The sequence below is a fragment of the Nelusetta ayraudi genome, unplaced genomic scaffold (genome assembly GCF_046127955.1).
Source record: "Nelusetta ayraudi isolate G7.1 ecotype Tasmania unplaced genomic scaffold, CSIRO-AGI_Nayr_v1 ptg000131l, whole genome shotgun sequence".
Lineage (NCBI taxonomy): Eukaryota > Metazoa > Chordata > Actinopteri > Tetraodontiformes > Monacanthidae > Nelusetta > Nelusetta ayraudi.
In genome coordinates, this window is record NW_027466181.1 from 1819940 (window position 1) to 1963353 (window position 143414).

General features: G+C 47.5%; 4 protein-coding genes and 1 long non-coding RNA gene across 7 annotated transcripts in view; 1 reads left to right on the plus strand and 4 right to left on the minus strand.

Annotated features, from left to right (window-relative positions):
• The window catches only part of ceacam1 (CEA cell adhesion molecule 1), a 13085-nt gene extending 10357 nt beyond the window's left edge, over nucleotides 1-2728 (minus strand). Inside the window, exons 1-3 of the mRNA XM_076050983.1 lie at nucleotides 2422-2728; nucleotides 720-1001; nucleotides 1-55 (exon numbers count right to left, since the gene is read on the minus strand). The exon at nucleotides 1-55 is cut by the window's left edge and continues 212 nt beyond it. Coding sequence (XP_075907098.1) covers nucleotides 1-55; nucleotides 720-1001; nucleotides 2422-2728 — 644 coding nt within the window. The remainder of the gene's footprint in view (nucleotides 56-719; nucleotides 1002-2421) is intronic.
• Nucleotides 2729-9938: 7210 nt separating this feature from the next.
• LOC142904757 (cell adhesion molecule CEACAM6-like) lies at nucleotides 9939-16948 on the minus strand. Its single transcript, XM_076051049.1, has 9 exons — nucleotides 16812-16948; nucleotides 15967-16290; nucleotides 15366-15644; nucleotides 14328-14588; nucleotides 13269-13544; nucleotides 12575-12687; nucleotides 12019-12067; nucleotides 11884-11933; nucleotides 9939-11715 (listed from the first exon to the last, which is right to left on the minus strand). The coding sequence occupies exons 1-9, from the start codon at nucleotides 16855-16857 to the stop codon at nucleotides 11497-11499; spliced, it is 1617 nt and encodes a 538-aa protein (XP_075907164.1). The 5' UTR covers nucleotides 16858-16948; the 3' UTR covers nucleotides 9939-11496.
• A 7162-nt stretch (nucleotides 16949-24110) lies between these two features.
• LOC142904705 (cell adhesion molecule CEACAM1-like) lies at nucleotides 24111-27479 on the plus strand. Of its 2 annotated transcripts, none has more exons than XM_076050971.1 (6): nucleotides 24111-24219; nucleotides 24475-24795; nucleotides 25484-25759; nucleotides 25844-26092; nucleotides 26183-26266; nucleotides 26768-27479. In XM_076050971.1, the coding sequence occupies exons 1-5, from the start codon at nucleotides 24168-24170 to the stop codon at nucleotides 26254-26256; spliced, it is 972 nt and encodes a 323-aa protein (XP_075907086.1). In that variant the 5' UTR covers nucleotides 24111-24167; the 3' UTR covers nucleotides 26257-26266; nucleotides 26768-27479. The 2 variants fall into 2 exon arrangements, with proteins under 2 accessions (XP_075907086.1, XP_075907087.1); XM_076050972.1 differs by having other exon boundaries at nucleotides 26817-27479.
• A 5387-nt stretch (nucleotides 27480-32866) lies between these two features.
• grik5 (glutamate receptor, ionotropic, kainate 5) lies at nucleotides 32867-117340 on the minus strand. 2 transcript variants are annotated; one of them, XM_076050991.1, is made up of 20 exons: nucleotides 116707-117340; nucleotides 63823-63984; nucleotides 62937-63101; nucleotides 60423-60520; nucleotides 59811-59976; nucleotides 55223-55401; nucleotides 54218-54271; nucleotides 53348-53506; nucleotides 52756-52908; nucleotides 50380-50484; nucleotides 47719-47826; nucleotides 46748-46951; nucleotides 45619-45732; nucleotides 44968-45077; nucleotides 44663-44836; nucleotides 43488-43653; nucleotides 42068-42293; nucleotides 38158-38286; nucleotides 36110-36231; nucleotides 32867-34477 (listed from the first exon to the last, which is right to left on the minus strand). In XM_076050991.1, exons 2-20 carry the CDS (start codon nucleotides 63932-63934, stop codon nucleotides 33800-33802), a joined length of 3222 nt encoding a protein of 1073 aa, XP_075907106.1. In that variant the 5' UTR covers nucleotides 63935-63984; nucleotides 116707-117340; the 3' UTR covers nucleotides 32867-33799. The 2 variants fall into 2 exon arrangements, with proteins under 2 accessions (XP_075907106.1, XP_075907104.1); XM_076050989.1 differs by having other exon boundaries at nucleotides 36065-36231.
• A 4642-nt stretch (nucleotides 117341-121982) lies between these two features.
• LOC142904761 (uncharacterized) lies at nucleotides 121983-123535 on the minus strand. Its single transcript, XR_012929444.1, has 3 exons — nucleotides 123459-123535; nucleotides 122549-122769; nucleotides 121983-122159 (listed from the first exon to the last, which is right to left on the minus strand). It is a non-coding gene; the product is annotated as an uncharacterized LOC142904761 (long non-coding RNA).
• Nucleotides 123536-143414: the final 19879 nt, after the last annotated feature.

Genomic DNA, 143414 nt, shown 5'->3' on the forward strand with positions numbered 1-143414 from the left:
GGGAAGGAGGTGGAGTTCTGGCCGTTCACTGTCAGGGCCATGCTGTCTGGACCGTCTGGAGAAGGAGTGGGGGTGAAGGGATAGGAGGTGTTGTTGGGGGGAGAGGGAGAGGGAGTACGTTCACGCCAGGCCCCCAGAATCCAAGATGGCGGCCCATTCATTTTAATGAAGTTGCTCACCCAGCACATACACAGAAAAAATTTTTGACTTCCGCATTAATGGGAAGCGACACTGGAGTGTGTGCAGTAGTGTCACTTTCCATCATGTCTCTGTAAGTCACATGGTCTATTTGGCCACTCAGAACGACTCTGAAGAACGTCACTTACAGACACGTCAGCCAATCAGAACGAGCTAAGGCACAGCAGCATGTACGCCATTGTGACGTCACGCTGGAAATAAACTCTTTCCTGGTGATTTCTGGCCTTTATCATTTTTTTAAACGGCTAAAAGACCATAACTGAAAAAAATCTACAATAGATAGATTAGCCATGAATTGCGTTTCAGGTCACACTCGTCCTGTCAGTCGTTTATGTTTGTATTGCAGTCTATGGGAAAAATCCTTTTTGGGCCCATGGTATCTTTTTTGCTGCAGTACCTCAAGTGACTACAGGGAAAAATCAGCTGGTTGCCACATTGCCAGTCCAGTATCCTGTTCTCATGATCCATCTATGGTTCACACTGTGCACGTGCCGTAAACTGTGACTTTGATAAATACTCACAGCTGATGGTGAGGTAAACTGCTTCACTGGTGCCGTTGCTGACTCGATTGAACGCACGGCACCTGAAAGGGCCACGGTCGTGGCGGCTCACGTTGACGATGGCGAGGGCGGAGCCTCCGTCAGTGAGCCGGACTCTCTCGCCGGCCGTGAGCTCGGCGCTGCCATTGGTCCAGAGGAAAGAGAGGAGCGACCCGGAGGAGGCAGAGCACCTCATGGCTGCAGAAGTGTTGGATTCCATCAGACCGGTTTGCTCCACGTGGACGGTCACGTTTGCAACGGACTCTGTGGGAGTAGACGAGGCCGTGTGCAAAGGGTTGAAGTAGATGCAAACAAAAACAAATGGAGAAACAGCATATTGACAAGCACACACTGTGGCTACTCCTACTACATACAACTGTGGAGTCTAATGCTTCCAAAATAACACAGTTAAATTCTAAAGTGCTGATTATTAATATATTACAATTGATAATTTCTAAAGCTAAATGTCTCTATATTTGAATAGTACAATCACTAATGACCAATTACAATTACTAATTAAATAATTGCATTTTTGAAGGGACACAAATATGTATGTATGACTTAATTGCTGTTAATGTAGATGATAATTATTATTGAACAAAGTTTTCTTGTGTTTTTGTTTTAAACCAGAATCCGAATACTTTAACCCACATGATAGACCACATGACAGATTTTTGTATGGGGGAGGGAGGGATTTTCCAGAACTCACTGAACCATCAGGGTGGAACTCTCTGTCCCTGAAACCGAAGCACGACGGGTAAGTGACGGGATGAAGGTAGACGTTGACGGAATGAAACTACCCACAGATCATGTGATCAGAAGGGCAGCCAAACACCATATACTCGCCGGACAGGTTGAGGGTTTAAAAGACATGCTGGTCAGGGCATCAGCCTAAATGTCAGGCCGCAGACGTGGGAATTCTTTTATTGTCTGGTTTCGCTGGTTTCATTGTTCAGGGCTGAGGGTTGTTTGTTTCAACAGGAACCTGATCCAGTGAGAGGGGTAGTGTCAACAACTCGTCAGCACATTTCTGCCTGCCGCCTCTCCTCAATGACTTTCACAAACCAAACGTCACAGACGCCTCTTGCTTTTTGAATTTCCTCCACAACCTGTTTTAAGTACATTTAAGTGCAGTCTCGTTTTTTTCTCTCTTTATGAACAAACATTCCTCCCAGTTCTTTTTTTTAAATCCTTGTGAGTCAGTATGCTCTCCTTTTGTCCTGTCACATAGGTAAAACATGATCAATTTAATAAATTCAGCTTGATAAATCATATGTTCAACTTTGTTCCAATGTAATATTGTAATATTTGTTTACATTGTATCCAGCGATAATTAGTCAGTATACTTACGTAACAATGTCAACCTTCCATTTGAATTCCTTTATGCAAAAGTCACGCATGGAAAACCCATTCATACATCATTGTATGTACTGTATGCATTTTACACATTCAGTCTGCTGCCAATTTGTCTGCTCTAATGGGTTATATATATACATATATATATATATATATATATATATATATATATATTTGTCTATACATATATATATATTTGTCTATACATATACAGTATATGTAACATAATCCATGACATGACGCTTAAAGCTGAAGTTCTCTTTAAAAAAAACTAAAACAAAAAAAACAATCAGAAATGAACCTCTCTTAGCGACAGTTTAATCTTTACCCAGGACAACGAGCGTCGTGTTGGCCCTCAGCAGCGGCTCGTCACTCTGCACCTCGTACAGCCCCGAGTCGGCCGCCGTGACGGAGCTCAGGGTGAGAGCCCCGGTGAGGACGTCGACCGACGCCCTGCCGGCGTGACTGGGGAAGATGGCCTGCTGGGTCCCCAGCCAGGCCACGATGAGGGAGCCCGACACATCCCAGGCGCCGCTTGCTAGAGCCACAGGAGGGGACAGAGAGAGCGTCACGTTGTCGCCAACCACAGCCGGACTTGCGGATGGACAGATCTCCACGGTGCCAGAGGCCAACATTCCTGAGGAGGAAAACATGAAAGCAAGATTGTCGTTCTTTAGATATAGAAGATTTCATCATAACTAACTATGATTTGCGTTTCATTCATTCCACCTTGTATAAAAACCAGAAAAATTAAAGCCCGTCTGTCGCTGGTCCTGTCCATCCTGTTTCAGTCGTCCAAGATGATGCCAAGTTTTCTCTTGATTTATATGATCCTCCAACCCCCTGCCCATAAATACCTTCCGCACAAACCCCTTCTTCTTATCTGCGGGCGCTTCTGGTATTTGATTTAACTTGAAGTCACAAAGGGAACATTATCATTTCTGTTTGCCATTTGGGGTAAAGTTTTGCTGAGGTTCAACAAGAAAAAAAAAAAGGCAAATTGTGACCCGAGATATGCAGAGGCCATTAGGGAGGGGAGTGCTTTAAGCCTTTATGATGGCTACATGTTCCTTCTTTGGTTTTTGTGTGGTTATTTCCTTTCTGTGACATCTCTGTTTTCTGCCCACATCACCGGCAGCTTTACAATCAAAGTCAGCTTGCGGCAGCTTTATTATTTACCCAGATTGTGCTTCTGCTGTGTTGTGTTTGCCAATGGATACAGCAAAGTGTGTTTTAACCACTGCTCTACAGTGGAAACAAACCATGGTCTTTATTTTCATATCTGGCCTTTGTGACCTGGGAAAACCATTGTACCTGTCACAGTTACATTGTCCAGTGTGTGTAAACACCTGCAGCATTGTTTGAGCCGGCTGGTGGTGCAAAGTTCAGAGTCTCAGCACACCTGCGCTCTGCGCGCAGAGATTGATGACTATTGGCTGCTTCATTAGCCGGAGACACTGACAGGCAGTCACACAAGCGTGAAACACACTCATGGAAAACACTTCATTAAATATGCCTACAAAAGCAAAAATCAAATCAATTAACTGCCATGCAGCGGAAACTCATTTAGAGGTTCAAGCCGAGCCGAATGGAAAAAAAAAGGGATTGGTGGAAAGGTGGTTGGTGCTTTGTAGGCTTAAGGCGACTGATATGCAACCATCTCGAGGGGTTAAGGGAAAACTGTTCAAGTAACCTCATCCTCTGGGTGAAAATGGCAGCGATGAGAGCAGAACATCCAGAGAGGCAATAGCAGGGTGCCGATAACTGAAACGAGCAGATTGACTTGGAACACGTTGGGCGGAAACTGAGGTTAACACAAGAGAAGAATTGGAAAAAACGTTGTCCGGTGTGGTGGGGGACCCTCGATGACGATACACCTGTATGTCACAGTCAGAGTTTGGTTTAAACCCATGGAAGCGTGGACCGGTCCTGCCTTGGTCCGTGGCATTCAAGCACACTGGGCAAACCTTAGCATCACCTCGGCATCGTTCCAACACCAAAGCCCACCTCAGCGTTGTTGCTCACCCCTTCATGGCCACAGCGGACCTGTGTGTCTCAAACTATAATGTCTTGAATAAGACAATGACAATGGCCGCAAGTCAAATGGCCCCCACAGTCCGGGGGAGACATCTGGGAAAGCTTTAATGTCCAGCCCTCTGGCATCTCCATGGCGCCACCCGTTCCCTATGATTGTATGTAAAGTCGCTGCAAGCAATTTTTGGCTCGATAACGAAAAATTGTTATGGGTCCCCCTCTGACACATAGTGTATTAAGCACGTGCGTTTAATAACAGTATTGTCTATGGTCCATAAGTCTCAATTCTTATGTATATCTTGCACGTATGAAAAAACTGACAACAAAGAATCAACAACAAAGAACCTTTGAGGAATTTGTTATAAACAGGTCATTATCTCTTCATCACCTATTGCAAACATTAGGTAATCATTAGCTTCCCCCTGTTCCTCAAACTGAAGTCTCTCTCTATATAATGATTAACGCCGCTCGATTCATCGCAAGTTTCATATTTATTCCCCCCTAACAACCTGCAAATCTGCACTGCACAGCCTGGAAAATCTGGAGGGATTTTAAACTTGTTTACTTCCCATGTTAATAAGGATACAGCGCCTCCCTGTGGAGTGGCTGCTTAATAGTCTTGCCTCTTGAAATTCAGACATAGATTTCTGCTATTTCCTTTTTGAGCATTGTATACTTGTTAGATGATTTTTTTTTTTTTCAGAAACCGTTTTTTTGTTTACTACGTTTTTGTGCGCAAAGGGTCCAAAACTCAGCATTGATGGAACAAAGAAAAATGAAACAAATGACAAACATTGTCTAACTACTGTGAAGATACATTTTCAGTGGTTCAACTTTTGCCCATGTTTGAATCCTCCATTCAGTCCGATGGTTACTATGTAGGCAAGAAAAAGGATGGAATGTAAACAAACAATGTATAATGAGTCAACTCAGAGTTTCCACTCATTGTGACGGATCCTTGGGGAAAACTCTTGAATGACCATTTCACACTACATGTCACACCCGTGGTGCAGCTACAGATGAATTTGTACGGTGTGTTAACATAGACAATGCTGGGCCCACTGATGGTCACAGTACACGGCTGAGCTGCAGGAAAATAAGAAAAAAAAAAAAAAAAACTTTCTCAATATCTACTGTAGCTGCCTTGCTCCTCATTCCCAAAAATCTTTGGATTTCATATGCTTGAAAGATGTTTATTCATGCAGGGTGCATCTCTCTCTCTCTCTCTCAGGTAGAAGTTTTGGGTGCACGTAAACACAGGCGCCTGTATTGTCATGTTCTCACTAGTCTCGTGCATGGCATGTGCGCACGGCTCAGGGTCAGATGAGGATAGAGGATATTTAGCCTGAAAACACGCTGTTTAGTTTCCATTTCAAGAAAATCTGGACAAAGAGTTTCTTTTTGTTAAAACACCAGCACACTCTAACGTCTGCTGTGTTGGGTTCGATTCCTCACATTAAGAGGACGTTGATTAAGGTTAATTAAAAAAAAATAAAAAAATTCTTGGCTAAATCAACATTGACAATTTGGTGAGAAATAAAAGGCGAGATTCTATCAGTCATCACCACGTGTCAAGTGCAAAGTTCTGCAGTGTAATGGCCTATACATACAGTACATACACCGCTACGTGACAGAGCGTCAATACTTGATCATCTCGCATTTGAGTTACTGTTTAACCAGTACGTCAGTGGCACCATCTATGTCTAGATAAACATTTCCAACTGTCCATCTGTTGCTCCTGCATCTATTGTTGTTCAAAGTTTGCAAGTCAAATGTCAGACTACCGGGAAAAACAGGTCAGGTTTCACAGCAGCGTGCAGGGAGATCTGATCCGAGCCTCCGAACCCAGCGCACCTGGAAGGAGAGAATCGCTTTAACCATCATTCAAATGGATTCTAACAGTTGTTACTGCATCTTCTGCCAAGGTCTCTCTTAACTATTTGGATAAGAATGATACCAATTAAAAAAAATAAAAAATAAAAAAAATAATCGTCCTCTGCTTTGTTTTTCACGTTTCCAAACGGAAGCAACAAACTTCTTTACACTCGAGAATCTTATAACAGTCTCTGGATTAAATACATGGAATTCTTTACACTCATAAGCTATTTATCAGATTAGGTACAAAGCAAACAAGAAATGGATTTGCATGGTATCACTCCTGATGCTCGAGAGATTTGTGGATTTGCTTCTTGAAAGAACAAAGGGGAATCCTTTGAGCCTGCGTAACTTATCTTGGTCCCTCAGCAGATGTGACACACTGAGTGCGCCTGCCTCTACTTTGTTACTTTTCTCTTCTTGTCTACCAATTTGCAGCTGTAATGGATGTAGGCTGAGACTGTTGTTGCAGCTAATGAGTACTCACAGAGTGGACGTAAAGGTAAAAAGAACGCAATGCAATAGTATGTTTTACCACTTACATTTGAAACCTGCACTTGAGCAGATTAACCACTTCACAGCTATAAATGGCGCTAAGGTGGCGACAACCGTCAAATGTATAACTAGATAATAGTCATGCGCACTTTACCATTCGGCCAAAGGGATATCCCCTTGGCCAAGTAGCCAGGGCGCATGATCTATTGGAGGCATTGTGACAGGACTGTCAACTGTCACATGTTTAAATATGCAGACGATCCTTGACTGTCCTCCGATCATGACAGCGAACAATACGGCCTGAGTTTCTCTTTTTAAAATCAGACAAATTGAAATTATACGAAGGTTCCGTTTGCCAGAATTGTTCTTGCCGCACAATCAACCACACTTGTATTCATATTGGAACATTCCTGAGGTGTGATCAGTTTTGTGTGTTCCACTGTTTATTAGAGGTGTGTGTGTGTATGCTGTGGGGATTTTTGAAGTGCAACAAGATGGCTGCAATTTACCACTGCGCTCCATTCACTGTTTATCTGGCCCCCCCAAAAAAACTATATCTTTATGTCTCCGTATTGTGAAAACACGTTTTCAGTGGTTCAACTTTTGTCCATGTTTAGATGCCACATTCAGACAGATGGCTACTTTGTTTTAAAATGACAGCATGGAATGTCGACAAACGATGTATAATGAGTCACCTTGGTGGAAACCTGCGCAAACATCTGTCTTTTATCTGTGTGCTGTGTGACTGTTATCTATCTATCTCTTATATCTTATCTATCGAATCCTATTTGTTTATTTTAAGATGACGTATTGAAAAACAAATAACATCACTCTTATGTGTCAAGTTTTTTTTGTGTTTTTTGTTTTTTCGGGGGGGTTTGGACTGAGGATGACATTACAGAAACCTCCATTCAAGTGTTGCAGTTAATCAGTGACAGATCCACGACAGAAGCCAACCTCACTTCAGACCAAGTGTGAACACGTGACGTTCAATTTGTTTTTGTTATGTTCACGTTGACAAGGAAGCTTTATCTTGTCTCACAAGGAACTTCTTGGAACATTTTTTAAAACATTTTGTTACTGATGTGTTCTGCTTGTACAACAGCATATTGACCAGCGTGTTTGTATTTAGTTCCATCGGATTATTTGCTGTTAAAAAGACATAAATGTGTGTTTTTTGTACTAATGTCAAATGGAAAATCGCCACAAAGGTGTCTGAACCCTGAAGGTGAAATTAATTTCAATTTATCGTGTCAGTTTACAACCAACCGTCACAGGCTTCCTGATTAAAATAGGATTACAAAACATTTGAATCTAATTTGAATTTAACATTGCACTCAGTACAACTTTATCGTGGCCAAATCTTGGATAATTTAGAATGATCTTGTTATGCTATATGTTTCTGCAATTGGCGACACGGTGGTGCAGTGGTTAGCACTGCCGCCTCACTGCAGGTAGAGTTTGCACATTCTCTTTGTGTCTGAACCCAGATTTTCTTCTTGTTATAACACCAGCGTACTCTAACGTCCGTAAGACTACGCTGTGTTGGGTTCAATTCTTCCCATTGGTGAAACTACAGAGCAGTCCAGAGAGTTTTTTTTCTTTTTCTCTGTATGTTTTTTTTTAAACCTGAACCAACATCAACACTTTGATGAGAAATGAAAAGGCATTGCGGGTGAACTCACATGTCAAGTGCAAAGTTCTGCAGTGTAATGGCCCTTCAGCATGGCATTGTCATTGATGATTTAGACGCAGCTACAGTATGTAATATAACATTAATACTGGTTCATATCACATTTCACTTACTGTTTAACCAATGCATTACTGGCACCATCTCTTTAGATAGACATTTCACTTGTCCATCTTGCAAGTCACACGTCAGACAACCGGGAAAAACAATGAATAAAAAGATGATGCGGTAAATCACTAAATTGGGGCTGAGTTCAGCATCGTGCAGGGAGATCTGAGGAAGGGAGGGAGACCTTCCACCGAGGCGTCTCTTTGCTGTTTTGACAAGACTGACAACAATAACAAAAAAACATCCGCTGCTTTTGTTTTTTCACGTTTCCAAACGCAAGAAACTCCAGAATCTTATCACCGCCTCTGGAATAAACACATGGAATTCTCCACACTAATAATCTAATTATCAGATTTGGTTCCAAAGCTAACAACAAACAAACCAACAAGAATAAACAGCGTATCTTTTATCTGATGATGAGGGAGACGGGAAGTCATCCCTGAACACGCAGTTATCTTATCCAACAGAGGAATTCTGAGGATTATAAATATCCAACGTGACTTCAGTGGGAACTGCTGAAACCACATTGACAAATGAGAAAAGTAATTTAAAAAAAAAGAAGTCCTCAACTCGTGGTTCCAGACTTCCAGATTTATTTTCACATTACATTTTTACAATATTGCTAAAATTCTCATTTCTTGTCTTTTAAAGATGCAGAAAAGATAATCCATGCATTTGTACTTCCGACCTAGGATGGGTCAGGTGCCATCACGAACTCTGACCCTCCCAAACGTGGACAAACACGTTCTGACACATGACGTTGACAACTGCTAAAGCAGCCTACTGTACATTTAGGTCTATTTAAATGTATAATAACTCACTGTATAATTACACACTAATATTATTTCTATAAATCTACATGTTTGCAACTCATTCTGGCCTGTCTGCCACTCTGGCTATTTCTATTTCTGCATCAGCCTATCTCATGCTACATTGTTTGTATTTACTTTTCACCCCAACTGGTCAAAGCAGATGAGCGCCCTCTGGAGTCTGGATCTGCTCTACGTTTCTCCCACAGGGGAGGTTTTCCTGGCCACTGTCGCACCTTGCTTGCTCTGGGGTCCCAGTTGGTTTTCTCTCTGATGGTACAAAGCGCTTTGATTGTGATTTACAAATAAAAAGCTGATTGATTTATTGATTGATTGGTTGATTGTTTGATTGATTTATTGATTGATTGATGGTGGTAGACTGAATCAAAACTGGCCACTAGATGGCATTATGTTGCAAGTGGGACAAGAGGCCGAACAGGTGACTTTTATTGCCACTGCTCAGCTCAGCTTCCACACCAAGCTGTTTCAGCCTCTTTATTAGCTTCTTCTTTTTAGAATGTTTCAATGTTTTTATTACTTATTAAATGTGTAATAACACACCTTTTATATGACATTTGTAGCTCTACATAGTACATAGAACATAACTGTTATCAGGACTATTTTGTTATATAATAATACATTTTCTTTTTAAGAAGAAATCAAGTGCTTTTTCAATAGATCAGGGAGAATAAACAGACTGCATTTTGTCTAACATTGACACTTCTGAACAATTTAATGGAGACAGTTCATCATATATACACACATATACATATACATATATATGAAACAAACAGATTTGTTTATTTCAAACAAAAGCAGTTCATTACAACCATATTTGCTGTTCATAAAAAAATGTAATATCACTATAAATAAACATTTTTAAAATCCTTCATTTGAGATACATTCAAACCGAGATGATAATAACTTACAAATTTGTTCACAATCTCTTGGTAGAGCAATATAAAAATTCAATAACAGATTCAGTAATTATTTTACTGAAAACCCCACTAGAATGGGGGGGGGGGGGGGGGGGGGAAAGACCCTCACAAAGCAGGTGGGAAAAGTGCAAAGGGTTTTATCTTTAACAATAGGTGACTAATTGGGTTGGGGCCTCTTCTGACCCAGCGTGAGAAATTCAACCTTCACCTGATAAAAAAAAAAAAAAAAAAAGTCACTGAAAGACAGCTCCTTCGGAATGCTGTGCTGCGAGTGGTACTTGAGGTTTAAATCTCTAGTTTTACAAATTTGTCAAGTCTAAAAATCTAATGTGGGAAAAGTGATTCATGCTAGTAGATGTGGATCGTGGCTCAAAGCTGAATATTTCTCACATAACTTCCTTGTTAACTTCTTTCTCTTAGTTCCGAGTGTGATGTTGAGCATGCAGAAATCAACTGCGATACTCTTCCCTTTAAATCTATTTTCCCCGACGTAGATGAGAACTTTGAGTCTAAACTACAGACAAAACGATTTATGGAGAACTGTGACAACAGCAGTCCACACGGAAGCTGCGGAGTTAACTTCTGCCTCTCCTGATGGTTATTGAGTTATCGACAGTCATTTTGGTTCTTGTTTACACATATCGTACATTTCTAAAAGCAAGAACAATAGAGTAATATCTATATAAAAATAGGAACATATATGTTAAAATAAGATAATAAAAAACAGTGCAAAGTCAATTAATCATCGGCTGTTGTGTTGAACAAACTAAGTTTGAAATCATACATTGTAGCAGTGTTCCAGTTTGTTTTGATTGAAATCATGTATCCACCAGACCCTGGAGAACATTCCTATAACTCAGTTGTTATGATTATTATTAGCATTATTTTTTGTTGTTTACAAAAGTGCTTGTTGAATATTCACGTGGTTTCCTAATTTTTTTACACTGGCTTTTCACACTGTTGTGATTACTGCAAGAATAAAATCTCAAGCGATCTGCTGATGGCTGATCTCTCAGACCACAGTCATGTCATCACTGTCAGTGCTGTACTTGTGCAAAAACACCACTGTACTGTAACTTAGACGGTTCACCTAAACCAGAGAGTGTGGACAGACTGAAAGCACAAACAAAGAGTATCATGCCATTTGTGTTTGATTGGCAACAAACACGAGGATTGCTTTATTTGCCAGCGTACGCTGACGAATAAAGCACCTCCGTGCCCTCTGAACACAAACCAAGCAGTAATTATCGGGATCTGGTTAACTATTAACCAAAGAGTCTGACTGAGCGGACTCAAGTCCCTGCCGGTCGTTTGAAAAGAAACTCAGCATAGAAGTGAAGGCATCGGAAACCGCATGACGCTTCCAGGTTAAAGTGAGCGCACACATCCAACCACACACACTCACACACACACACACACACACACACACACACACACACACACACACACACAGGTCACTTCTTGCGGTGCTGTGCATAGTGCATGGACTGCAGAGCTTCCTGCTTCCTTTTCAAGGTCTCGGCGTAGGACGGAGGGGAGGGAGACGAGGACGGCGCCGAGCTGCCGTCCACCACCACTTCAGCGTAGTTGGTCTGGTTCGGCGCTGGAGCCCGCCAGGCCGGTGGACCGCTCCGATTGTTGGCTTGGAAAGATATCTCTGAATACTGCAACTCCTGGGAACGTACACGACCACACACAGAGAAGATTGGAATCGTTGGTGTGCGTGGAAAGCAAGTTGGAATTGCGGGTCTAAATATACGACACTCAGGTGCTACAACAATCAACCTGTTGTGTTAATCTACAGCACACACAATGTATTTTTTCTTGAGAAAAATACTGACCATTTTCCCTTGACTACTTGAAAATGCTGCATTGTCCTGGCCTTCACGTTCTTTAGGAGAAAAAACAACAATGACAGTCAGCAGAGTTCTGACAATGGAGTGAACACATTTCATGGGCAAACATGAAACACGCACCTGAATATTTGCTGTTGTCGGCGATCGTGGCAGAACTTGTTTTTTGACGCTTTCTGTTGAAAAAGTGAAAAAGCAAAGAGTAAGAATCCGAGGCCGTGGCTATACAAGAGTTTTCTTTGGAAAAAATAACGTAAAACACAAAAAAGATGTAAATCGTGACACTAACAGCCTGCTTTGAGTTTAGACTATGAGACTATGAGATATTTTTTATTTCTGACAAAGAAACAAAAAAAAAATCAAACACAATTCCAGTTAATTTGACTTTCTTTGAGCCTTTATCTGTTTTTGGTAACCCTAAGTAAGTCAGCAGCTTCATGGCACTCAATAAGATTTCCCTTCCAGCTTTCACACAAGCTATCTCTCCTGTCAGTGGTACGAGGATGATCCTTCCTTGCGGCAGCCATTAGCTTCCTTCCTTCAACAGCCCTGTGCCGCGTCATGCCCCCTTCGCTGTCTGCCAGATGTTCCAACGTTTATCTCGACCATCTGCTTTTGACGCTGCTGATTGAAGACTCCTTGCTTCTGTGTGCTCTTTGGCCGATTGTCTGTTTCACACTTGCCTCTTTTTACAAAGGCAGAATGTCACGCAAGCAGCTGCGACGACGACGACGACACAAGCGATCACGATTCCGGCGATGCAGCCAGCTGAACAGCTGCTGTGTGACGGCCCTAAACAAAAGTGAGATATGTTGGCGGTGGAAAATAAAAGAGTTAGACAGGAATAATGACATGATAGGCGTTGATTTCATTGCACTTATGTTATGTTACAAGAAAAGCCCTGAAATATTACTGAATGTCCCTGAATGAAGGTCTCTGTCCAGGCGCTGATGCTTACTCTGATAAAACTGAGAAATTCCTCAATGACTTTAACACCTCAGATTATGGAAGATAGAATTTAGACATGTTAAGTTGTAAATGTTCAAACAAAATTCATTTTCTGATGGATGATTCATTTCAAAATTGTGCTTCTGTGGAATGAATCTGCAAATCAATACAGGTTGCTGTGAAATACGCTGCGACTGAAGCTCTCTCTTGTTTCTTATTATCTTCAGTGTCTTGACTTTCACTGATGACTTGAACACGGCGTAATTGAGTGTTTTATGTCCCATTTACTTCCTTGCAGTAGCTAGCCAGTGGGTTCGAGTGTAAATATACGGTCTCTCTGAAATACGCCTCGCTTAAATCACCTGATATTGGAACATTGTTTTTGGCCCAGCTGAGAAACAGACGCAGCACAACTCACTACTTACACTGAATCTTTAAGACGTAACTGGCTTCCTCCATGCCCACTGGGTTTCCGACCGCGCAGGAGTAGTTTCCCTCGTACGTCGTGTTCATGCTGCGAAACGACAGGACGCTGTCGAGCTCGTGGAGTGCCATGTTTTCGTCCACGCTCAGCTCAGCGCCGTCCTTCCTCCAGCGTCTGGTGAATATGGAGCCGGAGGCCTCGCAGGTTAAGTTGATCATGCTGCCCTCAAGCAGCTGGTTGGCAGGGGACGCTGTGATGGAGACTTGTGATATTCTCTCTGTTGGCCAGAGATGGGAAGGATATGTAAATTGTTATTGATGGTCTAGATTTATGATCTACGTGTCTCTCTGTTAAAGAGAAGCTGTGAAAACAAGGCTAACACATCGTTTAATGTCTGAAATTCTTGTTTGAAACAAATCACATGAGTCTGTATGGTAATACCTAATTTCTATTTCAAGTGATGTGTACAAGAGGTACAGGTCACTCAAAACCAGAACAAATAGACTCAGGAATAGCTTCTTCCCTAGAGCTATTACTGCAGTCAACAATCACAAAGCCAGTTGACCCTGTATACCCTCTCCATCCACACAAATACTGATCACATTGATCACCGTGCAATAATAATAATAATAATAATAATATGCCACTTTTGTGTCAATAATTTATACACTCACTGTGAAATAACCACTTATCTGTCTTTAGGTATTACTTCGGCACCTGTACATATTCATGCTGCTATTGTTTTAGTTGTACATATACAGTATTTATTGTGTTCTAAATGCTCTTGTTACTGTTTATGCCGCTGTTTTTGTTCTTTTTCGCTTTTCTCTTTGACATCAAGGGAGTTGAAATCTTAATCTCCTTGTACCCTGTACAGTGACAATAAAGGCTATTCCATTCTATTCTATTCTATTCTATTCTATTCAGGACAAAACTTTGGCAGCACTGGCTTCTCAAGTATCGCTGTACTGTTTTTTTTTTTAATGTTGGATTCATTTATCACAGTTCTCTCTTTTCTTACTAATTGAATGTGTAAAATTTAATTCCCGTCCGCACTCACCGAGCACACGGACAGCTACAGGCTGGGTTGTTTCATTTCTCAGTGTTTGGTTGTTGAAGACCTGACAGCTGTAGTTTCCATCCTGATTCAACTGGATGTCCACCAGTTGGAGCTCGGGTCCTGAGTCAGACAACTGGTTTCCGTCCACGAACCAGAAATAGGTGGCGGGTCTGGAGTCAGCCAAGCAGGACATGTTGACTGTCGACCCCGCAGCGTAGTATTCTTGTGATGGGGTTGTCAAGGTAACATTCTCTGGGCCATCTGCAGCAGGAGAACAAGGTCACATGTAACGGTCACTGTTTTGAGAATGAGGCTCCCAGCAAAAGCTTAACCGCAGATGTGTCACAATGTTTTAAATTCCGGAATCATCATTTCTCTTTCTGCCCTCCAAAAGAAAGAAACCCAAAACCAAATTGCTTTGTTTCCATTGAGACAAAGCTGGAAAGCAGTGACAAAGTGTCTTTTTGCACTGATCACCCAACTGGCTACAACAAATGTGATTGGTGCTCTTCATAGCAATAAATGATAAATGGTAAACGGACTGCACTACTCCAAAGCACTTTAGAATGGCCTTTCATTCATTCATACACCAATGGGTGGCTGCTGCCAGGCAAAGCGCTGCGCAGCAATTTAAGGTTAAGTGTCTTGCTCGAGGACACAAGGACAGACTGGGATGGAGCGCGATTTTGAACCGCCAACCTTTCGGTTCTGAGTTGCAGTCACATTAGACTATCAGGTTTCTCCAACCACCTTCTGAGTTCCCCCTCCACTTTGCAAAGACCTTCAATGGGCTCTGCACCAGATGGATGTGTGAAATAAATCTACAGGATTTAGAAAACTCCTTGTTAGTTCTGCCAATATCTGAAAAAACAATTGCTGACCCAATAACTGCATGTTTCGATACTGAATGCTTGCTATCATTTTATTTTATTTTATGATTATTATTATTACAACAGGTTCTTATGGGTGGTTCTAAACATGTTTTGAGACTCAGCTAGATGTAGAGTAAGAAATAAAACAGTGGAGACAGTGACTCACAGCTGATGAACAGTGTTACTTCATTGGTCCTCGTGTTGCTGACAGGATTGTTCACCAAACAGCTGAAGGGTCCCTGGTCATAGCGCGTCACATTGAGCACAGTGAGGACGGCCCCGTCCTCCGTGATCCGAACCCGCTCGTTGGTTAAGACCGACTGGCTGTTGTTCTGCCAGTTGAAAGAACGGGACGACCCGGTGGAGGAGATGGACAGATTGACGGGGCCGCTGAACTCCAGCATTTCAATCCTGCTCGCGTTCAGCACGGCGTCGGAGATTGGGGCTGCGAGGGAAGATCAAAGCAGTCGTCAATTCACCGCAGCGAGAAAAAAAAAAAGAGGAACTGCACACGTGCGGTTATCTAAGGGAAGAATACATTATTGACTTCCTCTGTTGGTATGGTCACACACACACACACACACACACACACACACACACACACACACACACACACACACACAATAGAGAAGTTTGTCCAACTAGATGGGAGTGTCCAGGCCTTGTGTTTGTTGCTTTACAAAGCAACGAAAACAGTTTCACACACACAAGACTCAAGAACAGCTTTGCAGTGACAGAATGTTCACTGCATTCAGCAACTTGCTCACCGTAAACCTGCAGTCTGGTCCCTCCAGTCAATACTCTTTCATTCTTGGGCTCAATTAATACTTGGTATGGTCCGGCATCATTGAACGTCACATTCCTGAGTTCCAGAGATCCAGTGGACGGCATCAGGCTGATTCTGCCCTCGTATGCTGGCTCAGTGAAATTGCCAGTTTCATTAGAATACGTTATGTAATTGTTTTCATTGAACCTCCAGTCTACGTATTGAATCGACACATCTGGACTCAGTGTCGTGGTGAACACTATGGTTCCACCCACAGACACATTCAGAGGTCCAGCTGGCAGAACCCCGGCTCCTTCGCACAGACCTGCAAAAAGACGAGGAGAACTGCATGAGGTGTGTTGGTCAGTGTTGTTGGGATTACTCCATAAAAGTAATACAACTACTGATCACTGATTACTCCTTTAAAAAGTAATCAAATTACTTCTTTGACTACTTTGTTTCAAAAGTAATCAATGACTGACTAATTACTTTAGTTAAAAAAAAAGATAAAGTAACAGTTGAGAACGTCTTGTTTCCTGCTCACTAATTTAATTTATGACACAGTTGGGGCCTGTGACCAGGAAGGTGTTTGCTCTCTGAACCAGTAGATCGGCCATTGAGCTCATTCAATAAAACCAGTTCAAAACTCTTCACACATTCAAGACAACCTTCATAGCTCAAGAAAATCATTTAAAAAGTGATATTTCAACACATTAAAATTATTAAGTGTGTGTCGACGACAACCACATTGTTGCGTAACGTGATCTCAGCCACCATAGCATATACTTTCAAACTTCTGTTACACACAAAGACAACACAATGATGAAAAATAAATAAGTGGTTTACCTGTAAAAGCCACTGAAGAGAGGTAGAGCAACAACAATTTCTCCATGAGCCCCTTAGTGAGAAGTCAACAACTGGGAAAAACCGTCAGAGTTGACGGACTGTCCTGATCACCAACAGCCTCATATGTGCCTGTGAAAGTCGTTAAACACAGATAAGAGCAAAGTACCTGCTGGCCGACTGCACCTGTCTTGTGATGAGACGACGCCCCCCTGTGGTAAAAGCGCACACTCGGCCTCCTGCGTTCTGAAAAGTTACATCAGGTGCGCTGAGAACATGCGGCCTCCTCATCTGCCATACAATAAAACCCAGTGGCCATTCGAGGTACTACGGGGGGCATGAAATGAAATTTAATATACATATATATGTATGTACGTAAGTATGTATCCTTTATTTTTTTGGATAAAGGGCTGAGACTCAACAAGCTCACCTATTTTGGAATAGATCACATGTTTTCTTTTTTGTGTTTTATTAATTTTGACCCCTTAATATTTCTTTCCATATTATTTTATGTCAAATATTTTTTTTTAATAGCAATTCGGAAGCCTTGTCAAATTTGCATATTTGTATTACTAATTTTTTTTTTTTTTAAAGGTGGCATAATGGGGATGATGGCATATGACACAGTAACAAACACTTATAAGAAACATTTGACAAAAATACCTACATGAGCTCTGAACAGTGTTTCTGGATTTCAACCCTGACATCACAGCTGGTGTAACAAAAATGGGAGTCATCAAGTAGGACAGCAGGAAAAACATGGATTAATATTTTTAGGATTGTGCCTTCTTACCATTAACATACCATAGCTATATGACCAGGCCTTACCAGTACTGCCTTACCAAAGCCCAACAATAACTGTTAAGTTGACACCAACTAACAGCGTCAGTCCATCATATCTCTGCAATGTCAGTCTCTGTCAAACATTGTCAAAATGTCTTTTGTTATATTTTTTTCCCCCAGCGTGAAACCAAGCAGTCTCACTCACACAGCCGGAAGCCAAGTGGGACCACGGTGTGGTGAGCCATGTGCAACGGGCTCCTAGTTCAACGTGCTGGTGATGAGGCTCTGCCCCGTCACACTTGACTCCAATAGCTGAGGCATCAGGATCAGAATCAGGTGTGCTGGAGGAGAGAAACACATAGCGCATGCAGGCTGAGGTTAAATTATATTCATATATATACCCAGAATGATTGGAATACTGGAATACTACTTCTTGTCCTTTTTCTTCTGCTTGTTTTGTAGAGAAAAAGCAACAAAATAAAGAAGAATTGGACATTTTTCTGTAGAAAAAAAAATCTTGTACATCAATCACATTATTGATTGTGTATTTGTTTGTGTTTATGATTTGTATTTTTTAATTTTCTCTGTCTACTTTAATTTTACCTCTCAGCTCTCTCTGATGTTGAACATTGACGCTCACATTTTTCACTGTGTTCCAACTGTCCAGGCAGCAAATGTCTGGTGAAATGCAGAGAATGCAGAAAAACACCATTGATGTTGACAAAAACTGAGAAAAGTTGTGAGGGCAGGAAGAGCCCGGACAGATGTACTAGAACCCTGGCTCAGGGAAAAAAAAAAAAAAAAAAAAAAAACTTGACAGGGAAAGACACGAGGGAATATGAATTAATGATAATCCCACAAGGTGCACAGCAACTTCAAGGAACTGCTGAACTGCAGGTGCACTGTGAGTAGAGCGCAATAACTCGCCGTCTGATCCGAGGGCTGCAATCAACATGCTGCAGAGCGTCTTAGTCAAGAACGCAGAATGAATTGGCTCATTTCCACTCAGGTTGTGCTTTATCGTCAAAGGACAACACAAGGGTGAAACATCTGTGACGACGTGTTTGACATGTTTCTGATTGAAAGATGGCAAACTCTCAAACTCTGAGACAGAATCGACACCAACCCCTGTCTGTGAACAAATTAAATCAAAATGAGTTTAAACTGATCCAATTCTTATTTATTGATCAAGCTGCAAATCTGTTTATTGCTTTTAGTCACAGAGATCTAGTTCGGGCAATAATTGGTGTTTTTCTCAGACCGCACAACAATATCATAATACACCTACTCTTATTGGAAATGTGAGATTTAATAATATATGTCAGCAATAACTCAATGCATTAAAGTTGTAAAGCAATTTCAAAGAGTAACATAAATGTGAAAAGAGCCATAAAAAAACAAACAAAAAAAAACATTTTCTCAAACCGTCAATACCAGGAGCTGGAATTGCACGTCTTTGCAAACACATTAGACATTCTGAATTTAGTAGTGCTTGATTAGAGCTTATTGGTGGATGAAAGTCAGATATCATGTAATCAGATTTCAGCCAGCCTCAAACAGCACCTGGTATTTATCACACCTTTGAAGAGAACTGACACAAGACCAAAGCATGTCGGGCTTGGTTGTGCAACAGGATGACGCGCAGAGCAGTGTCATGTTTGATTTATTAAAGCCGGGGCTCTCCTGAGACAGAGAGCTGCTGCGCTAACAAATCCTACACGGGTCGATTAATAAAATATGATATTCCTCAGGTTCACAAAAAAGGGAATTTTGCAGTATATATTGAACTGTTGAAACGGGCTTTGCTAAACCAATCATGGTACGACTCTGTGAATTTACTTTGACTTCATATTGTTTATCTCATCCACATAAAACCATAAAGTGTTGGTCAGTTGCAGAGGCAGAAATTTACCTTGGGGTGGGTCATGACTCACATAGGAGTGTCAATAAATACATATCTGAAATATCTACACAACTATTCTTATCATTATTGCCGCCACATAGGCTCAGTCACGCAAACGCTGCTTGCAGCTTTAATTATTATTTTTTTTTACTGCAGTTGTTTCTATTTATTAAATGAATTCACTATGACATTACTTACTTACAAAAAAATTCTTGTTGTTTCCCTAAGAACAGAATCCAGGTCAATCATCAAGTCAGAAATATATGTAAAAAAAAAAACAAAGAAGAAGAAAGAAAAAAGATACTGTATATCAATCAACAAAGACATGACTTGAGATGCTGCAGTGTGGAAATCTGAGGCGTTTTGTCAAATTATCCCCCCCAGCGCTGGGTGTGGGAAGCCCCCCCGGCCAACACGTAGTTCCACCCCTGGTGTTCATGCTCTTTCTGTCCACGGCCCCCGCTGTAACATCCCAATCGCCACGTAGCCTCGCCCCCGGCTGACCCCGCCCTCGGCAGCTCCGAGGTCACGGCCGGCGACTCGGGATTCGCCTCGCCGTGCTGGCGCCGCTCTCACCGTAATTAATGTGACACGCTACGACCAGGGACTGTTCACGTGTCGTGTGTTTAATCATTTCAGTAATTACACCAGCGATCCTGGTGACACTCCTCATCGGCTGTGAGCCCCGGCGCTCACCTGCATAATCAGCCTTCCGACGCTCTGCATGCAAAGCGCAGCGCGGGCCTTTAATTTAGGGGCTTAATTTGTGATTATTTCTGCCGACGTCTCGAGATCGTCCCTGACTGAGTCTGCCTTTTTATTGCTCCCCTTGCTGTTAGATTGTCACTCAGCGTTTGGCTGGTGCCGCGTTAATGATGGCTGTTGTTGGCTTAATGATGCCGTTTCGGCATTTAAATCACATACTTAACATTAATGACCCCTTCACACTGAGCCAAGCTGAAGACAACGACTCAGAGTCTTTCCTGGGCTCTTTTATCAGTGGCCATACTGTTTTATGTCTACGCCCCCTCCCCCAAATCGACCCTGGGGAAAAAAACCCTTGAAAGATTCAACTGTATCTGTCTCCGTGAAAAACAATGCTATCAGGAGGGATCAAACCTGGCGCTCCTCCTCACCGACTTTACTGGTTTGTGAACGGAGACCCGCCTCCTTTGACTGGGGCCACAGTGACAGACATGAACTGAAGGTGGAAACTGCTACAGTCTGGCCTTGACAACATGGAATGAGGCATCACAGCCTGCGGCCATCTCTGTACTTGTTATGTTAAATTGAGTTTAGAAACAATTTCAACACTCCACTGAATCCACCAAAGCAGGGAACACAGAACAATACACACACACACACACACACACACACACACGCGTCTGACCCAGTTCAGCGGTCGCACCAGACTGTCCTGTTCCTCATCTGGGCCTGTCATTTCTCTGGGGCTGAGCAACAGCGCTGGAGTTCAAGCAAGTGACAGGAGTTCAGCTCACTGGCGGAGGATCCTTTCCCACTATAATTAATGTGACCCCCTCTAACCGGGGGACTGCTCAAGTGCTACATGTCAGATGGTGTCGGCAGCAGGGTAAGCCAGCCAGCGGTCGCTGCTCACTCAGAGGGAGTTTATCAAAGTGGAGGCTTTATTTTGCGCTCTTTAGAAATCTGCTGTGCCCGAGGGATCAAACGGGCAGGAAGCTCAACGCATGCATTAAGTTTCATTTGGTTCCTTTGTTGAATGGTTGAGGCAGAAGGAGCGCAAACTTCAACCCTTTGGCCCTTCCATGAGCCTGTATGGAAAGACTAAAACAGGAAGAGCACACTGATCAACCCTTCCATGTCCACCAATGGAAAAAGGTAAAAAGATAAAAATACAATTTGGCGCCTCTCACCACTGCAACCTGGTGTGGAGCCAGAAGCAATCTGTCCAATCTGGCTGAAAGCCTGGAGCATGAAGAGGACGCTCCTTCATGCCTTCATAAAAAAAAACAAAAAAAACATGCCTTCCAGCCATTCCAGGTGTCCTTGCATTAATGATAGACCACAATGAGCATTATTCGCTGGACGGTCACACGCTTGGGAAAAAGCCTAAAGCGTGAAGAGTGCACTGCCTGCCTTTCCATCAGCCTGCAGGTAGAAAGAGCAAATCTGTGCGCTGACAAAGAGGGTGGTTGGAAAAGCACATAACTCCCTGGTGAAGCAAACACGCAGAAGAGGTTATGTTTGGAGTATCACTTAGTTTAGGGAAAAAGAAGAAGAACGGCCAACCAAAACAAAATACCAACTCTATTATTATTATTATTATTATTATTATTATTATTATTATTATTATTATTATTATTATTATCCGGTAGCTAGAATGTTTTCCTTTTTGGCGTGGCTCCGGACAAATTAAATAATAGTTAATAATTTTACTGGAGATGCACAGCAGTGTTTTGTTTTGTTTGAGCTGTAAAATATTAACTTTTTAGGTAAACAACAGATAAGAAGTTGGTGGCTTGGTAGCAATGCTCTGTGGGTCAAAAGGTTAACTTAGATGAGAGATTTGAAGTCAATTTGTGCAGCCTTTATCCCCTTCATCAAAACCAACTGCACATTTAAGATCACTGAACTGTTACTTTACAAAAAGTAAGGTGTTTTATTCTTCCCTAAATAAAGGTTAGAGACTAAATCTGTCTATTGACTGCATATTGACAATATTCAACTGCAAACTATTCTTATTTGAATCTGTTTTAGAAGTAACGTTTCAGAGGAAATTTTCCACTTGATTTCACTCAATTCTTTTGGGCACAATTTCTAGACCTAATTATTATTTTTGCTGAATTTTATTTTCACTATAAACTTTGACATTTTCTTGATAACCCCAACAGTGGGAATAAAAATCCATGTCTACAGGGAAGTGCAGTTGTTTTTTTTTTTTTCAGGAGCACTAGCAAGGCCTCAGGACAGTGACACTATTCACAGTAATACTGTATTGACACTAAGGGGCTCGTTTTTTCGACTGTAGACACTGTCTGACTGTTAAACAATGCTCCGCTGTTTAAATTTCCACTGACTACATGGTGAGGCATATTTATAGGGTTGGTAAGTCAATAAATCCTTTCAGATCCCATAAAACAAGCAGCGATGTAGCATGACTCCATACCAGTGGAAGGGGTCACATGTTGAAAAGCAGCAAAATCAAACATTGGTTCTGAGGAACAGATTGGTCTTGTGGCGCATGTATTAAATGAAATGTTTATGGGAAAACTAAATGGGTTATGAGGAAATATAGTAATCAACCACAAGTTGGCTGGGAAAAAAAGGACTGAATATTGCTGGAGCAGGCCTCTGGAGGGCCCTTTTGAGAGGTACCAACTAATCAGTAAGCAACAAGTATAAAGAAATACAGTCAAAAAATGTGCTTTATAATAGTGCAGAAATGACATGCATTTGCTTTTCAAGAACATTAAAGGGACACTATTATTCTACAATTTTACTTTTAAATTGACCGTATTTTGTGTAAAAATGTTGACTATCTACCTGTCAGCAGCACGGTGGCATGAAGCCCAAAGTATTTACACTTTGTTATGGCACACCTTACTCTCCTGCCACATTGACACTTGCTGTATCAACTCCATTGACTGGATGCTTCATAGCTGTATAGTTGTTTTGACACTGTGTTCACATCCTGGATGAGACAAAAAAAAAAACAACAACCTGCTAGCTTCACTCCTCTAGCTCGTGGTTGGGCCTTTGTGCAGTCACAGCCTCTGTTCCGTCAGAGCGGTGTGAAGGAGGTTAAGTGTCTCCTGGAAGTCTTTGATCCTCCTCCTCCACCAGGAATGCTACGGCTCGCTGCTGCTTCTCAAACACAAACCCTGAGAGGACTAAAAAAAAAAAAAAAAAAACACTCACCAAAGAACTCATAAAATCTGATTCACAACACGCCTCCATCAGAGGGACTGCGTAAGATATAGTCGAATATGTTTATATCCTGGACTATCTGAGCCCAACATGTTTACTACTAGTAGAATTTTTGGGGTTTTATTTTCAATCATTTAATCAAGAGATCTTTCATCTATTACTTCCTCTTTCATCATTGATGTGTAGATTATCAAGAGCATGACTAATTCTGTCATTGATACTACCAACCGTCTGATTACTCAACTTAAAGGTCCCAATTTCTCTGGGAATCTCCTTGCCAGTTTTATAGAACGCTAACGCTAATATGTGTGGCTAGTCTGGACTTTGCTCACTCTGACCTCCACAGAAATGAGAAAAGTCATTCATTTTGTTTTGCTTGCTGTACTCATCACACTTAAAATCAACCCCTTTGTGATGTCATACAGGAACTGATACCTCTGCCAATTTAGTCCCACCAAGCCAGGGTCATTCTAGGGTCACTCTTTTTTTCCTTTGAAGATCTTGTACACATCTACTATAATGAACCAACCATTGAGCCACTGGGGTAGAAAATACAGATCAGATGGGCTGAATTCAAGTGGGTTGAATTTAGGAATTTAAAATGGCCCACAGGTGACGTCAGGTTTGTTCTTGGGCAAACAGTGTCGGTTTTTATTAGTGGCTCGGTGGGCTGGTGCCATGCGGTGGGTGTGGGCTGATAGAAGAGCAGCAGCCGTGACTCTGCCGTCATACCTGGAGAAACGGCGGGGGAGTCGTCACTCAGCATGGACAGCAAGACACTCTGGACCGCTGCTTGTCTGCTACTTCTATTATCAGGTAACAGGAATCTTTCATCTTCAACAAGCTACAATTTCACCTCCAGACTGGAGCAACGAGAGCAAACATGGTGCACACTTTAAACCTCTCCGTGAATAGGTTAGTTAGGTTAGGTCAGGTTAGCTTAACCCTATCCCTTCTGAACATGAGTAAACATTTGTTTTTTGTTATTTTATTGCTGACATTTTGTACATTCTAATTCTGCCTCCATTCTCAGTAAAATAATAATGAAATCAAATTTCCAAACTGAAACAGGTGCGTGTGAAGGGGAGGGCATCCTGCCTGCCGGGCCCCTGAGCGGGGCCGTGGCCGGCACGGTGAGGTTCACCACCGACCTGACTCCTTCCGAGGTCCCTTTCCTGTCCATCATCTGGCACTTCAAAGATGCCAACTTAATCACCATCAACAGCGCCGACCTCGTCGGGGACGGCTACGGCGGCAGGATCTCGCTGGACCGAGCCACTGGGTCCCTGGAGCTCAGGGAGCTGGCGCTGGCGGACAGCGGGACATACGACGTCACCATCTTACCGGACGGGGCGCTGCAGAAGCAGGGGAGTGTCACGCTGGTTGTGTACGGTGAGTATTAGCGACCCTGTGGGTTTTACAGCATCTGCATCTCTTCATCTCTTTAGACGCATCCTTCAGTTTGGGGGACGAGGGCTCTTTTTTGCTACATTACCGCATTATTCATTGCATCACTTTTAGTTATTATTATTTATATATATTTGGATGTATATGTATTAGTTAAACAGGGTTACATATTTTGAGAAATAATTGCTATATTCAGTCAAAATATACAAACTATGATGAGCTGATGAGAAGAATTTAAAAAAGAATTAAGACCAATAAATACAAATGTAAATGAAAAAAAGCTAGTTTTGCTGTACTGATGGTGGAAATCGAACTATTTAATCAAAAGTTAATTACTTAGTTTTGTTGGGAACTTAGATTATCAGTGGATCATCTTCATGTGGATTGCAGGTATACCCGTTGATCCTTTTTTTTTATTGTTTCCATCAGTTTAGGAGGCCTGCATCAATGTGATTGCAGTGCAGCTCAGTGCATCATGTGATTCAACCTGGATAACCTAAGTCTCAACTCCTAAAGTCTGGCACCTGTAAAGGCTAAAATGCAATAATAAAGAGAGCAGGCTCGACATTCTGAATCACACCGTCTGACCCAATTGCAAACAAGAATGATTACTGTTATCATCACCATTATTATCATGTGTCATTTTTCCTCGGCCCTTACTGTGTGCTGCCAGCTCCGATAACTGGCGCCGCCGTCTCCAGCCCTGAAGCCGTCCTGATAGAAGGCAGCAGCTCCGCCAACCTGAGCTGCAAGGCCTCCGGCACCGTCGCCACTCGGCTGTGGATGAGGGACGGCCAGACCCTCCGTCCAGGCGGCAGCCTCAGCTTCTCTGCCGGCAACCAGACCCTGTTCCTCCAGCCGGTCGGCAGCTCCGACCACAGCACGTACCTCTGTCGCATCAGCAACCCAGTGAGCCAGCAGACCGCCGCCTACAACCTCACCGTCAACTGTGAGTCCGTGCACAAAGATGCCCGTGCACAAAGATGTGCTGCGATCAAAAGGCATCTGAAGGTCTGAAGTTTCTCTCTTGCAGACGGGCCGCATAACATTTCGATTCAGGGGCCTCCAGAAGCGGCGCTGGGCCGGCGGCTTACGCTGCGGTGCACGGCGGACTCCGTCCCGCCAGCTCACTTCAGCTGGATGTTCAACGGCAACGAGACGCACGTCAATGCCTCGACCTTTGTCATCGAGAGCCTGGGAGAAGAGGATGCTGGGAATTACACCTGCACGGCCAGGAACACAGTGACCATGAGGGAAAACTCCACAGTTCTGGACCTCAGAGGTAGGAATTTGACAAGGGAGTGCGGCATCATCTACTTGCACTTTCATAGCTGGTCATTTTTCTTCTCTCTCTCTCTTTCTCTCCGTGAAGCATCCTGCACCGCTCTCTGCTGGTCAGGTGTGCTGCTCCTGTTGGGTGTTTTGGCTCAGAGAGGGTTGATCTGAGGGTTTGCAGGTAAGCAGTACTGATCCATGTCCTCCTGATGCTCTTCTTCGTCTTCTTTTAATGAGCAAAGCGGTCCCAGGCTTTTTTTCTTAGCCTGATAAAAACATGTTTGAAAACGTTAAAAATTGTAGCAAATTGAAGTAGATAAAGATTGGTCTCATCAAGTCCCAAAATTACACTGTCAAAAAAAAATATGGTTCTTACAAATTTCAAGTAAACAGTGAAAATCTCTAAATCACCTGCTAAACAGACTGGAAACAATAGAATGCATAAACTTTTACGATACAGCTTAGCATTATAAGACGGTAATGTATTATCATTTAATATTATTCGACTTATTTAACATTTTTATACAGATGCTAATTGACCTATTGGACAAGGTTTGCAAATTTAAGCTTTAAATGGTCCATTGTTTGTGCAGGGCGACATCATCTCGTCACAAATGCACGTTACAGCAGATGTCTCTTATGAAAATGTGTTAGTCTCTTCCACTCCCTCTACTCGGCCCAGTGCGAGCGTCATCCCCGCAGCCCCTCCATCACATTCCCATTCTGTGCAGACTCACCGGCTCATCAGCACTGGCGTCGGAATCCTGCAGCAGGAGCAGCAGCAGCAGCAGCAGCAGCTCTGGACTCCAGTGGGTGATTCATCTCAGACCTGCCTGGGGACGACATCCCCTTCCATCACAACACTTGAATTAATTATCACACGGAGACTATCATCAGCTGGACTAAGCAGTCATCTTTACACGTCTAGCCTGATTTAAATATTCATGAGAATTGTTCATCTTGGCACCTACTATGGCGATTCTTCACTTTGTCTTTTAATTTTTTTTTTCATGCATGCAAATGTGAGGTGGTGAATAAACATTTATTGAATTTTTTTTTTTTTTTTTTAAAGAAAAAACATTCTTCTTTAGCACAGCATCGTGTTAAAGAAAAGTCACTGTATTATGATAAAAAAAAATCTAAAATTATGACTTGCTGTGAAAAAGATCACTGTCTGTCTTCTGTATGCCTCACCATAAAGAAGCAACATTTGTTTATCAAGGCAAAAATAAATGTAATCAGGTTAGTAGTACACAAAACTCCATGGCTCCATGTCTGATCTTGTACATTCGGTACATTCTCCATTTGTGACACCCACCTTTTGGTTGCAATGACTGAACATTGCTTTGGGAGCGCGCCTGTAGTTTTTTTTTGGTTTGTTTTGATTATTATTATTATTATTATTATTATTATTATTATTATTATTATTATTAATGTCTTTCCCTGTAGACAAGCAATTTACATGCGGGCCACAAGCTGCAGTCAACCAACTGAGGCGGACGAAGATTTGCATTCCTGACCTGGTTACCCCAGTGAACACCTGTGGGTAATTCAGTTGGGGACTTTGATTGGTGGAGATAATTATGCATTGCTTCCTGCAGGCGCCTTGACTTGCAGTCGCTGGCGCGTTGCGTTCAGATTAATGTCCTGCTATGTGCACTTGTGTGTCTGCAGATTCCCATCGTCCTGTGTCTCAAAGTCAAACTTGACTGGCAGACTCAGAGATAGTCATTTATCTTTAGAGAGTCTCTTACATATATATATATATATATATATATATATATATATGTATATATATATATATATATATATATATATATATATATATATATATGTATATATATATATATATATATATATATATATGTAAATATATATATATATATATATATATATATATATATGTGTATATATATATATATATATATATATATATATATATATAAAAAGAACTCCAGAAGTTAGCAAACTTTAATCAAACCTTAGGCCTTGTCTCTTTTTTTTTCTCTGATATTATATGATTAAGAATTCCATCCGCGCCAGAGGTGTTCACAAATACCCTCATACTTTTCTCAATGTCATAATCGTAAGAACATGTCAGCCAATCAGAAGCCTGAAGGAAGTGACATGGGCATGACTGGAAATGATATCCAGCAGCAGCAATTGCAGAGCTAAATCTGTGGACTAATGAGAAAGTTGGGCTACTTCCGAATTAATCAAGTGAAATTTTGAGTCAAATTGATGAAGCGGTGACAATTATCCTAATATTATTAAGGATAATCAAGGCAGCCGGTTAGTAGGGCAGATCCAATGATCGCAGGGTCGTTGGTTCGAATCCTGACTCCAACACTTCTTGGGCAAGACACTGAACCCAGATTGTTCCCATTGGGCCTGGCAGCGCCAACAACTTCTTGCCATTTGAGTGAGGCAGGGTTAACAACTATATAGGGCCAAAAAAACTGATGTAAGGGCGGCAACTAAATATTTTTGATGCTTGTTTTATGTTCTTTGGCTCCGCTAAAAGCTCCCAAGATATAATTAGAGACTTTTTGACGTTATGAGGTTATGACGCTAATCACAGCGTGAACTTTAAGAGCCTGCTTTCAGTTTTAATTCCAGTCTGCTTACTGCAGCAGTTTTCTCTATCTGAAGTTTGTCACATAACGACGAGACTTCCAGAGAAGAATTGTGAATGTGAGTAATGTGCTGGCTACACTTGGTGGACGCTAAAAGACCTGGCAGCCTGTTTGCCAAAGAGGGGGGGTGTCAGAGGGTCAACACAGTTGGCAGGACACATCGTTTGGCAGCGAAAAATATCTGCACCAAATTTTGTGCCAATCTGCTCACTGAGATTTTTTAATTGTTACAAATGGAAAGCCGTTCAAAAAAAAAAAAAAAAAAAATTGCGCAAGATGATAAAGTTTCCGGGGCTTTGTCATCGGAACACTGCCACATTACACAAAAAGATGACCAACAACTTTATTATAACTTTTTCATTTTTGGTCTGTGTTCTGCACAATAAATGTGATAAGATCGTTTTAAAAAGTTACCACAGAAGAAAGTAGAAAGTAAAAGTCCACAAGGTGACTCTTCGTGAAATACACATAGAATCTTTGGAAACACTGTCTATCAGTGATTTTTGAGGTGAGATTTCCCAGCTGAAAAACTGAGCAATGTCTCTCTCCCTCTGTACCTGAACTGTGAAGACTCTCAAATTAGTTAAATACAAATACTTTTTTTTTTTTTTAGCTGAATACCATCAATGTTGACAAAAGAAAAAAGTCCATCAAAAGCAAAGACAAGCCTTGGGGGAGACAGTGGGGACTGTTTGAATATTTTTTATTCCAAAAGAAGTCGTGTGTCTGCAGGTTTGAACAACAGGGTATCTCTCGGAGGAACACCGTTGCACCATGAACCCCAACGCCACCCGTCCGACAACCCTTCGCCCACAACCACACTACAGAACCTCTGGCTCTTCAATAGCAATAATAACAATTTGATCATAATATTCATCATCAGTTTTAATAATCCATTGAACACTAGTATAGAAATATGAAAAATACCAAAGAAAAGAACATAAAAGTAAAGAAAGTTTTTTTTTCTGTTGGGGCAGGAGGGGGGGGGGGGGGGGTACGGCGTCTGTCCTGACAGCTGATCTGACTTGTTTTGTGACCCTCCCTTGCCCTTCATGTCCACACTGAGGTCATTTTGGCAAATACAAGGTTAAAACCCCCCTCTTTACTCCCCTTGGTGGAAAAAAAAAAGCTTTTCAGCTCATAAATGCTATCAGCTGGTGGTTTAAAGCTGTTCGTAGCCACTGATTGACCATCATGTCGCCGTGGAATTTTTCAGTTTTGGACACAGAACAAACCAAAGGTGACACAGAAAGAGAGCAGACAGAGGACAACGTTTGAAAACAATCTCTGATTCTACGGCCTTCTAAACAGCAAAGACATCAGAAATGAATTATTTACGCTTTGTTTGTGTGTGTGCGTGCGTGCGTGTGCGTGTGTGCGTGCTCAATATGTGTGGGAAGTTTTGTTCATGGAATTCTCAACACTGAGGCAAAAGAAAACAGTGAAAGACACAGATCCAAACTGAGAAATGTTTGTAAATACTGTTGGCATAATTGCCATACTTGTTTCCTGCCTAAGGACAGGGCTGTTGGCATAAATCTCACAAATTATTTGTTATTACAAATCATTGTGGTCACCAAAAGAAAGAAATTTAATAAGAGGTTGCCAAGATTTGAACGGCTCAATCAACATTGCTTATCTTTTTTTCACATAAAGGCAACACTTTGAGGAGAAAACAGCAGCAATCAGAAGGAAGTCTGACGTAGTTGCCTTTAGTTAAGCCCCACCTCCCCCCAGCTTGGTCACTCTCCCCCTGTCGAGCTTTCATACCCCAGAGTTTCCAACTGTATCAGCAAGTAAGTAAAAAGAGTCAGTCAGTATGTGTGTGTTTCCAACCTGAAACCTCCAAACAGAAAATGGTGAAGCACCAAGTTTGCAAGACATTGTTTGATATCAGCTGTAGAGTTGAAGACATACTGCAGCGTAGCCCTGGACACACATGTGTGTAGCATGTGTGTCCAGGCTTGGTCCCCTTAAATTACAGAGCCCTGTTAATGTAAAAGACATTTTCAACAGTGAACTCAAATCAAATATTTCAAAATATTGGTTCTCCACCACCTCAAACCCTCTGGTACCTGCAGGCACCATCGGGGACAGGAACAAAGGTGTTCTTATTCATTTTTGATGCGTTCAGCTGCTGGTGCAGTCGAACACACTGCTTCAACAACGTCCACAATCGCTCTTCTCTGCTTTTCTGAGGTTGGAAAGTGAAAAATCCAACCGCTCCATCTAAACTTTGTCTGAATTCACTATCAGCGCAAGTACCAAAGGACACCGCTTCCGTATGTAAAATTCTACAGAAAACTCCACGTAGATACAGTTGTGAAGATGGGACTGGGGTGTGGCCGCTGGACGGGGGGTTTGGAGTCTTAGCAAAGGGTGAGTCAGACTGAGTCAGACTCTTAGCTGGGAGACATAATTATAGTATCATGAGAGGAAATAAATTGTGTGTATCCTAAAAATCACTCCAGCCATTAAGCTGCACCCCTGGATGAGTAAGTACAGCTTCAACCGGTGTGTTTATGAACCTATTCCATAATTAACTAATTGATCACAGAGACACAGCAGAGTCAGTGACCTACAGTAAACAAATTTCAAATGTAGCACTTGATATTGACGCCGTTGGACAAAAGACGCAACCAGGGAACGACAGAGAACATTGCTGCGGGTCGTCCATGTCCAGTCAGAGTGAAAGAAGAAGGAAAACGTGCTTCGGAAAACCACAGCACCTGACCGCAGTCGTCGTTGCCGCACGCTTAGGACTGCATCTCATCCTGTCAGCTTCAATCACCGTCCCTCACAAAAGCAGCAGCAGCAGCTGCAGCAGCAGCAGCAGGCCAGCTCCAAAGCTTTTTGCCTCTCGACAGGCCACTCGCCATGTTGATACCGTATAAAACGGGACGGCAACCGACTGTTATCACTACAGCCTGCCAACAATTTCTATTAAATGCGAGAAACAAGGAAAGTGTTAGCGCGTCAGCTCGCCAGCCAAAGTCCCTTCAGGCTAATCCGATTAAAATGGGCCAAATTATGCTGGACGTTTTTTTTCACCCCCTCAAAGCACTTTTCTGTTCGACCACTCCAACAACATGACACCATGTGTGTGCGTGTGTGTGCGTGTAATGTTTACTTCAGGGTTTGAACAAAGCAGATTTATGAGACTAGAGTGAGAAGCTACATAATGCTTTGGCTACAATCTGTAGTTTTAGTCTTAATGGAGTTTATCGGCAGTAAAAATCACAAATGTCATCGGCCATATTGATGTGGTATTCCATTAAAAAAAAAAAATGGGTTTGAAACTCTCAACCAGTCACAGTCGACTCACTTTTCCTTAATTGCGCCAAAAATGTGTGGCCTGAAAAAATAACTCTCATCATAATCTCCTGAAAGGAACTTTGAGTGGCTTCCACAATCTAAAAGCAAGAGGCATTTCATTTTACCACCTTCCATTTTTAAACTATTCATGCAGCAACACTTCCTAAAAGTATAAGCGAAAAGACTACCAAGTTGTTCAGAAGCGGTAGGTGACTTTCTGTCGGCGACCAAAGGGTGAACAGAAGCTTCCAGAGTGACCAAAGCATGCGTTCGGTTTCAGATGCTGCCTGACTTCAACACAACGGCACGGCTGCAGCATTAACACCAATTAAAAGTGGCGCGATTCCCTGGCAAGTTTCAGCCTGAACCTATTTATCAGCATGTTTCTCGGCGTTCAAGCCACTCCCGAACGAGTCCCCGACCACCGGGGAAGTAATTAGGCGATCAAAAAGCTTGAGACAGTATTGACGGGGCCATGTTGAGTCTATCGCTCTGGCAGGAACCTCCGCGGGAAACGGCCAAGTCTGTTAAAAAAAAAAGAAAAAAAAATTGGAGAGGATGGAGAGAGCCGCAACGACACCCTGCTGGCACATTAACAAGCCTAGTGAAAGATGCCCGGAATTAACAGATCAGGACAGATCCGCTAATGCAAGTCGTTCAGTTGGGGGTTTAAAATTCGGCGAGGCGTCATTTTCACTCTGCGTCACTGTCTGTCCCCGTTGTCGCCTCCCATGTTCCGTCTATTGAAAAAAAAAAAAAAAAGCCCAAACAGAGGTGGAGAAGAAGTCCGGGCTTGCCGAGTATTATCCTGGATAACGAGACACGATTTTACATTTCAAAGCCTGATAGTTGAACGTTTGAAAGAGGGCTGCAGCTGCAAGGTGCCGAGTTCTTCTCTCTTTCAGTGGGCAAAGACAGAAAAACAGGAAGCACAATTTTTGTTTGACGTCTAAACACACACACGCGCGCACACACATACACACACACACGCACGGACTGAAAACTAGCGGGCCAACTCCAGCTACTTCCCAGGCGTCTCTTCCCTGATACCATCTCAAAAAAAGCAGCTGTTGGGGGGGAGGGGGTGGGCACAGGGAGGGACACAAAACTCTAGCACACAATGAGGCGCTGTCATGTTTCTTAGTATGTTATAATCCATCAAATTGTCACAAGTAAGTCTGTATATAACTCTGTAATTCCCACTATGGACAATGGTAACAAAACAGGAAAGACAGTCAGTGGGGGGAGAAAAAGAAAAGAAAGATCTGGAAATAATTCTGTCAAGTTTTTTTTGTTGTTGTTCTTTCTTTCAAAGTCACTTTTTTTTTTTTAAATTCTGTTACTTATTTATTTTTAAATCACATCCGGGGACAGTTTGTCCTCCAGTGAATGAATATCCACAGAGGAGGTGGAGGGGGGTTGTGTGTTAAGCTTCCAGGAAGGTGGGGGTTGGGGGGGGCATCTGAACGGTCTGATTTGAAGGAAAGATGAGGGGAGAAAACCATCAATTGGTCATGAGTCTCTGGGATGGATCAGGGCCAGGCGGTCCAAACCTTCTCCCAGGAGGCTCGACGCGGCTTCAGTAGCTGCCGCAGTCCTCAGGCTCCGCCGGACTGAAGGTTGTTGCGTCTCCTATGTATATAAATCCATTCTGAGGTGACTTTTGCTCACTTCAGCGAGCAGAGTTTCTCGCAGCGATGTCGAAATGTTCCTCCCAGTCTTCTCCCGGCCACCTCTTCTCACCCCTCCTCACCCGCTGGCCTCTAGTCCTGCTCACCCAGGAGGTCCGTGGCGATGCTGCCCGGCGGCGGTGGGACGGGTCTGGAGGAGTGAGGAGGAGGGCTGTTGTCTCTCCGCCGCGGGCTGGGGCCGCCGCCGCCCTCGCTGTCCGTGTTGGACGAGGACTGCGGCGGAGGCGGCGGCAACCTGGGCAGCGGCGCCGACGCCGGCGGTATCCTGGTGGCGGGGGTCGGCCCCGACCTCAGGTTCTGGATCCTGCGGCACTCCTGGCAGATCCGCACGTGGGTGCAGCCCCGGGCGGGCAGCATGACAGGCGTCGGGGCCGGCGGAGGAGGGGGAGGGGTGGCGTTGGCCCCCAGCGGGTCTTCCAGGATCCGCTGCGGCCCGGGCGCCAAGTCGGCCGCCCCCACGTTGGCTCCTCCTCCTCCTCCTCCTCCTCCTCCACCTCCTCCCCCTCCCCCTGCGCCTGCTCCCCCGCCGCCGACTCCACCCGTCAGCGGCCCTGCGCCGCTGTACAGCTTCCCGTTGCTGAGGCGCATCTCCCTCACCAGGCGCAGTGGGCGCGGGGCGCCCAGGGCGATGCGGGCGGGGTGCCGCAGGCCGGCGGTGCTGCTGAGGGGGCGGCGGCGGCGCATGCGGGAGCTCTTCTTACAGGAGACGGCGTTTCGGAACTCTGTGATCATTTCCCGACAGACAGACACCTGGAGGAGAAGGGGCAGAAGGCGGGGTGGGGGTGGGAGAAAGGTAGGAGGGGGGAGGGGCCACAGACCCAAGGTAGGCAGGCGGCGGAACGAGACAGTGGAGAGGCAGCACAGTGATAAAAAAAATAAAATAAATAAATAACAGGGGAGAGGGGAGTGGAGAAGAAAAACAGGGGATATAAGGTCAAAATAAAACAAACAAACAAAAAGACACGAGGTCAGAAGCAGGAGCCACAGAGGGACAAAAGAACGGACGTGGTGAGGCAAAGTGGGTGAGGGGAGGTGGCAGGAAGGAGGCGGATGGGGCGGAGGGATGGTTGAGGAGGAGGAGAGGGGGAGCGAAGGACGTGGCGGGGGGAGGACGTGGAGATGGATAAGACACGGGAAGACATCCGAGGAGCAGAGAGAGTTATTACAATCCCAAGACACACACACACACAGAGAGAAACACCAAAATGTTGTTTTTAGTTCATGGGCACTTCGTCATGGCACTGTGCACTATGAACGGACAGGCAGGCCTGCAAACAACGGCACACTCCCGCACACACACACACACACACACACACACACACACACACACACACACACACACACACACACACACACACACACACACACACACACACACACACACATCAAAACACACTTTCACACCCATATTTTTTTTTCTTTCCGCCAAATCATTCCGCTTGCATGACTTCTGCAGTTATTCTCCACACATGGCAAACAAAATGCATCGAGGTGATCGGTACGGACAAACAACATTCTCGGTGTGGCGAGAGGAGGGTGAGGGGACAAAACAACAACAACAGAGCCAAAAATAAATAATAATAATAATAATAAAGAAAGAAAGGAAAGTTTGTGTGCTCACATAAACAGAAACAGTACTCATTGTCTGAGCGGAAGCACTGATGGGTGGATGTGTTGCGTTTGACAGAGGAGGCAGAGAGCGACACACACACAAACACGGAGACAAACACGACACACACACACACACGCACACAGTGAGATGGGTGAGAGGTAAATCCAGGAATGGGAACGAAGAATACCAGCGTACATGTGAGGCATGTAAAAGAAGACACATCGTGACATTTAATGCCAGGGAATAAGATCACACTCATCACACTGTTTAGTTCTTTCCTTATGCAAGCAAATATTGGCATTTCTCACAATATTGCTTATCCGTAGCATCGAGGTTAGCTCACAGACACAGTAACGGCAGCACGCTGTTAAGACACCAAACACACTTGGGCTACAAACCAAAAAAAAACAAAAAAAAAAAACATGCAGAAAATAAATTCTCTGTCGTTTTTTTAAGTTTGCAAGAGGTTCGAGGTTCCTCCTGTCTGGCATGCACATCATAACGCACAACCTGAGATGTTACGGCACGTTACGCACACACAAACACACACACACACACACGCACGCACAGGTGGACTGGACAGACGGGAACTAATGGAGGCAATAAGCTGAAAAAGTAAATCTACTCACTCGTGCGCACCCGGCACGCACACTCACGCTCACACGCACACACTCACGCACAACGACGTAATCAAAAGGGTTGGCGGGATGCCAATGGGAACCTACTGGGGTGTGTCTGTGGGTTCGGCGAGGGCAGGTATGAGGGCATACCTCATCGGTCTCTGCCGAGCGGCGCGTCGACCACACAAACTCCATGATGGCCACAAACACGGCGATAATGAGGCCGCAGATCAGCACCACGAAGATGCCGCCGATGTTCTCCATGCCCAGACCTGACGGACAGAGAGAGAAACGTTAGCGGATATCCCGCCGCCTCGCAATAACCGAGTGACGCGCCAGAGGAGAGCAGCAAGGAGGGGTTGGTTTAACATTTCAGGGGAAGAGAAACGCTTGTCCGTCTTGCTGGGAGTTTAATGGCCTGTTCAGCTTCCCATCTGGGAGCGAGCGCAGAGTGGTGCGAGGCCCGTCACCGGCTGCAGCAGCCGCTTATAGCGCAGCGTCAAGCTGGGAGAGCAGCTTCGTCCCAGTGCTGGACGGGAGGGGACAGAACAAACTAGATATCTTTACATTCTGTGGTCCACTGAAGCTGTGCACTGACAGATCTGAAAAGTTCTTGGAGGTTCGGCCCTGCGATGAGCCAAATCGAGTTGACCATCCATCCGTTCATTCTCCAATGAAGCCCGAAAATGTCCCATTGGAGGAAAGCCCAACCTTTACGTCTGCTCGCAGCACTGTGTGTGTTTTTTTGGGCGCAAAGAAAACACAGACTGTCCGAAATGAGTCTTCTGGTGTCTCCCCGATACAAGAAAGCTTCAGTTTCAGCCAAAACCGAGTGTATGAACAGAAGGCCATATGCAAAGGTCTTGATCTAGTTTCCTCTGAAGAGATGCAGTGCTGGAGTCAAAACTGGGCTTATAATGACACATTTAATGCAACACTTTGTCCTTTCTTTAACTGTACAATTCCTCTCTGTAAAACCACTGTTTACAACATTCATTCACTTCCACCTATTTTTTAGTCGACTGATTATTTTTCACACTGCGAAATTTGCACGTTAAGAGCCTTGTACTTAGCCTGTTCTTTTATTTTATTTCATTTTATTTTAGTTATTGCATTCTTCTATTTCATTGGCACTGTGTAAAAAAATTGTGTTGGTTGAATGGAACTCTTTCTGGTCCCTTGACTCCCTCTTTACCTCCCTCTCTCCTCCCCCTTTCACATCTTCCTTTGGTCTCTTTGGTTCTTCTGCCATTACAAACACTCAGATAGTCGCCGTCTCTTAATGGCGGGGTGAGATGTATCGATACTGGTTTGTGTGACACGGTGTAATACGAGATGTCTCGTTGCAAAAGGATGACGGCAAGGTGCGAAACCAAGGTTACATCATCCACTATCAGGCCGGTCAGGCGTGCCGTGTCAGCGGCACAGCGCCGCTCTCACCAACGAGAGTCAATGAATCAGAAAAACTATTATCATTTGAAGGCAGACAATCTAAACAGTGTTGCCTCAAGCCAAAGAAAATGACTGAGGCGGCGTCGCCTTCAGTAACGCTCCCACAGATCCACTGAGCTCGTCCTGGCCCTTAAGCTGCAGGACGACATCCGCTGATGAAAATAGATTTATCAGCTTCTGTATTTGCCCTTTTATCGAATATCAAGCGTGAACGTGTTTCAGCTTAATAAAAGGGCTGTGAAAAATGACCTGGTTGCCCCTTTAATTCAATTACAAAATGCAAATGGCCCATGTCGGGGGTTGGTGAGCCAATGGCAAAATGATGGCCCCTGAAATAGGGACAGTGCACAAATGAAGCCCAGTGGGGCTGAAAAGTTGGGCTTGAAATATTCTTTCCTTTGTTTCCACTTGTAAAATACAGCCTTAATAAATAAATAATTATCTTACAACAGTGGGATGCTATCCTGGGCATTTTCCATCACTGTCATTTGGAGGGGACGCCTGAACGGAGCCACTTATTCTAATAAAAGTCCCATTACACGCCACCTGAGACAAACAGAAGCCGTTTTTGGAGGAGTGGATTGTGCTCAGCACCCTTCCCAAGGACATTAGCCATCAGCTGGGCTGTAGCAGAGAGCCAGGAGCCCATTAACTGGTGGAAGGGTGGGGTCTTGGGGGTGGGGGGTGGGGTATTAGGGAGAAGAATCAGGAGAAGCGGAGACTGACGGCTGCAGCAGTCGACTGACCTTTGGCACGGTGGTCCTCCTCTTTGGGACACTGGCCGCCCTCCCACCACCTCCTCTTCAGTATCTCCAGCCTGTTGTTCTCCTGCAGCTGGAGGATGGCCAGCGTGATCTCATCTCTGAACGGAGAGCCTGGAAACGGGGGAAAGAAAAAAAAAGATAGCAAATCAGCATAACAGCTGAGATGAAGATAAAGCAGGTGCGAGGGTGGAAAAAAACACGTTTATTCATCAAGGGGATGTCGTGGGGAAAAAATATTTGAAGAAAAGTGATTAAATAAAGGGAGCGGGGGAGCATATGAAAGGGTTGTTGTCGCTGCGAGTGATCTTACTGTGAGAATAAAGAGAGGATTAGGGCGGAGATGAAGAGTGAGATTAGGACTAGACAGATGTGGCGGTGCAGCCGCTGATCAGACGGCGCATGAAGCATGTTGGAAACCAAACAAGGCAGAAGAAGAAGAAATAGAAGGAGGAGAAGGAGCTTTAAAAGGGCTGGTTCACCCAGAAATGGAGTCTAAATGACCACGATAACTTTGCAGAACCATTACGATAATTAGCAGAAATCACTGCAAATGCGTTTTCATTAGCAGTGCTCTCAGCGAGAAATGGGAAACTTTAAAATTTGCTGATACTGCGGCATTTCTTGAAATTCTGTGAGAGGGGCGGCGGTGTCCCCGAGAGGAAACAGAGCTAGCAGAAAGCCTTTTGTGCTTGCGTGTTCTGTAGAAGTCAGGGTAAGGGAGAATAACTGGAAACAGTGTGGTTTTTTTTTTTCTCTCTCACTTCTGAATCACTTCCGGCCGTTGGAAAAACCATTTTCAAAAAAATACATCTGGTTTATCCTGGACAGAATTGAGCATCTAAGGCAATTGTGCTTCTTTCTGGCTGTGTTGCAGAAATATGTGGGGGTTTTTTTCAAGCACAACAACACCAACAACATGGCATTACTGAGCAAGGAATCTTGCACTGCATAAACCACCTCTGCAAAGTGCAGTTTTACGGAGCTTCGGATGAACCCAAACTGTCTCTGCAGCCATAAATCTAAACAAGGTAACTGTCCATCACTCTTAAGTGTCTCCATAAGACCCAAAAACGAAATATTTTTTCCACTTTAATCTCTGCAATGTTTTGTTTCCTCCTTCAGCTCTGCTGGGCTGAGCGTTTGCTGCCTTTTTGCCAGAGCCTGATTGAACATGTCGTACATCCATCAGGAAACCAGCCCAAAGACAACATTTACAAAAGGAAAAATTGGATCGGCAAGATCTTAGACAAGTAAATTTAGGCGACTGAATGGTGCTGATTTCTATTTTCCTCCACTTTTCTTTAGACCAGATTACTGTGATGCACTAACAGCACCCATTAGGGCCAAATAGGCTGCGGAGGAGCAGGTCATGTGCAAAAAAGGGCAGAGGACAACTTCAGGTCTAATCTCTTGCCCATCAGTGTTGCTCCATGTTTCAGTTTAGCATAATTGACCGTCAGCGTGGGGAGTTGGTCAAGATAAACATTCACAACGTTTGATTTGTGTATTTTTTTCCCCAGTAACTGAGAAATCTGAGAAATTCAGCCATCTTGCTCACGCTGAACACACTGGACATTTTCATATTTTTATTACACTGTTTTTTTTGTTTTTAATTAAAAAGGGACTTTCCTCAAACACTTCCCTCCCTTTGGTGTAAATGCAAGGGCAGGCAAATGCTGGAACCATCACTTGCCAGCGGCAGGAACATCCTCTGTGGTTCCAGTTGCGCGTTGCCTGCCGGTACTTTTCCAATCAATTTTTAGGACACATTATTGATAATTTAAAAGATCTAATCAGGGACATGACAGCAGTATATGTCAGCTTCCATGACCTTTCCACGCCCGGGGAGGCCAGCAGCAGCTTTGAATCCTCTGGCAAAGGCGAAAAAGATGAAAAGGTAATTGAGTGTTTTAGCTGCAGGGGCTAATGGGAAGAAACACCCTGCCAGAAAATGACACCGGCCAAATCAATACTGGTGTTTTCACAAGCCTATCTATAAGACCCAAGATAATGAGGCGGCGCCTTTTATCTATTTCTGCCACAATATTTACGTCATTATCACTCAAACATAAAACCGCAATCTAGATTAGAGAATTCTTAAAGTTGCTCCCAGAAAATACAGTTGCAGTTTGGGGCTGTAACATGTACATAAAGGCAGTGGTAGCCTTTGGTAGGCACAAGTGAGATTGTGAGGTCACAGGTTCGAAACCCCCAATCAACACGAGATTTGGGTGGTTGCTTGTCTCCACCATGAACACCATCACCACCGAGAGCCCTTGAGCAAAACCCCCGAAAGCCCTGGCCGTGCCTTGGCCATCAATTAAGTTCAATTTATTTTATTTAGAACTTTACACAGTTTGCATGTTCTCCTTGTGTCAGCGTGGGTTCTCCCCATTCCTCCCACATTCTAAAAACATGCATGTGTGGTGATTTGGGGACTATAAATTGTCTGTAGGTGTGTGCGCGAGAGTGAATGGGAGTGTCTTTGTTTGGTTCACAATGAGGCCCTGTGATGAACTGGAAACTTCACCTTGCCGGGATCGGTCCCATCAGATCCCTGTGACCCTGAGTGCAGGAGGAAGACGGATGGAGGGAACTTTTCACATTTTAAACAAGCTGTTCAGTCGCCTGCAGCCCTTTTGAGACACTTGTTTCCCTGTTTCCTGAAGATGCTAACAAAAAAATATGCAAATTTCTCCTGGAGATCAATAAAGTATCTATCTATCTGTAGTGAAGAGTCAAAGGAAGAGAAGTAGAAGGAGAAAGAACAGGATGAGGTGGAGGAAGAGGATTAAGAGGTGGATCCGATCCCTCCTGCAGGAAGGCATAATTATGAGTGGCTGCAGGTGCGTCTTCCTCTCACAACACCTGCAGCTGTCCACCAAGCCAGCGTTGTTTGGCACCGTGTTATTTGTGAGTTCTTGCTTCATACATTTGTTTATGTTAATGTTGTGTCATTCTGGCTGATTTAATTTGTAATATTTATATTGTTTGCAATTGAATGTATCCATGCTGAGTTAAGCCTTGTCATGTCGGCCACACATTCTCACAAATTAAAACATTTTCAACTGCATCCTGCACTCTTGGTGTCCGACCGCACTCCCATTTCGTTAGCCAACCTATGTTTTTACCAGCATAAAGTAAAATTTAACACTATCTATAATGGGTAGGGGAAAAAATTCTTAGATTAATCGTGATTATGATGTTGCCAATTAAGAATCGATTCACAAATTAAAAAAAAAAAAAAAAAGTTTTTTGTTTTGTTTTTTAAGGCCGGAACTCATGTGCGACTGCACTACAGCGTCGTACCGGATCGTCCAAGGTGACGCACACTAGATACACGAGCACGCAGATCCAAACCAACTCATGAGACGAGAGACAGACACACACGGCATTAAAGATGACTGAAAAACCAATTTGACCGGTTCCGTCGGGATTTAAAGCCAGCATCTGGCAGCATTTTGGGTTTTACGAGGTTGAGGGGAAAAAGAAACTCGACGAAAGTCACACTGTTTGTAAGTTGTGTCACGCTGCAAGCAAATATTGTGGGAACACGACGAACATGAGGAACCATATCGCCCACTGGCACCCGGAGTTGGAGGAAAAGACCAGACAACCATTCCCAACACCAGAACAAAGCTAAGCCAATACAGTCGCAAAGGGCGAGGCCAATTATGAAGTCTTTTGGGACTTTGTCGTGACTTTGCCGCGGTATGTTGCATGCTTTGGATATATATATATGTATAAAAATATGAATTGTGATAAATCGCGATTTTCGATTAATCGTGATTAATTGCATCGTAGCCCTCTGAATCGGAATCAAATTGAATCGTCAGGTACCCAGCGATTCCCAACCCTACTATCTACATAAAGACGCAGGCAGTGTAATTACCCAGCGGCATGCCAATGCCGTAGCCCTTGGTGTCCAGCAGGCCCCCGATCTTCGTCAGGTTGCAGTTGAGGCCGCGGTGGTACTCGTTCATGGTGCTCTCCATCAGGAAGGCGTACTTGGAGTTGAGCACGCGGGCGATGCCCTCCTCCGTGCTCTTCACAAACACGCTGGGCTGCTTGGAGTTCATGTAGTTCCACATCCGCTGGTAGGTCTGGTAGCGGGAGTTCTGCGGAGGAGAGGGGGCGAGGGAGAGATGAGGTGGCGCGATTCCAAACGTGCACATCATCTGTCTCGGCAGCCGCAGATAAAGGAGGAGGAGGAGGCGAGAAAAAAAAAAGGAGCGGTAGCTCATCCTCGATAAACATCGAAGGGAGGCGCACGTGGTGGAAGCGCGAACCCCCCGGTGAATAATTATGAGCCGAGTGAAACGTCAATGGGAAGCGCGCCGGGGCGGGGGGGGGGGGGAGGAGGAGGTGAAGAAGAGTAAAAGCAATGCGAAACGAGACAAGAGATTATTTGCGCGTGGCGTGTAGCCGATGCATCACCTTTCCCGTAGAGGAGTGGGGTGGGGTAAGGTGGGGGTGTGCTGGTGTGCACGCGGGAGGTGTGCAAAGCGAGGAAAACAGGATTAAGTGTTTACAGTCGGAGGTGACGTGCGGCATAAGGAAAGGGGGGCGGACGGCGAGAAATAGGCGTGTCAGGGCCAAACGTGTACTGTAGGAGTGTGGATTAGGTATCGAGCGAGGCTAAAGCGGCAACACACCGAAACCAGTTCCTGTTGGCAGACATAAAGCCTTTCTCCCCCTCCCCCCCTCCCATCCTCTAATGCCCTCAATATGGTCAAACACCAGCAGAATGAAAAATACAAATGCTCACAATCTGGCAGCGGGCCACTTCCCGTGCAAGTAAACAAACGCAACGGCTTTTTATGCACTCGCAAACACACCTACATACGCGTGCGTGCAGGCACGCACACACACACGCACACACATACACACACACACACACACACAAGCGCACGTGCGCGTGCACGCGAGCTAGCGAGCGAGCGAGGAGCGCGCCCTCGATGACAAACACAGATGCCGACACAGATGCCGAGAGCACTTTCATAAGCAAACACAGGCAGTCAGCCACTTAACGAAAACACAAACAGCCATAAAGGAAATGGCAGCATTACTCAGAGACGTATTAACAAATATGAGGACAACCACTCACCCCGGGCTCCAAGATAAAGACAAAAACAATGCGGTAAATCAGGCATTCACACACACACACACACACACACACACACACACACACACACACACACACACACACACACACACACACACACACACACACACACAAGTGCACAAAAAACTGGCTAGCCGGCGTCGCGGCTAAAAGGAGACAAGCAGGAAGTTGTGAAACAAAGTCGCACCATGAAGAACGTCATGGTGCTCCCTCCGTGGATGGTGCCGTACTCGATGTTGGTCTGGTCGGCCAAGTCGTCCGGAGACTCGATGGGAGCCTCCATCCTCTGGACGGTGAGGAAGGCGGCCAGGTTGGCCGTGTAGGAGGAGATGATGATCAGGGTGAAGGCCCACCTGCGAGTTGGAGGAGACACAGAGGAGCTTTGTGTGGCAGCGTCGTCTCTCGGTGAAGTTAATTAAGAAGCAGAAAGAAATCTAATTTCTAAATAAAGAAGACGGGAAGACAGAAATAACACAGCCCTGAAAACTTGGTATATCAAATCTGGATGATATGATTTGACTGCGTAATATAATATACGCAACTATAATATACGTAATATAATTTAATATGATTTGAGCAAATGGTTTGAGCTTTTCTTCATGTGAAATCTTCTTCCAGCTGTCTTTATCCATCAAATTAATGAAGCAGATTTCTTTTTTTTTTTTTTTTTAAAGTTTTTTTTACCGTCTTGCGCAGCAATAAGCATTCAAAACAGATCTGATTTAACGGTTCACAAAAGTTTACTAAATGACATTATAAAATAGCTCCCAAACAAGCAGACGATATTTTGCCCCAACAATAAGAAAAACCCTGTGGTTTCACACAAGCCGTCCCTCCAGGAGGAACTCCCACTAGACTTAGTGATACCCCCCCACACCCCACCTCGCCCCCCTGTCCCAAAGACCACTTCAACTCAGGGTAATTTCCTCTTCCTCGCCGTCTTCCTCTACACTTATCTCTGTGGCTCTTAGCGACGAGTATTATTTTCCGAGCGTGTGTCTCTTGCACACTGGTGTCTATCGCCACGGGAACTTCACCGAGAGGCTGCACAGACCTGGTTTCTTCCTATTTTTTCCTCCCTTGCATTGTCTGCCGAGGCTCAGGGGCAAAACTTAGACATATGTTAAAACATTTAAAATGTAAATGTCGTCCTCTCGTAAGGCAGATGGGCCACTAAACCAACCTTGAGGAAAAGTACATTTCCTTTTTTCTATCGATGCAAAAAAAAAAAAAAAAAAATTAAAATGACTCAGGCAGGCGTTTCTTTTGTTTTCTTCTTTTTAAACTGGCCGCTAAAGACACCTCACCACATGTTAAAAGGTTTCTTCTGCATGAGGCTGTTTCAATCTCTCCTCTACTTACCACACCCCGCTGACACATCTGGTGGACAGGGCTCTGGGCATGATCTCTGATCCCTGCTGCATGAAACCGCCCACGGGGAACCACAGGCTGTTTCCCAGCGTGTACTGGTTCTCCAGCATGTCCCGGCGCTCTCGCAGACACGGGTGAGGGTTGTACCACTCGTAGGGGCTCAGCCTGGGGGGGTAGAGAAGCGGAGAGCGGGAAACGACCCCGGTGGTCACGCAGTGGGATGCGCATCAACGCCAATCAGCCAGTGGAAAGAAACCTGTCCGACTACCGGCGAGGCGACGTCAGCCCGGGGTTACCTTGCAGCCAGGAAGAGGACGCAGCTGACGGCCAGGTAGGCAAGCAGCATGAAGAGCCACACGGCGGGGGAAAAGGGGTCGAGGAAGGAGAAGTAGCCCGGCTTGCGGCCCTGGTTGCAGGGAGAGACAGAGACGGATGGACAGAGAGGCGCAAGGCGTCAGGGAGTGTCTGCTCTGCACCGCACCACAAGGGGGCAGTGTCCCTCACTGTACTTCCCAACCAAAAAGTCTGCAGTGCTGCTGCTGCCACACGCTAATGCCACAATCCATAGACGCTCCGTCTCGCAGCAGGGCCACTGCAGGAGCCGCGCTTGGCTCGCGCTCACCGTCGCTGCAGCCCCTGCCGCCGCTGCTCCGTCACACAGCGGTGAGCAGTTTAAATTGCACCTCTGCGTTTCAGTGCGAGGCGTAGCGTCGTAGCAGCGACCCCCCCACCCCCGTCTCCCAACACCCCCCAGCTGCCGGGGATGAAATATTACATAACGTCGGAGCCCCGTCTTTCGAGATCCGCGCTGCAAGCGAAGGGACCCCGCCGTCTTCTCGGCGACCTCGCCTGCTTTGAAAGCGGCGCAGAAAACAAGGGGAAATGAAAGCAGACGCGAGATCTGTTGGTGTGTGCGGTGTGTGCGGGCCCCCAAATAACAGCCTCACCAGTTGAACTCTGTACAAGATGCTGATCCCCAGGGTCATGAACGGCTTAGAGAAGTCGATAACTTTCTCCCTCTCCGACGTGATGGTGAAGCCCGCCACGGCCAGGTCCGCTTTCTGTGGGATTGACAAGGAGAGATAGGCAGTGAGATAGTCGCGGGGGCGAGTTAGAAGAGAGAGGGAGACGTCAAGTGGTCAGGTAAGCAGTGCAAAAATGGGAAAAAAAAAAAGAAGAAAAAAGAATTGAGGGACACTTGATGCTGGAGAGCTTTGTTGCTCCTGAGCGCCGAGTTCAATCCTGGTGAAAAATGAAAAGTTTTCCACCGTGATGGGGTGGTGGTGGTGGTTGGGGGTTGTGGTGCGGGGGGGGCACAGAGTCGAGCACTCGGCGGCCTCTCCACTGGAAGCGCACGCGCTCTCGCGCACTTCAGCCACCATCCAAATCAGGGCTAATTGCGAGTAAGCGCTGGGTGGCCGCTTTTTCCACCTGAACAGACGCTGGCAGGTCTCCGGCCGCTGTGCACTTCCCCTCCGTCTCTTCCATTAAAAGCTAATTGATGAACACGGGCTGCTAATTAGTACTGAGTGATCAGCCAGTGGGGAGGGCAAAGGAGTGGGTCGGGGGAGGGGCACGGGGGGTACCACTGTGGGGCTTGCCACACTGGGACCGCTGGTCTAGTAATTGAAGTTTACCGTATGGTAATTAAGCAAAAAAAAAGCAGGAGGGAGGCTGGAGAGGGCGGTGGGGGGTCTTATTAGTCTGCTTCAACTAGTGCATGTGACAGAGACGCGCTCGGCCCGGACAGGGGGGTGGGGGGGTGGGATGGGTGAGGTTGTGGGGAGGCGTGGACCGGGAGGAATGATGGCGCAGACAATTTTAAGGCGACGCTGCCCGACTCTGTTGGGGAATTAAGAAGTCAGCTTGTGTCCTAGATAAGAGGCAAACTCCCCTTTGAGGGCAATTTGAGACATGGGAGGCTACAGCCGAGTGTCTGCTTCACTGTTAGCGCTCTCTCCGCTCGTGGAGACACGGGCTGGCTGGAACAATTCGCGGTGTTTTGACTTTTTGGGGTTTGTTATTTTTTTCTGTTTTTTTGTGTGTTCTCCCAGCAGGCAGGAGGAGCGTGCTCACCCTGTTGATCAGCTCTCCGACCATGCCCGTCCAGGAGCCGTTGGGCTCCGGGGCCCCGTACAGGCCGTCGTCCACCAGCTTGATCTTAAAAGAGAACTTCAAGATGTCCGCCAACTCCCTCAGCATGTCGACGCAGAAGCCCTCGTACTGGTCGTTGCCCTGGAAGTCCTGGTAGTTGTCTTTGCGCATCACGTACGGGTTCTCCTGAACAGCGGGGGAGAGGGCCGGTTAGAGCGGGAGGGGAGATTTTCACACAAATCTCAGGATGTGGCATCGGAGAGAGGATTACTGAACAAGAGCGGGAGACTCTGTTCCATTTATATAGAAAACGACATGTCAATACCAGGAGACAGACTGGTAGACTGGTGGAAGAGAGAGAGATTCTCAAATTCTTTCCTGCATCCAGGATGTTGATGAGCATAGCGTGCACACCAACGATGCAAAAACAATCCCTCCGAATTTCCAGATTAGCACATAGTCAGAAATATTAAAAGATTTAAAAATAATGTTTGCTCATCTCTAAAGAGCAAATCAGAATTTATCCAAAACAGGGAACCAAAAAAATCAACTGCTATCAAGGTAGAAAAAAGAGCGAGAACTTTAGGTGGAGCAAGCATTATTCTTGTTTAACTCTCACAAAAAAAAACATTTCACAGTAAGTCCATCAATTTTATTGCCACACAATGATCAAAGTCACTCTGTCTACCTCCAGACCACTGTTGGAAGATGACTAAAGCAGCATGACGGAAACCATTAAAGGTTTTCAATAGAGATGATCTGATCGCTAATGTGACAGCCGCAAGGAGGCCTGTTCTGGTGGCTGGTTTTTCCAGTTGATTCACACGTCACTCGCTGCTCAGTCAGTTGCCGCGACAGCTACGGTGACAGTCACAGCAAGCGGACTTAGACAAGCCAGATCACAGCACAGCCGCCGCCAGAGCCAACACCCCGGCCTCCCAGAAGGACCTCACCAGTATCGTGGTGACGATGAGCGTCTTGTTGGCCAGCGTCTCCGAGACGTTGATGTCCAGGCTGGTGGAATTCATCGCCAAGGTGTTATTGGAGTACCAGATCCCGATCTAGCAGTGAGCAGAGAAAAGAAAGCAAGAACGGAATCATAAAAGGCTATTGGTGGATAAATAATGCATTGTAAAGTTCTGGCTTCACCACAGCTGCAGGCTACACAGCATCGCTATCACAGTGTTTCTAGTCTGTTTCTAGTCTCTCTATCACATGCGCGCACATACACACTCACTGGTATATACTTTGCTTTGGTATTCAACCTGTTGTATACTGCATAATCCACATGATATCAGTGCTACACTAGCCTGGGTTCCCAAGCTTACACGCGGAAGAATGAGCTGAAACAGGCCCGGCGTGGGCAGTGGAAGCAATCACGATCGCTTGCCTCGACTTTCATTGCAACTCTATTTTCCTTCGCTAGCACCTTTTTTCTTAAATTGCATATGGCAACAGCGCGCGCACCTAATTTCCATTTTATAGAGACAGTAAAGTCGCTTGAGCACTTAAGTGTGTGATTATGACCTAACCAGTGTGCTGGTGTGGAACCACAGCCCGTCGAGGCATTTCTTTGGGAGATATTACTGTACATCTTTCAATAGGTCAGGAAGGAGGTAATGACTCTTCAGATGGAATTACACCCCGCCATCCCCCCACACCTCCCACCCCCCACCCTTTTTTTCTCCCCGCGACGCTCTTTATCCCACCCTGACATTTACAAGTGGTCTTTTCTTTGTTCGCCGCCGCCCGCCGAATACCTCGCAGTGGGGCCGAGTGGATGAAAGTTGAAGTGTTAATTATCGCAACCTGGCTCTAGCACAGAGTTAACATACAGACTGAAGTGTGGTTATCAAGTGACATTTAGCATTTAGCGGTAGAGCGAGCGGTGGCCAGCCTCAAACAAAGCAACGTCAAGACAGAACACAGGTACAAAGGTACAAAGGAGACGTCGGTCATTATATTTTTCAGTTTTTCAGGTGGATTATTTCCAAAATTATACAGTAGAAATGGACATGTGAGGTATCATTGTAAAGCATGGGAGCTCTACTATCACAATCAGTTGACATCTTTCACGGGAAATCATTTTTGGCCTTGCTGATTCACTGAATTTTACATGTTGAAAAGTGTTGGGATAAGCACAGCCATCTAGCGGTCAAATTGCAGATTTTTTTTTTAAGGTGGAATCGAAACCAGAAGCACCGCGGAAGCGCCGAATGTGGTGCCAACTTCAGCGTCATACGACGGTCGGTGGAGGGCCGCTACGTTCTTTTACTCCAGATCTGTGGCGATGTGTGCGCGCTAACTGCTAGTCATTCATTATTATATCCTTGCTTCAGAATGCAGACGGCACCGCGTTTAAAAAGCACCCAAGCCAATTTTCTCTGTAATGTAAAACTCTCCAACAACAATCTCTGAGAAGCACATGTGCAAGCAATAACGCTCACTAAAACCGTTTCCGTCATCTTTTTGAATGTAGCTGATTCTTGTTAGAGGCCTCTGATTCCTTTATTATCATTTCGCTATTTATAACTGTGAGAACCATGGAAGAAATGACAGCCGGACCCAGATTGCAGACGGACCACAGGGGATCATTTGTGGGGCCGACAGGCGGTTGCGTCCGCAGTTTATTTCTGAGTCGACTGTCCAAAGTGATGGCGAATCTAAATAAAGAGGTGGAGAACTGAGGCCGTAATGCTGAAATTGGAAGGGGGGGGTGGTTCATTTTTCACATGATTTATCCAAATGCTGTACGGCCAACTGTGCTATTTACAGAAATACATGGTCTCACATTAAACATTTGCACAAAATAATTTGGATAAACAACAGCGCTGCGTGCCTTTAATGGCCATCACAATTGCGCTGAGCGGTGATGGACGAAAACGTTGAATTCAGCATAAAAACTTGAAAACTGGCTGATTCACAGGGGGGCCCTCATCAGATGCCCAATTTAAATATGTACAATAGGGACACACACACACACACACACACACACACACACACAAACTGCAGGCTACCAAGGAGAAAAACAAACTGGAAAATAAAGTCATAATCTATAAGACAAAGATGGAAATAAACTCAATTATGCCTACATACAGAACGGCATATAGGATGTGATGGAGCACTATCTCCATACACTCAGCTGGAGGGTAATTACAAACTCTGATTCCAGCAAATGAATGTCTTCGTTTGTCGCGATGGCATGGAAACAACTCAGCCATTAATAGAATGACTGATCTATTGCTTTATATTTATTTTTTTTAATCAGATACAAAAATAATAATAAAAACAAAAAAAAAAACGCGTGGGACTGAAACTGTAAAGTGCAGGCTGACGACTAGGACACAGTCCCCGTGACTCGACTCCACAGAGCTGCGTGACATTTAGCGACTGCCCGATTGAGATGGAGCGGAATAGAAGGGCGACCTTATGCATTTAAATGGCCGTGTGGCTTCACAGAGAAGCCGTGGCCACGGTCGGGAGAGTCAGCGGTGGGGCCGCTGCGAGCTAAGTGCCGGCGCGGCGCAGTAGAAACTGCTCACTTTCAAACGGGCCCCCCAAAAGCCTAAAGGCGATCAGAGCCGACTACTGCCAGATAACAGGTGACTCCTGACCTCTTTATGGCCTCCTCTGTGTTTCTCCAGGATCCGCAGGGTGTAGTTTGTCCTCTGACCTTTACTGTTGAACTCCACGCGCCCGGTCAGGCCGTCATACTCCACCTGGATGGATCGCAGGTGGAGGCAGAAATTCAGGATGAGGTGGTGGAGAAGAAGAAGAAGTGGAGAAGGTCTAAAGGTCTCTTATTACACACATTTTTAGGTCTTCATTCCAGGATAGTCCAGGATACATTTTTTTTTTAAGTATCCTGGACTCCAGCAGAGTTGCCTCACATGGGAGGAACATCAGAGGGCACAGTAAGCCCTCTGTGTACAGCCTCCAGCAAAAATGCTTTTGTTGGACCTTCCACGTGTTTGGAAGTGGACAAAACGACTGTGGGGCGACAGTAGATAAGGAGGTAGAGCGGGTTGTCCAATGACCAAAATGTTGACGGTTCAAATCACGCTCCATCCCAGTCTGTCGTTGTGTCCTTGGGCAAGACACCTATCCCTACATTACTCCCAAAGGGGCTGGCAGCGCCTTGCATGGCAGCAGCCACCCTGTGTGAGTGAATGGGTGAATGAGAGGCCATTGTGAAGCGCTTTGGGGTACCGTGAAGGTGCTGGACTGGAGATTTACCAAAACTGCAAAAAAAAAGAAAAAAAAGATGGCTACTAGGTGGTTTTAGAGGCAGGAGAAAACCTGGCTGGGGGTGTTGTCACCAATCTGGGAGGGACCAAAAAGCCCAAGAAAAACAAGGAGAATGAGAGGGTTGGGTCACTGATGTTGAAGAGGCATCAATGAGGCAACAGCATCTGTTCTGACATTACAAAGATTAGATTTTCTTATGTGTATGTATATATATATATATATATATATATATATATATATATATATATATATATATATATATATATATATACATATATATATATATATATATATATATATATAACAAAAAAACCCACAGCCAAAGCAAATTCTGCGTAATAAGGGACCTTTAAGAAGATGAGAATAGACAGATCATTTAGTCTACTAATGCACATTTGCTGTCTTGAATTTGAAGGCAAGAAGAGGCGGTGATGATATGACAGCAGCCGAGGACGAGGAGGAAAGAAAAGGCCCGACGGCTCCCTAACAAGAGTGGAGAACTGCACCTCTCAGGCCCCCATCTCCCAAACTCAGGTGCTGGCAGGGCTAACAAGATGTATGATGAATGGCTCAGTGCTGGAGATGGAGCACACCGTGATGTTGACTAACAAAGGCAGATGTCAGGCCGGTGGGGCGAGGCAGTGAGGGATGGGACTGGAGCCGCCCTGTCAACAGGTCGCCGACGAGGGACAGGAACACGGGTGGAGCGGAGATGGGAGACAACAAAGAGGGACAGGAGACAGATGTTATGAGCGACAAGGAGGTGAGGGTGACAGATGACGCAGCCGCGCAGCGATGGACGATCAATAACTCTGATTAGTCAGCGGCCTAATTTCTTCAGACAACAGATGCAGGTTGAAAGCAAAGTTTTTTTTAGTTTTTTTTCATTCATAGATATGGTTCATCTTTGAAAAAGCTACAATATTATTTCTGCTAATCATTCACTCATTTATGAATAAATCAAGAAAAACATTAAAAAAAATAACTTGGAATTCAATTCAGGACTCAAAGTAGCCACATTTTTTAAAAATCATTATTACTATTATCATTATTTAATTTATCCAACAATCAATCTGGTAAGGCGCAAACTGAAGGCATTTTTTTTTTTTAAAGGGGAGCCAACGCTTAGAAGGCCTGTCAATTAGATTTACTTCATCAGCAACATTAGCAGCATCCATGCTAATCTCTTTAGCAGCAGCAGCAGCAGCTGCTGGCTACAACTCATCAGAACTTCTTTTTCCGGGTCTTCTTCTGTGGTTTTTCAGACGTTGCTCCCTTCCCACCTCTTTATCCAGTGAGGAAGTCGGCTCGTGCGGGAAACCAGTAAGATTTTGTTGACGGGTTGAAATCGCTGTATACCGGAGGCTTGTAATATAGATGTGCAAGAAGAGTCAGAATCTGAGCAATCCCGGTGGACGTCAAAGGTTAGCTTACCGACTGCTCAAGGTCAGTCTTCCCTGGCATCTTGCTTTCATTTATTCTTTTTTTGTTGCTTTATTCACCATGTGGGCTTTCAGCATTTGGCCATGTTCACCAATAACCAGCAGTTACTGACTAAACAAAAAACAGCAATAATATCACTAGTAGTCATATTAGCGAGGCATCGACAGATCAGTGGAAACACACAGATGAGACACGGTGCGATAATTACCGCCAAAGCGCAACAGAAATCGTGAGCGGGCCTGTACACAGATGGATGGGATGATGTTTTTTGGGAGCGGCAGTGCTCGCCGGGTGTTTACCATGCGCAGGTAGTTCATGAGGCTGGTCCCGTGCTGCCAGATCTGCGGCGAGGTGCAGCTGAGCGGCTTCACTCCGATTTCCTGACTGCGGTTCAACTCCCTCACCGCCCCCACCACCACGTGCACCGCGTCGAACATCAGCGCTGACGATAGCTGTAGTGGAGAGGGAGCCGGGGAGAGGGAGCCGGGGAGGGCGGGCGGGGGAGGGGAGGGAGAGGGAGAGATGTGATGAGAAGAGAGGTGCAAGGATGCACGGATTGATTTGGTTAACAGGGGACGACGGCGGGCGAGTGGGAAAGCAGCGGGAAGAGGGACGGTTGAGGTAGAGAGCAAACCAGGGGGTTTGGGGTGGGGGAGGGGCACACAGATGGATACATCAATAGCCATTAAATACAAGCAAACTGGCTGAATCTCCTTAACTGCTCCATTAATCAGAGTGAGCAATAAAACAGCTTAATGTTACGCGGCACACTAACAAAGCTTTGGAAATTATTTCCTGAACACGCGCTAACGCTAATGCTCGAGGAGCACCGCCGCCCCCAGCATTCCCCTCCCCGAGACCCCCACCACCACCACCATCAGCCTGACTGACCGCAGGGCCCGGGTAGGTCAGGTCGCAGCCTTCCCGCCAGGAGAGGTTGAGGCTGCGGATGAACTCCAGGTAGAAAGGGTGCGTGGTGTTGAACATGGAGAAGCCCACGATGTTGGACTGGTCGTCCACAATGTCGTCCAGCCTCAGGAGCGGGAAGTCCTGCGGGCGCCGCGCACGACACAACAGGAAAAAAAAAGGAAAAAGAAAGAGAGTATTCCAAATGAGTGACCATGTTGACAGTCTGTCAAGCGTTAAGATAAATACTGTGCGTGGACAAGTGCAGCGGAAAAAATGGAAATGTTCAGCGAGTAACGGCATCTTATCCGCTGATGGAGAGGGTGGAAAAAAAACCAGAGGAGGGAGAGGGTGATGGGAATAAACTTGGGTTGTTTTTGTTTGAAATACACTCACACACACACACACACACACACACACACACACACACAGATGCACACAAGGCGTTTCAAAGAAAAGAGCGCCTCAGATTGCAGGGGAGATTAAATTTAATAGGAAATTGAAGTGACACATTAATTCTATGTAGACAAAAGAGGAAGGGAAGATTTCAAAGAGCTGGATGAAGGAGGAGGGAGGAAGAGGAGTGGTGGGTGGGGGGTGAAGAGGAGGAGGTAGGCCACATCACGCCTGTCCTTACCTTCACCTCTACACCTCCTTTCTTTTTGCGTTCATCTCTTCCCCCCCTTTTCTTTCTTTGCCGCCTTTCCTTTCGTACCCTCTCCAACTTTAACCCCCCCACATTTTCTTTTTTTCGGGTGAGTGAGAAGGAGGGAGGTGGAAAAAAAATGGCGCACCAAAAGGCGGCAAGGGAAGAAGGGAGGTTGGGTGGGGGGGGGGGGCTCGGCCGGCTCTTACCATGGTGGTCAGGATGTACTTGTAAAACGCTGATGTCATCCCAAGCTCTGACGCCTGTAGGACAAAGAGGAATGGAAAGAGAGAGAGAGAGAGAGAGAGAGAGAGAGAGAGAGAGGAAGACAGATAGGGGAGAGAGAGAGAGAGGGAGAAAATAAAGAAGGGATGAGATGGCATGCAGGACATGGAAAAAGAGAAAGGGAAAGATTAATTGAGGTGGAGGAAGAAAGGGCAAAGTAGGAGAGTTATTGAGAGACAGAGAGCAGAGGAGACAGGTGGGGGGATTTGGGGGGGAGGAGTGGGGGAGGGGCGGCCGTACGTAAATCACAGTTTTACATCATGGGGGTGGGGGATCGGGGGGGGCAACACTAAGACACCTCGCCGAGGGGGGCCGAGAGATCAGGCCGTCCAAAAACGTCCCTATATGCTTTGTGCTGTGACTCACTCTCCTGGCTACCGGCGTCGGAGTTCAAACCGATGGGGGGGACGGCAAAAAAAAAAAAAAGCAACAACGACAACAACAAAAACATCTGCAGCGCAGTCCAGCAAAACGCTCCCCTTGTCAAAGCCTTTTTCCGAGCATAAGATATGCTCGCTGGTAGACATGAGCAAAACATTGTTCCCTTTTCCAGCTCTCAAGGGCAGAGACGGCAAAAAAATGAAAAAGAAAGAAAAAAAGAAAAGAAAACCCCCCCCCCCCCAAAACTCACGGTAATGCTGTTAACAACAAGACGCGTGCAGCCTGTGGGACTGGGAGCGGGTTGTTGTGTTGTTGGGTTTTTTTCTACCGTTAGTAAGCCCCTGCGTGCCCTTCACGACTGCAACCTGAATTTCCCAAATGGGTGCGTGAAATGCGGCGGCGGCGGTGGCGGCGGCGGCGGCGGCAGCTGGCATCCCGCTGCGTGCGCCGCCTGCCGACAAAAGTAAACTTTGAAAGAGCGGCGCAACGCGTGGGCGAGTTTCCCAAGGCCGTTTTTTTTTTTTTTTTTTTTTTTTTTGAGTGCTGACCTTCTTGAGGATGAGATAGGAGACGGAGGCATTGGCGTCGATGATGATGGTGGCCACTTTGTCATCGCGGATCTCCTTCAGCAGCGGCGTCGGGTCCAGGTTGTCATCCAGCATCCTGATTGACAGCGTTTCCCTGGAGATGAGGAAGCGGCGGACCAGCTCCTCTAATCTCAGCAGGCCTGCGGCAGAGCCAAAAGCAGAGGACGGGCTGCATATCAATGTCTGGGATCACAAGACATAACTCACAGTTCGCCCAACGTGGATGAGCACCTCTGCGCGGGACCTGCGAGGGAATGCGTGGATTTATCGCCGGGAGGCTGTGTTGTTTTGTCATTTAGAGCAAAATAAAACAACACTTAAGAAAAAAAAAAATCCCAAATCATATCAGCCACAAGACAAATAGCTTTAACACCTTCACCTTCACAGAGGAGGTTAGGACACCTTACTAGTATGCTGTGACCAAAGATTGTCCAGAAGTGTCCGCATTAGTAGCAGCGGCGGCGGAGTGGAGCTAAAATGGTCTAAAGTCTAAACACACATTCAGTGCAAATATCAAGTGGTGCACCAAATCAGGGATGGTACCAGTGGAGCACCACAAATCTCTGCACCAACAAGAGGCCTGGAATGCTGACTGTGTGGCAATCTTGACTGAAAACACTGAGCATATCAAACACAGGAAACCAAACCCATCAATTACTGCCTCTTTTATTAATATTGACAATTTTCCTCATATTTGTTGTAATTATGATGCTGTTTTTTTCTACACAGCAACTTTCAAAGCGTCTATTTAAGAATCTTTGAACTTCCACTTAATGTTAAAGCAGGTTGGTGACTTGTGCCGGCTGGTCAAGTGGTTTTAGTCAAAGACAAACGTTGGGCAGTTATTGAACAGATTCAATATTCAAGGTTCTGGTAGTTTGGTGCATCAGCCAGCCAGAAAAACTAGATACAGCCATTGTTCTTTTCATTTTCTTTCTTTTTTTAAGGAACACTTCCCCATCTTGGTGTTGCATTATCACAAGTCTCTGCTCAGTGCAGGCTGCTCGTCGCCAGCCGGCAAACAAGAGGCATATTCCAGGTCTCCCTCGATAAAGATATGGCAAATCTCAAGGGACTTCCTGGTTAAATAAAGGTTACATTGAAAAAAATACAGTGTAAAGTAGCACAAACAACCATTGTGTGTTGTCAGAAAGAGAACGAATAATGGAAGCCAACTGGAGAAAGAAAAATGTGGAATTTCAGATGTTTGATTTTGATGAAATTATTTTTTTTCTTTAGATTTTCTCCTGTGCAGATAGAGTGTATGTCAACATGTACATACAATATGTAAATCATATCTGCTTCCTGTATCAGTATGGCGACACTGTGAAGTTATGTAGTTGCATACACTTTGCAAATAAACCTGACAGCAAACAAACAAGCGCGCGTCTTGCAGTCTTGGAAACAAGATTCGCTGCCTTATCAAGATTCGCCGCCGTTGGAACAGCGAGCGGCAAATCTTGAACAAATTGTGTTTGGATGTGAGAGACTGTCAGACCTTTAAGATAAAAAAAAAAAAAAAAAAGTATTTTTAAAAGCCTCATAAAAGTTTTCTAGCTTTCGGCGGGCATCAATCTCCGGGATCTCGGCACCTGGCGGAGGAGTTTCTTAAAGAGAAGCTCCGTCCATCCAGGAGAATCGCCAGCCGTGAATCAAACTACCGATGAGGCGGCGGAGCTGCTAGTCGGAGGGCAGCTCGATCTCAAAACGCTGCCGAGTGCTGAGGCGCTACTGAATCCTCGAGCCGATCCACTTTCAGGTTTCCTCCCTGGCTGGTGCCAGTCAAAGCCTCCCCAATCCAGCTCCTCCGTTTCCGCCGCTTTAGCCCGGAGGAGGTGCAGCGGTGAGACCCAGAGACGTTCCCGGCCGACTCCTCTCAGAAGCCGAGTGCAAAAACCGACGGCGGTCGAGACTCACTTGACATTGTACGGCGCCAGAAACGAGCCTTTTGCTCGGAAAGGAGCCTACCCTGCTGCTCCCCTCATTGAGATTCCGTAGTAAAGCACCTCCGGCTATGTAAATAAGTGGCAGGGGCAGGCATCTGGGTGGGTGGTGGTGGTGATGGTGGTGGTGGTGGGGGGGTGGGGGGGGTGGCGCACGGAGCCCTTCAGCAGGAGAAAGTCTCCGTAAGCAGTGGGGTAATCACTGAACCAGGCCAAAACTTTAATTAGTTTGAGGAAGGAGGAGGAGGAGGAGGAGGAGGAGGAGGAGCAGGAAAAAATAATCAATGCTCCATCCAGCTTCCTCTGCATCCTCCACCCGTCTCCAGGCCCCACTTGGTCAGTCTTCCTCTGACCACTTCATGTCCCTCCCAGACCCTTGCTCCACTTTCCCCTCTCCGTCTTTATCCATCTCCCGCCACCGCCGCCGTCTATGCCCTCCACCCCGCCTTCCCTCCATCAACCTCATCCATCTGATGGAAACTACATAATGGAATTACGCTCAGATGGCACGTTGTGACCTGGGCACGGCGAGAGGAGGACACGCCGGGAGTGACCCCGAAATTTCCTCCCCTGGACAGATTTGACAAAATACAGATGGACTGCAGCCCGCCAGGGGGCTAAAGAGGTGCAGGAGAGATTAATGGTATTAATAATCTGCCCGGGTTGGAAGGGAGAAAAGGGAAAAAAAAAAGAAAACCATTCATATTCTGTGCGCGACTTTACACAACTGGTCCGAAAACAAAAGGGAGATCCTGGTCAGCGGGAAAAACAGGATGAATAAAACAAGCGCAGCGGCGGTAAAACACCGTCTGATGTGGCCGCACCACACCACACCACACGTGCACACAGGCACGCACGCACGCAGTCAAACCGATGCCTACTCACACAAACACACACACACACACACACAGGTAAATACACGGGCGTGTGTGGACAAAACAAAGTGAGCACACAGTGAAAGGAGAGGGACAAAAAAAAAAGAGTAAACACACAACACACACACACACACACACACACACACACACACACACACACGCACGCAAGCGCACGCATGCTCGCTCAGAGTGCGCAACAAGCCCGTTGAGTGGCAGTTAGCACCTATTCTGCAGCCATGGCAACCAGCTCCATGGCGATAGATAACGCAGCCAAGTGGGTCAGAGCCTGGGAGCGTGATAACCTTGCACGGATCACCTTCCAGCCAAACACGCTGCGCACGTGCAGCCCCTCCAGCCGCCCGCCACAAGTAGCTGCATCCTTCCTCCCGGTGCCGCCGAGAAAATACCAAGTGGCGGTGGTGGCTGTTTTTTTGTTTTTCCCCCCCGCCCCCTGTCCTTTATTCTTTCTTTCTTTCATTCTTTTTTTTCCCAAATCGTGCGAGGCTCTTTATCAAACCATCCAACTGATGATCAGAACGTCTGATGCCACTTCAAAGCTTTTTTTTTTTTTTTCAGCTCAGTGAAAATGACAAGTCCGCCAGGAGCGGCGCTTACTTGCAGGGAAACCGCAGGGAGGCCGCCTAATTGCCCGGGAGACGGCACAACAGTCCCGCTGATGGGATCAATTTTTGATGTTTTTTTTTTTAAATCACGATGGAGCCTCTTTTGTTTGTCAGATCCTATTCTTCTCAAGCCTCCGGCGGGAAAGTGTTTAACGCCTGAAATGGACCCAGTTGTTTCTCCTGTAATTGGTCAGCTGTTTGCCGACTGGTTTGCGGGTTTTTTCCCTTGTTTCTCTTCTCGCCATAACTCAGCGTCAGTGAGAAGTGGTTGAAATGTCCTGTGATTTAATGCACCGCTTCATGTATTTCTGTCAATGTGTGACGTGGGTTAGCAACATCAGACCTGTGACTATTAAAGGCCCATATCTGACAGCAAATGCATGACATGGAAGTGTTAATGCATGTTTTAATGACATAATAACAGTAAAATTAAACAATAAGCTCACATTATTTTTTATACAAGGTTGTTGTGACGAGATACTCATCGTGTGCGACCATGTATCTAGTAGTACTCCAGAACATGGACCTGCTCTGGCTTTTATATCCATCTCAGCCTGAGATGCTGCTATAATCTTACACAGTGGGCCTTTAATGTTTGTTTGCTTTTACAAGGCGGCACAGCATTTAAAGCTTAATAGCAATTTAACAGCTTGACTTCTGCAGTCCCAAGGAAAAAATAAAATAAAAATAAAGAGAGAGTGGCGGAAGTACAAGCAGGGAAACTGCAGCAGTGGCAGCCATGAACTCTGACAACACACACACACACACACACACACACACACACACACACACACACACACACATAACTTTACGGCCAGACGATCAAAACGGGCATCCAACAGTGCAGAGCGCTCGTATCCGCCCAGGCAGTGTGGATGTGCCAACACTCCCACGGAGGCATTTGCGCGCACACACACACACACACACACACACACACACACACACACACACACACACACACACACACAAACACTCGCATATATTTAGCAGGTGAATTAGCTTGCGAGAACATGACTGAGCGCATTCACACCCACGTGAACCGCGGCGGCGGCAGCAGCCCCGCGCGGCTTTCGCCGCAGAGCTATTAAAACACAGTGTGTGTACTCACACTCCGCCTTGGCACAGACCAGGCTGGCTGACGGGTAGCTGAACGAGCGCAAAATGGATCCTATGGCCAGGCTCAGGTCCTCGTTGCTAGGGTACAGAGTGACCGAGGCGAAGCGCAGGTACGGCAGGCGGGGGGTTTCCTCCGGACCGATCTTCACATGAGGGATCTGGCCGACAGAGAGAGAAGGGGGGGGTGGGGGGTGGGGGGGATTTAGTGAGAATAGTGCAATAAGTCGTGACGCCAGGATTAGAGGTGATGGCAGGGGACGGGGGGGAGGAGGAGGAGGAGGAGGAGGGTGAGAGAAGTGGCTCAGCGGTAAACAAAGGGCCAATCATAAGAGGCATAAACGGCTTACACAGGTGGATGGAAATCTGAAGGGTCTGCTAAACAGCTATTTTGTCGACAAACTTAATAGAAATGAAAAGAGTCGTCAAGCTGCGTCGGTAATGACGACAGTGCGAGGATGCTGGGGTGGGGTGAGGTGGGGTGAGGTGGGGGCCAATCCTCTCCGCCTGCCGGGACACAGGCCACTCGGCAACACAGGCAGGCAGATAGAAAAACAAAAAAACAAACACCAAAGACAGCTGTGTGTTTTTCACTGTTGGAACTCACCTCCTTCTCCCCACATATGTGACTGACAGTGGAGCCAGAGGCGGGGCTGGAGGCAGGACCAATCACAGAGACGACGCCTTTGGGTAGAATCTGACACACTGAAGGAAGAAAATAAATGCTGGGAGCGCTGACGCACACCACACCTCAGTTTTTTTTTTCCTCTCTCTCCCTCTGTCTCTCTCTCTCGCTCTCGCTCTCTCTGTTTCAAGGCAGGCCCAGGAATGCAATACAGCCCGGGGAAAAAAAAACAATACATTTATGAATTCAAAATGCAGGACGTGGCAGAGACAACGGGTGACGACGACGAAAGGTCCCATATTATGCAAAGTTCAAATCTGCCAATGAGCAATTTGTGTCTCAAAAAGCAAATTTGCCAAGCAGCCCTTCATGATGTCGGAGGCCATCTGAGGAGATTAGTCCCACCCCCCACCGCCCCTCCCATCATTCATTTTTCTAATAGAGCCATGCTGCTCTGACGGCTACCCGCCGCAATTAAAGACAGAAAATACATTCAGACAAAATTCAAGTGTTCACCGTGAAAGAAACTGTCATTTGTCTGTGCGAGTGGATAAATCTCTCTCCCACCAACGCCTTGTTCAAGTGCGAATGAATGACATCAAACCACCATTATTATGCCTTTATGGGTGAATAGACCGTTCAGCTTTTTAAGTGCCGCTACTCTCTTGTGAGAAGCAAATGAAGTTGCACAATTAACCGCTTAATAAGTAGTAAGTAAGTGCATGAAAATCTCTGCTGTTTTTTTTCCACTTGTGTGTCTTGATGTTCGATCAACCAGAGTGCCCCCCCCTCCACCCCCCCCCCCACCCCCCCCAAGTGAATTCACCTTGTGGTATTAAAATAGTTCCTTCTCTCTGCATAAGGTTCTTTTTATCAAACTATTTAGTTTTGAAGAACCGGGTGGACATTTGTATGGCGCAATATCGGTGTGAGTGCAAGTGCGACGTGCCCAAGGGATTTTGGTTCTTGGTTCCAGAGGACTCTTTTTCTCTGCGCTGAAAGGTGTTTTTATTAAAAAAAAAAAAAAAATGTGTTTACTGTCTCTCCACTTAGAAAGGCTTTAATAGACACTACAGTAATGAGTGCTCTGATACAGCCGTCTTGTTCCAGTAGTAATAATACTTCTCTCCGCTCGCTATATATGGCTCTAATTTATCTCAATTAGTCCTGTGTGAGTGTCCGTGCGAGCCGATGTGCCTCTGTGTGTGCATCTGCAGAGGGAGAGTTGTGTGTGTGTGTGTGTGTGTGTGTGTGTGTGTGTGTGTGTGTGTGCGTGCGTGCTTGCCATCCGTGTGCCTCAGACAGCTGTAGCTGTAAGATGATGAGCTTTCTGATCCAGTGACCAACAAAAAAAAAAAAAAAGAAAATGCTACAAGCAAACAAGCCTGTCAGAGTCTCCTGCCCATCGGTCAAGGACACACGTGCACGCGTGCACACGCACGCAAACACAGATTGCCTGCAACTCAAGCATATGCATATGCACACAGCCCTTCTCAAGCACTCATGGCTGTTTTGCCGGTGGCTTGTGGCAGGGTCGGCGACCTATTAGAACAGGAGCAGGGTACTTTGTGTCTCCTCTGTGACAAGTCTGCGCCGATCTTCCGACTTTTCCGATAAAAAAAACCAAAACGTTCAGTTTGAAAACTCGCACTGCGCGTCGCCACCGGATTCATTCATCCTCGTGAGCCGCTGTGCCGGGACGCTCCGCTTCCTGCCGAGCAACTTGGGCCGGCTCTCGCATTTGGAGGCCCCTGATTTATTTGCTTTTGTCAAGGCTTGCGGGGTAGACAGAGCCAGTTGGTACTGGAGGGCAATGGAGCACTATTTTTAATGAGACAGGCTTACTGGCCCATTACTAGTCTCCAATGACATGTGAACTAATCAGGGGGAGCTCTTACTGGTTCCTAATCACAGGGAAGTGGCAGAGCGCTATGATTTAAGCTCTTAAATGGCAACTTTTTTTTTTTTTTTTTTTTTTTTCCCCAAAAACTGCAATTATTTTTTGGTTTAAAAATATATGTATCGGCCTCTGCTTCAGTGGAATAAAAACAGAGTTCGGGCACTAGCATGATTAAAGGGACCGTATGATGTAGATTCACCAACACGTTCTCTTTCCCTTCTGCAAATATACTTCCCAGAAATGAGTGCCCATCCCTTCTTTTATCCCCTCCTTCTTCCTGTTAGAAAATGTGTTCAAATGCATGCAAATAGGGGCAGATCAGTGCCCCTTTGTGACATCAGCAAGGGCAACAACACCTTTCCTAGGTTTCTCAGCTTGTTTTCGGCAGAGTTGAAACGTCTCAGAGTCCAGGACAAAAACAAAATGTGCCTAATATGAGACCTTGCATATTCCACGTGGACACCACCACCTCCCCGGCCACAGTGGGCACTCTTCCCATGCGCTAATTAGACACTCCGACTTATCTGGACTTCATTACTCTCTGAAAGACCCCAGCGAATCCGCTGTCCTCTTTGATGTGCATCAGCCCCACTCACTGGTGTCAGTCGTGTCGTACTGGGAGTCCTTCTGCAGCTCATAGATGTCCACCTCCACCCGGGCCCGGGCCGGACCCTCCATCACACTGTTGATGTTCTCCCTGGCTAGGGCGAGTGCCAGCCGCTCGCCGCGCCCGCACACGGACTGGTCGTCGAGTATTGCCGCTGGAGAGGAGGAAGAGTGTGAGGAGGAGGAGGAGGAGGAGAAGAAAGAGGAGAGGGCAGACGGGGACGCAGTGTGAATGATAGAATGCAGAGGGAAGAAAGGAAGAGAAGAGACAGAGTGAGAGCACAGCGGGCAGAGAACTGAGGTGCTGTGTGACATCAGGAGGGAGAGCAGGGCTGAAGGAAGGAGGTCAAAGACTGATTACAAAAACCTGGAGAAATTCAACCTGGCTCCGGCTGGAGGCGGCGAGGCGGAAAAAGAGAGAGAACTCTTTTTTAACTGGACGAAAAATCAACCCGTCCTTCTTCCCTCACAACCCACAATTAGCGTTCAGAGTGCGAGCTCTCGTTCTATTCCAGCGAAGATATTTTGAGTGCTCCCTCCATCCTCCGTGCGCTTCCTGCAACTTTATGCACGGGGACAATTTCGAGAGAAAAACACTTCAGCTGCATCAAATGCTTTGATGCAGGTTTTCTCCAGCCTGCATTCCAAAAAGTACATTCCGAGCAGAAAGCAGGACAGATGTTTTATCAGAGGTGTGTGAAAGCCTTCCTCCTCCTCCTCATCATCATCGTCATCTCCATAGTGCGTTTTTTTTTTCATGACGAAATTCTACTCAAATCCTCAAAGAGTTTTTTACCCCCCTCCCTCGCTCCCCCTCACATCTTGGCTCAATTTCATTTCTCTTTTCTTTTTTTTTCCCCCCGACGTTCCACTTACCCATCCGGACGGAGGAGAGCACGGGGGCCTGACTGAGGGAGCGCGGCGGCATGGCGACTAGCAGGAGACAGAGGAAGTGTATTGACAGCAGCAGTGCTGGCAGAGCCGGCATCTTCTACTGCTCCTCATGGAGAACGGTCTGCTGGCTGCCTGTGCCACCACCTGCAGGACGGGAGGACACACAGCAGGACGAGGAGGGGTCAGCGTGGCCAAAAAGCTGTAATTTCGACAGCGCGGAACAAAGCGACTCCGATGAAGACGTCTGCTGTCGTGTCACGGCGGGCCCGCCTGCCCCCGAGTGAACGGCCTGTCTGACAGCGTACAGTGCCGACGTCTCCGCTTGGCGTCTCCTGTGGGATCACTGCAGCCTTTAAAGGGAAACATCACAGCCAGCGTAAACAATCGCCCGCCGAGGTGCTGTCACATGCCGCCGAAGACATCCTGCTCGTTGGGGGGAAAGTTGCAAAACACCTGCGCGTTCACAAAGACACACACACACACACACACACACACACACACACACACACACACACACACACACACACACACACAGACGAGCGCGAGGAAAAGGAGCGACGACAAATCTCGGGTGAGCGCGGCAGCGACAAAACAACGTTGTGACTGACAAGCTGACAAGGCCCAGAGAGGAAAGGGAGGAGAAGGGGAGGGGGGGATGAAAGACGGCATGAGGATGGAAGTGAATCGAGCGTTCAGTGAGTGGAGGGTGGAGGAGGGAAGGGAGGGTGAGGCTGACCCGCAGTCTGGTTCATCCGTCTGCGCCGACAGAACCGCTGATGGAGGTCGCTTTGTGAACGTCAATTGACCCCCCCTGCAGCTGTAAACAAGGGGGTTGCGGGAGCGCCGGGGCCCGACCTTTGACCCCAGCCACTCCATAAAGGCGCGCCGCTGCATAAACAGCTGTCCCTCGCTTTCATTTCGCAGTCTGGGGTCTCCGCTCTCTGTTCCCCACGTGCCTCGCCGACACTTGTTCGGCTTTGATGTTTAAAAAAATAGAGAAAATAATAAAAAAAGACATTCTCCCCTCGTCCTTCGCCTCTCCCCACCTAATAAATCAAACGCACCTCCCTGCCACCTCCCCCCCCCCTCGCTTATACTTTCCCCCGACGCAAATGCTCGCTTTTTCCGTTTCCTGTCAAATTTCACACGCTGCCCATTTCAGCTGCGACGCGGCCGCCGCGCGCATGGCGCGCACACACGTGGCGCCGCAGCACTAATGGCACGCACCCCACTGTGCGGGCGGCTGCGTTCCCCTTCGCCCGGCGGTGGCTCGTCACGAGCGGCGGCAGGTCATCTATACGTGCGGCGGCGCACATAAATAATGGGCGCGCAGCAGGAGTCACTTTGTTCCTGCTCGTTAAGTGGAAGGAAAAAAAAACACATCCGGTTATACATCAGTTTGCAACTGCAAAAAAAGGCTGCCAATCTGTTAAGAAAAAAGAACTGTCTAAAAGCACTATTTTTTTTCATTATGTGCCTTTTTTTTTCTTTAACTCATGCAGCAGCAAAATATTCCGACCACACAGCAAGATGCAGCCCTGCGCAGCGCATGCTGTCGTTTACTGTATTACTGTACTGTGGTTCCTTCCCACGCCCGCCGCCCCTTTCCTTCCTTCGATTGACTCTCCAGCAAAGCTCGCACGCCAGCCGCAGCAGCAGCAGCAGCAGCAGCAGCAGCAGCAGAGGAGCGGCGGCGCGTTCGTTCCGGGACACGTACTGGGTGCGGGCGCTCACCCCCGTGTGAAAGTGATGGCCTATCGATCGAGGCCCAGCCGAAGCGGTTGGGGGACCAGCAGGTGCGCTCAATCAAAACAACGGGGAGCCAATCACGGAGGCGGCGCAGCTCGCGCACAAAGCCACCTGATTGGCTATTACCAAGAGGCAGATTGGCGCCATGGTGAATAAGTTCCTAGCTGAGGCCGCGCCTCCATCGATGACAGGGCGGGAACGGCGCTCTCTCATCGTTATTGAGAGCTATTGACAGGATTAGACGGGGAAGATTGCAGCGTCTATACTCTGGGGAGGGTGGGAGGTCGGGGCGGGAGGGGAGGTAGGGGCGAGCGAGCGCTGGAAAAGCAATGATAGATGCGGGGATGAGATGAGAGGGCGGGAAATGAAGAGGAGGGACCGGGCCGGAGAGGATGTGGGAATAAAGGAACAAAATTGAATACGGTGAGGAGCGATTGGAGGGAGGGAGGGAGAGAAGGAGGTGGGGGTGGGGGGGAGAGGGAAACAAAAGAAGAGAATAATGGAGTGAAGGAGGCCGAGTACATTTCCCCCAGTGAAATAGAATAATTTCGTTTGGACTTTCAAATTGCGCCGCGTCCGCCGCACGGCTTAAAACTTGCATTCTGCTGCCGCCGCCGCCGCCGCCGCCATGCACATTGTAGCGCATGTTATGGAGAGGCTGCCGCGGTGCTTTGGTTCCACCCGCTCCTTCATTCATTGTGGGACTAATGTCGTGCAGTGTAAAATGCCCAGAGCCCCATTGTGACCGCCAGGCTCGCGGAGCGGGAATCCCCCCCCCCCACCCTCCACAGTAAAAGGGGCACTAAACAGCCAGCGGACAGAAGTTTATGTGCCACTTGAAGGAAATGCAGTGGTTTCATTAGTTCAGTCTGGCCAACTGCCCGTCTCAGTTAAATCAGAAGTCATCAGCTGATTGCCCTTCAGACTGCTCCATACTTTCAACTCACACATGGCGGCTGTTTGGAGTCACTGTGACCCTGCTTCCTTTCTCTTCTTCCCATATGAAAACTCTGATTAGAAACCTGCTTCTCCCATGACCTACTAATCAATATGGTTACTGTTGGCTGCTCTGTTAGGTCGTCCCACCTCAAGCTCCCCCTGCTGGAAGACGGCACCAAAAACATCTGCTCGTACTCATTCCCATTCTGCACTTTTTTCATTTTCCATTTCATCTAGTACAGTGTGTGTGTGTGTGTGTGTGTATGAATATGTGAATCCTGTGCTGCTTTTTGAACTATTTAAAGCAAGTAGGTACAATGTGGGTAATCAAAGGCAGAGATAAACAGGGAGCGAGAGAGATGAGACATTTCCATGTTCAGTCCGTGAGGACTGTGTGTGTGTGTGTGTGTGTGTGTGTGTGTGTGTGTACGTGTGTGTGGCCTGTTGCTGCAGTCACACACGCCGCCCGAGTCCTTGTAGCCGCCGATGTCAGTCAGCAGGGAGCCGGAGAAGCGAAGGGCCAAAAAATCTGAGCCGAGTGCCAAACGTCACCCCCTAACCCCCCTTTTTTTCCCACTTTTATCATGCACCATGCTGTTTGCAACCCCCTTACTGCCTCACACACACAACACGACACCGGTGACAAATACACAAAAAAAGATACATAAATATTCCGCCATTGAAAGAGGAAGACAAAATAGGGAAGTGTGTGTGTGTGTGTGTGTGTGTGTGTGTGTGCGGCTGTGTGTTTGAGGGGGTTGTCATCTCATTTGGCGATTTAGCTGTTTGGCGAATGCATTCATCCTAGTGTGCGTGTGTGTGTGTGTGTGAGTGTCTTATTTTGTGTACGTACGTGTGCGTGCGTGTGTGAGTATGAGTGAGTGTGCGTGCAGGAGACTTGGCAGCCGGCATATAGAGTCTGCAGCGCCTATTATGAAAGAGAAAACCGTAAAATACGAGATCTTAATTATCTAGAGAGAGAAAGGGGGAGGGATAAGGGGGGGGGGGGGGCAGGGATGGGAGAAGGGATGCGGATGGGGGTGTCAAAATAAGAAGGAGGAGGAAAGGGAAGAGTGAAGAGAGGGATGGCGGAGGAGAGTAGCTGGCGGCTGTTGAGGGGGAAGAGTCTGCTGTGTGTGTGTGTGGGGGGGGGGGGCGAATCATTTGTTTTTTCCCCCTCATTCTGCCTCATTGTGTGACACAAGAAAGTCTGACAGTTATCATAATGGAGGGATGAATCACTCGGTAATTGAATTTCGCGTGCGGAACGGCTTCAGCGGTTTTAAGGCTGTCGCAGCCAGACGTTGTTGGCACAGAAGTGTTATTTTTCTCCATTTTTTTTTTCTTCTCACGGCTAGCAGCCGGCGTTGATGACGGAGGGGCCCAACCGCAGACAGCCGGCAACCCCTGTCCCGGAATCGCTGCGCTCGGGGGGCCGTCTCGGAGCATTTGTCAAGCCTCGGACAATGTGGACGAGGTCTGCTTGTGGTCACTGTATTTGTGTTGAGTCACCGTAGAGAGGAAGTGGTGAGATCACCGCCTGGGTTCGCAGCAACAGGTCACCGAGCCAAATGAAATCCATTCAGTTGCCTCAATTTGATTAATTCATTCTAGTCGTTCTGCTTTAATTAGGTATAAAAAAAAAAAAGTGACCTATACCTGGGCATCCTGAGCGAGCTGCAGCACCCCTAGTGGCAAAGGGCTGCAGCTGCAAAAGTGACGGTTCCCTCCAAATATGACGCTGCGATGAAACCAAAATCTCCAATTAATGCAATTCATTTTTGGTCTTTGAAGGATAACTTTTTCTCAGATATTATTTTTGTCTGCAGCATAATATTTTCTTTTCTTTTGTTCGCACAATAAAGAAACAAAATTCACCATGCCTTTAATGTGACATCATTGGCCCTCAAGACTCTCCCAGCACTCCCAAACTCTGCATGACTTCCAGAATTCTGCCCATATCTCACGCAGTGTCTGCATTCCCGCCTGCTTTAACTTTTACTGTTAAGCCGTAACGAGCCACCGGTGCAACGCAACTCGGCCAGGAACCTGCCAGAAAGATTTTACAATTGGCACCAACAGCGTCCAACCACAGCTCCCCTTGTGTGAAGGGTGCAGCCGGGCAGCGCCCAAGGACGCCGACAAGAAACAAAGAAAATCACGACTGAAACTGCGAGAGAAAAGGGATAGTTCGGACCAAATTGAAATGTCACCTTTTGCTTCTCATTTCTTAAACTGCCCAATTTGGCGAGGCACATGAACTGTTTCGCTCAGCTTGCAGGAGCAAAAAAAAAAAAAAGAACAGCGGTTCCACCTGGCTTCTTCTCTTTATTTGTTGTATTGCCGGCGTCCTTGGTCACAATAGATTTTCACTGGGAGGAATTCTTTCCCTCAAGAACAACGATTAGAAAATGTCACAGAGACTCACAGAGGCTGACTCCGGGGCGGTCGGCACAACGGCCCACATTTTAATTTCATTTTAGCCGGTTTTCCCCTCGAAAGCTGCGGCAGTGTGTGTTTTCAAAGGGAGGTGGCGCTCGCAGCGAATGCCGTGTATCGTGACAAATGTCATATCTGATGCGTGTGCTCAGACAACAGGTGCTCAGGCATCCCATTCGTATCCGACTCATTCGCACATGTAAAAGGCTAAATTCATATGCCGCAGCATTCTAAATCAATGCACATTATAAAAAAAATAATAATAATGAAAGAAGAGGCAGAGACACTCGGCCTGTGGTTTGGATCCAGGCTCCGATGCCGTGGCCCGTTTGAAGTCGCACCGACTCTGCGTTTTCATCTCCGTCCTGCTGCCTGGGAAGCTCGCCGTGCTTCTCTTATCACTTTGGTCTCATTATTTACGTCCCTATCGCTCGGATTGGTTCCTTCACCTTTAATTTTATCGACGTTCTCGGCATAAGAGGCTTTGGAGAATCGGGATTTAAGGCATGTCTGGCTTGATTGAGGCTCAACATTTGGAAGAAATGCGATTTATTCAGGTCACGGCGGGCGGCGACGAGCGTGTTTTCAATCGAGATGAATGAAAATGTTTCCGCTGCGCGACGTCAGCCGTCAGCCGAGCAGCATCAAACGAGGCATTTACATGCGAGCTGCTCTGGCAAACACTTAAATTAAATCTAATATTTATGCTGTAAACGGAACCTTTTAAGTTTCCCCCTTTTTATAGCCGAAGTCATCTCAGCTTAGTGGGAGAGGACAATTAAAGAAGGTGCAATTTAAGATCGCAACATCACAGAAAAAGCAGCTTCATAAATCCAATCCCCCCCCCCCACGCCAACCTGCTTGTTACAGAGAGCTACTTTAGTGGATTATACCGCAAAACCAAATTTTCTAGCAAGGAATAGCATTCTTTTCTTCTTCATCCAGCATTAGTTTTTTTTTCTGCACGATGAAAGAAAAAACAAGCTGCAGGGACTTAGTTTGAAAGAAAAGAAGGGTTTGTTCATTTGCTTTGTTTCTTCTGGGTTGTTTTTTTCTGTTTGTTTGTTTTCAAATGCAAATCCTGAATTTCGTGGGAAGGAAACGTTCACCTCCTGCAGGTACAACCATCAGAAAGCGATTTCAGCCCAGCATCCACGACGTTTAATTCTACTGCCCTGCAATAAGCTGCAAACGACTTCCTGAGTGCTGCGAATTAGGACCGGACCGGGCATTATACGGCCGTATGAGGAATGGAAGGGGACAATTGGACAACCAAGTGCAGGCAGGATAATGAGAGACACCCAGCTTGTTATCAGTGTCAGCCCGTAGGGTGATGAAGAAGAAGAAGAAGAAGAAGAAACAGGTTCTGCGGCCTCCTCACCCGCAAGCATGGCACCGACATAAAAACCACAGCAGCCATATTCTGCATATGAAACATCTCCTCAGCCATGGACCTGCTGAAGCCACAGTACAACCTCAGTGCCGAGGCACAATGACAAAAACATGGCTTCTTAAACACAAAGTCAGTGAGGGAATAAAGGAGTGTTGAAGGTTAACGCTTGGAAAAAGAAAATAAAATCTTTTGTGCAGTGATGAAGCAATTACTCAAATGGCCAAGGAATTATTTCATTATTTGAGAATGTTAAAACAAAAAAACAAAAAACAAAACAAAACAAAGCAAATTGGTTTTACTCGGGCCGCTGTGCTGCCCGGAAATCAGTGTCAGGACATCACCTTGACTTCTTGGATTTTCAACAAGAAGGTTTTTTAACAGTTTGCAGCACAATGATGACATTTAATACTAAAATTGAAAGTGTCTGTGGAGATTAATTTATCCAGGTAGAACATTCTTCTAAAAACAATTTTATTTTAAAAACACTGGATGTAAAAAAAACTAATTTAAAAACACAAGACGTTTCGGTGTTCAACCAAACACCTTCATCAATTGTTTGGTCCACAGGAAGAAGCTCTGGCAGTTATGGATGTCACATGACAGCCTAATGTGTGAGCCAGCGAAGATGGTGTCCCAGCAGCCTAACCGCCAGAGCTACTTCCTGTGAAGGTGAACTGATGAAGGTGTTTGGATGAACACCGGAACGATTTGTGTCTTTAAATTTGTCTTTTACATCCAGTGTTTTTAAAATAACTAAAATTAAAACTAAGTCATTGTGTTAAAAATCTAAACCAGGAGTGTGCGTGCCACCATCACTGCCGTGGGCCCGGCTGGCAGGTTGTGATGTTTGGCTTCTCACTTTGAGAATAAACACTGATTTGACCTCAATTCACATTCACATCACATCAGGTGTTGGAGTGTCCTGAGAACTGCAGCCTCCAGCTACCAGCCTCCAGCCTCCAGGCTCCAGCTGCAAATCAAAATCTGGCGCTGCGGCACAATCAGGCAGGCTCTGTGTGGTGAGTGTGCAGCAGGTGTGTGTGTGTGTGTGTGTGTGTGTGTGTATGCGGCCGTTTGGCACCGTGCACTGGATGACTGGCTGACACACAATGGGATCTCTCCTGTTAATTACATGAGCACACACACACACACACACACACACACACACACACACACACACACACACACTTGGACTGCAGTGAGTGAGAGTGTAAGCCAGGTTGTCGTGGCGTCCACAGCTGGAGAAGCTGCTCAGAACGGCGGTCAGATGGTCTGAGCCTGGATTTACATCCAGTTGTTCTCTGCATGTTTTCCACCGCCTCACCTCACAGCGGGACACACACACACTCCAAGCACACACACACACACACACACACACACAAACACACCACACACACTCTGTCTCTCCATCTCTGTCTGTCTCCTCTTCATCTTTTCTGCAACCTCTCTGTGTGTATTCTTCCTCTCGTCCGTCACCCCGGCCTGTCCATCGACAGACTGACCTCACCTCGCAACCGGCCTCCTCAATCTCGACCCGCACCCCCCTCCCTCCCCTCCTCACCCCACCGTCTCCCCTCTCCCCTCCCCCTCTCCGTGCTCACCGGACGAGGATAAATCCATCCCAGTGTTCTCCTTGACAAAGAGGCCCTCAGTCAGTGACACCGACTGCTTGGGGAACCACCGTGCTCCTGTGGCACTGTCACATCTCAGCATGTCACGCACAATCATGCGCACACACACACACACACACACACACACACACACACACACACACACACACACACACACACACATCCGCCAGCGACACACACGCGCAAATACCGTTTCTCAAGGAAGGTTCAAAGGAACTTTTCCTGTGCGCTTATGCGTGAGCACATCGTCGCCTGCCTGCCTGCCTGCCTGCGAGTCATGCGTATGTATGGGACAGAAGTTCGTTTGCATTCCCTGCCTTGCTGCATGCATATGAACCACCTGCTGTCCGCATCAGAGTGTTTCTGGGGGGGGTGAAACACAGTGTGCCAGCCCGCAGATCCGCTGGTCTCCGACATACGTCCGACTGCCACGTCACGCGGGAGGAAGGCGTCATCCACCGACAGAGCGCACAGCAAATATGAAGTTGTTTTTTTAATCACTATTATTTGTGAGAGTTTTGGTACGTTGGCCGGCAAGGGCCAAACAAAATACCACTGCCTAATTTGCCTTAGTTGGTGAAAACAGCTGCAAGTATGGAAACGATGCAAATTCACAAACACAAATCTAAACAAGGGACAAAAAGAGGATTTTGGTGCAAACAAAAAAACGTGCTGCGAGACATAAAAACATAGACTTAATATTCAAATCCGCTGCAAACAGAGAAGCGATGCAAAACACAACAGATGCAAACCAAGAAAACACATGCAAACGAAAAAAAAACGCTGCTTAAACCAGTCACTACAACGGAAGTACTCCAAACCTGCAGGGGGCGCTCTTCGGGGAACAGCTCAATGGAGAGACACACTATGTCCTCAGTCTACACAGGTAGACTGTGTTCACTGACTGACGGTGTTTCAAACAACAACGGGAAGGTACGACTGAGCACACTAATGTGACTTTTACTTGAGTATATTTTACGCCACTTTCTACTAGAAACTTTATTCGTCAGTCGTCCTTGGTCTACCTTTATGTCTCTCCATTGAGCTGTTCTGCTAAGAGCACCCCCTGCAGGTTTGGAGTACTTCCGTTGTAGTGACTGCAGCGTTGTTGTTTTTTTGATTCCATGTGTTTTCTTGGTTTTCATCTGTTGTGTTTTGTATCGCTCTGTTTGTAGTGCATTTGATGATTAAGTCTATGTTTTCATGCCTTTCTATGTCTATGCGGCTTGTTTGTTTTTTTTCTTCACTTGCACCACAAACCTCTTTTTGTACCTTGTTTAGTTTTTGTTTGTGACTTTGTATCGTTTCCATACCCACAGCTGTTTTCTCCAACTAAGGCGCATTAGGCAATTGTATTATGTTTGGCCCTTGTCAGCCACCATATTTTGGGGAACCACGGTGAACCTCAAACATCAAGTGATTGCAACCGACCGAGTGGAGTCAAAATCCCGCAGAACTCCCCTCCGCACACCTGCAGTGTGTAGTAGCGACGCCGCGGCGCCGATTCCACACATTCCACACACGAGATCTCACACATGCCGGCGTGAACGAAAACGGCTTTTGGCATCTGAGACGTGTCGGACAAATAATCGTTTTTGAAAACCAAAGCCAGCGGGTCGGACAGCGGCCCCGCCTCCCCTCGCCATACCTACAGCATAACAAGGCCCCGAACTGCACCGGAATACAATTTGTTCACGGTTTCTGTCAGCCCGTAAATAAACCCGGGGAAAGTATAGAGTCGGCAGTTGCACTACAATGACGGGGATACATGGTGGAATACAAGAATACATGGCGTGGGCGAAACCTGTTCAACTGAGTCAGCAACAACAACTACAAAAAAAATAGTGATGGCTATTATGTACCAAGCGGACAAAAAGCTATATTTAGAAAAAAGTCTTAAATTGTCAGTTGTTTGCAAGAATGATCTCATAATTTCTGTCTCGAGGAGAAGGAGGAGACCAGTGTCTCGCATTCCAATGAAGCATGACTGAGCATTTGTGACATTGTGCTTCAATATCGGCTTCAGAAATCAGATGAAATTTTGTTCTTGTACCAAAATATGAAGTACTTCCTGCATTACACTAATTATACTGTTGGGAAAACCAATAGGTGGCATGCAGGCCTTTTTTTTTTTTTTTTTCTTACAGCCAAACATAGACTATTGTATATTTTATTGCATGTTGCCACACTGTGATGCTGCAGGACCCCAAGCTAATCTGGAACCGTCATGCTAATGCATTATTTACAAAAAGAAAAAATAATGCTATGGGATTTTAGGCTCATGTTGCCCTGGTTTGATACAGTTGAGCAGTTACAAATAAACACAAGAAGCTGAACTTTGAAAAGATCATTCAAGATCTGATGAAAATACATGTTTAAAGACCAAAACAAGTCCATAAAAACAAAACCCTGTCACTGTCGCCCAGTTAATACATCACTCTGTGCGCCGCCACGTCGTAAATATTTCTGCTCCTTGTGTTTGGCCTTATTTTCACTTTCCTCCCACGTCCCACTACGACTCTCCTGCTACCGAGCTGCGGCAGAAGGTATGTTTTTTATCGGCGCATCCTAATTGCCTCCTAATCTTGTTTCCCCTCGCTAATAATAAGTCACTTTAGTTTTATTTAATTACTTTGTGAAGTTGTGTTTAATTGAAATCAGGGCAACTGTCTCTGTGTTTATTAATGAATGCCCCCCCCCCACCCCTCATCCAGGCGTCTCCTCTTCAGTCAGCTGACTGCGGACGCCTTAATGTGTTGGCTAAACCAATGAGATCCCGCCACGATTTTAATCAGCTAATCATGCTGCCGGTGTCAAGGCTCGAGACTGCTCTCTCCGCTACAGTCAGCTGTCATCTCAGAGTAAAATCACCGCAGCCATCCCGCACGCCGTCCGCTCTAATACATCCAGCGCCCAGTCATCTCCTCATCACAGCCGCCCTCTCCGTCCGTCCGTCCATCCATCATCCATCCATTCATCGTCTTCTCCTCCTCCAGGGCCGTGAGGGGGAGTTACTTCCAACCTCAACTCGCCTCTCACAATGTGATTCAAACAAGGGGCTCGTGTTCTCATCTCAGACTCGCCGGTTAAAATATTTTTTTATTCACTCCGAAATTTGTGGCAGAATTTTTCCTTTTTTAATCTTTTCATTGGACAGAAAAGTGAAGTTCCCACATCGACCTCAGTGGCTCTTCTCCTCCGTCTCCAACACGTTTATTCTCATTAATGCGCATCTTAATTAGCAAATGTTTTCTTTTCACGTCGAAAGGAGAGAAAAAAAAAAGGTGCAAATGAACAAACACAAACATTTGGAAGTGGCGTCGGGCTAAGCGGCTGCTAAATGTCACGGGCTGTTTTGACGCAGGTCCCACTTGTTGCAGCTGCGGCTTATGTAAGCGCCGCGGCAGTTTAGTCACAATTAGGATGCTCTCCTTGAACTCACTTGCCCCCTGGCTTGTTTTGAGAGCTAAAATTTGCATTCGGAACAATGCCTTGGTAGTACAACAGTGATATTATTAAACATGAAGCTGCAAAGAGAACAATGTCTGAGTCAGAACGGAGGAACGTCAATTTGAATCAGAGCCGGCTGGCAGGTGGACGACAGACTGGGTGGTTTGATTCCTGCTTGTTTGTTTGTTTTCTTGAAGATTTTCATATAAAAGCCGCCTTTGCTGCTGTATTTGGCTCATTTCGATTCCACAGTTGAACCATTAGCCCCGAAGTTTTTAAATTTTACTAAAATTTTCTTTGTCCTTTTCACTGCTGTGCTTCCCTCGCACCTGAACGGCTGCTCCCACTCTATGGAAATCTCTCTCAATGGTTTCTCTAGAGCTCCTTTAAAGTCTTATTTGCGGTGAAAAAGGTTCTTTTTTTTTTTCTTGCGCCCGTGTAAACAACACATTGCTTGTCTTCTCGGCGAAGCCGTCAAGGCCGTCGAGGGGCTTTGATGCAGCTGCCGCAAATACATCTGAATCGCACGAGCTTGACTCGAGCACCTCACGTCGACTCTTAGATCCTCATTCACTCAGGTGAACGCCGCTGTACAACGGGCCTTAATTGTTGCCACTGTTTGCACAGCGAGGGAAGAGGCGTTACATCACACCAGCAGCGCCCCGGAGCCAGAGGTTTCATTCGCTTGAACACTCAGAGCTTTCAAGTCTCATAACACGGAGACGTCTGTGAATCACTTGGAAGAAAGACAGAAAGAAAAAACACCCGGCCGAGTGTTCTATTCTATTTGGGAGGAAAACAAAAAAAAGGCATATTTACTGTAAGAGACGGAAGGAAACGGAAGAGGCGCAGCTGTGAGACAGACAAAAGGCAGCGAGTTTGGCCACTGCAGCAACCGAGAGTCAAGCAGAACCCGTGAACCGGCTCCACACAGCTCTCCCACTTAGACGCCCACGCAGTGCACACACACACACACACACACACACACACACACACACACACCAGACACAAAGAAATCTAGGCAAACATATCCGTACATGTACACACACACATAAGCACGCAGGCAGGCACACACACACACACACACACACACACACACACACACACACACACACACACACAGGTTGTGGATTAAATGACTCAGATGTCGTTGATGCTCTCACTCACTCACTCACTCGCTCGCTCGCTCACTCACTCGTTCTGCCTCTCTGCCGCTCAGCGGCCGGTTTTGCTGCCGTGGCAACAGAGCCGAGGACGGGAGTGGGAGGGGGTGGGGGGTGCGAGGGAGGTGGAGAGCCGGAGAGAGGGAGTGAGGCAGTGATGGGGGAGTGATGGAGCAGGTGAACAGGAGATTGGGGTGCCGGGGCCAAGCGGTCACATGGGGTTTGTGCACACGCGTGTTTGTGTGTGTTTGTTTGTTTTGTTTTTTTTGGTTTTCAACACCGTCGGGGGGGAGGGGTCTGTGTTTTCAACAGCGCCTGTGTGTGTCGTATGACTCGGACATGTTGCGTGTCCACTCAGATAATTGTATGAACACGTTACACATTGTATCATTCTGTCATTGTCTCAAAAATGGACGGAGCGTCACACTCGCGCTAACAGAGAGTGACTGAGGAAAAACACACACACACACACACAAAGAGACACAAACACACACGTAGGGAAATGAGTTGCTGGGACACACTCCTGTGACTCAAGTTGAGATGTCGGGGCTTCTGGTTTTATGCCTGTGTGTGTGTGTGTGTGCGCGTGTGTGTGTGTTTTCCCCCTTTGCACTAATTTGCTGAGCAGAAAGCAGCATGCTGGATTTGTGGGTTTGTTTTGGGCCGCCCTGGGCGGGAGACAAATTCTCCCTGACTGCTCTCCTCAGACTCAGTTCACCGTCTGAGAGCGACTCACTCGCACAAATGCAAAGTGCGCCTTGCAAAGAACAAAGCATGTAGGCCAAGGCACCGTTCCCCCCTCCACGAGGTACTACGGATCGTCTCCTGCGGAAACTCCAAGTCCCAGGCATTTAGCGCGCGGCGCCGGTGTTTAAACGCTCCGACAAAACAACAGCGAAAATCTTGTTGTGTTTTGTTTTTGTTTTTTTTAATCTCCTCCCCCAAGAAAGGCGTCTTCTAAACGGGGGAGGAATCAATTTTCTCCGCCGAGAGATTTAGATAAACGGCCGTTGTCTCTTAAACTCTTGAATAAAAGTGCATTTTCATGCTAGCGGCAGGTGTGGCGGGATCCTCACAGGCGACGTTAAAAGCGCCATTATCACTTTTGGACGAGTGTTTTCCCGCAGACGGGCAACTAAACTAGACTGTGGGGCGACGCAGTGATTCAAAATTAACAACGGCGTAACAACTGCACTTTATTAGTAATTGCTATCAGCAAGTACTTGGCAGTCCTTTGTCAGCCCCCTCCCCCGGCCCCCCCGGCCGAATCAAAGTCTTCTCCGCATTTTCGCATCTCAATCTGTTGCTGTAATACACTTATGAGCCGAGCACGCGGCGGGTGACGGATGTTGAGAGACTCTAATTGAATGAAAACAAATGTAGCAATTATCTTGTTTACTTCATGTCTCTCTGCCTGACATTGTTTTCTGGCTGCGTTTAGGAAGTTGCCCTGGGATAAAAGCATAAAAAATACATTTTTTACTTTTGACGCTGCTGTTGCCGCGGCGGCTGCCAGAGAGGGCGAAGAAGCGAGAGCCGCCTCGGCGCCAGATGGTGCATACGAGCCATTAATAAAAGCATACGACGCAACACGGTGCCAATCTGTGTTGAAATAGCAGCAAGTCGGAGGCTGCAGTCGGTGCTGATAAGGCTGTCTGTGGCTTTATAAGACTGTGACTGACTGCGAGTCACCAGTGTGGACTGATTCTGCCCGTAGTGGCTGCAGCGGGAGAATCAAAGCGACACCACCTGGAAGCGGATGAGTATTAAAATCTTTGTTTAATTCCCCACTGGTCTGGTGTACAACTATACAGCTATGGTTGCCTGGCCTGCAGCCTCTATCGCAAGAGTTTGCAAGGAATTGTAGGAACTAGTCTTCATATGATCATAGTGGCTTATCATCATTTTTATTTTTATTTATTTTATTTTGAAGCCGGACAGCACAGTGAATTTCATTGTTCTGAAAGTACAATGACAATAAAGGCTTTCAACTTAATACAATTCAAAACGAGCAAAGAATATATGTCAGGGTCAAAAGGTCAAAGTTGACAGGACAGCTAATCAAAGTTACACGTCAGGCCAGCTGGGGCCGCTGTGTTGATGGCAATTGTGCCATTCTGTTGCTTACACATCAGTGAATCCTAGATGTGATTTTGAAAAATGTATTTTTCTGCACGCAGTTACCACAAACAACTTGAAATAATGCGGAGGATTCCAAACTTCTCATTTGTTTATGCTCAAACGCATATAGGGCACAAACAAAGAGTGATGAAGCGACACTGGTGGGCGAGCTGAATTATATAATTGATCACAGTATTTATGAGCAGGAGAAAAATAAAGAAAAATCCATCTTAAAAAGGTCACAGAAGCGACAGGATAACGCACCAGGCGCCCTGAGGGAGGTTGCATGTCTGTTCATTCATGTTAAAAAGAACATGGCCATGAATACGGCTCCTGACCTTGGCTCCACATTGTTGCCTTTCATCCATGTTGCCTCGCATCCTGCACCCGGTAACATGCGGCACACTGGAAATGCCAGGAGAATAATCTTTAATAATGTCCTGTCCGCATTACGTTTGGATGCAGGAGCCGCATCATAGCTGGAGGAGGCAACAAACGCAAAACAGCGACTTTTCAGTCTCCGCCTCCGTTCCTATAACATAAATTATCCTTTTTAATCAAATCACTCCCTCTCATTTTCTCCGCATTTTCAATTTCACAGCGAGAGCCGACAATCCATACATGCATTAACAAGTTCTTTATCAACGTCGACTTAATGTATTCTTCTCTATCCTCCATTGTGCTTCCTGCTGATTTTAATTGCAAATTATTAAACCAAAGTTTAATTTCCTGGAATTTATCTTTAGCTCCAGTTTCTTCTTCTTCTCTTCTCAATCCAACTCTCCCGCTTTCGAATACCTTTTGCCTGGCTTGCGTCCTCTAACCAGCCGCAATAAATATTGATCAGATCCAAACACGATTAGATGTGTGGTTCACGCACACACTCACACACGCATTAGATATGTCTGCGAGAAATAATCTCCCTGAAAATCACCTCGTTTTTTTTTTTTTGCCTCAATATGCCGCATGTCTCCCTAAGATGTTGTATAATTCTGTCACCCATGACTGAGTCTAAAATTGGTCATCCCTGCTCGACACGAGACGTCACACCATTAGGCCTGATCGGGAGTGACTGGAGGAGGCCGAGGGAGGGGGAGGCAGATTAAGAGCAACGCATAAATATGACGTGACTCTTCCTCAAAATGCTTCTGTCCGTCACATTGGCATTTCCTTTTTGGAAAGAAAAGAACTCTTTTGTTTGTCTTTCCATCTGGGCTAAAATGCATTTCTGACAAACGGCCTCCTCAAATTGGCTTCAGACGCCTCGAGCCACAGCGACATTTTGTCTTTACGACCGAGACGATCACAGAGGACCTCATCACAAAGCGGGAAAACAGCACAACTTCTCTTCCGATGATGCAAGACTGCCAACTCTATTTCAGTCTCATTAATAAAGCAGGATTTTGTTTCTCTTCAGTGCTTTACAACACACTCTTCTGTGCAGTGCTGGGGTATTTTATGAAGGCGGAGAGGGGGGTGGGGGGGAGGGGGGGGGTGTGTTTGAAAGAATAGACATGCGTTTGATATAAAATGCTTTTGATATCAACTACAAACAGAAGTTAGCGCTTGATTATACTGTGGATCCAGTAATCAAACATTATCTTGCCTAAAGACAACCAACATTTGTTTTTTGGCTTTCATCCACGTCTCGCAAGCATTTGTCACAATTTTGTTTAAGCGAGTCGGAGGGCAAAATGAGAAGAGCCGTGCTACCTTCAGGTGGTTTTGGAAAAAGTAACGACAGGAGACGGGAGAGAGGAACGGCTGTTGATGGAGGACTTGGAGAGACAGTAGATGAAGATAAGAAAAGCTCTACTCTGGAGAAAATCTTGCCACTTAGCACAAACTCTGGAGCTAAAAGCAAAGTTTGGTGACGTTAATCCACTGATCACCAGTCTTTGCATTATGCAGTATGTGACCCTGCAACTCTGCAACATCAATAGCAGCAATTGAAAAGAGATCTCTAAATATCCCGGACGCAGAACTCAAACACTTGGCTTTTACACACACCCGACACCCGTCAGATGTTTTTTGGGATAAATAAAGACCGAACGGGAGGGGAAGAGGGGTGATGATGGTGGAAGAGGTAGAAAGTCAAGATCAATTCAGAAAAACCTGACTTTTTGAAGGGCACTTATTACAAAACTTCCCACAAGATGAGGTGTTAGCTTTTGCTCCGTTACTCGTCCAAATCTGCCGTTTTGTTTTTGGACAAGATGCTTTCAGCCAAATAGAACAGCATCCGCTGGTAGTTGAGTTGCCAGAGCTGCCACCACCACTGATACCATCAACTGGAAAGAGTTCAGGGTTGAGAAAACTCTTCCGATATGCGCGCCTGTTGAGCATGTTGCCAGTGATTACCGCTTTTTAACAAGCCAAGCTGATCTCATTAATTCCACTCGGCGAGGCGATTCAACAGCCCGGCGGTGGAGGTGAGAGGTGTGACACCTAACACACATAAAATAAACCTATCTGACAAATTATGAATAATTCCCCGGCCTAGTCGGAGCCTTGATTCTATCTACGAGTCAATATTGAACGTGGCCGGCCATCAGGATTCAGTTGGCTCTACAAACATGGACGCTTGCAAGAGGAGCAACGGGAGGGAGAGAGTGAAAGAGAGAGGGGGAGAGAAAAAAAAAGATGGCGTATCAGGAAGGAAAGCCAAAGTACTGTGAAGGTTGTTTAGAGACGCGGGTCACTTTCAGTTTGCAGCTTGTGTACTTGTTTGTGCGGGTGCGTGCGCCGTCCAACCTTCTCAAGGTCTGCACCGTGACTCAGTGGTGGAACGCTGCCGAGGCAGAACGTCCGGTTTCCGCCCGCTAATGCTAAATTGCCGCTCACGCCACCGCCGGCTCGCCGCTGATGGACGGCGGCATATGCTAGGAGCGGCGACCGTTAGCATATTTATGCCGCGGCGCCACGTTTAATGCAGGATTAACATTTGTTTGCTCCATTGTTCAGTAAATCAGTATCAAGCGCCGGCAAATTAATGCATAATACATTGAGTTATCCCACGGTACATTAGGCCTCAGAAGTTGCGCGGCTCGCCACCGAATTATGAATATCCACATCCATTTTTTATTTGACTTACAACTGGCATTTAAATCGTGAATTACTCATTCGTGTTACTTGATCTGGGGGGCAGGTTTGATTCAATTATGCATGAGAGTGCGTGTTGCTTATTTATCTTCATTAGTATGGCCGCTGTGCCATCACCTTTTCCCCGCTTGATGGCTGCATTTTAACCCCGCGCACGTTTGAATACGGATCGGATGGATTCATTGGAAACATTAGCGCGTCAGAGTGGCGTTAATTTGGTCGACGGGGCCTCGGCGTGCATTAGCAGGTATGGATCCTCGCACCGGTGGCGCCACAGGAAGTCACGTTGCGTTTGCGCACCGTGCGAACAGTGGCGCATTAATGAGGCTGCTGGTGCAACGTCAAATGTCCCGGGAACAGATTAATACATTTAGTATCTGTAAGCATCCGGCCATCTAAATGTCACAGTGGCTGTCTCTGCATTAGATGGGGAGCGCCGACGCGGGCGAGACCTGTCAGAGGAGCTGCTGCATTAACGCTCTGCAAGAGCAAGGGAGGGAAGCAAACTCTCTGCCTCCATTATAAGGCGTTAAAGGGCGGGTGCAAAAAAAAAAAAAAAAAGAAGCGACAAAAAAGGTGTTATAGCCAATGGGAAGGAGATTGTTTTAATTGAATCGCCTATATTAGCATTTAAACGGCAACGCATGCCTTACAGTGGGCTGCCCACCATGCAGCAGTCATCATTATAGAAGTGCACGGTTTGGAATTTAGTGACAACAGCAACAACAGCAACAAAATAGTGGAGTTTTACGTTTTCACTTCTTTTCTTTTTTTTTTTTAAATGAACCACATTTGATGCCTTGAATGTCAGCGATAAATGCCAGACGGGGCCAAAGACTGAAGGCGGCAGTCCTTGAATTTACTCGTCCATTTTACTGCCGCCCGCCTCGTCTTGTCAGAAACAAATGGACTGCCGGTGTGAAACGCTGCCCTGTATGACTGGGCCGCGTTTCCAACGCGGCCTGTCAAGCGGCGCCACGTGCCGCTGCGCCTCTCAACTACGCCCGCCGCGCCAGGTGACTTATTGCCTGGACCTCTGCTTAAACACCCGGCCCGCACACACCAACACCAGGGCTCCGCGAGTCGTCCATTACGCTGCCTGTCAGCTGAGCGCGCAATCAATAGTCAACCCACCCCTTCCTCCACCACCACCCCACACACACACACACACACACACACACACACACACACACACACACACACACACACACACACACACACACACACACACACACACACACACAATACCCCCCCCCCACAGTGGCATGCACACATGTGATTGAGGGCGAGGGAAGGTGGGGAGCAGGAGGTGGAAGTGTTGGAAGGAGACGAGGAGGGGCCAGCGAGGAGGGAAGTGTCGGGGGCCTGGCTGGCAGGCAGGCAGGCAGGCAGGCAGGCAGCAGGTTAGAGGAGCTGACAAGAAAAATGTCCAGAGGAGCCGAGACAAACAACAGAGAGCCGTGATATATAATAAAACACAGAGATAGTGTGTGAGTGTGGGAGGGAGGAGATGGAGGACAGAGATGAGGAGTGGCACAGAGGCAGAGGAGGGATGGAAAAGTGGTGGTGGTGGTGGTGGTGGTGGGGGGTAAAATGTGTGTTATGTGTGAGAGAGCAAGAGTGAAATGGAGAGAGGTGGTGGGTGGATGAGGAGGACGCTATATATAATGGCAGAGGTTCAGGAATAGACGGCGGCCGGTGGTTGTGTTTTGTGATTACCTAACGCCGCGCAACATCTGCAAAACGGCAGCAGCCACCCGGCAGCGACGCGCTCGCACCCGCTGGACTGGGCGCACTCGCACACACACACACACACACACACACACACACACACACACACACACACACACGCAGCAGCTCGGCTGGCTGGGCGGGGGGAGAGGAGCCGCAGCAGCAGCAGCAGCAGCAGCAGCAGCAGCAGCAGCAGCAGCAGCGGCAGCAGCGGCAGCAGCGGCAGCTGCAGCAAAAACCTCATCTTCATGCTAAAGTGAGCTAACGCTCGGCTAAAGAGCTTCTGTCGTCTGGCCCGGATTGATAACGGAGGCAAACACAGCCCACTCACAAACACACAGACGCTCGGACGCGCCTGCAAACACATCTCTCACACATAATAAGATTCATAATCACGCCCAAACATGCGGACGCGCCGCCGCAAAAGCACGCGCCGCGTGAGACGCGCAAGCTAGCCGACCACAGCGGAGGCCCCTAATTGTCCATTTCCTGTGTTTTTTTTCTCCGGCAATTCGGGAACGACGGCGGCTGCCAAGCAGGGTTGCATTCTGATAATTGAGGTGCCATTACCTGAAACTCCAGCAGTGTCGTCACACCCTGTCTTGAAATCAAGTGCGACCGCGCGGCCATGAGATGCAGCCGGAAACCTTTCAGATTTTTATAAAATGACAGTTTTAGCCAATTTGTAGGTTTTTCTTCCAACAGAGAGGGTGTGATGAAAACAGTGCAAAAACTCGAGTGGCTTAACAGTCGTGCGCCTCCAACTGAAAATCTAGTGGAATTTAATAAGCGCAGAAAACAACAGAATGTTGTCGTTCCCTCAGACTCCAACCGCACGAACACAACCGTCTCTGTCGTTGCTCATCAGGTCTGCAGCAACACAAAAAATATCCTCTCAGAATGCAAATACTGTCCAATTATTCTCAGGCTTACAGCAACCTGGCTGGTTCGAACATCGTTTTTGTTTTTTTTCGATTTTGTCTTCTTTTTTTTTCATCAAACAATTCTCATCAGATGCACAATGAGTGTTTTGGAGGAAATAACGGATGTTTCATTATTCTCTAACAACAGGTCGTCGTATTTGCATAAAATAGCAGGTCCACTCACTTGTGAGAAGGCGGCCTAACAGCGCCACCGTGTACATCTACGGCGGCTTTTCAGGGTTTTTGTGATTTCATCCCCATATCACAGCTGGTACAAGAAAGACGTGAGATCAAGCGGGACAGCCGGGGACCGAAAAACACGAAGGCAGTTTTCAATAAGCCTTCTTTCCATTAGATGCCACTAAATCTTTCACACTAGGCCTTGAAAGTCAAGGGCGAAAAAAAACACTCAGCACGGGAGGGGATGATGTGTGTGTGTGTGTTCCTGTGTGTGTGTTCCTGCATGTCTCAGCCCCGGGACCAGCGGCTCCCAGCTGGCCCAGTCCTCAGCTACCAGCTCCTCCACCTGTTCAGATACCCAGCGACGGGGGAAATTAAATACATCTCGTATGCACGTGTCTGCTGTGTGTTTCTGGCGCGCACTCTGCACGTCCCTCTGCAGGCCCCACGAGCACGGATTCTGACGAGGCCGTTCGCGCTGAGCGGAGCTGAGACTCGGTGGGCTCAGTGGGGACAGACTCCGGCGTGGGGCAACAGGAAGGAAGCCTCGGTGCTCACATACTTAATTAATGGCAGAGTGTGTTTCTTTTTTTTGTGAAGCCGTGGAGTCCAAGAGTGCCACCGGAGTGTGTCTGTGTGTGTGTGTGTGTGTGTGTGTGTGTGTGTGTGTGTGTGTGTGTGTGTGTGTGTGTGTGGGGGGGGGGGGGGTACAGGTATGGTGGTGGTGGTGCTCCACTTTCATGGCTGCATGGCAGCCAAGGTGATCCCTGCCAGCCATTCTGCCCTGCGTTTAGTATTCATTTTCCAGGCGATCAAACCTGCTGCCAGCAGGTGGAGAGCATGCGTGTGTGTGTGTGTGTGTGTGTGTGTGTGTGTGTGTGTGACGATTAACTCACACAATTGACTGTGTATGTTTGTGTGAGTGTGAGAAAGCACATGCACGCTCTAACCAAACACATGCGTGTGGTGGGGGAGAAGAGGGTGAGGCGCTGATTAACTCGCGCACAAAAAAAAAAATAAAGTCTGCGCGCACATGCGCGAGGACGCGCCAACCCGTAATGAATTTGCAAACACGCGTGTCATGCGGCACTGATGATTAGGAACAAAGCGAGGCAGCCAAGAAACAGGCCAGGGGCCAGCGGGGCCCCGTGCTCCCTGTAAACACACAGCCAAACAGGAGGATCCTGGATGTGAACCGTTTCCTGCTGGAAGAAGGATACGGGGGGGAGAGAGCGGAAGGCAACACAGGAAGTAAAGAAGAGGAGGAGGACGAGGAGGAGGAGGAGGGGAACAAAGGAAGCAGTAAAGAGGGGTGAAGCGGGGAGAAGGAGGATGAGCGGAAGGAGAGGGTTTGGGGGGGGGAAAAAAGACAACAGCAGCAGGATGAGGAGGAGGAGGAGGAGGGAGGCGATAAGGGACCGAGTGAGCATAAAGGCAAACCAGGAGGGGGTTGGAAAAGTGTATCGTTCTGGCAGTGGGAGGAAGAAGGAGGAGGAGGAGGAGGAAACAGAGGAAATGAGGATAGACAAGGAGATGGGAAGGAGCTGAGCAGCAGTGCCCTGGCAAGTGGAGGCAGGCAAGATGGCTGCAGGGGACGGAGCACCCGGCCAAATATGGTCATCAGGACCCCGGCTCTGTCCTACTTTCTCTAAACGGCTCAACCCAAAGCCCCGATGATGCAGGAAGGGCCCATATATGGGCGGCGAGCGGCAAACGCCGGCTCCCGTCGCTTTGATGTGTCGTGCCGGAATGAGCGACGCCGGACTGCGGCCTAATACGCAAACAAAGGCCGGCGGCGCTCGCGAACTTGGCGGGAAAAAAAAAAAAAAAAAAAAACCAAGGCAGGCGTTTCCTCCTGCTGATCTCTCTAATTCTGTCTCTTTTTCCTCACCAGCTAATTGACACGGACGAGGGCGACCGAGCAGTTTGGTTTTTTTGGAGGTGGGGGACACGCGTCGTACCTGTCCGCTTGCGTTTGCATTTTTCTTTTGGTCGAGACACCCCGAGGCTCCGCCCACTCTCATCAAGTCAACGGAGGGCGCCCCCGAGTGGTCCCCGTGTGTAACGGAGCGGAAACGGCGGCGGTCATACGCGCAGCTTGTGGTCACATCAGCGGCTCCATCAGCAGCATCTGCAGTCGCACCGCCGCTAATCACGGGCTCGGCGAGAAAAACCTAGCGTAGCCACCGGGGGGGCGACGCTCAGAGTGGCCTCGCCTCCTCCTCCTGTTGTTGTTTGGTGTTTGTGTGCTTCCCAACAACCCTCCCCCACCCCTCTCAGAAGTGAGAGCTGCTGCTGGGAGATAAAAAAGCAACGGCGTATCCAAGTTGTAAACATTGTCTCTTCTTTTGAAATATTCCCAGCTCCTAATTAGCATCTTTTGTCCACTGTGGATTTCTTTGGCAATGTTTTCCACCCCGAATATGTGGGGACACGCGCGTGCGCGGGCGGACGGGCGGGCGTGCATGCGCACACCAACTGACAACAACAACGAGAAAAGGAGAAGAAGACGAAGAAGAAAAGCTGACAAACATTAATCACAAAGGCAACATCGTGGCCGCCGTGGCTACTGATTCATCCACTGCGGCTTCAGTTGTCCCACGCAGCTCCTGTTGCTATGTAGAGTTGCTATGAATGACTGGACGCTCTGTACGTTACACACACACACACACACACACACACACACACACACACACACACACACACACACACACACACACACACACACACACACACACACACACACACACACACACACACACACACACACACACACACACACACGGCAGCATTACATCCCGGTCAGAATTGAGCCGTTCGATTGAGAGCTGTTGACGGTGGCTTCACTGTCAGTCAGGACGCTGCAGGAACACTCGCTAGCAGTGGCAGAAGGTTTGATACAAGAACACAATCCAGTCAGTCATGCGGTTGCCCGCTGGGACGGCGACGATGCAGACGCACACGTGGCGGTTCCAGATATGGACGCGCGAGCCGCATGTCAGGGTATTAATTAGCGCTAATAGCCCCTGAAGGATCCGGCGGCAAGACAACACCTGCAGTGACAACAAAGAAGGAACATCTGAAGGGTTCCGATGGCTTCACGCAGGATTGTGTGTTTTTAAATGATACTGGCTCAGAGGATTCAAAATAATAGGAAAAAAAAAAACACACTCATGAGAAAAATCTGAAAGTCTCCCACTGGATAGGTTATTATGAAAAGCCAGGGGTTTTTTCTTTCTCCGCATTTTCATACGCTAATCAGCACCGTGCCCTTTAAAAGGAACACAACTTTATTGTAAAGGCTTTGGGGAGTGAATGTACAATTGGTGAGAAGTCTGGTATGTATGAATACACCCACCATGTATCTGGCGGGAGATAAAGACTGGCTGCCTTCGCTATCTATCTATCAGACGCACGCAACCATTGTCTTCACACAGTTGCACGGACGACATCTAGGAAGCGTTTCCCGACAGCGACTCTGAGGTTTCTCCGAGCACGGGAGAACGGCGCCCGGGCTTCCTCCCTGCTTTGACAGCAACCGCCCCGCCCCCCCCAACCCAAATGAGGCTTGTCTGCGTCGCGGCGCTGGTTAACATTCAGCGAGCGCAGGCCGCTCGACAACTCCGCCGTGGCCGCTGAGCCTCCGTATTAAAGCAACGATCACACGCCAAAGCAGTTTCTCTCCGCGTCAGGCTGTTCTCTGTTCTTTACTGTCTGATAGAACAGGCAGTAGAGTCACACACTGGTGGAAAAAAAAGTAATTCAGTGGTACAGAGGTGGGAATTAACGATGCACAAATCTACTGTGAACGCGCCGGTTACTTTTGTATTCAAAGATAATAATTCAGTTCAAAGTAATTCACTTCTTATTATAGTAGTTGTTGATTGAAGTGGAGCCATTTGAACTGTGCTGCTGTGCAGTGCAATATAAGAGTGGATGATATTTTAGAGGGGGGGTTATTTTAGAGTACCTCAGCTTTGGGCCGACGGTCCAGTACATTTTCAGTACAGAGAGGAAAAAAAAACATATGTAGAAAACAACACTGCTTCTTGTTATTAAAAGTTGTCAACATCCAATAATGACTCACTGGTCATAACTATGACTCATGACAGTTTGCTTGTGCTGCAGTACAAAAAAAAAAACGAGTAGCAAAGCCGTTAAAAATGATTCAGAGGCTCGTCAAGACGTCTGACCTCTGGTCACTTCAGTCCAGATTATTCTTAACGTTTTGATTTATGCAAAGTTATCAATGAATGTATTGTTTCATTAATGGCAAGAAAACATTTCAAATCATTTTTACTTTTTATTTAAGTACATTACAGAACCTGCACTTTCTTACTTTTCCTTGAGTAAATGAGTTGAATCTGTGCTTTTAGTTTGACCAGAGTACTTTTCTACACAACTAACAAATGTGAATACTTTTGCCAAATTTACAATTTAAAATTTTGCAATCAGGTGGTCCGGGGCAACGACTCAGGAGACGACAACTGTGCCTGCCTGCCTGCCTGCCTGTCTGCCTGTCTGCCTGTCTGCCTGTCTGCCTGCCTGTCAGGTGGAGGCGACGTGCACTCACAGTTTTTGACAGCGTTTTGCGGTGACTTTGCATAAATTGGACATTCACCAATGGCCAGTGGGAGAAGCGGCAGAGCAGGCAGGGAGCCTGTGCGCGCAGAACACATTCTAAAGAGCAAAATTCAACGTGTGCGTCAGTGGGTACGTGTGTGTGTGTGTGTGTGTGTGTGTGTGTGTGTGTGTGTGTGTGTGTGTGTGTGAATTCAGGTCCCCGTGCGTGTTCCAAAAGGTGTGTGCCCATATATCTTGGCAGTGAGGCCGCTGCCAGCAGTGCGCTGATGGCTGCGTGGCGCGGATGACACCTCCTGTTGACAGCAGGCCCCAGGCGAGGACGCCAGTCATAACATAACAGCAGGAAGGTGGGAGGACATCACCTCCGAGCGCGCTCACACGCGCACGCACACAAACACATGCGCACCGTGACACACCATGACACAGCGTTAAAGTCACATCAAGGTCCTTATTTAGATTGGTTATCATCTCTGACCTCTCTCTCTCTCTTTCTCTCTCTCTCTCTCTCTCACTCTCTCTCTCTATGCTCATTAGTCTCTGCACTCCGCAGCCACTGCAGGCCCGAAGCCCCCTCGGGCCCACACACACAAGATGTCACATTGCTTCATCAGTGGCGGAGTTAACCGACGGCACACACACACAGCCACTAAGTTGCCTCCTGCGAGAACACCCTGGACGTCTTCATTGACCGTTTGAATGAGATTTTGCCTTTGTTTTGCCTGAACAACAAAAAAAATCTTTTTGGTCTCAGCAACACCCTTCAAAGCGCTCAGTTCGCCTGCCGAGTCCAGACGATGCAGTTTGGTTGTTTCGCCACAAACAGGGCTGCAGAACTTGAAGATTTCTTCCGCCGCCGTCGCCGTCGGAGGGGGGACGAAGGAGTCAGAAGTGCAAAAAAAGGGCAGCGTGAACGGCATCGAGTCTGACAGAGCTCCACCACTGACCCCGGAGCCGGGAGTTCAGCCGCGGCCTGCGTCACGCCGCTCCCTCTCCGCCGTCTCCAGCCTCGCCGTAATGTCCCCTAAAAATGCTAAAACGCTAGCGCAAAGTCCTCAGCCCGCTCCTTTTGAAATGTCACGTGTCAAAATGTCAACTGCCCCCCTCGCATGTGACCTTAAGAATCAAAAAAAAATGAAGGGTTGAAACAAGTACGATCTAAAGACACCATCTGCCCTTCTCCGAGGTCTCCGGCTAGCCTGTCCAGCCTTTAATTATTAATGTAGGACTTGCAGACGGTGGGTGGGTGGGGAGTGGGGGGTCGGTGGAGGTCGGGTGGGCAGAAAAAAATAAGATGGAAGGTCCTTACCTGGAGGACAAAACCTTTCATTATCTATCTCTTTCTTTCAGCCTTTGTTCCTAATTCCGGTTCTCTCTCTCTCTCTCTCCTTCTCCCTCTCTCTCCCCCTTCTTCCCTTCTCCTCCCCTCGCTCCGCATGTCTCAAGTCAATTCAGTTCAGTTCAAAGGGCCTTTATTAGCGTGACCAGCCCTGTGGTGAAGTGCCAGTTCAGTGAGAGGGAACGCTCTGATGGAACATCAGCAAAACCGCAGGAATCTCAGCGCCGCTTCATAAACACACTCATCAGGTGATGGAAAAATCGATGTGCACGCGAGCGGATGCGCATCTGCGTGCACACGTGCACGTGCACGTGTGCGCGGGGGGGGGGAGCTCCGAGCCCGAGCCGGCGCACTCCGCTCCTCCATCCGCCGGCGTTATAATCCGGGCTTACGAGTATTTAACAGATGACATTATTTCATCGAGCAAAAAGGTAACTGCGAGAGCACCTTCGCCCACGCGCGTCTAGCCGCTTTTGACTGGCAGATACATTGTTTGTTCCGTGGATTAGTCATGTCTGCGAGCGGGAAGCATCTAAGGCATTCGAAAGCGCCGCCGCTGCCGCCGCTGAAATGGCAGCGAGGGAGGCAGAGGCACCGGCCCGGGTTTATTAGCTTGGAGGAAAATGGGGGGGATTAGAATCTGCCTGTGGCAACACCTGAAGGTTGCCAATAGGCAGCTCAGAAGCGTGAAGTTTGATTAATCGCCCAATGCCATCAGAAAACCACTGTGGCCAATTTTACAGCTCTAGCTTTGCAGCTCTCCACTCTTCGACAGCGTTGTTGGGATCACTCCATAAAATTAATCCAACTCCTGATTGCTCCTTTAAAAAAGTCATCTAATTACTTCTTTAACTACTTGGTTTCATAAGTAATCAATTATTAATTACTAATTACTTCAGTGAAAAGAAAGATAAAGTAACAGTTGCTCAGTGCTTTGGAATGAAGTGCAAATTTTGCGATTCCAAATATTGCCGTCATGTTTCCTGCACATAACGTACAAAGAACCGCAATATTCTTTCATTTAGACGAGATGAACTCAAACCAATGTTTGCATTTCCAGCTATCAAACGCTGTTTTTTTCTTTTGGCGCCGCCGTGCTTGTTTTGTTTTTGTGCGTTGTCGCATATCAGTGACGTTGCATGCACGGCTGCATCATCAATCTGCGACATTGTTGTTTTTGGCATTTCTTGACATTTTCTGGATAATAAAACATATTAGCTTGCAAAGGGTTTCGGAAAAGTAATAGAACCGTTACTCGATAAAGTAATTACAGTAGTGGATTACTTCGTAATAGATTACCCGCCAAGAGTGCTCTTCGATCCATCCCGGGATTCAACGCTGCGTGAGGCCCAGGTGGTCTGGGCGAGCGACCCGACGTCCAAAAGGCCCAGAGCGAGAAGAAGGTTTTTCTGCTGCTTGGACTCAGCAGCAACTGCAGGGATTTCAAATCCAAATTCTCACAGATCCCCTTTTATAAGCTCTGGTCTGAAGGCGCTAGCAGAGCCAGAGCCAGTCGGGATGGGACACGATGCCCATCAGTGTCCTCAGTGGTGGGACAAAGCCGGGGCTTAGCCACGACAAAAGCAGGAAGCCAGCGTGAGCTTGACAGCGCACGGACGGGTCGTTGCAGTGACGGCTGTTTTATTAGAACTCGGCCGTCTTTTTCTCATTAAAAAGAAGCCGAGGCAGGAAAGCTAATTAAACGTCTTTTTGGCACAAGTTTAGTGAAATGCAGCACATCATGGGCTGCGATTAACATCATCACGGGGAACTTGGTGGCGTTATCGAACTGCTCTGCAGGAAGTTAAAGCGGCTGTGTGTCAAATCATCTCACAGCTCAAGGTGGTCACTTTTAGCCATCCAGTATAAACCACTGAGCAAACCCGGTTATTGTGGACGTACGGTGACCGTCACCATTTTGTGGACAAGGACAAGCAATAAAGCGACGATATAATATTGCAGCCAGAAGCCTTTTCTCTTGCCATTTTCGGTTTACTTTCCTGTTACAAATATCTGAAGCTCCCACTTTAGCATTGACGGTAGCGTCGAGTGGCTTGTTGCTTATTTATCGGAACGGGAGAGTGGCTGCCGTTCCGAGTGTGGCGAGGAAGAGAAGGGAAGGACATTCATGTGCATTAAGATGATTGCACGGCCGCCTCAGCCAGTAAACAAATCTGATTGGCCCGCATCAAATGTGATGGGCAGAAGATTTGTGTAAAGAAGGAAAAAAAAAAAAAAAAAACTCCAAGAAATTTCTGAAGTCGCCGGCCGTCCACTGTCGCCTCTTCCCCTATAGATATGTTAATTAAATCCAGTGCATTCATGAAAACACTCCATCCGACTGTCAGGCTCGCGCTTTTGGGAGCTGTGAGCCACAAATTAAATTATTACATCCAATTAAGGAGAGAAATATCGCACCAAATATGGGTCTTATCAGGCCAGCCGGGAACACGCCTCTCTTTACGGCGCAACATGGACAGCTCTCGCCTTATATTTTCGGGGGGCGGGGGGGAACACAGCTTGAGCATTCGAGCTAACTACCCATTTAAGCAGTGCAGAGCTAAGAGTCAATTGCTGAGCTATAAATGTGTGTGACGATCTGCCGCGAGCAGCCTGCACGCCACATCTGCATTAGCTTTAAATGAGATTGCAGGTTTATTTATTTAAATTATGTATTTGTCAACCTCAAACTCACACACACACACACACACACACACACACACACACACACACACACACACACACACACACACACACACACACACACACACACACACACACACACAATGTTTTGTATTGCCTCGGTGTTCTCTCACTAACTTTATGTTGGACTTAATGGAACCTCGTGTGAATTTTAGCCCTGTAATGAGCACATACCAACCTCATAACGGCCTAATGAGTACGACCAGGGGTGACGGCAGCCTCGCACACACTGGCACCTGCACACACACGCACACGCAGCAAATGCCACATGCATTCATAGAGGCGCACATACACATGACCAGGTGGTTTCATACTCGTGTCATGCGACAAGGCAGCTCATCTGTTAGAAAACCAATCACGTCGTGCACCTGGGCTGCTAGACGGCTGCGGTTTGCAGCGACGCTGGGAATCTGCTTTTTCCTCATTGTGCAAATGTTCCATTTGTCGAGGAAAAAAAACAAGCATTAACATTTCCACAAGAAAAAAAAACAACAAAAAACATGGGAACACGTCCTTTTGTATACGGGGCGAAATGGTTTGTGTCAGGTGTATGTGTGGGTATGACTCTTTTGTATGTTGTGGGTGTGTGTGTGTGTTTGCTTTCGGAATACATACTACACACAAGCGAGTCAGAGGGTCGACACACACACTCTCAGTGCAGTCGCATGCAATACTTTGTGAGAGCGAGAGCCGTTTAGCGCCGCCTTAAACCCACAATCTTTTTTCAGAATTGAGGTCAAGAACACGGAGTGAAGAGAGCTCTTCTCCTGTCGCCGCCAGAAGATCACATACCACCTGTAATTCACTTAACCAGTGTTTCCAGACGATAATCTGAGCCGGTGACCGTCCTGAATCCCTTTAGAGTTCGTGCCTGGACACTGACGCACTGTCACTGACGCAATGTCATTACGGGCGACACCTATAGCCAGGGTGTTAGGGTCCATCCCTCTGAGACCACCTTGTAAACAGCAGAAGGCGTTAACAGGAAACTATAATTGAGGTTTATTGCAGTAGGCGGTAACCAGAAGGCAAAATATGATGTGAATGTTTTTCCTTTTGTTTTGATAATTGATGGCGGCGGCCTCCGCCAATGCAGTCAGAGATGGAATAACAAAGACCTGAAAATCAAAGTATTATGCTATTCACTTCAAAATGATCACCACTGATTGAATCTGTATATGCTATATTTATTACACAATAATAATAATAATAATAATAATTATTATTATCGTTATAAAACTGTGCATATATATTATATACATATATGGGCATATTCTAGTTTTAAAATCAACATTTTTGTGTGCTTCAGTGCTCCAGTAATGTGGCTTTAATCTTCTGCTTCGATCAGAATCGCAGCCCAGACGAGACTTCAATGTGTCACGCTCGCCGTTGTCTAAACTACACTGTATTCATGGGATCACAGGATGTGATGCAACGTACGAGCAACACTCCCGTTTCCTTCAGACACTGCAGTCGGAATAATGACATGACAGAATGTGCGCACACACACACACACACACACACACACACACACACACACACACACACACACACACACACACACACACACACACACACACACACACACACACACACACACACACACAGGGAAAGACGCCGATGCGCAGCGCTTCTTCTTTCAGCCAGACGAACCCTCAGAACTTTGACCGAGCGAGGATAAAATAATGACATCACGCGGCTCTGTCAGATGCTCCTGTGAAATCTGTTTTAGTTCACATTTTCAAAAGCTTTCCCCCCCGCTGATTTATTCAGTGGGATTCCTTTGGATTTTTAACCATTCACAGCCAGTGCTGTCGAGTAATCTATCACCAAGTAATCCACTACTGTAATCAAACTACTTTTTTTTAGAAACAGTAGTAATGTAACGGGATTACTCCGGCAAAATCGGTAATCATATCATTATCACTTTATGAAGTAACGATGCCATCACGTTTCTGAAATATTTTGCAAGCCGTCTGATCATCCACAAAATGTCTGAAATGTTCGATAGCTGGAAATACAAACATCATTGTGAGTTCATCTCGTCTAAATGAAAGAATATTGTGGTTCGCTGTACATTATCTTTTTTTTTAACTTGAATAATTTGTATTTGATTACTTATGAAACAAAGTAGTTGACTGAGCAATTTAGATTACTTTTTTCAGGAGTAATCAGTAATCAGTAGTTGGATTACTTTTATGGAGTAATCCCAACAACCTTGTATACAGTGTACTTTAACACAGTGCCTCCAGGGCGGCCAGCGAGTCGGCATATTACGAAGACCATCTTTCTCCTCAAACCCACAATTCCAGGCAAATGATGGGTGTTACTAGGCCAGCCGGGAGATGGTCTCTTCCATGAGTTACTTTACGCTTAAACATCGATCTCAGCTGGCAATTCTTGAAACCGCCAGCTCTACTTTGACACCATGTACATGTAGATTGAAGTCTCCTGATCCTCTGAAGGGATTGTGATCAACATTTTCCCTCTTTTCACAGCTGAGACGCCCACACTGATGTGAAGCTTCAGCCACACCACCAAAATCAGCTTATAGACCCGTGCTGCTCGTGAGCTCTTGCTACATCAAGATTGAGAAAACCTTCTTTTTGCACTGCACGGCTGCTGCTTTCGCACAGTGCATTTTCCGCACCAGAGGCCTGGATTTTGTCTTTTATGACGCCCGCTGGCTGCACGGATTGTTTCCTACCCCCCCCCCCCCCCCCCTTTAAATATCAAAGTCGGCCCAAATCCAAACATGTGACATGTAATTAAGAGTGCCAGTGTCCTCGGTGACACTGCGCGAGCCGACTGGAGCCCTGTAATTATCCCGGGCTGTAAATATTGTATTATTCCATATTGAGCCGCAGATGACACCGGGGCAACACATCCGGCACTCGACGGCGCTGATAGGAGGCGACAGGACGACACCGCCGCCTGCACCCCGCGCCTCGCCCCTTCACCTGCCTCTCAACGTGCCATCATTTTCCCTCCCCACACACACACACACACGCACGCACAGACGCACGCACACGTCATAAGTCATTCACGACAATCACTTACACCCTTGAGGGATGCGAGACAGGAGACGGCGAGAGCACTGGAGTAATTAGGTTGACATCAGCCCACCCACTCACCCACTCACCGCCCCTCCCCCCACCACCACCCCAAAAAAAAAAAAGGTGTGATCAAGGAGGGAGTGGTAGTGAGCGAGAACAAGAGCTAAAAACAAAAAGAACAGGCGAGGACGGGGAAGAGAAAAAAAAAAAAAAAAAACGTGACGAGGCCACAATTAAAACTAAACAATTTATCTTTAATCCAAGAAATAGATTCAATAGAATTCCTCGCCAGTTGGGGAGGTGATGGAGGAGGAGGGAGGGGCTGGCTGGCTGGCTGGCTGGCTGGTGGGGGGTAGGACATGCCCGGAGGAGAGCCCTATATTTATACTCTACTACGCCATTATTTATTTATTTCTCAGCCTCCATTTCGCTCCTTTTGCTCCCCTTTGACGGATCTGCTTTTCTAATAACATGCATATCTTTGTTCTCCTGCTTGATTAAGGGATGGAGATTGGGAGGACGGCGCCGCGGGGGACCTGCGAGGACCACACTCCAGCCGGATGGAGGACGGAAGCCCCTCCCTCCCCCTCCCGCTCCTCCACCACCCCTCCGCCCTTCCAACAATTCCTCCTGTTCTATTCCCCCTCGGCTTCACAACACGCCTGCATCCATCCTGCTCGTGTCTTCAGCCAATCATCAACACTCGCTCTCTCCTCCCTCCGCCTTGACTCGTCTCCCTTCTTTTCACCCCCTCCCCCCCTCCCCCCCCCCCACACACACACACACACACACACACACACACACACACACACACACTTTGACCCTGCCTCCCTCTTTCTCTGCTGGCTGCACAACCCTCATCACCATCTTCTCAACCCACTCAACAACCATATACATCAAACAAAAAAAAAACATCATTCTAAACCAGTTAAAGGACAAAGCGTGGGGCATGGGGGGAGGGGCGGGGGGTCTTGTTCGACAGTTAATTCTTTTTTTATAGAAGCTGCTGTATTATATTATTTATGAGGAGGATATGAAAAAAATATGTTTTTACTATTTCTTTCTCTTTATTATTTCTTCATTTCCATCACTGATTCAATAGAAGAATCAAATTAGCTTTGGCCAATTGCGCAGAACCATCAGAAATAAACAACGTCAGGCACCGAGCACCACTAGCACCTTTCATACCTCTGTGAAATACATCCTGGCTGCCTATGCTCACCTCCCGGCACTGCCACGTATATAACAGTGAGTGTTTTTTATGGTAATTTCAACGTCTGCACAACACACAAGCGGCAATTCGAAAAATCCCATAATATCCAATGTTGTGTTGTGGACTCCTCGTGACATGGTTAAGTTCATTCATTAGCAAACACAACCATAAACATGCATCCTATACAAACATACTGGCCTGTTTATATGCGCCATCCAACGTGGCTCTTTACAGTCAGTCAACGCAAGAGGTGGCGCGTAATGACGCGAGACGTGAATAGGCGCCGTTCCGTCAGATTACTTCACGGTGAATGTGCTTTATAGGGTGATGTGCACGGCCTATGATAATGCCACGTGGCCACAGATGGTCCCTGGGTCGCGACAGAACGCACAATGGAACACGTACGACAATTTCCATCAAAATACGACAACCGCAAGCTGCTGCTGTGCCTTCCCGCGGCTTGCTAGCGGGGACGCTAGCTAGCACCGCCGCCGAGGGCCGAGCCGTGCCAGAGAAATCATATCAGGAGATGGGAGAGGGAGGGTGGGGGGGTGTCACTCTTTTTGTCAAAGAGCTGAGTCAAAGTTTTCACTCTCCTTCTTCTCCGCATCGTCCTCGTCCAGCTGATAGCAACACGAGCCAACGCCGCCCTGCCCGGCATATTACCGTGACAGATGTCATCCTCTCTGTGAGGCGTGGCCTTTGCACCGCGACGCTGCGAGGATTGGGTGGAGAAGGAGTGTGTGTGTGTCTGTGCGTGCGTGTGTGTGTGTGTGTGTGTGTGTGCACGCGCCTCTCCATGCGGCGCCCAGTCAAGCGTGCGCCACCGAGTGAGTTACAGCGGCACTCATGAATATATATTCCGATGGCATTATTCCTGAAAATTTCTTTTTGCCGCCATATGTTTTGATTTATTGCGAGTCCTGCTCACTGTTGAACCAATATCATCGCATCGGAGTCGGCGCCATAATCGTAAACCAGGCGCCGGCGTTACGCAAACGACTCCGGCCGGCTTGACGCAGCAGTCGGCAAAACTGGGAGGAAATTTGAAAAATAATGCGCCGTCGCCAGAAAGCAAACAAACCAACGAACTAAAAAAAAAATTTAAAAAAAAGGGATCGCCGTTGCACTTTTATTGATTCGTTCTTGGTCTGCCGGTTTTTATGAGCACAGCCTCATGCAATGTTTAGCTGTGACGTTGAGAATTTTGAGACACGAGCAGCGTGTTGGTGACAGATGAGCCAAAAAGCAAAACAACTCACAACAGCTTTTTAGTGTCCAGTCAAACACAAACTGTGCGTCGTAATTGGACAATTCTGCCTTGGTAACGTTTTCACTTAGCTTGGCCATAATAGGGGAGTAAGCACAGAGATGATCGACCCAAATCACCTTAAAGAAAAATTACAAAAACAAAAAAAAAAGTAGGACATTTTTTTCTGGAGGACATTAATCAAGGACATTTTAAAAAAGAAACAAAAAAATGTATCCCCATCAGCATCAGAAGCTGGATTTGGGAAATGTAATGGTCCACAGTGTACGTGTTAATAGCCTCAGATGATAACAGCAAAAGGGATAAACAATGCTGATATTAGTCGCTGGTTTCTGAGGCCGCGCTTGATCTCACGTCTCTCTTTATACCAACTGTGACACCAACTAAAACCCTTCTGATTAAGTATGATCATTTTCATATTATTACAACATAATAGAAGAAATGTCTAAGATTAAGCAATAAAAACACCATTATACCATACAAGTAAAGATGATACATAGATTACCATGCAGCCATTACACCTAATGAATAAAAGCAATAAATAAATAAACGCAACACCTTGATCCGGGCTGCACCAAGACAGATCCATCCACCTCGACGGTGAGATTCCACCTGATAACATCTGTCTATGCAAATGAGCCGCTTGTCACTGCATTTGATGGTTATGTGTGCGCTCCATCATTCGGGCGCTAAACGTATCCCAGCCAAACATGTTTATTGCTATTTTTTGTCCTTAATTGATGCAGATTCTCCATCACATCAGCGCTCTGCAGGCATCACCACAGCAACTGGAACGCAGGCTGGGCCTTCCCTGTGTGTGTGTGTGTGTGTGTGTGTGTGTGTGTGTGTGTGTGTGTGTGTGCGTGCCAGTGTGTGTGTGTCTTCTTCTTCTCTTTTTCCGCGTGAGGATGAACGACTTTGTTTCGACCAAATGAACGTCTCTGTGTCGTATCACGTTTACTGCATCGCTTCACTCGCCACCCGCTGCTTTATAGACGAGCGCAGCGATCTCTCACACTAACACGCTGCGTTTCTTTTGGCCATTTTACGCCATCAGTGTAAATGTGATGTATTCCGTCTCCACCCTCCCTTAAGCCTGTAATGCATGCAAGGCCTCTGCACGCGTGCACGCACGCACGCACGCATGCACGCACAGACACACACACACACACACACACACACACGGATGGATTGTGAATGTTGCTGACACAAGGATATTCTTCCTTCTCCTCCCGGCTCGGGGTCAAAGCAGAGCTGCATCCACACACCAGTAACATTTTAGAAAAAAAAAGACCCGGATCTCATCAAGGCACACAAGAGAACAAAGAAATGAACCGTGGTAATAATAATAACGATGATTATGATGATAAGACAAGTGAAAGCTGCCCTCCTTTTCACCGCCGCATCCCCCTTTTTTTCCGCCGCTCACCTTGACGAGCGGCCTCCCAGCAGCCCTCGCTAATCCTTCACTCCCTCACGTCCCTGCTGGAAGAAAAGGTGAAGGGCACGGTAAAGAGCAGATGAGGGGAGGGGAGATGCGGACACTCTAATGGCAATGTTTTTCATTTTGCCTTGATTTATCGCCGGCTCCTGCCGTTATTCCGCAATTTACACCGGGCCGGACCAGTGTGAGGTGGAGGCAGGGCCAGTGGGAAGAAAACATGGAAGAAGGAGAATTGTTGCTGCCTGCAACAGTCAGGTTTCTAGAAGCTCACGTTGGGTTTGACGGCTGGTTTTTGAGCTTGTCCCTCACTGACTGACTGATCTCCCAGGTGAGCAGTGTAGACAGACAATTTGTACTGACCCGCTAATGTACGGCTCTCAGACTAGCAACATGACCTCAGATCATTTGAGATGTAGAAAGCTTCGAGTGGCTTTTGAGATCACTCAAGTCGGCCTTTTTGAAAAATGGAGGCTAGTCCTAATGTTCTTGACTTCTCGTCTTTGACGGAGACAAAGGAGGCAAAACAGAAGCTCTGAGACATGACGTCCGGCGACCATCCGTCCCTGCTGCTCGAGTGTTCCCTCATTATAGCAATAATGACAAGGACAAAAGCTCCTGCTCGCTAGAGCCGCTCACGCAAAAACAGAAGCTGACAGACTCTTTCCTCAACTTTTCCCGGGTCGCTGTTTGGATTTTCAGATCCTGTGGAGGAGGTCTGGCTCCGGCCCTGCTCAGACATTCCGGGCAGACAAAGAGCTGCGGGTGGTGCGGTGTTAAAACGGGTTTGTGGCAGCGTGTTCAAGCGATCAGAAAACTGACAAAGGCATTAGTCCTGTCAGGCGGCAGATTCAAAGCTTTTTCCTTAAATCCATATGTGTCAGCTGAGGCTCAGCCCCCCACCACCAACACCACCAACACTACCACCACCCGACACCCCCGTTCCCTCCCCGTTATCCCTCCTTCATCCAGCCATTCACAAATTCCAAGAACAGCACGCGATTCAAGACGCCACCATCACTGCCGCCGGCGCTGCTGCTGCTGCTACTACTGCTCCTGTCTCCGTCTCAAGGTAGTGTGTCCCAGGAAGGGGCCGTCCTTGGCTTTTCCACAGTGGGTTGTGGAAGGGCAAAGAGGGCCGTGCTGTCCTGGCCTCCGGGCTGGGAGCGGATCCATACCACCAGGGTTGAAATTAGACCGTGGCCCTCCAGGGGGATGGAGGAGTGGAGGAGGGCGGTTATCTACCAGCATGCACCAGTGCACCACTCTACTACTGCAACTGGGAACCTTTGATGCCGTGCGGTAGGGCTGCAACGATTAATCGACGTCATTGATTATGTCAACAACAAAACTTTGTCGACGCAAAAACTGAAGCGTTGACGCTTCGTGTTATTATTATTGTAAATTGCTGAACTCCGACCTCTACATGCTCATTTGCACCTGCAGTGCAGTACTGAGCGCTGAGAATGGCAGTGTCGCTCGTTGTTTACATCCTGCAAAAAACCAGCAATGAACAACAGCTTGTTCTCTGAATAGGCTCAAAAACTCCAACCCAAAGTTTCTAAAGTTTAGGGATATTTCATAGTAAATGAAGCAGCGAAACACTTTAGGTGCAAACTCTGTGAAGCTCACCTAGCATTCCATGCTAGCACTACAGCGATACACGAACACCTTAAACGCAGACACCCCGCAGTCGCTGTATCATCACGCACCGCAGAGAGGAGTTCACAAACAACGTCGAGGATAGATACTTCGTAGTTATGTATTGAATTACACGCTTATTTGTTAATTAATCATCAGCCTATGATGCAAGTACATAATACGTTTTTTTACACGTCGGAAAATCATGGAACAAGCTAGCTTAGCAAACAATAGCTTACTTTGGTAAATGCTACTTTATGGCAGTAATTACTGAATTACAGCCCCTGTCAATACTGTCGTCTATACTGAATTGTAACACTCTCTCTTATCGCTTATTAACTGTGTTATGTAGGACATATTCATTTGATATTTAAGATCTCTTTAAGGTATTTTACTGGAATTAAAATGGCATCTAACCTTTAAATTGTGAATTAATATACACAGGTATATGTATATTAATTCATATTTTACGTTCATAAATATACCAACTATGTCAATTTAGAGAAGACAATCGTGACTAATCGACTAATTGAAAAAATATCCGATAGATTAGTCGACAACAAACATAATCATTAGTTGCAACCCTACAGTACAGCCACAATGACATGAACACAGGCGGCGTACAAGAGGTTCAACGGCCAGCGAGCGAATAAGAGCTGGAACAGGAAGTAGAGATGGCCACGCCCCCAACACTGCCCAACCCCTTCAGCTCCACCACCGCATGAGAGCTGAGCGAACAAGACAGTCGTTGCTATTTGTTCGGAAGCGGCTCCAGGCACCACGGTTTTTATTTTCATCCGTACAGAACAATCCCTTTATTCATTCATTCATTCATTCATTCACTCAACAAGGCATTCACACACCACCTGACAGGCTTTCCACTCCAGGACGAGGAGTCCAGCCGGTGATTAGAGCGCGGCGCCGCCACCATTGGACAGCATCAGCGAGGACGGATGCAGAACCATGTTAATTAGTGGAGACAGATGTTATGTTGATGAATATGAATGAAATGCACAAAAAAGAACACGTAGGTGGAGCGAAACGGACATTTTCTTTTCAAGAGATCTCCCTAAAAACGCCTCAGGAGAGCCTCGGCCGACTAGCCTGAGCTTCCAGCCATGCATACCGCAGAATGTAAATACGCGCTACAAGTGCAACCGACCAGAGTGCTCCTTCCTCTCAAAGCACAACTTCTGACCGTCATCGCGTCAATGACAAGAGTTTGTTTGAACGTCTGAGCGGTGGACGACTGCCACGCAATGATTTCCGATTGTCGCACAAAGCGGGTCCTCGACAGGCGGCGGGAGAGAAAATAGGAGTGAAGGTGGAGGAAAAAGTATAAAAAAAGACAGAGGAGAGAGAGAGGGAGAGAGAGAGAGAGAGAGAGAGAGAGAGAGAGGGCTTAATGAATGTAAGGGACGTAACAATGAAGTGAGGTAAATTGTCCATTAACTTAAGAGTTCCTCATGCGTGTATGTTGCCTCACCATAACATTCTAATTTAGCAGGTTACACTCGGATGGCTCCCGGTCGAGGAGATGCAGAGGGTCCGCAAATGGGGGTTGGGAGGGTTGGAGAGGAACGGAGAGAAAGGGTAGGGGGGACAGGAAGAGGAAAGAGAGGAGGAGGTTTGAAGAGATGGAGATGGAGAGAGAGATAGAGAGAGAGCAGCGGGTGAGGTAAGACAGGACGGCAGGGATGAGGAATACAGAGAGGTGAGAAAGAGAGAAAAAAGGGGGCAGCAGATAATTCAGTTGGGAGGAGAGAGAGAGAGAGAGAGAGAGAGAGAGAGAGAGAGAGAGAGAGAGAGAGAAGGGAAATACACTGGGGGGACGATAGCATCGCTGCTTCAGATACGGACAGAGATAGCCACCGCAGGGGGACAAGATCGAGATTTCAGAGAGGGAGAGAGAGAGAGACAGAGAGAGAGAGAGAGAGAGAGAAAGAGTCGCACTATCGCCGGGTGAGAAACGCAATTATTGCTTTCGACAGCCTCCTGATAGAGAGGAACCCAAAAAAAAGGAAAGGGAGAAAAAAAAAACTGAGGGTGAGTCGAAGCGGCTGCCGCCATTAATGACACAACAATTTGGCGGTGGAGTGGTGTAGGGAGGGTGAGGAGGGCGGAGGGGGCGGGGGGTGAACCGCCGGATGGGAGGATCGTCCCTTTTAATTGGCGCCGCACAATCATCAGGCGCGCTGAGGAGGGCGAAGACGGCAGGGACGAGGACGAGTCGTCACTCTGACGCCGGGCCGGGCGGCCAAATTGAGTCTGTCAACGTCAATGTCATCGCAGTGATTCAACAGTGGATATCAAGAGTCTCGTATCAATTAATGATTAACGAGTGGAGCCAGAGCGCGGCGAGCATCTCCCTCCTCTTCTTCCTCCTCCTCCTCCTCCTCCTCCTCCTCCTCCTCCTCCTCCTCCTCCTCCTCCTCCTCCTCCCGCTGACTGTTTCACACAGCAGCAGCAGCAGCAGCAGCAGCAGGCTGATGCGCCGTTGAAGCGAGCGAAAAATCGTAAAAAAGGCAAAATTGCAAATAGAGATTTGTTTTTGTTGTTGTCGTTGTTGTTTTGCTTTTCGAGCCCAAAACGTTTGGCTTCAGCCTCGGTCGGAAACAAAATATCTTACTTCTTTTTTCTGTTTTTTTTTTTCGTCCTTCATGAAAGGAGCTAATCTGGCGGCTGCCTTTGCCCCGAGCGTGACTCCAAATGATGTTTTTCTGGTGGCCTGACAACATTCATTAAGCTACATTAGCCGTCGCTAATGTCATACGCGCTCCGGCTCCATACACGTAAAGATGATAAAATACATTAAGGAGACGTCTCCCCGCCGTCGATCGTCAAAGCCATTACCGACGCCGGTTTCCTTTTCAGCCTTTTTCCTGCGACCACGAGGACGATCGCGCATGTGTGTGTGTGTGTGTGTGTGTGTGTGTGTGTGTGTGTGTGTGTGTGTGTGTGTGTGTGTGTGTGCATGTGTCACGACGGTCGGTGCCTGAGATGCTGCCAATATGTGTGGGAAAGGAAACACACAGTGTATAAAAAGGATTAGCTCAGTATAATAGAGAAGCTGTCAGATGCCTGTAAGACCAAAACACATTTCGCCTCCCCGTTTCTTTCCCTTAACCACCGTCGCCCTAATCTCCCCCCTAGATCCGCCTCGGGAGGACTTAGGGGACGTTACAGCCGCCTCCCTTTTGCTTTTAGGGCCAACCTCTCGTCTCCGAGCAGCCGGCGGAGAAAAGAAAATGTAGAGGGATAAAAAAAAAAAAAAAAAAAAAAAAAAAGAGTGCAGGATAGGAGAGAAATGCGGCTGGAAAAGCAGGCAGGGGGGAAAAAAAATGCACAGCACATCTCAGCCGTGGCGATATGGTGAGGAGGGGGAGGGGGGTTAGGGGGCTGGTTACGGAGAAGGGTTATTCATAACCAGCAGCTTTTAACACTGGAGGGTATCAAACTTCAGCGAGTGCATTAGCGATTCGCCAGGCAGAGTTTCTAATCACAGCAGCAGCAGCAGAGTTTGCACGAGCGCATGAGGTGCTGCTTCACTCCCTCTCTCGCCGCCTCAGGGTGGGGGGCGCCGGGGTGGGGGTGGGGGTGGGGGGCTGCGTTTGTATTCCGAGAGCCTATAGATGAGTTATGATTTGCAGAGTAAGTGCGGTGGGAGGGGTTGAGGGATGAGAGGGGGAGTAATTTGTGTTATCTGCAGCACAGACATTATCATCGGGTTTGTTTCCAGCACATGAGAGAGACACACACACACACGCACACATGCACACACGCACACACGCACACACTCCCCCGAAAGGCCGTTAAAAGCACCAGCAGGTTGTGAGTATTTTAGCGGCCAAAGCGGCTAATAAATGTGCTAATAAAAGGAGCGTATAAATGGGATGACAGCGTAATTGGTGGCGCAAATTTTGAAAAATGGGGGCCGCTTAATGGCTAAGTAGACGGGGCCTCAAATGATTTGGCGACAAAAAAAGAGAAAAAATGCAACCGAAAACCCCCCCCCCGCAAAAACGGCTAAAGCGCGGCGGGAATTTCCTTTAATTAGCGTCTGTGTTTTTCATCATCAGCGCATGCATGATTAGCGCAGCTGCGGGGTGAAGACGATAAATATTAGCGGATCAACTCGCCGAGCTTCTCGCCGCTGATCCGCAGCGACAGCGGCGGCGGTGATTCATCAGCGCCGGCCTCGCGCTTTTCTAATGATGCACTTGCACAACTTTTAGCGGCTCAGCAGCCGCAGCAGCCGCAGCAGCAGCAGCAGCAGCAGCAGCAGCAGCAGCAGCAGCAGCAGCCGCCGCCCGCTGATGTGTATTCATGATATGCCAACACGGGCCACTTCAAAAGATCGTCCGTTTGGCTCTTTGAACAGAGTCGCTCTCCTTCCTCCGGCCCGGCCCTTTGCACCTGTCTGCCAGCCACCACTTCCACCTTTTTTCTATTCTTTTCTTTTCTTTTTTTTATCCGCCATGCAGAGCTTTCCTACGGCTAAACACTGCGGCTCACACAAACTCACAAACACACACACACACACCTGTGTGGGCACCCGGCAGCGGCAGCGGCAGCGGCAGCGGCAGCGGCACGCTCTCCCAGTGCTTTTTTGGCTTCCGATCAGAGCCAAAGAACGGCAGGACTGTTCAGGGCTCACCACCGTCTTTCTATTCTTTTCTTTTCTCCCATTTGTTTTTGTTTTTTGTTTTTTACAGCTTTTATCGATTGTGCTTTCGCTAAACACGCTTTCCTCATTTTCATCCGCCCTGCGTTTGTTTTTTTTTCTTCTCCTCCTGCCCCATTGTCGTTCTTCCGCCAGCACGTGGCTAATTTATTGCTGTACCTGTGAGAAAGACCGAGCCGGAGCGGAAAAGGTGGTGAGGGGAGGATGTAGTGGTGGAGAAGATTTAAGCCCCCCCCCCCACCCTCCCCGCGCCCAACCTCCACCCCCGACTCCTCTTCCTCCTCCTCCTCCACCCCCATGTGATGGCTAATCGATGTGTTTGGGCTTCCCCCTGTGGCCGCCGCCCCGGCAGCTTTAAAGGTGAGTCCGACAGATCCCGCCAACACCCCCACCGCCACCCACACACACACACACACTCCCCGCCTACGACCCCCCCCCCGGCCCCCACCCATCTTGCGCGAGGGTGCCGGGAAAACCAGCCGCGCTAAGTCTGCAGATTAGCAAGTCACCAGAGGACTTTACACCTTTCTGCTGAGCTATCGCTTCCCATCTCCTCCACCTTCATCCGGCCTCTCTCCCTCCCTCCCTCCCTCCCCCCTTCTCTCCTCTCACCCCCACCCCACTCACTGCACAACCCTGGGAGGATATTGTTGTACACACACGCACACAAGTGCAGGCTCCAATTTATTAGCACATTTGTGGATTTGGGCCTCTTTCTTTTGGATTAGCGTACGGCAGTGTTTTAATATCAAAGCCTCGGCGGGACGGTAAATCAGTTTTCTGCTGCAGTAATGGCCTCCTGCGAGAACCACGGGGGCCACGCTGGGTTTTTTTTCCCTCTCTCTGCATCTGCCTCATAGCGAACACTGAGTAAGATGAATCCACGGAGGCAGCATAAATGATGGCCCACAGGTAAATATTTAGATGAATTACACACGCACACAGAGACACACACACACACACACACACACACACACACACTCGGAGCACAATCATCCAAATGGTACACTGATCCCTGTGGCAGTCTGACCCAACAGGCTTGATTGCCAAATGAAAACAAAGGCTGCGTGCACGGCGCTGACACACACCATCAGTCACAGATAGCCTGTGGTCACAATGATTACCTGCCGTATGTAAATCCATTGTGTAATAAGGCAGGTTACCCCCCCGCTGATGTGCCCCACTTATTATTGCCGCGGGGGGGGGGGGGGGGGGGGCGCTAACGATTGATCAAGGCCCCGCAGACTCTGGATATGCAACCATCGGGAAAAATGCTGAGGTGCGTCGTCCAGGTTACCTGCGACTTCGGGGTCTCGTGCGAACGATCGCCGTGTTTTCGTCCACGACTGTTGGCTGCAGTTCCGACTTTGTCGGTCGACAACAACAAATCACGTAATTATCCACCTGGTGTGTGTTTGGATTTCTACCAAGACACAATCGAATTAGATTTTTTTTTTCTCTCCTTCCGAGGTGTTGTGCAGATTAATCATGGCACTACTTTTCTACCTTATTAATGCACTGGGAGTTTTAAAGAAGTGTTTTTTTTTTTTCTCGCATTGATTACAGGAAACCAGGAAACTGGGCTCGCGGCTCCACTGAGCGAAGCATCGTAGCATCTTAGAGCATTTTGTTCTGGGGGTCGCTCCCATTGTTCTCTTTCCTCCAGACACGAGCAACGCGGCAAAGCAGAATATAAACCCTTCGCTGTATGCGCAAAGACAAAGGTAGAGACGAGAAAGAAAAAGGAAAAAAACACGGAAGCGTATTGCAGCCGTTCCTCTTCAGTGTTGACTGTGGGGGAAAAAAGAAAAAGAGAGGCAGCCGGAAGCAGAGAGTGAAAATAGGATTAAAATTCATTAGAAGGGCACAGAACGAACATTTCTCTGCATCTGGCTCGCCGTTTGAGAAACGGCAGCGACTCGCTAACAAGTTTGCCGAGGCGATAAGCAGTGGTTTCTGTCGTCGGAAGGCACCTGGTTTTGTAATACCTCGCTACGATGCTATTTCTAATCCTCAATTTGCTCACTTAATGCCGAGGCTCAGCCGCCCTAATCTAACGGCTTTTAGGTAAGGCAGTAACAACATGTTAGGTTATCCCGGCCGACTTTCTTATATTATTTGGAGCCGAGCAGCAAGAGAGCGCCGGCAGCGGGTGTCGTCTCTCGCTGTGTAGGAGAGTCTCGGCTCTCGCAGCCTGATTCACTTTGGATCAAAGACTGTCTGCAATCGGCTCCTAGCATGACCGCCGCCGCCGCCCGGGCGATGTGTTAAATACACCGATTCCAGCATCTATAGCGCAAACCGTGACATCGGCAGTATGATCGGATGAATCGCCGCCCCCACCGCCGTCCCTCCACCGCCCCACACCGCCCTCCCCATCTGCCCCTGAAGGTTTTTCTACCTCAGAATTGAGGGGAATTACGGCAGCGGGAGGCACGTCGCGGCTGTTATCTTGGTTATCTCCTAGCGGCACCCGTGAGGAATCGCCCACGCTAACGTTCTAGATCACACGCAAATATGTTAAGGCGTAAAAGAAAAAAAACGTGGCTCACACAAAGCAGCAATGGGGAGAAGGTCAAGATGACGGGCCTTCTTGGTGCTCATGTTAAAATATGCTGATTTCTAGAGAGAGAAAGAGTTGAAAAAAAAAAAAAGAAACGCTACAGTGTTAGAAGAATTGTAACGGTGATAGGAAGTCATGATGATTGGCTCAAACTGACTTCTTCCAAATCATTTTCCAAGCTGATGTAGCTTGGCATTAATCAAGCAAAATGTCATCAGCAAAATCACCAACAAAACCTTTAGCTAAACATCTTCTGAACTAAACATTCAGCGACATTAGCAAGCCAGTCCTGACCCGGTTAGATTGCATTTCAGGGTCCGAAGGAAGCTTCCGAACTTCACCGCGAAATGTATGCAGCTCTCCTTTAGCTCACCGGTGCAATCAGCAGGACCTTTTTACATGCTGGTGTCGGCAAAGCAGCTCTCGCCCTTGACGGTGCAATCTGACGCCGAGAGCCCAAGGACTGTGAAGCAGCAGCAGCAGCAGCAGCACGTTGTGAAGCCTGAGAGCGTCAAACCTCAGCAAGGCGACACATGTCGTCCTCAGCCTTGTGTCGCGTTTACAAAGAGCGTGCACTTAGTGTCGTGCGCACCTTTCGGTTGAGCTTAATTGCCATCAACACTTTGCTCCAGACGAGCCCTTTGCGGCTGACTTGTCGCGAAATTACATTTCAACAAATGCAAAGACGCAGGGGATACGCTAGTTCTTGGCACATGGCGGTACGTGATTGCAGCAGGAGGGCGTGTGTGTGTGTGTGTGTGTGAGTGTGTGAGTGTGCGTGTGTGCGTGTTTATAGGCGATGGGTAGAGACACAGGGTAGCTTTTCACGAAGCAGAAAAGAAATCAAAAACCTGCAATTTTAGAAATCATCTCATATTATGTGTTTTTACTCCATTATAATGGCATGATGTAAATCTGTTTGGGAGCATTCACTTTGACTGAGTCAATAAAATATTCAGCAGTTAAAGAAAAGAAAGAGGAGTGGAGAGGAGAGGAGAGGAGAGGAGGGGGAAAAAAACAGGCAGTAACCCATAATCAGCTACTGCATCATCTTTGGCGCAGCTGAGCTGCGGCCGACTTTCGGGGTTAATAATTCTGATTTGTGCGTCTGATTTCAGGCTCTTGACTCAAAAGCTTAAAGCAGCGTCAGTGCTGTGAAGGCAAGGATACACAGGGGAGGACAACGCGAGGATAAAAGCCGGCAGCTGATTGTGTTTTAGAAACACGATGAAGCTCTCCGCTGTAATTAATTTGGTTTTAAAGAGACGAGTATCTTGTGAAAAACGTTGGAAGGAGAGAATAATGCTGCCAAATCACAATAGATTCAGAAACAAGTAGATTCGATAATGTTTTTTGTTTTTTTTAATTGTGGTTAATTCTGAGTTTCAAATCCCAGAGTGAAACACATGCAAATAATAAACATTCAAGAAGATGGTCGAGGATGTGCTTGTCATTTTTAAACGTTTAGAGAGCTGATTATTAGCGGTAGCAGTCATTGCAGCAGTATTTAGTAGAGCTGATTATTAGCGGTAGCAGTCATTGCAGCAGTATTTAGTAGCAGCAGTAGTAGTACTAGTATTCCACTAGTATTCCAACTACTGAGTAACGACTATTTTAATCCCAAATTAGCTTCTAATATCCTGCAACAAACTAGCAACATGAGAACTTTTATTCCAAATCAGAGCAAAACTCACAACTCAATACTTTGTCTCTCTCTCTTTCTCTCTCTTCCTCTCTCTCTCTCTCTCTCTCTCTCAACTCCAATCACACAATTACATCAGTGTACCGCTGATAGACCATTAAACGGTCCCTGAGTGGCGAAAAGCCTCAATTTGGTTGTTGAGGCACCAGTAGCAGTTTGTCGGGTGGCTGCGTAGGTCTGCTGCTGCTGCTGCTGCTGCTGCTGCTGTTGCTGCTGCTGCAGTCCAACATCCGTATTAATGAGACTCCACCAATAGGTATCATAATGACGGCCGTTATTAAAGTGTCAGGCCACTCAGCGGGCGCTGCACTGGAACATAAAATGTAAAATAGATTCAGTGGACCAGAGCTGACGATGATTAGGAGTTACCAAGATGACTTCAGATACATATAATATATACAGTATGTGGATGTGTATATATATATTTCTGCACACACACACACACACACACACACACACACACACACACACACACACACACACAGACAAACACAGGAGCAGTCATGTGGAATGGTACCAGATTGGAAGGAACACCGAGTGCCTCCTTACTGTAAGTCGCACTAAACCGTGAACGTGTGCCTCTCCAAAATCCTCGCTAAAGAGGCTCCCCTGGGCACATCAATTGAATTCATTATAATTTAACAACTGCACAACCGAGGGTAAAAGATAAAAAAAAAGAAAAATCCAGATCAGAACAGTGTTTTGGTATAAAGAGAAGGGCGGCTGCGATCCCAGCTCCATTTCTCAGGGCTGAGGTCACTTGGTAACCACTCCAATTAAAAAAGAGGGAAGGAAAGGGAAAAGAAAAACACTTATGTACTTGGGAACGTAATGTTACGAGCCGCTTATTGGGATCTTACATTAGGGCAAAAGTTTCCTTGAAGAAATTGTTTCAAGTTTCTGAATGTTGGCAGGAGTTGAGAAGAAAGAAGAAAAGTCGAGCAGCCACACTACTGCGCCCCCCCCCCCAAACACACCCCTTGCCGCCACACACACACACACACCACCACCACCACCATCCACCCCCCCTCCACCTAATTAGAGGCCATTTTTCTGTTCTGTATCAATGATTTTCATCCCGTGAATGAATGTTAATTGTGTCTGTAAAGCTGCACTACGCTCCTGCTAAATTTAAAAGGGTAAAAAAAAAACAAGCCGCAATTTGACTGCGTACAAGTGAGTGGGAGGGTTGGTAGGGGGGCAGAGCAGTTCGGGGGGGGGGGGACGATCTTCGGCAGATCTCAGCTGAGGCTTGAAACATGATGAGCGCGGTGACATAAGCAACGCCCTGCGGCCATGGCCAAGACATTGACATGGGCTTAATGAGCAGTCATGCCACCATGAAAACAACACGCAAAGCTACCCAGAATGCATCTCTGCAGCCAGCCAGCAGCCGGGTGTTTGTTTGTTTGTTTGTTTTTTTTCTTCGAGGACGCGGCCGGTCCTAAAATGACCTTAACATGGGGAGACGAGCCTGCACTTAGATGGCACAGCCACAGCAGCACATCTGAGGGGTGTCGCCTGGTCAGGGTCTGGACTGATCACCTGACTGATCACATGACTGATCACACTAACCTTCTCTATTAATGCTAATGTTACACCGTTGCATTAAGCGTTGTCTCGGGCACGCACATATACAAACTATACATACTCCTACTACACACACACACACACACACACACACACACACACACACACACACACACACACACACACACACACACACACACACACACACACACACACACACACACACACACACACACACAGCTTTTATCTTTTTGCAATACAATCTTAATGACTCCATTAACTTAGAGGCCATTAGCCGCATTCACTTTATGGGCAGCCAAACAGCTCAGCCGGGAGCACATTATGGAAAAGGGCATGTGTGTCCTGATGTCCATTTCTTATCATGCTCTCTCTCACACACACGCACGCACGCACACACACGCACGCACGCACGCACACACAAACACACACGGTCGTAGAGTCACTCAGTCTCTCCCCCAAGGCCAGGCGGCCTGAAGCGAGCAGGAGTGGACAAACCGCTAAGCAAACAGGGCCATTTTTTGTGCTCCATTAGGCAATGAGGAGCCAAAGGTTCAGCGGTGCTGCAGAGCCTCACGCTGGTGGTCAAGCGGCAGACAACCCCGAAAAAAGCCAAGCTGATCCAGTCGGCCAAGGTTTTTTTTTTTTTTTCAGAGATCTCAGATATCTAAGATTACATGCTCGTGCATCCGAGACGCACCACCGGCGGGCAGGGGAACGAAGGCCTGGGGGTCCTCGCAGCATCGCACCGAGAGAAAAAAAAACATTGCGTTGATGCCAGAATCTGCGCGTAACAGCGTGAACACGCGTAACAGCAAGCACAGGGAGCGTAGCAGGGCAACCGCAGAAGGCAAAAAAGAAAAGAACCCAAAAAGCTACTGCTGCTGCTACTACTGCTGCTGCTACTGTTAATGCTTCTTCTGCTGCTGCTGCAGCTGCGACTGGTAATGCTGCTGCTGCTGCTGCTGCAACAACTGCTGGTAATGCTGCTACTGCTACTGCTAATTCTACTGCTAATGCTACTTCTAATGCTGCTGCTGCTGCTGCTACTGCTAATGCTGCTGCCGCTACTGGTAATGCTGCTACTGCTACTGCTGCTACTGCTAATGCTGCTGCCGCTACTGGTAATACTGCTACTGCTAATGCTGCTGCCGCTGCCGCTACTGGTAATGCTGCTACTGCTACTTCGAACGCTGCTGCCGCTACTGCTACTTTGACTGCTGCTGCTGCTACTGCTGGTAATGCTGATGCTGATCCTGCTACTGCTAAAGCTACTTCTACTGCTGCTGCTGTTGCTACTGCTAATTCTACTTCGACTGCTGTTGCTGCTGCTACTGTTAATGCTTCTTCTACTGCTGCTGCTGCCACTGCTAATGCTAATGCTACTTCTACTGCTGCCACCACTGCTGCTGTCCCTGCTGCTTCAGTGAAATGTAAAGTATAAACAGTATCAGAGGAGCGGACGGGTAAACACAAAGCTGTTGACCCGGAGCGACGCTGCTGAAGTCGTTGAGCTGAAAGGACCTCGCCGCTCCAACAGGAGGCGCCGTGGCAAAAGTCTGAGAAAGCCGAGCACAGATTTTTTAAATCTGCTGAACCATGTTGCGTTTCCCGTGGCGATTCAGGCCGAGTCAAGTGAGACGATTTACTGGCGCGGTGCACAATCCCGCCACCGCTGCAGATGAAGAAAAACCCTCTCAGAGGGAGAGATGACATGAAAACGATAATTGTGGCAAATCATCTCGGTGCTGATTTCTTCTCTCTGCACCTTTGTAACTGGTTCCAGTGAAGTGACTCCGACGGTCGCTTCTGCTCGGGGCGGAGCCTTCAGGGAGAAGGGGGTCAAAAGGTCATCATATGCAACACTCGGGTGTGACATGTGCAGGAAACCACGGCGAGGGAAACGGATATGAACGGCTGCCAGCTCACGCTTTTTTTTCTTTCCTCCGTTCTTCCTTTCTTTTCATGCCGCGTGTCACATTTCATTCATTTAGCTTGTTTTTTTTGTTTTTTTCCATTTCATCTCGCCTGCCTGCTGCCGCTCCCCTTCCCGCCGTGCTGTGCTCGCCCGCCGCTCCCCCTCCTCCTCCTCCTCCCCCCTTCTATGCTGAACCGTGTCAGGCTAAATCCTCCTCTCTCCTCCGACTCCTCCGAGGTAATCTGGAGCTCCGCTCTCAGCTCGACGCTTCCCGCCGAGATAAGAGCGCGAAATTCTTCGTATCTCGTGGAAGGGGGGCTCGTACCCCGATATTAGCTCGCCGCCGTAGCAGCGGTGGGCCGCCGCGCCAGCCAGCGGGGCCCGGCTGGGGTCTTCACCCCCTCCCCCTCCTCCTCCACCTCACGAGTCATTTAGACGAGAACGACTCATCAGTCGTGCGGAATCTCAACCCGGCCTGCTGAGAATTCACCTTCCATTACACTCTAAATTGCCAGGGTCAACGTGGAGGGGAGTGCGTGTCGGCGCAGTCAAGGCAGGAGCACATGAACGAACGTGCAACCCACGCAGAAAAAATAAATAAATAAATACATACATACATAAATAAATAAATAAATAAATAAAAAACCTTGAATGTCTGGCTTGTGTTTTTTTTTTGTTTTTTTTACGCCGTCTCGGAAAAATTACGCGGCAAAGGTTTTGTGTTTTTCCTCGTCGTGTTCGCTCGTCAAGCGGTGGGAAAAAAAAATAAATAAATAAAAAAATAGAGATTCAATGCGACGTCCGGCGCCCCAAAACCTTGGCCGACGTGATCTCTGCCTCGGCGTTGGTGTCAGTCAGTGGCAAATTTCCATCTGGCTGCGAGAGAAAAAGCCGCGGTGCCGAGCGACGTGTTTTTCAGCCACCGTCACGCCCCAACCCTCCGTCCTCCGCCCGCTGCTCCTCCTCTTCCTGCTCCTCCTCCTCCTCCTCTGCTGCCTCTGACAGTGACAAAGGGGATCGGCAGCGGCGTGTTATCGGTGCGCAGCTGCAGTAATCGTATTATTTAGTAATCTTAATTCTGAGTCGCTGACCAACAGTGTGAACAAAGCGCGGCCTCGGCTAAGCCCATCAGAGTTCTCCCCCGGAGCAGAGGTCTTTTCCTGCTCCGCGGCCCCTCCAGACAAGCCGGCCCCCGCCATCCCTGTCTGTTTCTCACCCTCCTCTCCTCCTCCTCCTCCTCCTCCTCCTCCTCCTCCTCTCCAGCCTGTTTCTTTTTCTCATTCCCTATTTGTGCTGCTTTCTCTTTTTTTCCGCGTGTCCTCCCCTCCTTCCCCCCCTCCTCCCTCCCTCCCCCCTCCCGCCGCCCGCCCGCCCCCCCGATCGCCCGCCCGCCCGTCCGTCCGTCCGTCCGTACCGGTCTGCGCTGGGAGTTTGTGTAATGGCGTTATTCACAGTTCATTGGTCTGTTTGAAGGGACTATCTTGATTGAGCGTCTCCCCCCACCCAGCCCCTGTGCAGGGAGCCCAGCGACTGCGGGAGTGTATGAAGATGTGAATGTGTCCGCAGAGATAGATGGGCTCGGTAATATGCAGGGCACTGCTGAGGCTGGGGGTGGGGGGAGGGGGAGGTGGAGGGGTGGTGGAAGAGAGAGGAGGGGGGAGGCGGGGGTTTATCCACACAGCAACACACAAGCAGATGAAAAAAAAAGGCAAAATTATACGGGTGTAGGACAAGGGCATGAGATGTGAGGCGGAGGCAGCATAAAGGCCCAGTTGGGGGAATCAGTCACTCTCATTAGCTGCTCCAGCCCCCCCGCCGTCCTCTTTCCATCACCTACCCATTAATGCAAAAATACACTGACACACAACTGAGGGAAACTGCGCTGGAAAGCATAAAAAAAGGGAAAAAAAAGGAACACTCACTCCGCTAATTAGTCAAAATTAACCTCAGGACCAATGTGTAGGCACGCGCACAGGCTGCTGACACCCATCCTGAGCTTGGCTGCAAGATCAGAATCTTTGTCTAGGGCAGGCGGCGCACGCACACACACACGCACGCACACCCAAATGCACACACACGCACAAACGCACAAATGCACACGCGCACAAACGCACGCCGCCTGGAGCAGAGGAAGCAGCAGCAAAACAAACGTGCTGTAAAGACACCATCAAAACCAACAGACGGACCACGTCTGCGTTCCAAGCGCACGTGAGGCGGGGGCAGGAGGAAAACGACCTGCAGTGTAGGTGGTTGGGAGCACACACACACACACACACACACACACACACACACACACACACACACACACACACACACACACACACACACACACACACACACACACACACACACACACACACACAGATAGAAGGAGACTGCGACTTACAGAATGAGCCAGGCGTTAGCAGCAGCAGGGCCGGGCCATGTGATCGCAGTGGCGGTGAGTCGACGGCGGCATGAAGACGAGAGACGGCAGGAGGTTCTGGCTTCTTCAGGTCCGAGCGAGGAGGAGCTCACAGTGTGGCGGCGGCAGTGGGGACGGGAGTGGGGGTGGGGGTGGGGGGCGCAGAGCGGGAGGCCGGAGCTGGAGCCGCCCTGTGTGTTTATGCTTGGATGGAGAAAATAATCCCTCCACGAGGACGAAGAGCAGCTGATGGAGCTGGAGGAGTCTGGGCCTCACTGGGCCGCTGCTGCTGCTGCTGCTGCTGCTCTTTATCACAGAGAAGAGCCCAACTCGAGAGGGCAGTAATAAAAAAAACAAAAGGTGGGAAAAGTTACTCAGTCAAAAACGGGGAGGGGGGCCGCAGCTTTTTCCTTTATTCTGGGCCTTGTTGCATGTGTTGTCCTGCGGAGGAACGCCGCCTCGCCAGACGCCGGCCCAACATAAAGGAGTAAACGACGAGCAGATGAAGGGGAGGATTTCCGACACCTGCTCTCTCCCTCTGTTTCTCGCCCGTCTGCCTCGCCGCTCGCCAAACCTTGATTCGGTTTTTCTAGTATCACCCCCCCCACACACCCACCCACCCCTCCTCTCCTCCTCTTCTTCTTCCCTTCTTCCCTCTGCGTGCTTTTTTTTTTTAGATTTTTTTCCGCCGAGTACAAAGGCTCGCCACGGCGGTGACTGAGGTGAATGCAGATTGTTGAAGAAACTACAAACACGGGGACACTCCTCCTCCTCCTCCTCCTCCTCCGCTCCTCTCTTCCTCTCCTCCTCCTCCTCCTTCTCCTCTCCTCAGTCTCTTCCTCGCCCGCCGCATAGAATGACAATGAGTCGCGGTCTGCCTGGCTCCCTGCCTGACACCAGGAAATGTCCGCTGTCCCCGTCTACCTGCCTGTCTGTCTGTCTGTCTGTCTGTCTGCCTGCCTGCCTGCCTGTCTGTCTCACTGTCTGTCTGTCTGTCTACAGCTGTGCGCTGGCCAGGCCGTCCGTCATGCTCTGCTGCTGTCAGACGCGGGGAGACACGCACAGCGGGCGAGCCGCAGAGGGGACGTCACCCTTCACCTGCTGCTCGAGTTCCCAGCCGCCGCGCGAATGCCAGCCCCTCCCCCGGCCATGCCGCTAACGAGCCCCTCCCGACGCCGGCCGCCACCAAATGAAAGAGACCCTAATTCCTCCTGCAAGGATTCTCCCCCGAAAATCCCAGTTAATTCTCTGTTTCGCCGTGTTTTTCTTCGGTGGCGCCTGCTTTTATCTCCGTCTGCTTCTTCCCTCCCTCCACCTGTTTCTGTCTTTTTTCTCCTCTCTCTCTCTCTCTTTTTGTTGCAGTGACAGTCTCCTTACTCGTTATCTATTCCGGACAGTCTGTCCCTCCTCTCTCTCCATCGACGAGGGAGGACGAAGACGAATGGCGCTGTTTCATAATGCTGCTTCACCACAACACGTGGGGGAAAAACAGAAGGGAAAGAAAAGGAGGCGGGGGCGTAAACGCTGCGTAAAGAGAGGGGTAGGGGGTCTTTTTTTTGAAATTGCTGGTGAACAAAAAAAAAGTCCTTCACCTTCACATAAAAAAGCACGCACACACACACATACACAGAGTGAGTAAGTAAACCCTCCTGAGAGAGTTTTTCAATTACACACTTAAGCTAACAACCCAATCGTGGGGAAAAAATGGGGCCCAAATCTGAGGCGCCGACCAAAAAAGGGGGCTGTAATCTCAAAAAGGTTATCCGCTCGATAAATCCGGACGTGTCCAAACGCTGCGAAGCACTGCTCAAGCATCACGGCGGTCCCTCTCAGTTAAAAAAAATGAAAACAACCAAAAAAGAAACAAGGTCCAACAGGTGGTCCGGTGGGCTGGTGGCGGGTGGGACGACCAGCCTCATCACTCTGGGGTCTCTCCGCTTCCTGCTTTCCCACGGCGTCCGAGGCGGCCTCGGCTTGGCTCGGCAGGTTGGCTTCTCCTCCTCTTCCTCCTCTTTTTCCTCCTCCTCCTCTTCCTCCCGGGCAGCGCCGGCCGATCACTTCAGGTGGTGGCAGAGGTTAAGCTGGGAGAGAGAGCCGCTGCCGCCGCCGCCGGCCATTTGTCGGCTTCTGAGCTGCGCACTTGATGTCCATGTCGGAGAAAAGGGCCGTCCTCGGATCTGGAGGCAGAAGAAGAGGAGGAGAGGAAGAAGAAGAAGAAGAAGAAGAAGAAGAAGAAGAAGAAGAAGAAGAAGAAGAAGAAGAGAGGAGGCAATAAAGTAGAGCGGCGGAGTTAGAAGTGCGCCAAAGGTTGGCCCGGTGACATTTGTGTCACTCCGCCTTATCGCGCCCGTCATTCTCGCGGCCGACCCGTCGTCCCGTCGTCCCGCTGTCTCTTCCGTCCTTGTCACTCTTCCTCGCCGACTTTGCAGGCGTGTTCGCCGCCTTCCCATCCCCCCGCCCCCACCCCTCCCGCACTTAACTGTACGATTTGATCTTTTCGCTCCGTCCCCACCAGCTCGTCTGTTTGCTCCCTGACGCTGCACGAACCTGGTCGACCCCTGGAGCCTCTTTCTGCAGTTGCAACATTTCCATGATGTGCACGCGAGAGGCGGAACCAAACCATCGCCCAAGAATGGGCATGATCGTTTGGGTCGGAACCCAACCAAGAATCCCAGAGACTTTTGCGAAGAGTTTCCCAAAAGCGACTCGTCCATCTCATTCTCCCTGCTGGAAAACTCTGGCAAGACTCTGAGATCTGAGAGGGTGAAACTGAAGCGGCGAGGACGATCATCAGCGGCGGCGGCGGCGGATGGACGTGTGCGAGACGCACAAAATCGTTCCAGACCGACAAATACAACGCTCCGCAAATTGACTGATAAATATGTTGCGAGCAACGTTGGTAATGTGATTTATTTAAGCATTAAACTTGACGTGTTGGGTTTAAACTAATTACAGATCAGTGGAAATGTGCTCCAATTGGATTATCCCGTAAATGACAGGAAAAAAGGGGGGGATATGAAGTGCTGCTTTTGGCTAGAAAACACAGTGGTGAAAACTCCTGTTTTTTGCACATTGCGGCGTGAAAGCATTGCCAATGCGCCTCCTTTTCTAGTCCAAATGCACAAAGTCAGCAGGCAGTGGGTTCAGGCCTTTTGAGATAAAACAACACGAGGCTAAAGTCGCTTCGACAAACAGGCAAAATGTGACGCCTGCATTTGAGGGGATTTGGAGTGAAACGCGGAGGCAAGAGTGACATTTTTTTGAGGCAACACTCGAGACGTCTTAAAGGTCGCAGTTTTGCTCTCTTGCATATCAAGCCAACAAACAGGGCCACCCCCCCCACACACACACACACACACACACATTTCAGAGGACCGAAGGTTCACCTCTGAAATGTGACCAGCGTCTCATCTCCATAATTGTTATTGTCACACTCAACGTCCCTTTTGATATTCTGTCAATACGAATTTGTTGGGGTTGTTTTTTTTTTCCTCCCCCTCCTTCAAACAAACAATCCTCCAGCCAGACAGCGAATGACAGCTGGCGAAAGCTAATGTTGAGCGCCGTCGACAGACTTGGACGACTGTCGAGCTTTGTGTTTTTAATCGTTTCCGCTCAAATCAAAACTGCTTTTTTTTTTTTTTCAGCCCAATGAATGCGCGCGCGTTCAATCTTTCGCAGCTCAACAGGTCGCCCTGCCTCAGTTACCACGCAACAGTTTGCACCTGTTGAATATAGAGAAGTCATATGTTCTTTTTTTTAATCCAGATCCCAGGGAGAAAAAAAAAAACCCGCTAAGAGCTCCCTGCTAAGTGAGGAAAATCTACTTAATTTTGAAACGGCACAGAGGGGAAAAGCCTCCTTCTCCTCTTTTTGCGGGGACGGATGGTGGTGGCGCGACACGTCGAGTCTTTTAACAGGGAGAAAACAAAGCCATTAAATACATTTAGTGAGTTTTTTCCCCCAAGAGCCTGCTGAGAGATGGTCCATTTGAGGTGAAACATCAGTGGTCATTGAGTGTATCGGCTCCAATCAATACGGCCATACAGATGGATGTGACCACACGACCACGCCCCCCCCCCGTCCCCTCCCTCCCAGTATCCTCCCAGGACCATTTAGAAGGTTGTGATGTGTTTATGTGTGTATGTGTGTGTGTGTGCGTGCACAAAACGCTTGCTTGCACCGTCTGCACGTTGCAGCGGAGGAGACGTAGGTGTCTGTCAACTGCTGCGAGGAAAAGTGTGTCAGCGAAGGAAGGCGCTGCAAGGAAGAAGAAGAAGAAGAAGAAAGAGAAGTGGGCGCGTATGCTGGAGTGACGACGTGCGTGTGCGTGGTATGCGTGTGTAAAAATACACGTCACAGCTGTCGTGCCTCAAGCCGTTACAAACATTGATCTGCTTTCATCAGGCTTTGTTCCCGCAACACCGTAAGGAAGAAAAAAAAAAAAGAAATACGCCACCTCTGGCCCGTCTGCGTCGCGTCACCGCAGACACGCACGCACATGAAAGGCTATCAGAATGATTGGCACAATTATAGAAAACGCCAGTGCACGCACACACACACACACACACACGCACACACACACACACACACACATATATAAAAATATATATACAAACAGCACCTCACTTCATTGCTTGTGTCAAAAGAGGCTGGAATGTCTTTGGTGTGTCTGAATTCAAACAGAATGTGGAGGAGCCTGGAGAGACGGGGGAGGGAGGGGGCTGGAGGGGTGAGGAGGGGGCCGGAGGGGTGACACGGCCAAAAGGGAGGAGAGACGGGGATGTCAGGGTGGGAGGAGGGTGGCGAGGAGGGGGGGGACAGGGAGGGGGTAGGGGAGGGGGAGGGGGAGGTTCACGGGAAGGCGTTCGAATTTCATTCAAGAGCCGTCAAACACGTCATGCGTGTGAGAAGCGATGGATGCTGCCGTGGATTTTTTTTTTTTAAAAAAAGAAAGACGGGGAGGGAGTCGGGGGGGATGGCGGTGGAGGACGAGGGGAAACAGGTGGGGGATTGGTAGGAAGGTGGGTCGCGGAGGGTGAAGCCAGAGGAGACGCCAGCAGCAGGGAGAGAAGCTGCGACTGCAGCCGAGGAGCCGAGCAGAGCGGAGCTGAGCAGCAGACAGACGGGTCCCGGACTTAGGAGGGGAGGAGGGGGGAGGAAAACAGCAAGAAAGGAAGGATGAGGGAAAATGTGAGGAGGACGAAAAGAAGATGGGGGAGTTGGTAGAGGTGGCAGGGGGGAGATGAGACGGACACTCACCCGTTTCAGCAGGCTCTCCACAGGATCGCACAATCCCTGCTCTGTGATCCCATCCTGGGGAAAGGCGCAGCAAGATCCTGGAGCTTCATCCACTGAATACCAATTGGGCTGCTATTATCAGCCACACACACACGCGCGCGCGCACGACGCACACGCGCAGACACACACCGGCTCTGTGGACGAGGAGAAGGCACAAGCACACGGAGTCACGTCTGGGGCCAGTTGCTCCGAATGGAGAAAAGAAAAAGAAGACGGCAAACAAATCTTTGAAAAAATAAAAATAAAAAAAGATTAAATAAATGTACAAACAAAGAAATAAATAAATAAAAGGTTGGAAGTGATGCAAAGGGAGGAACGTTGCGGCGCGGCGGCAACATTTGCATACTGCTTCTCCTCCGCGTCTTATTTCCTCTTCTTTTTTTCCCCTCATGAAAAAAAAAAGCATCACAGAGGCAGCGCACAAGCCAGAGGCGCAAAACCAAACACACACACACACACACACACACACACACACACACACACACTCTCTACTCTGACATTTACAGCCTATACGTGCACTTACTGGGCAGATTTTTCAAACGCCGGCGAGTCCCACCGCCGGCTCGGCTCCAGTCTGGCTCACAGCTCCGCCGCTTCCAAGGATGTTGAGGTGGTGGTGGTGGTGGATAGAGGGGTGGGTGGGGGGGTGCTGTTGTGGGGGGAGTGAGGCAGGGGGTGGGGGGCGAGTTGTCCGCTGTTTTTCTCTTCCGTCTCTCCCCCCGCAGGGCTTCTCACAGCCAGCAGCTGATGCAGAGACAACCAACACCAAAAAATGGAAAAAAATGAGAGAAAAAAAGAGGAGAGAAGAGGCTGAGGATGCCGCTGAGACTCTCTCTCCCTCTCCCTCTCTCACTCTCTCTCCTGCCCTCCGCTCGCCCTCTGTCCTCTCTATTTCCCCACTCGTGCGCGAGTGGTATCTCACAGGCGAAGCTCCGGCTTCCTCTCCCCCGTCTCCCTCGTCTCCCCCAGATCCATGTGTTGATTCAGGCTCCGCTCTCGCTCTCGCTCAGCCGCACGGCCGTGATTCGGCGACGGAAGCTGCATCCACTCAGTCACTCTCTCTCTCTCTCTCTCTCTCTCTCTCTCTCTCTCTCTACCCCCTCCTGTTTTTTTTTCCCCACCTCGGCTGCGCTCCGTCTGTAGCAAACCCCCTCGAACCTCCTCGGCTCTCTCTCCAATCTAATCATCTCTCTCTCTCTCTCCCTCTCTCTCTCTCTCTCTCTCTCTCTCTCTCTCTCTCTCTCTCTCTCTCTCTCTCCCTCCTCCTCCTCCTCTCTCGCTGCACCCTCCCACTCTCACCCCTCCCTCCCTCCTTCCCTTCCTCCCGCTTCCCAACACCCTCTGCTTTACTCTCCCTCTCTCTCCTTCTCTCTCTCTCTCCCCCTCGCTCTCTCCCTTCTAGGTATTTTTCTCAAAGATGAATATCAACTCACCACCGCCGCCACCACCGTTTCTCCTCTTCTCTGTCACTCACTTGCATCTGAAATGGAGGGCAGAGTGGGGGAAAATAAACACAACAAAAGAGCAGAAAACACGCACTATCTGACTGCGGGACACACACACACGCATGAGCGGAGGGTGATTGCGATGGATCCACCGCCAGAGTGAAAACTAGCGTGGCGCTGGTCTGACGTTGAGCGTCACGCTCAGTGTGACAAACGCAATTGCAACGCATAAAAATGTGTGCGACTCAGCCCGGGAACAAAGACGCTGCACGTTCACATCGGAGGTAAAAGTGCAGAAATTGGCAGAGTGAAGGCATGGACACAACTCGCCAAGCGTGTTGGTCGAAGATGTGCGACCGGTGGAAGGCGGCCGAGGTTGGAGGTCAAGATGCAACACGCATGCATTCGAAAGGTAGCGGTTCGAAATCATGAGAATTCTGCACCAGAGGTTTAGCGTTTGGAGTTTTGAGTGCGCAAAGTGTGTTCACACTGAGAGGCCACTTGCACTCAGCACTAATCCTGAAGTGATCCTGTGACAGGGCGGGGAAAAAACTGAAGGATGATGGCGCTAACTAACAAGCTAACAAGGGACCAAGCTCCTAACTATGGCAGCATTTATCAATCGGGCAAAGGTCAATCAGGAGAAACTTGTATTGGTTTTATATCCAGTCATTGACCAAGTGCACCAGTCAAGGTGTGGATTTGGTTCCTGGGTGCCGCCCACTGCTCCTCACAGTGGGCGGAGTCAAATTTCATTGGACACCACTTCAATTTGATCAATTACGTGTGTTCTCTTCTCTCTCCATGAAGCAGCAGAAGAAGACGACGAAGAAGAAGAAAAAGAAGAAGAAGATTGATTGATTTTTACAAGCACTTTATTGACAAAAACAAACACGAAAATTATGCAAGAAGAAGCAGAAAAAGAAGAAAAAGTGGAAGAAGAAGAAGCAGAAGAAGAAAAAGCAGAAGAAGCAGAAGAAGAAGGAGAAGTAAACACTGTCACTTTAGCTAAGTGCAAAAAGGCAGAGTGCAATTACGGACTCCGCCGCCTGAGCCAAGGTCGGCGCATCAAAAAATAAGTGTTACAAGGCGCCGAGGCTCCCTGAGAGAAGACGGAGGCTGTGACTCGGAACACAGCGGCTCACTAAAACGCTGCCCGGTAACTAAGTGACCAGGGCCGTGTGTCACTTCCTGATTGGACAGCACTCCAACATGATGGAGGCTTTATGACGGCTGCACTTTATGGAGGCCGAGGAGCGAAGGAGGAGATTGTGTCTCCTTCGCACTTGAACTGGACTGGCTGGCGGCAAGCTAACAGGAAATGACCACTGATGAAAAGTTTCCCGGGCCAGATGAGAAGTGCCGATGCTGCGGCTGCTTCTCTGTGATGTCACCCTGGGCTCTTGGCAACACAGACAAAGACTGGCTGAAGCTGAAGAGGTTTCATGTATAGGAAAATATTTTCTCCTTAAACTCTGACCATGGCGACGGTTACTCACTATTCTGCTGTCGCTGCTTTTATACTTTTACCATGTCACCAGAGATTATGTGTATTTTACAAAGTGAATCTTTTTACCGTGGATTAACGCAGCTCGGGTTCATACAAGTCAAGGTATAAAGTGAAACATGCAGTCAATATTAGTGTCGGGTATGGAAGCGGCTATTCCTTCTGGCTTCTGCGCTGTTAACACTTGGCGCCTGCGCACACGGAAGCAGCCTCGTTGATCACAGCAAGTCACAGGAAAGAATGGAAGAAGAAGCTGCGATACGACCAAACAAAAAAACGAAGCATCGTTTAGAGTCATTTCACAGTTACAGCGGAGGCAATTAGAGGAGTGTGAGAGAGCGGGAGTGCAGGGAAACAGTCCTACATGAACCCCTGCCCGAATGAATGAATCAATTTTGTATTAAAACATAATCTTGATTTTTTTTTTTTTTTAACAATTTAGTTTAGTTGGAAGAACAATATGTAGCAGTTCATTTTACTAGCATTCCTGTCATTATCTCAACGCAAGTCAGTGTCACTTTAATAAAAACTTGGATAATGCATTGTTTAACTAAAGTCTATTACCTAAAAAGCACATTTAAAGTAAACATATGGCTATTCATATTGACATGTGACATGCTAGCTGTAGTTCTCATAAAAAAAATGTTTGTGCTAAAAAAAGTAATCATTTTCATAACCACAGGTACGCATCTAAAAGTACTAATATCAGTATCGGCATACTTGGTATTACTTGGTATCCCCAGTCAGTGGGTCGGTCAGTGGAGTAGCGCAGAATCCCATTTGGACGCACAAACTCCACCCACTCCCTGAGCAACTGAGCGAGCGATTTGTTCGTCTCGCTCTGCCACGAGTCACAGAGCGAGTTGTTTGTTCACACCTCGGCCTTGCAGCGGGGAGGGAGAGCCGGGAACAAGGAACCAGAGCCGACATTTTTACCCGCAGGGCGAATACTGCCATTAGCTCGACACGTTGCCTCGTCTTGTCTACTGCTAACTAGCTTGCTAGCAGCGGAGGAGGACGAGCTAGCAAAGGGGGTCACACAAGAGACGAGGAAATCTCGATTCGGCCAAACGACTCTCGAGTTCGAAGCCGATCAGGACTCGCAAGTGGCGAGCACACGTACGTGCACGCTGGCGCCCGAGCCGAGGACCGTGCGCGCTCTCACCAGAGCGCCCTGACACTTCACACCGGGCTCCCTTGAGCAGAGGTGACATCCCTCCTCACTATTTATAACGCTCACTCATACAAGGCACAACTGTGCGACACTGCGAGCAGACAAGAGGTCTCCAGAGGAGGCGGCTCACACTATGTGATGTCACTTGAGTTCTATCACAACGTGCCGTCTCAACGACTACACAACCGCCCGCACGCCTCTGCAAACAGCAGCGGGGCCGGGGACGCAGGCCTCACCGCGCCTTTGTTCCGTCTCGGTGGCTCTCCGTCGAGTCTTTTTCGATATGGATCTTTCTTTTTTTTTTTCCCTTTCCTCGACACCGCGAGCCCTCTTAGCATTTCATGTTCCGAGACTAGTACGCTTGCCACAGTGTGTTAAATCATTGATTATGTCACTCCTCGCGCTCCGAGTTGGCTCCTTAATTGCTGGCGACAACGCCGCCCGCGCGCTAACTTAACAGCGGTGCAAATTGAACGCGTTGGAACGTACGTGTGTGTGTGTGTCTGTGTGTCTGTGTGTGTGTGTGTGTGTGTGTGTGTGTGTGTGTGTGTGTGTGCGAGAGAGGGAAAATAGACGAGTGGGGGCGATTTCGTCTGAAAAGGTGAAGCGACGGCAAATAATTCCGCACCTTCCTGTCCGCTACTTTAATTAAAACAACAGCTTTAATTAACCTGCACTTGGAAACACACAATCGGGCAGTGTAAGGTTTCGTAAAGGTCTAATTTACAACTTAATTGTCTTCCTCTCCTGACTAATACCTTATAATTTAATCCTTCCATGCACGTCATTCCGCCCCCATCTTTTCAGGCCGAGAAACAACAAACAACAAACAAACGAGCGGCGGAGCGACGCCGAAGGTTCCGGTGTGTTCTCGGCACCACCTTCCCTCCTTCGTTATACACTTCAGTCGTGTTTTCACCTCCTGGCTCTGCATCTCGTGCGGCAGTGGCACATCTCGAGACGTCTGTGTGCAGTGGGCGGACTGTGCTGGAACAACTATTACTCACTCAGGCTCGGGCCTTCGGATTGCAACCCTGTCAAGCCAGAGGTTTGTTGTTGTTTTTTGTTGTTTTTGCATGTGTGTGTGTGTGTGTGTGTGTGTGTGTGTGTGTGTGTGAGTGTGTGTGTGTGATTGCACAAACGAGCCTCTGTGCAGAAATTTGGCTCTGACAGTGAATTGTGTTTTAACCAAATTCAACATTTCTGCACATTTTGATTTGAGTATGTGAGCGTGAAAACACACCTTTATACTCTTTATGCTAACCTGAACGCTACCTGTTAGGTTGTGCATTACCAAGTTTGGGTTGGGCTGCAATAGAGGTTGGAAAATGGCTGCAAAAATTGGTTAAAAAGAAAAATGTGAACATGCGCACGCACGTTTTCTCCCACTCCATCACACACACCTTGCAATTGTGTATAAGCACGTGTGTGTGTGTGTGTGTGGTCTAAAGCCCCTCTTGATTTTCAACATTGTGTGACAACAAACACAAAATGAAGACGTTAAATCTCTCAAGTGTTCCTCCGCCGGCTCTGTCAATAATCCTTCATGTAAAAATGCACATATTTACTGAACCCCTGGTCTCTCTCTCTCTCTCTCTCTCTCTCTCTCTCTCTCTCTCTCTCTCTCTCTCTCTCTCTCTCTCTCTCTCTCTCTCTCTCTCTCTCTCTCTCTCTCTCTCTCTCTCTGTATCCATTCAACAGCTGTCTCTCTCTTCCTCTCTCATCTCCATCATCCCACACCACTTTCCTCCGCTGACAGATGATGCAAAGCGCTTTTACATAACTCGCACATATCATACACTTACGCGCAGGCACGGAGGCGCGCACGCGGAAAAAAAAATAACTTCAAAAACTTCACTCCACCATTACACCTACTGCCGCTGCACACCGCAGCGTCTGTCGAGAGGCCAGACGCCGCAAATGGAAGCGCGCGCGCACGTGTGTGTTTGTGTGTGCATTTGCAGAGACACAGCACTGACTTTCCTTACTTCCATTTTAACTCTTGGAAGGCAATGCAAAGGAGGGAGGGTGGGTGGGAGGGGGGGGGGGGGGGGGTGGGCGGAGGAAGACAGAGGGAGGAGGGAGAATTGACATTCTCCCAGAGCGCTGCGCCGAGCTCGTGGCATAATGATTACCTCCTCAGCATTCTGCTCACAAATGCTTCACTATCAATGAGAGTGAAGGAGGAAGGAGGAAACACGGGGAGGAGGGGGAGGCAGGGAGAGGGTGCAGGAGCCGGCAAGGGGGCGTGAGCGGAGGCGGGGGAGGCGGAGGCGGAGGAGGAGGACGAGGAGATGAACACGTGGGGAGGAACAAGGTGAACAAGAGCGCAGGGGAGGAAAGTAGTGAGTGTGTGTTGCCGCGCCGACGGGGTCAATGGAGGACAATAGGACGGAGCGCGCGGCGGACGTGCGCGCTCACACACATACATTGTAAGCGCAGGTCCACTGGGCTCAAAGTGGCGGTGAGGGTCAGGAGGCTGCAGTTGGCCGACACTCAGGAGTCAGCGGGAGGCAGATTTTCATAGTGAGACGCTTCAGTGCAGTCGCTGCAGTTCCAGAGGCCTCGATGTCGACGCTGCCCCAGCGCCGTCACAGACTTTGGCCTCGCTTGTCTCTCCACCGAGAGGCGGGGGAAACGAGGAGGCCGTTTTGGGGAAGGTTGGCAAATTATGCAGCGTGTGAGAGGGGGGGAGTGCCGCCTCTGTGTGCGAAGCAAACGCCTCGCTTTCCTGCGCCGCCGCTTGCTGCTGCTGCTGCTGCTGCGCCGGCGAAATCTCACGGCTTGGAGTGCCAGCCTGCTCACGGCAGATTAGCGTTGTGGCGCAACAAATGCAAATGGTTTAACATTATGAACTGGGGAGTGGGGGTGTGAAGAGATGCGAGATGCACGCATGAAAATTAAGTCACATGGGCTGACATCTGCGAGTGCAAACGGTGGATTTTGCTCCCGTGGCCGCGACTAATGGGACGTCACACTGACTGAACTACCAAAGCACTGACTGACCACACTGTCTGATGAAGCTTTTCTGCACAGTGCGAGGAGAGTAAACACCGCTCACAAATTGAGTTTCCACACTGAATCCTGCATCAACAATCAAAATGACCAGGTGTAACACAGGGTAAAATACAACAACAACAACAATAATAATAATAATTATAATAATAACAACAACAACAACATTTTGCTCTTTATAAAGGTAACAGAGAGCGATATCCATGCAGATTTCTATTAAACGTGCATGCTGTGCACCACTGTTGGTGCACCGCAGAATTCTCACACTCGCAGAAAAATCCACCACTAAATGCGCCGGGACCACTTTGTCAAAGTCACAGCAGGTAGAGAGAGCCACCTCAGCAAAGAGGGAGACAGAGGCAGGAGGGGGGCGGGGGGTGGACAGGGGATGGGGACAGAACAGGGAGATAAGAAAAGGAAGAGGAGAGGAGAGGAGGAAGAGGAGGAGGAGGGTGTGGAGGAGGCGGATGAGACATATGCAATAAGCAATAAATATGTAATCACAGGGCATAATGAATGGTAAAGGTATGGCGTCCCTAAAAATAGGCCGCTCGTATATTAACAGCCGGATAATAAAAGAGCCGCGAAGGCAGCAGCTCGCTCGCGCTCACTCGTGCGCTCACACAGTGGAAATTCATCTAAATATATCATCCTGCTCGAAATCTCAACTGTAAAGAAAAAGACCGTGTCAAAAGTGAAATGAAGTGTCTAACTGAATCAAGGGCATTTTGGGAATGTTAATTATGTTAGCACGCGTGTGGCAAAAAAAAAAAAAAAAGCAACAACAACTTATTATCAACTGATTGTTTTCCAACAGTTGGACGATGAAATTTGTGTTTTACGACGCGGCTGCTGCTGCGCGACTCGCGCGCTGCAAACGTGAGCAAAATTAAAACAGACTCGGACACGGAAGACACGAGCCACTGCTGCGGACGTCCTTACCTGGAAGTGGAAGCGCATGGCGCTTCCGCGTGGTGGTTCCGCTGCTGTTCGCTCCCGTCTTTATAACCTCATCACCTGCCCAGAGGTTGCCGGTGGTACTGCAGCCTACAGGCTACCTGGAAAAGCTGGGTTTTTTTCGCTCTGGAGCCTAAATAATAACCAGACACATCATAATGGGGAGAAATCATCATTTCCGTCATTTATGCCACGAAATTTCTTATAAAATCTTTTTTGGTTTTCTGTCCATTGAGAGTGTCACTGACACGTGGAGGTAATTAATAACATTTCAAAAGTCACAACATACAGTCGTCTCGCCAGTGAGCGGGTTTGGCCAATACACTTTTGGCCACTCAACTTCAATATATTTATTTCCTTTCTTTTTTTTTTTTTTTTATCTTAAACACCCAGTGTGAAGATTTAGTGTATAAGCTAATGTTGAGGAAATGTTTGAACAAACACTGTGAGTATGAATCATTGTTTACTGATGTCACACTTAATCTCACATTGTTTTCACAGCCAGCTGTGACTTTTGGGGGGGGAATCATTAAAACCCTAAGCAGGGGAAATCTCTTTCTGGAGATCTTAATGCTTCATTAGCTAATAAAACGCAGCAGTTTGCTTATTTGTAGTGACGCTATCAAACTAAAAAAAAAACACACATTTATATTCTCTAATCCATTTCACACTAATAGGTCCCTTTGAAACGTTACACACGCTGGGCCTTTGGACTGTAAAATGCAAGAGCAGTCTGCGGCAAATGTTTTTTTTTTTTCCTTAGAAGATTTCTGGGGCACCATTCCGCCAATTATGTATCGAGTCACTTTAGAAATTTATATGCATTCCTTGAATAAATCAGTGTGTGTGTGTGTGTGTGAAGCCAGACAGACGCAGACGTCCTCCACCTGTGCGGGACACTGTGATGTCAGCAAGTTTCCTGCCGCGAGAAGCTGCGTGTGCACATCGCCTCCTCTGGGTCACGCGGGTATTTTTAGGGTTTTTACGATATGAAAAGTGTTGAGAATTAAAGGGATGCCCAGAGTGGTGAGGGACGGTGGCGGGTTTGGGGGGGGGGGGGGTGACGGCAGCTATTTTTTCCCACCATCCTTTTTCAACAAGGACGTTCCTGATCCTGGCCGCTCTTTTCAGCGCTGCCGTTTCTGCATAATTAGCCGTTTCATTTCATTTCATTTGGCGACGTGAAGAGGCTCAGATTCCTCTTCCAGCATCCAGCTTCAGAGGCCATCAATCCCATGAATAATTTAAAGGCATAATTACGAGAACCGCGGCACGTGCAACCGTACGTGTGTGTTTATATTCCTCTTAGCTGTGTACATACATGCATGCTTATGCTTTATTTACTCTGTATATTATCCTGTTTGTTTTGCCAGGGTGGTGAAGTCAAGTGAAGTGGACTGCGGGAAGGAGAACGCGGTTCAACTGCAGCCGTTGATTCTGTATTCAGCATGGGACAGAGCACAACCAGAGTCACCTCCAGATGTTAGAAACCAAACAAACTTTGGCCATTAAAACAAAGTGGAAGCACCGCTGCTGCACCGCCCACTTCTAAAATTTGACAGAGGGAGGCCGGAGCAGGAGCAGATGGATGGAGTGTTTTGGTGAGCCACCTCAGAGGAGGAAAAATACATCATGGGATATGTAGAAAACATGTTTTAATTTCTATTGAAAAGTGAAAAGTGTTAGAACAAAATATGTGTCTTTGAAGTCCCCACTGTATTTAGCTCTTTATAGAAATGACTCTTTAAACACTGAAAAATGGATGAAAATCGCCTATTTTATTACTTACTTACTAATATATAATAATTTGTTCTAGTCCAGCGGGCCGGCTTAAAAAGCTTAACGGGCCGCATATGGCCCCCAGGCCGTAGTTTGGCCATGCCTGCTTTCGAAGCAAGCACCTGGCCAGAGTAGGAACACACACACACACACACACACACACACACACACACACACAGGAAGAGAAACAGAGGGCCACACTGATTGCAGCCTTTAGCAGCAGGGCGTTTATAGGTGTAACAGGCTGCGAGTGGCAGCTGTGTGGACCGCTGCCATCGTTCCCCTGCAGGGAGGAACCAGAACACAGGAATAAAAGTAAATTAGATCCGCTGGGTGTCGTGCAAAAGTCGGGTAATTAGAGCCGTGCAAGGCGAAATTAAGCGAGAGAGCGACGAAAAATTAATTTCAGGTGCTTGTCAAGCCGCCTCGCACGATGATTTGTATCTGTCTAAGAAAATAAATCTGTTGAACTCCAGCAAACAGCATATTTAGCTTCCGACAAAACAAACGCTTGGCTTTCTTCTCGCTAACTCTGGCAGTTTGTCTGCACAGAGAGAAAAAAAAATGGCAGCGAAAATTACCAGACCGTTTTGAAAAGGCACCATTGTCTTCGACGATGTTGGCTGCACCGACAGAAATAAGAAAAAAGGAACAAAAAAAATATTTGATTTCTGACGAAGAGGAACCAAGGCCATAAATAAAATACTTTGGCACTTGTCAGCTTGAGCAGTGAATTATTTTCTCTCTCTCTCTCTCTCTCTCTCTCTCTCTCTCTCTCTCTCTCTCTTTGCTGAACAAAGAAACTCAAGCTATATGCTCCAAATTTTAGTGAGGCCACAGAAGAACACAGAGGTCCTGCTGGGAACTCTGGCACTTGGAGGCTCTAATCCCTGTTGTCAGTTTTGCAGATTCAGTATCTCTGCGAGATACATTCTAATAACATAACCTTTCCTGTTGACTCTGCACTTTAGATGCTGGCTTCTTCACGAGCACGTGCCCTGTATCTAATTTGAAGGTCCCATATTTTACTTTTTCCTGGTCTCTTTGGTTTTCAAGCAGTGTTGCATCATTCACCATTGAATGAAACAGCATTTTTAGCCCTGCGCTCACAGCACTCTAAACCGTGGGAAGACCTGGGATAGCTTCCTGCAACAACCCCAGTTGTAGCAGGAACTAATATTTCCTGTCACTACCCCTTATGACATCACAAAGGTATGATTTCCAGAACTGAAGACTCTCATGCACACTTTGTGGGGAGTGTAGAAAGCAAAAGAGGTTAAACAGATAGACCTTTCTCATTAACGGTGCGTTCACTGACAGGCCAGAAACACACGTTATTAATGGAAAAATATTGGTAATGTCGGTTTTGCATCAAATGGGGCCAAGTTACATTCAACGCCAGTGATTAAACATTTCCTGTCTCTGTCTCAACGTTCATCTCTGACCAGCGCTGCTTAAATAAGCATCAGGTTCTGAGCAATGGAAGGCGGAGGTCAAATAACGTACATCTATACATGCACCTTCTCTTGCACCACAAACAGACCTTTACGCTGCTTCGATGGAGCGTTGAAGTCTTGTGTGTGTGATTTTTTTTCTGCCTCTGGCATCAACAGTTTCGATACACGGCTTGTGTGTGTGTGTGTGTGTGTGTGTGTGTGTGTGTGTGTGTGTGTGTGTGCAGCTTCTATGTTGGACAGCAGGTATGATAAACAGCACTCTGCAGAGTATCACCTCTAAAGATTTGCTCAGGAGGGCGGACGGAGGGGGGAAAAAAAGCCAACATGTATTTATCGACCACTTTCCCGTCGACTCACTCAGAAAAGAAATGAAGAGCCGCTGAATTCTTGGCACCCGGCTTCCTTCCCTGCTGCTCAGGAGCCCTCTATTTGCTGATACGCTCCTCACTAGACTGAAAAAAAACCAAAACAATAAATAATAATAAATAAATAAATAAAATAAATGCGACCATTTCCCCATTTTCAGTTCCCTGCACAATCATCAGCATTTCTCCCTTCGATGACATGAAAACAAACCAAGATAGATTGTCTGAATGTGTGTGTGTGTGTGTGTGTGTGCGGTCTCAACCCCCCCTAAGTCAGCAATCAGCCTGTGTGAGACAGCCATAACCTGAGCTCTGGAACCCAGTAATGGGACGAGTGCAGCCCCCCTTCACAATACTCAGATCATAATGCCCCCCACCCCACCCCTGCACACCCCTCAATTCAGACACAAATAGGACCATTATTTTTGATAAGCGTAGAGTGAGGCCTGGATAATTTCATTGTCCGACTTGCCGCCGCAGTGTCACGCTTTCCGCTGCAACATTTGAAATCGTGGCTATATGTCTATATACATAAATATAGATATATATAAAAATGTATGTGTGTCCTTATTGTGTTTAATCGTGGACATTAAGCCACTCAGCAGCACGCGGCGCTGCCGATTCTGATCCATATGCACTCCTCCACTCTATTCCGCCTTTCACGACCGCCAGGTTACAGACAGAAGCGTCAGTTTTAAAAATAAATAAATAAGTAAAAGTTGCGGTGGCGAGGGAGCTCTGTTAATTTTCTTGGCGGGAGGAGCCGAGTGGCTTCATCACAAGGAAGCAGCAGCAGTTTACAGACACAGCCGCCCCAAGTCTTCTTCAAGTTGATGATGTAAATACCATCACTTTTCCTCTTGTACACGTACTGATCCATCTGGAAGTCCAAGTTGGTGCCTCCCAAATGGTCCATGTGTCCCCAATGGTCCATCTCTCCACAGGACGGCGGTGACGGCCTCCAGTCGTGCACCTTGTAAAATGATGAGCGGGCAGGCAGGCAGGAAGGCAAGCAAGCGCAAGTTTGAAGGCTGCAGTGGGATGAAAGCAGAGGGAGAGGGGGCGAAAAAAAAAAAATCATAATTTACAGGCCACCGCGGGTAATTTCTCTAATCAATAGCGGTTGTAAATACACATGTCGGCAGAGTATCGGTGGGGCAATTTTTACAACCTGATTTTCAATTAGGCTGAAAGATTCAGTGTTTATCTTTAACACGTAAAGGTTCAGGAGGAATACACAACCCTGCCTTAACAATTCCTAATTTAGCCTGAGAAAGCATTAAAGTGTTGTTATTTTGAAAATAAATAAATAATTAAAGCTGCAAGCAGCAATTAACCCAATGTCTTCTGCTGACGCCCGGCGACGACACCCAGCGACATCTGCTGACTCTGAAAGAAGTATGATTAATCATAACACCCGGTTCACAATGGAAGCGGAAGCGCCGCAAAGCAGAGCACCGAAGAAACTCACCCTATAGACTTGCATTGAATTAGGGTTACCGATAAACCTGAAGCTAGGGTTAAGGTTAGGGTTAGGGTTCCTCAAGTACTAGAAGCCCCAAATTTGCTGTGGGCGCTTCTTGGGGGCTCCTGATGAAAGAGCAAGTGGCCCCATGTCTCTAGGACAAAGTTGAAATTTCACCCCATAGACTTGCATTGAAATAAGGCTGAAGCTAGGGTTAGGGTTAGGGTTAGGGTTAAGGTTAGGGTTAGGGTTCCTCAAGTACTAGAAGCCCCAAATTTGCTGTGGGCGCTTCTTGGGGGCTCCTGATGAAAGAGCAAGTGGCCCCATGTCTCTAGGACAAAGTTGAAATTTCACCCCATAGACTTGCATTGAAATAAGGCTGAAGCTAGGGTTAGGGTTAGGGTTAGGGTTAGGGTTAAGGTTAGGGTTAGGGTTCCTCAAGTACTAGAAGCCCCAAATTTGCTGTGGGCGCTTCTTGGGGGCTCCTGATGAAAGAGCAAGTGGCCCCATGTCTCTAGGACAAAGTTGAAATTTCACCCCATAGACTTGCATTGATATAAGGCTGAAGCTAGGGTTAGGGTTAGGGTTAGGGTTAAGGTTAGGGTTAGGGTTCCTCAAGTACTAGAAGCCCCAAATTTGCTGTGGGCGCTTCTTGGGGGCTCCTGATGAAAGAGCAAGTGGGCCCATGTCTCTAGGACAAAGTTGAAATTTCACCCCATAGACTTGCATTGAAATAAGGCTGAAGCTAGGGTTAGGGTTAAGGTTAGGGTTAGGGTTCCTCAAGTACTAGAAGCCCCAAATTTGCTGTGGGCACTTCTTGGGGGCTCCTGATGAAAGAGCAAGTGGCCCCATGTCTCTAGGACAAAGTTGAAATTTCACCCCATAGACTTGCATTGAAATAAGGCTGAAGCTAGGGTTAGGGTTAGGGTTAGGGTTAGGGTTAAGGTTAGGGTTAGGGTTCCTCAAGTACTAGAAGCCCCAAATTTGCTGTGGGCGCTTCTTGGGGGCTCCTGATGAAAGAGCAAGTGGCCCCATGTCTCTAGGACAAAGTTGAAATTTCACCCCATAGACTTGCATTGAAATAAGGCTGAAGCTAGGGTTAGGGTTAGGGTTAGGGTTAAGGTTAGGGTTAGGGTTCCTCAAGTACTAGAAGCCCCAAATTTGCTGTGGGCGCTTCTTGGGGGCTCCTGATGAAAGAGCAAGTGGCCCCATGTCTCTAGGACAAAGTTGAAATTTCACCCCATAGACTTGCATTGAAATAAGGCTGAAGCTAGGGTTAGGGTTAGGGTTAGGGTTAAGGTTAGGGTTAGGGTTCCTCAAGTACTAGAAGCCCCAAATTTGCTGTGGGCGCTTCTTGGGGGCTCCTGATGAAAGAGCAAGTGGCCCCATGTCTCTAGGACAAAGTTGAAATTTCACCCCATAGACTTGCATTGAAATAAGGCTGAAGCTAGGGTTAGGGTTAGGGTTAGGGTTAAGATTAGGGTTAGGGTTCCTCAAGTACTAGAAGCCCCAAATTTGCTGTGGGCGCTTCTTGGGGGCTCCTGATGAAAGAGCAAGTGGCCCCATGTCTCTAGGACAAAGTTGAAATTTCACGCCATTGACTTGCATTGAAATAAGGCTGAAGCTAGGGTTAGGGTTAGGGTTAGGGTTAAGGTTAGGGTTAGGGTTCCTCAAGTACTAGAAGCCCCAAATTTGCTGTGGGCACTTCTTGGGGGCTCCTGATGAAAGAGCAAGTGGCCCCATGTCTCTAGGACAAAGTTGAAATTTCACCCCATAGACTTGCATTGAAATAAGGCTGAAGCTAGGGTTAGGGTTAGGGTTAGGGCTAGGGTTAAGGTTAGGGTTAGGGTTCCTCAAGTACTAGAAGCCCCAAATTTGCTGTGGGCGCTTCTTGGGGGCTCCTGATGAAAGAGCAAGTGGCCCCATGTCTCTAGGACAAAGTTGAAATTTCACCCCATAGACTTGCATTGAAATAAGGCTGAAGCTAGGGTTAGGGTTAGGGTTAGGGCTAGAGTTAAGATTAGGGTTAGGGTTCCTCAAGTACTAGAAGCCCCAAATTTGCTGTGGGCGCTTCTTGGGGGCTCCTGATGAAAGAGCAAGTGGCCCCATGTCTCTAGGACAAAGTTGAAATTTCACCCCATAGACTTGCATTGAAATAAGGCTGAAGCTAGGGTTAGGGTTAGGGTTAGGGTTAAGGTTAGGGTTAGGGTTCCTCAAGTACTAGAAGCCCCAAATTTGCTGTGGGCGCTTCTTGGGGGCTCCTGATGAAAGAGCAAGTGGCCCCATGTCTCTAGGACAAAGTTGAAATTTCACCCCATAGACTTGCATTGAAATAAGGCTGAAGCTAGGGTTAGGGTTAGGGTTAGGGTTAAGGTTAGGGTTAGGGTACCTCAAGTACTAGAAGCCCCAAATTTGCTGTGGGCGCTTCTTGGGGGCTCCTGATGAAAGAGCAAGTGGCCCCATGTCTCTAGGACAAAGTTGAAATTTCACGCCATTGACTTGCATTGAAATAAGGCTGAAGCTAGGGTTAGGGTTAGGGTTAAGGTTAGGGTTAGGGTTCCTCAAGTACTAGAAGCCCCAAATTTGCTGTGGGCGCTTCTTGGGGGCTCCTGATGAAAGAGCAAGTGGCCCCATGTCTCTAGGACAAAGTTGAAATTTCACCCCATAGACTTGCATTGAAATAAGGCTGAAGCTAGGGTTAGGGTTAGGGTTAGGGTTAGGGTTAAGGTTAGGGTTAGGGTTCCTCAAGTACTAGAAGCCCCAAATTTGCTGTGGGCGCTTCTTGGGGGCTCCTGATGAAAGAGCAAGTGGCCCCATGTCTCTAGGACAAAGTTGAAATTTCACCCCATAGACTTGCATTGAAATAAGGCTGAAGCTAGGGTTAGGGTTAGGGTTAGGGTTAAGGTTAGGGTTAGGGTTCCTCAAGTACTAGAAGCCCCAAATTTGCTGTGGGCGCTTCTTGGGGGCTCCTGATGAAAGAGCAAGTGGCCCCATGTCTCTAGGACAAAGTTGAAATTTCACCCCATAGACTTGCATTGAAATAAGGCTGAAGCTAGGGTTTAGGTTAGGGTTAGGGTTCCTCAAGTACTAGAAGCCCCAAATTTGCTGTGGGCGCTTCTTGGGGGCTCCTGATGAAAGAGCAAGTGGCCCCATGTCTCTAGGACAAAGTTGAAATTTCACCCCATAGACTTGCATTGAAATAAGGCTGAAGTTAGGGTTAGGGTTAGGGTTAGGGTTAAGGTTAGGGTTAGGGTTCCTCAAGTACTAGAAGCCCCAAATTTGCTGTGGGCGCTTCTTGGGGGCTCCTGATGAAAGAGCAAGTGGCCCCATGTCTCTAGGACAAAGTTGAAATTTCACCCCATAGACTTGCATTGAAATAAGGCTGAAGCTAGGGTTAGGGTTAGGGTTAGGGTTAGGGTTAAGGTTAGGGTTAGGGTTCCTCAAGTACTAGAAGCCCCAAATTTGCTGTGGGCGCTTCTTGGGGGCTCCTGATGAAAGAGCAAGTGGCCCCATGTCTCTAGGACAAAGTTGAAATTTCACCCCATAGACTTGCATTGAAATAAGGCTGAAGCTAGGGTTTAGGTTAGGGTTAGGGTTCCTCAAGTACTAGAAGCCCCAAATTTGCTGTGGGCGCTTCTTGGGGGCTCCTGATGAAAGAGCAAGTGGCCCCATGTCTCTAGGACAAAGTTGAAATTTCACCCCATAGACTTGCATTGAAATAAGGCTGAAGTTAGGGTTCCTCAAGTACTAGAAGCCCCAAATTTGCTGTGGGCGCTTCTTGGGGGCTCCTGATGAAAGAGCAAGTGGCCCCATGTCTCTAGGACAAAGTTGAAATTTCACCCCATAGACTTGCATTGAAATAAGGCTGAAGCTAGGGTTAGGGTTAGGGTTAAGGTTAGGGTTAGGGTTCCTCAAGTACTAGAAGCCCCAAATTTGCTGTGGGCGCTTCTTGGGGGCTCCTGATGAAAGAGCAAGTGGCCCCATGTCTCTAGGACAAAGTTGAAATTTCACCCCATAGACTTGCATTGAAATAAGGCTGAAGCTAGGGTTAGGGTTAGGGTTAGGGTTAGGGTTAAGGTTAGGGTTAGGGTTCCTCAAGTACTAGAAGCCCCAAATTTGCTGTGGGCGCTTCTTGGGGGCTCCTGATGAAAGAGCAAGTGGCCCCATGTCTCTAGGACAAAGTTGAAATTTCACCCCATAGACTTGCATTGAAATAAGGCTGAAGCTAGGGTTAGGGTTAGGGTTAGGGTTAAGGTTAGGGTTAGGGTTCCTCAAGTACTAGAAGCCCCAAATTTGCTGTGGGCGCTTCTTGGGGGCTCCTGATGAAAGAGCAAGTGGCCCCATGTCTCTAGGACAAAGTTGAAATTTCACCCCATAGACTTGCATTGAAATAAGGCTGAAGCTAGGGTTAGGGTTAGGGTTAGGGTTAGGGTTAGGGTTAAGGTTAGGGTTAGGGTTCCTCAAGTACTAGAAGCCCCAAATTTGCTGTGGGCGCTTCTTGGGGGCTCCTGATGAAAGAGCAAGTGGCCCCATGTCTCTAGGACAAAGTTGAAATTTCACCCCATAGACTTGCATTGAAATAAGGCTGAAGCTAGGGTTAGGGTTAGGGTTAGGGTTAAGGTTAGGGTTAGGGTTCCTCAAGTACTAGAAGCCCCAAATTTGCTGTGGGCGCTTCTTGGGGGCTCCTGATGAAAGAGCAAGTGGCCCCATGTCTCTAGGACAAAGTTGAAATTTCACCCCATAGACTTGCATTGAAATAAGGCTGAAGCTAGGGTTAGGGTTAGGGTTAGGGTTAAGATTAGGGTTAGGGTTCCTCAAGTACTAGAAGCCCCAAATTTGCTGTGGGCACTTCTTGGGGGCTCCTGATGAAAGAGCAAGTGGCCCCATGTCTCTAGGACAAAGTTGAAATTTCACCCCATAGACTTGCATTGAAATAAGGCTGAAGCTAGGGTTAGGGTTAGGGTTAGGGCTAGGGTTAAGGTTAGGGTTAGGGTTCCTCAAGTACTAGAAGCCCCAAATTTGCTGTGGGCGCTTCTTGGGGGCTCCTGATGAAAGAGCAAGTGGCCCCATGTCTCTAGGACAAAGTTGAAATTTCACCCCATAGACTTGCATTGAAATAAGGCTGAAGCTAGGGTTAGGGTTAGGGTTAGGGCTAGGGTTAAGATTAGGGTTAGGGTTCCTCAAGTACTAGAAGCCCCAAATTTGCTGTGGGCGCTTCTTGGGGGCTCCTGATGAAAGAGCAAGTGGCCCCATGTCTCTAGGACAAAGTTGAAATTTCACCCCATAGACTTGCATTGAAATAAGGCTGAAGCTAGGGTTAGGGTTAGGGTTAGGGTTAAGGTTAGGGTTAGGGTTCCTCAAGTACTAGAAGCCCCAAATTTGCTGTGGGCGCTTCTTGGGGGCTCCTGATGAAAGAGCAAGTGGCCCCATGTCTCTAGGACAAAGTTGAAATTTCACCCCATAGACTTGCATTGAAATAAGGCTGAAGCTAGGGTTAGGGTTAGGGTTAAGGTTAGGGTTAGGGTACCTCAAGTACTAGAAGCCCCAAATTTGCTGTGGGCGCTTCTTGGGGGCTCCTGATGAAAGAGCAAGTGGCCCCATGTCTCTAGGACAAAGTTGAAATTTCACGCCATTGACTTGCATTGAAATAAGGCTGAAGCTAGGGTTAGGGTTAGGTTTAGGGTTAAGGTTAGGGTTAGGGTTCCTCAAGTACTAGAAGCCCCAAATTTGCTGTGGGCGCTTCTTGGGGGCTCCTGATGAAAGAGCAAGTGGCCCCATGTCTCTAGGACAAAGTTGAAATTTCACCCCATAGACTTGCATTGAAATAAGGCTGAAGCTAGGGTTAGGGTTAGGGTTAGGGTTAAGGTTAGGGTTAGGGTACCTCAAGTACTAGAAGCCCCAAATTTGCTGTGGGCGCTTCTTGGGGGCTCCTGATGAAAGAGCAAGTGGCCCCATGTCTCTAGGACAAAGTTGAAATTTCACGCCATTGACTTGCATTGAAATAAGGCTGAAGCTAGGGTTAGGGTTAGGGTTAGGGTTAAGGTTAGGGTTAGGGTTCCTCAAGTACTAGAAGCCCCAAATTTGCTGTGGGCGCTTCTTGGGGGCTCCTGATGAAAGAGCAAGTGGCCCCATGTCTCTAGGACAAAGTTGAAATTTCACCCCATAGACTTGCATTGAAATAAGGCTGAAGCTAGTGTTAGGGTTAGGGTTAGGGTTCCTCAAGTACTAGAAGCCCCAAATTTGCTGTGGGCGCTTCTTGGGGGCTCCTGATGAAAGAGCAAGTGGCCCCATGTCTCTAGGACAAAGTTGAAATTTCACCCCATAGACTTGCATTGAAATAAGGCTGAAGCTAGGGTTAGGGTTAGGGTTAGGGTTAAGGTTAGGGTTAGGGTTCCTCAAGTACTAGAAGCCCCAAATTTGCTGTGGGCGCTTCTTGGGGGCTCCTGATGAAAGAGCAAGTGGCCCCATGTCTCTAGGACAAAGTTGAAATTTCACCCCATAGACTTGCATTGATATAAGGCTGAAGCTAGGGTTAGGGTTAGGGTTAGGGTTAAGGTTAGGGTTAGGGTTCCTCAAGTACTAGAAGCCCCAAATTTGCTGTGGGCGCTTCTTGGGGGCTCCTGATGAAAGAGCAAGTGGCCCCATGTCTCTAGGACAAAGTTGAAATTTCACCCCATAGACTTGCATTGAAATAAGGCTGAAGCTAGGGTTAGGGTTAGGGTTAGGGTTAATGTTAAGGTTAGGGTTAGGGTTCCTCAAGTACTAGAAGCCCCAAATTTGCTGTGGGCGCTTCTTGGGGGCTCCTGATGAAAGAGCAAGTGGCCCCATGTCTCTAGGACAAAGTTGAAATTTCACCCCATAGACTTGCATTGATATAAGGCTGAAGCTATGGTTAGGGTTAGGGTTAGGGCTAGGGTTAAGGTTAGGGTTAGGGTTCCTCAAGTACTAGAAGCCCCAAATTTGCTGTGGGCGCTTCTTGGGGGCTCCTGATGAAAGAGCAAGTGGCCCCATGTCTCTAGGACAAAGTTGAAATTTCACCCCATAGACTTGCATTGAAATAAGGCTGAAGCTAGGGTTAGGGTTAGGGTTAGGGCTAGGGTTAAGATTAGGGTTAGGGTTCCTCAAGTACTAGAAGCCCCAAATTTGCTGTGGGCGCTTCTTGGGGGCTCCTGATGAAAGAGCAAGTGGCCCCATGTCTCTAGGACAAAGTTGAAATTTCACCCCATAGACTTGCATTGAAATAAGGCTGAAGCTAGGGTTAGGGTTAGGGTTAGGGTTAAGGTTAGGGTTAGGGTACCTCAAGTACTAGAAGCCCCAAATTTGCTGTGGGCGCTTCTTGGGGGCTCCTGATGAAAGAGCAAGTGGCCCCATGTCTCTAGGACAAAGTTGAAATTTCACGCCATTGACTTGCATTGAAATAAGGCTGAAGCTAGGGTTAGGGTTAGGGTTAGGGTTAAGGTTAGGGTTAGGGTTCCTCAAGTACTAGAAGCCCCAAATTTGCTGTGGGCGCTTCTTGGGGGCTCCTGATGAAAGAGCAAGTGGCCCCATGTCTCTAGGACAAAGTTGAAATTTCACCCCATAGACTTGCATTGAAATAAGGCTGAAGCTAGTGTTAGGGTTAGGGTTAGGGTTAGGGTTCCTCAAGTACTAGAAGCCCCAAATTTGCTGTGGGCGCTTCTTGGGGGCTCCTGATGAAAGAGCAAGTGGCCCCATGTCTCTAGGACAAAGTTGAAATTTCACCCCATAGACTTGCATTGAAATAAGGCTGAAGCTAGGGTTAGGGTTAGGGTTAGGGTTAAGATTAGGGTTAGGGTTCCTCAAGTACTAGAAGCCCCAAATTTGCTGTGGGCACTTCTTGGGGGCTCCTGATGAAAGAGCAAGTGGCCCCATGTCTCTAGGACAAAGTTGAAATTTCACCCCATAGACTTGCATTGAAATAAGGCTGAAGCTAGGGTTAGGGTTAGGGTTAGGGCTAGGGTTAAGGTTAGGGTTAGGGTTCCTCAAGTACTAGAAGCCCCAAATTTGCTGTGGGCGCTTCTTGGGGGCTCCTGATGAAAGAGCAAGTGGCCCCATGTCTCTAGGACAAAGTTGAAATTTCACGCCATTGACTTGCATTGAAATAAGGCTGAAGCTAGGGTTAGGGTTAGGGTTAGGGTTAAGGTTAGGGTTAGGGTTCCTCAAGTACTAGAAGCCCCAAATTTGCTGTGGGCGCTTCTTGGGGGCTC

Bases quoted from the DNA above. Each gene is read 5' to 3' on its own strand.
- LOC142904757 (XM_076051049.1), bottom strand. From the start codon at position 16,857: ATGGAGAAATTGTTGTTGCTCTACCTCTCTTCAGTGGCTTTTACAG. The intron at 16,291-16,811 runs GTAAACCACTTA...GTCTTTTTGCAG, and splicing joins CTCTTCAGTGGCTTTTACAG to GTCTGTGCGAAGGAGCCGGG. The intron at 15,645-15,966 runs GTGAGCAAGTTG...CTTCCCTCGCAG, and splicing joins GACCAGACTGCAGGTTTACG to CCCCAATCTCCGACGCCGTG.
- LOC142904705 (XM_076050971.1), top strand. From the start codon at position 24,168: ATGGACAGCAAGACACTCTGGACCGCTGCTTGTCTGCTACTTCTATTA. The intron at 24,796-25,483 runs GTGAGTATTAGC...GTGTGCTGCCAG, and splicing joins TGTCACGCTGGTTGTGTACG to CTCCGATAACTGGCGCCGCC. The intron at 26,093-26,182 runs GTAGGAATTTGA...CTCTCCGTGAAG, and splicing joins CACAGTTCTGGACCTCAGAG to CATCCTGCACCGCTCTCTGC.
- grik5 (XM_076050989.1), bottom strand. From the start codon at position 63,934: ATGCCGGCTCTGCCAGCACTGCTGCTGTCAATACACTTCCTCTGTCTC. The intron at 63,102-63,822 runs GTAAGTGGAACG...CCTCCTCTCCAG, and splicing joins GCTCTCCTCCGTCCGGATGG to CGGCAATACTCGACGACCAG. The intron at 46,952-47,718 runs GTGAGGTCCTTC...CCCGCTGTTCAG, and splicing joins TCATCGTCACCACGATACTG to GAGAACCCGTACGTGATGCG.